The 144179-nt window shown below is 39.4% G+C and overlaps 8 protein-coding genes and 1 long non-coding RNA gene across 12 annotated transcripts; 2 read left to right on the top strand and 7 right to left on the bottom strand.

Annotated features, from left to right (window-relative positions):
* Positions 1-8033: 8033 nt before the first annotated feature.
* Positions 8034-9010, bottom strand: LOC112167663 (60S ribosomal protein L10a). The gene is made up of 3 exons (XM_024304712.2): positions 8991-9010; positions 8406-8625; positions 8034-8276 (listed from the first exon to the last, which is right to left on the bottom strand). The coding sequence occupies exons 1-3, from the start codon at positions 8993-8995 to the stop codon at positions 8049-8051; spliced, it is 453 nt and encodes a 150-aa protein (XP_024160480.1). The 5' UTR covers positions 8996-9010; the 3' UTR covers positions 8034-8048.
* Positions 9011-32932: 23922 nt separating this feature from the next.
* Positions 32933-33625, bottom strand: LOC112166417 (protein BIC2). The gene has a single exon (XM_024303256.2). It carries the CDS (start codon positions 33540-33542, stop codon positions 33138-33140), a length of 405 nt encoding a protein of 134 aa, XP_024159024.1. The 5' UTR covers positions 33543-33625; the 3' UTR covers positions 32933-33137.
* A 17797-nt stretch (positions 33626-51422) lies between these two features.
* On the bottom strand, positions 51423-57439 carry LOC112168093 (nucleolar complex protein 2 homolog). Its single transcript, XM_024305216.2, has 13 exons — positions 57237-57439; positions 56953-57016; positions 56464-56572; positions 56314-56365; positions 56114-56214; positions 55920-55985; positions 54693-55223; positions 53945-54247; positions 53463-53786; positions 53154-53360; positions 52658-52747; positions 52487-52579; positions 51423-51851 (listed from the first exon to the last, which is right to left on the bottom strand). Exons 1-13 carry the CDS (start codon positions 57343-57345, stop codon positions 51666-51668), a joined length of 2235 nt encoding a protein of 744 aa, XP_024160984.1. The 5' UTR covers positions 57346-57439; the 3' UTR covers positions 51423-51665.
* Positions 57440-57820: 381 nt separating this feature from the next.
* On the bottom strand, positions 57821-58549 carry LOC112203805. The gene has a single exon (XM_024344723.1). It carries the CDS (start codon positions 58547-58549, stop codon positions 57821-57823), a length of 729 nt encoding a protein of 242 aa, XP_024200491.1.
* Positions 58550-67814: 9265 nt separating this feature from the next.
* LOC112203803 lies at positions 67815-68777 on the bottom strand. The gene is made up of 2 exons (XM_024344722.1): positions 68082-68777; positions 67815-67895 (listed from the first exon to the last, which is right to left on the bottom strand). Exons 1-2 carry the CDS (start codon positions 68775-68777, stop codon positions 67815-67817), a joined length of 777 nt encoding a protein of 258 aa, XP_024200490.1.
* A 3829-nt stretch (positions 68778-72606) lies between these two features.
* On the bottom strand, positions 72607-123443 carry LOC112203801 (cell division protein FtsZ homolog 2-2, chloroplastic). Its single transcript, XM_040505855.1, is given in 11 exon segments — positions 72607-72663; positions 120067-120141; positions 120748-120765; positions 120850-120968; positions 121687-121714; positions 121716-121777; positions 121964-122089; positions 122092-122154; positions 122157-122262; positions 122721-122816; positions 123417-123443. Coding segments are annotated over 11 exon segments (777 nt in total).
* On the top strand, positions 103828-104419 carry LOC112202659. The gene is made up of 3 exons (XR_005799326.1): positions 103828-103969; positions 104056-104154; positions 104253-104419. It is a non-coding gene; the product is annotated as an uncharacterized LOC112202659 (long non-coding RNA).
* Positions 112751-119881, top strand: LOC112202661. Of its 4 annotated transcripts, none has more exons than XM_024343662.2 (10): positions 112755-113005; positions 113129-113198; positions 113583-113671; positions 113842-114033; positions 114628-114709; positions 114815-114930; positions 116029-116127; positions 117763-117886; positions 118772-119049; positions 119413-119879. In XM_024343662.2, exons 5-9 carry the CDS (start codon positions 114635-114637, stop codon positions 118976-118978), a joined length of 621 nt encoding a protein of 206 aa, XP_024199430.1. In that variant the 5' UTR covers positions 112755-113005; positions 113129-113198; positions 113583-113671; positions 113842-114033; positions 114628-114634; the 3' UTR covers positions 118979-119049; positions 119413-119879. The 4 variants fall into 4 exon arrangements, with proteins under 4 accessions (XP_024199428.1, XP_024199430.1, XP_024199429.1 ...); XM_024343661.2 differs by having other exon boundaries at positions 113828-114033; XM_024343663.2 differs by having other exon boundaries at positions 113107-113198; positions 113828-114033.
* A 471-nt stretch (positions 123444-123914) lies between the features above and the next one.
* LOC112202656 (transmembrane 9 superfamily member 5) lies at positions 123915-128391 on the bottom strand. Its single transcript, XM_024343656.2, has 7 exons — positions 128097-128391; positions 127356-127396; positions 126376-126964; positions 126141-126272; positions 125657-125813; positions 125076-125560; positions 123915-124461 (listed from the first exon to the last, which is right to left on the bottom strand). Exons 1-7 carry the CDS (start codon positions 128246-128248, stop codon positions 124245-124247), a joined length of 1773 nt encoding a protein of 590 aa, XP_024199424.1. The 5' UTR covers positions 128249-128391; the 3' UTR covers positions 123915-124244.
* Positions 128392-144179: the final 15788 nt, after the last annotated feature.

The following is a 144179-nucleotide window of genomic DNA, read 5'->3' as shown; positions in this document are numbered from 1 at the left end:
TAGCTCGAATAGTGACATAGAGTTTACTAGAGAGACACATAAACTTCTCTAAGATGCGCCTTTGTTCGCAATCATTAGAGGTATTGCAAAGGAACTCATTTTCGTTCTCTACATGAGTTTTTGCATGGAATCCGTTGGCTATTCATAGGTGCGATTGGCCCTATGAGTGTAAAGAGTTTCTGTGACAGTAATTAAGGTGTCATTTGGCAAGTGGAACTTGGGCTATTCCATGCCCTTGAATTAATACTGATGGCCCAGCCATCGTAGTCACAAAAGTCATATGCTCATAATCAAAATGGAGTCATAAAGAAAAGAACTCAAAATTTTATTCATAAGCCAACGGAGTTACATCATTGTCTCTTTAACCAAAGAAAATATAATCCAAAATGCTAGCTAATGCAAAATAATGATAGTCGTCTAACTTCTTTTGGTAATTCTAAAATAAATGTGACCAGATGAGTAGAGAGATGTCGGTGGAGCAAGGCTCGCTTAAGTACCACTAATCTCAGAACCTTCCTAGACATCACACTTACTTTGGGTGAGCCTACTTTGAAGAAAGACTAAGCCATTGGCATTTACTACAAAGTATATGGCAATTGCCTATTACATCTCTTGAAAAATAAATACTTAAACAGAATTGGCGATCTATTGATCCCAGCTAGATTTGTAGTCTTCAACCCTTCACTCTAGATCATCTTCTTGATCTTCTTGTTCCACATAGTGAGCTTCTCTTGCTTCACAATATGCTTTGTAGGCGGTGACAAGTTCTTCATGAGCTCTACAAATGTGTGCCCAATGATCAGACACTCCATATCGAGAACATACATCTCTTTGCTCAAACTCCATTGATTGAGGTGCTTTGAAAGCGTCATTTAGATGGCTCTTAGTGTTGGTGGTGCCACCAACATGGCCAGAGGCGTTGCCTCCCTCTCTCTTTCCACGTTGACTTCTTCGGTTCCGTATTCACCTATTTTGGCGATTACCTTCCCAAATAGAGCGATTATATGGACCAGAACGTCCAGAAGTATCTCTAAGATTAGGGTTTCGCTCTTGGCGCCCTCTCTTTGGGGCATGACTATAATTGGATTCCGGAATATGCTCTGTTCCCACGGATCTCGAATTATAGTTCTTCACAAGAATGTTGTCATGATTTTCAGCGACATTCATAGCTCCAATAATCTCATGAAACCTTGCGATTCGTCTTGCAGTAACATAGATTCGATAGTTCTTAGCAACCATCAATGCGGAGATGGGGAAGGTAGAGAGAGTCTTCTCAATCAACATCGCATTTGTGATCTCTTTACCACAGAATTCCATTAAGGATTTAATGCGAAGTGCTTCCGAGTTGTAGTCAAGAACTGACTTGAAATTACAGAAGCGAAGGCTATGCCATCTCACTTCTAGGTCAGGAAGCAGGGAGACCCAAATATTTCATCGCGTGAGACGCATAGCTTTCTGGAGTCTTCTTCATTTATACACTCGTACTGGAGCGGATCATCCATATGACGAGTCATTAGGATGATGGCTTTCGCCTTATTTCCCTCTAAGGCTGCTCTATTGGCTTCCAAAGCTTGAGCTTGCTCAACAGTTAGCACGTCCTAGCTAGGCTCGAGAATCGTATCTAGGATTCCATCGGCCTTGAGATGCTGGCGGACATCACAAACTCACCTGTGATATCCAGAGCCAGTTATTCCCAATGGAGCAAAGTCCAATTTGTTCAGGTTACTCATCCTGAAAGAGAATAAGAAATTAGGGTTAGTTTCGGAGCGTAAAAGGCTACCACGAAAACATATAAAATTTCTGAGCGTAGTTGCTCTCAAGAAATCAGGAATTTCTGAGCGTAATTGCTTCTAAGAAATTCAATTTCAAGAGGTATTGGATTAGATTGAAACAATGACGTAAGTGGTCGATCATAAATTCTCTACAAACTCTAAGTTTGGAGATCTCAACAAGCTCCAAGGTTGGAGTGAGCATGAACCCCCACAGTTCGGCTTAATTAAGTCTCCCCTATGATGAAGAAAGGGGGTAGAAGAATGGAGGTTGCAAGTCCCCGAAAAAGAAGAGAATTTGAATTTAAAAACTCTAAAAAAAGGGGAACGTTTAGTAAAAAATACCTCGAAATAGGTCACCGGAAAATTTGACAGGAAAAAGTCGCCTGAAAAATGGCGGAAAAAGTCGCCTGAAAAGTCGTTGACCGGGGGTTGACCGAGGGTTGACCGGTGGGCTGACGTGGCAGATCCGCTGATATGGCTACTGATTGTCTGATGACGCGGCGTAGCTGACGTGGATGATGACGTCAGCTACGTTAGTGGGCCGTTGCATGGGCTGCTGCTTGTGTTCGGCTAGGGCTGCCTCCTCCCCCTTTTTTTTTTCTTTTTCTCTTTTTTGCTGGTTTTCTGCAGAAGATTCAAACGGCCAGTTCACTCACTTTTAAGCTAGTTTCTGTGCTTTTTCTTCCTGTTCCTAAAACGTTAGATCAAGGGGCTTCTGCTACCAAAATTTGGTGGAAATTGGAGGTCCGGAAGATGGTGAACCGGTGGAATATTTGCTGCGAGTTGTATGGAGCTTCCGGTGGCCGGTTCAGTAGGTTTCCGGCCGGTTCTTGGGGTGAGGCCGCCGGTTCTGGACTCCTGGGATCGAGTTCTTAAAGGTGTGAGGTGGAGGAAGAAAAGGCTTCAAGGTTTTGTATTCGGATTCAAGATTTTTAGCTTCTTGAATCAGGGTTTGGCTATTTGTTTCAAGGTTAGGGCTTCGTGCTGATAACGTGTTTAAGGAAAACTGAATTGGGAGAGAATTGAGTCGTACTTTCATTGATAATAGGGGCCTCTTTATATAGAGGATTACAAGCCTAGAGATAGAGTTGTACATGGAAACATAATCGTACATTGATTGGATATCTCCTAAGATTCTCCGAGAATATCTCTAATATAAACCCTATTTCAACTAGAGCAAGTAATCTCGAGTTTGGGCCAGATACATATTCTGGATTTACTTGAACAAAATCAATTTTATCAATAAATAAAAATTTACCCAACAGACATCTATTTTATCATCTCAGCTTTCTGTAAAAAAAAAAACAAAAAAAAACAATATCATCTCATCTTCTTCATCGCTAGCCTACCAAACAATTAGTTAGACGAAATTTTCATGTTATAGCAACAAGTTAAAAGAATTATTGGTTAGTATTATTTTGTTCTACTTCCTGTGATTCTACGTCACAGTAGTTGATGAAGGAAGAAGAATAGAGAAGATGATAAAAACCGAAAGAGTAAAAAGAAACTAGAAGGCATGGGATTGTAGCCCGATGGTGTTTTTTTTTTTTTTTTTTTTTTTTTCCAGTTTCACATTTTAAATGGTGATATTTTTTTTTATCTGAATTATTTGAGGGTGGAATTGGAAGTTTCAAGATAAAAATATAATTGTAGGGTGAATAGCCCCACCCTTTTATTAATTAATTTTCAAAACCAGAAACACGCGCGTGGACACACATATATATAAGACGGAACAAATGTCACTACCTTATTCGTCAAACCTACTAAGTGTCAGCAAAATGATATAAGTTTCAAACTATAATATTGCACAAATAGAGACTAGAGAGATAAAATGGCTTAAAGAGGGTTTATTTGTCAATGAAATATATATGATTCATATAATGAATTACAAAACTTAGCTTTTCTATCAAATTACTAAAAAATTTAACTGCAACTGGGGAATTACTCTCAAATAGCTTTGGGGATTGGATATTAGGTTTCCCTGTGAAACTAGATACAAGAAAAGTTTTGGCAAGGTAGTTCTAGGAGTTATATTTTGATTTAAAGATGACCTCAGGGTTTAATTTTAATCATGTCATTGTGGAATATGATTCTTTTGTTGTGGTGAATTTGAAGAAAGGGTAAGAAGCTAGACGAGAGCCATTCTCTTCACATAGCTAATTATATATTACAATACCCTTAGTCAAAGAACTTGGAACTATCAAATAAAGTATGTCTACAATGAATGTAATAGACTACCGATATACTTGCTCAAATGGGACATAGTATGAATTCGGTTAATCATCTTTTTCAGAATCTTCGTGGTACACTTGTTCAAATGGGACATAGTTTGGATTTGGGCTGGTATTGAGACCCAACATGATCGTATTTCAAAGAAATTGAAAGAAGATGAGGATGGTCTATTGCAGCCTCATGTTATTGCTATTTAGTTTTGTTCTTATTTTTGGGGTTTTTAGCTCTTCTGCTCACATAAAAAAATAATCTTAAAAATCAACAAAAATTAAATACCTATAGGTAGTTAAGGTATTTTTGGTATACCCAAAACTTCAATTTTTTGGTAAAAATAGTATGAACGACTATAGTATTATTAATAATTTACATATAGAGATGAGCATAACATATTAAAGTTACATCTAGAAAAAGGATCCTAAATTCCTAGGGTTTGGAAAAAAAAAAAAAACTTGATTCCTAGTTTTGAGAGCAGAGTGGCGACAAACCCTTGGAATTCTCCTCAGACAAGTAGAAGCATAGTCTGGGGTTGTGCTTTGGAGAACGAAAACGAAGTTCTTACCAAAGGCTTCATTCTTATAGTTAGTTTTGGTGAAGGAGAGATATGATCTCGTCTTCTTCCTTGTATTAGGTGCGATGGCTGGCGTGAATTCCAAGCATCACAGAGGTGGGCGGAGCTACTGACTACCCTTCCGAAGTCTTGTGCAGGCTTTGACTTTTCTCAGATCTCACTTGACATATGCGGTGTAGAGTGCAGGCTAGGTTTGGTTTACAGTATGGTGGCGATCCTTGTGAAGTGATTTAGGTGCAGCTTGTTCCCAAGTTGTTTCTAAGGCAAGGTCTACTGCTCGTATCTCTTTATAATCGAGGGAATTGGTTGTCTGTCGAAGGTGGTCGGTCGGAGGCTTTTTGGAGGAAGGTTGCCGGATTGATTCGGTAATAACTCCTCTGGCGGGCCTGCTCTCACAAAGCCTTGATTGCAAGGATGGAGATTAGAGATTTCGGGCTAGTTTATCTATCTCTCTCTATGACTTGGGTGGTTTGAGCTGTGTCCTTTAGAGGGTGTAGCACATTCTGACCTTATCTGGGCTTGTGGTGGCATTCCTTTATTTATTTCAAGCTGCCGTACAATAATATGTTTTTAAGTGACTGCATTTAGCTTTAATTTGGGAGGCTGGGTCTAGTTTAGGTTAGGACTTATCTTTAATTTAAGGGATTGAAATTCACACTCCTTAATTTTTAATTCATACTCTATCTTTCCATCTTTGATCAAAATTCTTAAAAAAAAAAGATAAAATTTAAGTTACCAAAGAAGGAAAGATGGAGGAAAAAACTTTGCGACAAACTCTTTGCTGTTTCTCTCTAGAAAAAATCCTAGGCTTGGTCTTCTCAACTTTTCTTCATGCCTTGTTCGACGGCGCGTCCTTGGGACGTCATCGTCAAACGAGCCAAAGAGGACTTCTTGTCTAGTGGTGGCTCCTTATGGGACAGTGGTGGTCAAAATGGAGGCCATACATTGAAGGCATCAAAACTTCAGGCTCGGGCCTTGTCAATGTCGCTTGGAAGTGTTAGTGAGAGGAGTGAGCAGAGGCGAAGGGGTGGTGGAAGGCAGGTGGGGCTGCGGGATCTCCCCATATCTGGGCATCGATGACGACGAAAGGAGATCTCAGGTTGGGGCGATGCGATCTAATCTAACCTCATATCGATACCGCGTACATAGGTGGAAGGGCTCTGGCGACGATGGGTGGTTGTCATCCTTTTTGGGGCATCTCAGATCTTCATTTGGGTGGTCGGGTGTCCGGATTTGGCAGCTATGAGGTAGGAGTAGAAGGGGTTCTGATAGAGGTGTGATGGCAAGAACATTTCCGGCAATGACTGACTACCTGCGGGCCTTCAGTTGGGCCTCATGGTTCTTGGGCCAAGCGTTTCTTCCTAGGCCCATTTTTTATGTTTTTGCCTTTATGCTTATTATTTTCCTTTTAGCTTTAGGTGGCTTTGTACCCTTAATAATGTCCTACTCTAGGTTAGTAGGGCGAGGTGGACGCTATCTTGGTTCGTTCACCTTAAGTGCCATGTCTGGCCTAGGACGGCGACGAGTTTCTGACATCGTCAAATGGTTGCAGCCTCCTAGTAGCAGGATGAAACCAAGTGTCACCGGATTTCTTTTTTTGTGGCAATTAACATAGTGGGAAAGTTGATAATATTAGTGTATTATAGCTCCTTGCGAGCTTTATCTTTCCGATATGTCACCAAAATTGTAAAGCAAATGGGTAGTCAGTTGTGCATTTTTTGCTAAATGGTGTGTTTTAGAATACACACAATTAGTAGAGATTTCTGATAGTATTTTGAAGCGTTCTCTTCTGGTTTATTGTAATTTGGGGTTTAGGTATTAATGCCTCCCCCCCCGGCCGCAAATATATTCTATGGTTTCATTAATAGTTAAGGCTTAAGGGCAGCCGTTATGGCCCTAACTCAAAAAAAAAAAAATGGAATGTAGATTGTAAAATGGAGAGTGTGGATTTCAGTCCCTTAATTTATTTCCTTTTGGATTATTTAGTCATTCGAATAAGTGAGCATGTTATTTGTGTTTGGCACATGTGAACAACGAGCTCAGTGCGGAGGAAGCCCAACTGGACACTCCCTTGGCTTCCTCCGAAGAATTGACTAGCCGCTTGGCCCAAGCTGAAAAACGGGCCTTGTTGATTGAAAACGGGACCCTTGCTGCAGGCCTCCAGGTTGATGTGCTTTGTGTGAAGCTTGATTTTGCGGGCTGGCCGAGAGATCCTAGAATAGCATTGGAATCCCCCCCCCCCCCTTATCAGGCCAAAATGCTTATTTTGGGTTCAAACAATTTGTATTGAGTACCCTTGGCTTGGTGGATTCTGGTCTGGCCGGTTGTGGCTTCAACACCATGAAAATTCCAACTAGTTGTTAAGATGTTCTAGCCTGATGTAATACAATCATATGATTTTTCAATCAATGGAATATTTTCATTCCCCTAAAATAAAAGAAATAAAAATAAAAAAATCTCCCCCTTTGTCAGTAATTGTGTATGATTTTACCGTACTCTATCGATTTTCTTCTAAGCAAAGATGCCTCACGCTAGTTAACCTGACACTTATTTTTAATTGCTTAAGTCATTGCGTTCGTACGAACAGATTGTAACGATAACTAGGCTACTAGCTAGGCTTTTGAAAAAGCCTCTTGACATCCTCAAGTCACTACGGTAATGATCTAAAGAATCGATCAATTAATTAATACAAGATCTATAAACAATCCCTCCAGGAAGGTTTAAGTTAATTAATATCGATCCAAAGTGCAAATTCCAAATTGAAAGCACAAATACAATTATGCAAAGGGTTCAGATGCCATGACATTTTCACAACCATCGAGATGGGAGCCATGCTAATCACCGCCAAGGAAAAAACTAAGCTCAGCTTTACTCTTATTTATAACAAATACACCAAAATTTATTTTGACAAAAAAAAAAAACCCCAAATGTCAGAGGAACTGTTTTTTATAAAAATAATACTAGATGAACTATTTTGGTATTATCTACATCCCATTTTATATGGCAATTGATGTAACACAAAGTCTAACATATTATAGAATTTATTAAATGACGTGGTTGTGTCATATAAGGCGGAATACATGTGGTATATATACAAAAACAGTGATTCACTACCACTATTCTATTTGCAACGCTTTGTTGGGTAATATGTTATTCATCTAAAAGTACAGTCATTTAAAGAATTCCAGATTAAGCAACAATGTGGATACATTTCGCATAACGAACTTTAATTTATCACAAGGCAGGTTTACAAAGGAGTTCTTAAACTAGAACAGTTCAGATGCCTTAATTTGCCTTTGGGCTTGTGAACGCGGATATACAACTCTACAAACTCTAGTGAAACTACAGTCACAATGTAAATGGTTAATAGTGCATTTCAATATCATCACAACGAGTTTACGACTTAGGAGGTAGGCGTTATTCGTGAAGCAGCTTACGTAGGTCCTCCTATTGACGGACCGACACCAAATGGGCCATTATGTACGAACCAGCCTTTTACCAAAGCAATCAGCACTAAAAACATGGCTCTTGTACCAACATGCCTTGTTGAGACCAGGACCCAAAAGACGGGGAGTCTGCTTGATAACAACTTCTGATGCTAAAGAGGCATGGTACTTTTTAGCCAGTTCCTTATCCAATTTCTTGTTCTTGTTTAACTTCTTCAGCGCTTCTACATCCATGTACTCCAAATCGATCTTCTGAGCCTGTACTTAATTAACACAAAACACAGCCACAACTTTAGACAACCATCTGTAAATTCTGAAAAACACAACTACAGACATCGACTAGGAAACCAGCATTAGGTCCATGTTTTGACCAAGTAGAAGCATTACCTCTTCAACATGCTGAGCATCTCCAAGCATGCAGACCTTCATCTTTGGACGAGGAATGTGTGGCAACTTAACGGAACCACTGAAACGCTTGTCCTTTTGGGGATCATAATTTTTCAGCCCAATCTGAAGTTTTGTAGTTTCTGTCAACTTATGACTCTTTTCCTTGGAAGCGGCCTTGATGATAGAAATAGCCTCCCTAAGAGAATTACTCTGAATCTTACTATAGAGACACATACAGTTAGAAAGGCTAAAACAGAAGCATCCAAATACCAAATGGAAAGAAATTGTTAAATGCTACAAGGCTAATCAAACACGGACACACTTTGGCTTTTACGAATACAAATAAAAACTTACAAATTTTATGTTCCAACATCAACATTTCTAACGGTTTCGTAGAATAGACAAATCAATCAAACATCTTCTCAATGACTGTCCTGAAAGTTTTAACCTCCGACACACGAATAACACCTACCATTCTAAACTTCATCACAGTAAAACCAAAAACCCAAAATGAAAGCCACCCGAATCAGAGCAGTGAACTTTAAAGTGAAAACCCCAAAAAACAAAGAAGTGTAATTAGCATACCTCATGGCCGAAACTTAAGAAGTGCGACCCACCAACGATTTCTCACCTGCAAGATGAAAATAATAAGGAGAGCCAAAGCAACTTATATATAAGGAGAGGCAAAGATTGTGAGGTCATGACTGATATGAAACCTAATCAGAGGTACATGTTGGGCTGGGTTGTCTGTGGGCTTCTGCAAAATTTCATTCGCTGCATCTACAACTAGTTTTTTTTTTCCTTCCCATTCGACCTTCTTTTTCATATTTTTTAATTTTTGTTTCGATTTTTCAATTTTTGAAGAGAATAAGATGTTATTAATTAAATTTCAAAATTAGAACCGTGCATATTCTAGAAAAAAAAAAAAAAAAACTGTGCATACACACACACACACATAGAGATCCTATCCAGAGCGAGATTAGGGTTTAGGGTCACTTTTCGGTCGCATATCCACATCTTAACTGTTCAGTTTTTAGGTATTAATGTATAGACCATCTCTGTAAAATTTCAGCCAAATTGATGATCTTTAAGATGTTTAACTTGCTTAAACCAATGGACGAACTGAATCTGTCCAACCTAAACCGTTTAGTTTTTAGGTACTAATGTATAGACTATTTTTATAAAATTTCAGCCAAATTGATGATCTTTAAGATGTTTAACTCACTTAAACCAATTGACGAACTGAATCTGCCCAACCTAAACCGTACTAGCTTTAAGGCAATTACCAATGCCTTAACGACCATCAATTTGGCTGAAATTTTGCAAAGATGATCTATACATTAGTACCTAAAAACTAAACGGTTGAGATGAGATTTTAGAGCGATGTTAGGGTTTAGGGTCACTTTTCGATCGCACATCCACATCTCAACCGTTCAGTTTTAGGTATTAATGTATAGATCATCTTTGCAAAATTTCAGCCAAATTGATGATCTTTAAAGTATTTAACTCGCTTTGTACTTGCATGAGCATTTGCCAGCATAATTAGCTATAATGAGTCACGCACATACCACCGCCAGTGGTACCAACAACCACCAACAGTGTGACCTACATAAACACAGCCAAGCAGGCTATCACCTGAGCCTCTGCTCACCCCCAGATCACCGCTGATGCGCAGCCACGCTCGGTGCCAAGATCGCCTTGCTGAAGCATCAGAAGCTGGGAACTGAAGCATATCAGTCCCACATCGAAAACAAGGAAGAGGTCAGCCTCTTCCCCACCTATAAAAGATCCACTCCTCTCTCCTCATTAATTATACATTTACTACTTACCTACTGTTATTCTGTCAACATAAATACAATGACTAACTTAGGCATCGGAGAAGAGAAGATTGTCAACCACGGTCTCCCTCTGACGCCCTTTGTATTTCATTTGACAGGCAGTGGGAACATTAACAACAATATCACAAGTAGCGGTTCGCCTCTTGAACCAGCGTTAACCTAGATTTAGCTACTGCTAAATCTTAGACATTAACATTAGCGCCATCTGTGGAAACCCTTGAGCAAAAGGCCATCCCACCACAACAATCACCATGACTAACGGTAGCGGGGGAAACGCCGAAGAGCAGGCGGACCAATCCGCCAACCCCCATCCCACCAACCCCGCGACTAACATTAACCTAGCGGTTAACGTTAACCGTGCTCTATTTAACACTCCGGTAAACCCTAGCATGGAACCCCAGGATACTCCCCAAATCTCGCTAACTCAAACTACAGCGGAGGCTCTACCTGGCAGCAGTCGCCCACCAGGTCAGGACCTCGCCGCTATGTATGAGCTGGTATTGACGGACCTCCACAAGTCAAACAGGGAGCAAGCAGGAGCGCAGGGAAAAGGCCGAGGCCCAAAAGCAGGTAGCCACGCTGATGTCAAGATTTGACGAACTGAAGAAGGCGCTGGAAGTGAACGCTAACCCAGTGCAGAGCGAGCAATCGCAGAGTACCAGGCGTAGTCGACCCAATACCGGAAGAGTGGTACCCGCACCAATCATACAGATGCAGGTACCGCTGAACCTGTCAGGGCTATTGGGAATGGGTCCACCTCCACCACCCCGACTAATGATAAAACAAGAAGCGGAATCACAACCGCTCACTAACCGCTCCTCAACCAGAGCTAGAACTGAAGGCAATCTGCCTGCCCCAGGCGGGAGCTCGCACAACGGAACCTCTAAGAGGGGCCCGCTGGCGACGTAACAGCCCTAATCCGGGAAAGGATGCAACAATTAGAACAAAGGCTAATCTGGGTAGAGGCAGGCGCCCCAGCGCTAATCAAAATCCGCTCTTTGCGTCCAGGCCAGGACCATTCACCGCCAGGATCCTGCAAGCCGTCAAACCAGCACATGCAAAGACGCCACAATACAGCCGCATGACTGACCCCTTCGTCCATATGAACACCTTCAAGAAAGTTACTAACAACAAGGGATTCGATGACGCCAGCCTCTGCCACATGTTTAGCGAAACGTTAGATAGTGAGCAATGAGTTGGTTCTTTTAGTGCCCGCCGGGATCCATCAACTCATTCCATGTACTATCAAACGCGTTCCTATCGCGGTTCATCATGTTGGCCGCTGAACATCACAATACAAGCCAATTGTTCAGCGTCAAACAGGGCGCAGAGGAAACATTGAAGGCATTTGTCACCAGGTGGAAAGCAGCGGCATCTCGGTGCCCCGATCTTGATAAAACAATGGCACTGGTAGCCTTTAAGCAAGGACTCCTAAAGGGACCATTTCTCTATCATCTCAACTACAATCATCCAAAAGCCGCGTATGACCACATCATGAGCGAGGCCGTCATCCACGCGCAGGAAGAGTTCATCACATACGAAGAAACCCCACCACCACCGCCAACGCCAGCAAAGTCCACTCAGCTCTTCTCCAACCAGCAGGAGACCGCTAACAAAACCTCTGCTACACCACCAACTAATAAGAAGAGAGAGTGACAACAAGGAAACTACCAGAGCAAGCGGCAAAAGGACCAGCATTACCACAAGGGTAACCGCTCATCCCACGGGGATAACCGTAACAAGCAGACAGAGTCTTCCTAGCGGTACCCAGTGTTTACAGTCCTCATAGCCTCGTATGAAGAGATATACAATCAGTGCAAAGACTAGATCCCACCGCCACTACCAAGAAAATACCCAAGAGTGGGCAAACCAAGAAACATCGACAAGTGGTGCAAATACCACGAGGACAGCGGTCACAACACCAACAACTGCAATGCTCTCAAAATGGCAATTAAGACTTTGTATTGTGACAACAAGTTGGACCAGTTCAAAGTGCGTCAGCCGCTTCCAGTGGTCACCAACATCAAGCCCATACGCCACATCAACTCCATCGACGACAATGCTCCGATCACCAACATGTCTCATAGGGAAAGAAAGTGATATGCACGCGCTAACCACCCGAAAGAAATTTGCAACATCCGTTATGAGAGATCCGCTAAACTACCAAAGTCTGGGTAGGAGCCCATTACCTTCTTTGAGGAAGAAAAGTGTGGAATACATCTCCCCATGACAATCCATTCTTGATCAACGCCATGCTTGAAAAATGGTTCTTGGGAAGGGTCCTCTTTGACAGTGGATCCGCTGTCAATGTCATCTTCAATGGTTGCTACAACCAACTCCAGCGGAATAGAAAATTACTACAAGATCATGAGCCCTTGCTCAGCTTCTCCGGTGACATCACACAACCACTAGGTTCTGACTACATGTGCCTAGTCATCAGCGCTAGCCCATGCACAACGGAGATACATACAGAGTTCATCGTTGTTGACTGCTTTAGTTCATATAATGCCATCATCGGTCGACCGACGCTCAACAAACTAAAGTGCATCATAGCCGGATATATGCTTCTCATGAAGTTCCTTACACCCAAAGGGACGGGCTGTGTGAATGGAAGCCAATAGCTAGCACGAGAGGGCTACTCAACTACTGTGGCATGATCAACACGCTGCCATGAGATCCTAATAGTGGGAAGTCGTATACCGCTGACGGATGCAATTGAAGACCCTAGGGACAATGAGGAGAAGTATGTAAAAAAGGAACCTGTCAACCCGGAAACATCCCTACAGGTCATCAGTCTCTCGGATGAGCACCCTGAGCGGACTGTAAGGATTGACGCTTAGCTTGCCTCCGAGATAGCGGCAGAACTTACACAGTTTCTACGAGACAACGCCGCCGTCTTTGCATGGTCATACGTTGATATGCCGGGCATCTCCCCTGAAATCATCACGCACAAGTTGAGCATCCAACCGTCTTTCTAACCCGTCAAGTAGAGGCAAAGGGCCTTTGACGAAGAAAGATATCGTGCAATACGGGAAGAAGTCTCTAAGCTCCAGGGCATTGGGTTCATCCGCTAAGTCAATTATCCCCAGTGGATTTCCAATTTGGTCATGGTTAAGAAACCTAGCGGAAAATGGCTGATGTGTGTAGACTTCAAGGGTCTCAACAAGGCATGCCCCAAAGATAGTTTCCCGCTACCCCGTATTGACCAACTGGTTGACGCTACAACGGGACATGAGTTGCTCAACATGATGGACACCTTCTCAGGATACAATCAAATCAAGATGCACCCCAACGACCAAGAGTACACCACCTTCACAACCGACAAGGGCCTATACTGCTACAATGTCATGCCCTTCGGATTGAAAAATGCTGGGGTAACATACCAGCGGTTGATGAACGCCATGTTCGCTAAACACCTTGAAAAAATAATAGAGGTCTACATGGACGACATGCTAGTCAAGAGCATCAAGGCTAACAGACACATGGCAAACCTCCGAATCATATTCGCCATTCTCTTGGCCTATGGTATGCGCCTCAACATCAAGAAGTGTTTGTTCGCCGTTACCGCTCGCAATTTGTTGGGATACATAGTCAGTGAACGAGGCATAGAGGCTAACCCTGACAAGGTGCAAGCCATCCTCAACATGAAGTCTCCGGTGTGGAAAGTGCACGTTTAGAGCCTCCAGGGCAAGCTAACCACCCTTTCTCGGTTCATCTCCAGGCTCACCAACAGATGTCTCCCATTCTTTAAGGTTATGAAGAGGACCCACAAGAAAGTAATTGACTGGACCCCAGATTGTGAGGCGACATTCCAGAGCTTGAAGGAGTACTTAGCGGCTGTCCCACTTCTCTCCATTCTTGTACAGGGGGAGATACTCTACATCAATCTAGCGGTATCCCCATCAGCGGTAAGCTGCGCCATTGTACGGCGAGAAGGACAGGACGAGCTCCTAATATTCTACGCCGGCAGAGGCATGAACGGGGCGGAGACAAGATATACCCCCTGGAGCAGCTCGTTCTCGTAATAATTGTCGCCGGTAGACGCCTCCGCCAATACTTCCAGGCCCACACAATTCATGTCTTCACGAATCAACCGCTGAAGCAAGTAATGCAGAACCCTGAGCCTCCGGGCACCTCATCAAGTGGGCCATCGAGCTTAGCGAGTTCGACATTGACTACAAGCCAAGAACCGCTATGAAAGGCCAGGCGGTGGAGGACTTCATAGCTAAGCTCACTGAGCGTCAGGATGAACCCAACCTCAGGGCAGAAGAAGCCAACATAGCAATGATAACCGCTGAGGAACCAGCGCCCAAGCAATAGTCGGACTGGAACCTCCATGTGGACAGCTCCACCTGCGCCAAGTTATGCTGCGCTGGCCTTATCCTAACTGGGCCAGGAGGACTAAACGTGGGATATGCGTTGAAATTCAATTTCACAGCCTCAAACAACATGGCGGATTATGAAGCGCTCATTGCAGGCCTACTCCTCTCCATCGACTCAGGTGCCGACAACGTCAATATATTCAGCGACTCCCAGATAGTAGTCAACCAAGTCAACGACAGCTTCCAAACCAAAGACTAACAGTTAGCGGCATACTTGGGATACGTCAAAATGCTCCTCAGGAAATTCAAATTCCACACCATCACACAGATCCACAGAGAAAAGAACGCCAAGGCTGATTCACTAGCAAGACTAGCAACTGCTCAACCACACCAAAGTCCAGCGGACACAAGGGTGGAATGCCTTGACAAGCCAAGCATTACCAAAACCCTAGCGAAAATCTTCAACATTGAGGTGAACCCCAGTTGGATGGATGAAATAATCGAATACAAGTGCAATGGAACACTGCCAACCGACAAGGTAGAAGCAAGGCAACTTAAGCGGAGGGCAACCTGCTATAACATCCAGAATGGCAAGATTTACCGCCAAGGGTTCACCCACCCCAACCTCCGGTGCTTGACCCCAGAAGAGGAAAAAGTCATTATGGCAATGATACACACCGGAGAATGTGGAAACCACTCAGGCGCCAGGTCTCTGGCTAATCGTACCATGTGGCAAGGCTACTTTTGACCCACGCTCGTTGACAATGCCAGAAAGGTTTCCAGGTCTTGCCACAAGTGTCAACAGTACGCTGACCTCCCCCATGCCCCGGCAAAGCCCCTTTCGATAATTATCGGCCCATGGATTCACTCCACTTGGCGCCTGGACCTACTTGGCAAGTTCCCAACCGCTAGGGGTCAGTTCAAATACATCATTGTTGTCATAGACTACAATAACAAATGGATAGAGGCGGAGCCACTGACAGCAATAACTACCGCCAAGGTAACTCACTTCCTCTGGAAGAATATCTATAGCCCCTACGACATCCCCCATACAATCATCACAAACAACGGAACACAGTTCAACAACAAAGAGATCATATCTTTCACCGCCAACCTAGGCATCAAGATGAGCTTTGCATCTGTAGCTCACATCCAAACCAATGGACAGGTTGAAGAGGCAAACAAGATAATCAAGAAACTGCTAAAAAGAAACTCGATGGTGCCAAGGGTTTATGGGCGGAGAAGCTACCAGAGGTTTTGTGGGCCATCCAGACAACCCCAACATCCGCTAACGGTTAAACACCGTTTTGTATGATGTTCGGGACTGAGGCCGTCCTACCCATCAAAGTCACCCAACCTACCGCTAGGGTCGAGGGCTACTATTCTGAGACCAACGGCGAGGGCATCGGCCTCGACAAGGATCTCCTAGAGGAAAAGCGCCAGAAGGCCCATTTGCTCAATTTGCAAAATAAGCAACGAATATCACGTTTCTATAATGCCAGAGTCAAAGCCCGGAACCTCCAACTTGGGGACTGGGTTATGAAGGAAGTCATTCCACCGCCAACGGCACTCCGTCCCACTTAGGAAGGACCATACAAAATAGTGGAAGTCGTCAGCCCCGACACCTTCTACTTAATGGACAAGGATGGCATCACAACTACCCACCCTTGGAATACTGAACACCTCCGGTATTATTACAAATAGTCATGTTGCTACCCAAAAGCATCTTGACTTAGCTAAATTTTTGTTCAATATTTAGCTAAGGGAAGCTACCCAACGGGTACAACCCCTCTTTTGTAAACGCCGATCTCTCAGCTATCAATGAAACAATGAATTATTCAAACCATTGTTCCCCACGGCATAAAAGTTAACTGGCGACGCCAACAATGTTCAGCGGACCACGTCCGTTACATCATGCACTTGGAACAATTTTAATTCCTTTAAAGTTTCATTTATTAACAAAAGCTCTAGTCAAAACTCCAGCGGTACATTAACATTCATCAAGCAAAAGTATTCTGCCAGCGGCAACATCACTTGGAAAATTTATAAGGAAATGGCATTTCATTATAAATCCAGGTCGGGACCACCCGCCCAAAAATATTGTCAAGGTACATATGGAAAAATGCCTCAACGATAGCAAAAAAAGAGGGGGGGGGGGGGAGGCTCTGGCAATGTCTTCATGGGTTGTTTAGAGCGGTGCGGACATTCTGGCAGTCGGCCTGCGATTGGTGGATGACCAGGCGCCTTGTTTGATCGGACCCAGGAGTGGTAAGACTCTACGTCACCATGGTACCGTCCGCAGGAGTGTGTGCCGCCAGGAACTCGGCCCGAGACACTTCAGACTGGGTGGGTAATGGAGTCTACTGAGAACCATCTGCAAGCCCATGGCCGCTCTCGCCACTACCAGAGTGCACACCTTCAGTCTGATCAGCGACAGGCCCACCTGCCCGCACTGGTGGCTGGCTCAACGTCTTGGCAGGCCGAGGAGCCTTGTCCCAGTTGATGACACCCTTCTGGTTCAACATCTCGAAGTTGGCCGCAGCACCAGCCTTCGCCTCCTCTGTCAGAGTATGCTTCAACTCTAAAGACTGCTTGTAGGCCTCAATGGCAGCGGCATCGGCACGAGTCCTCTCCACTCCCAGTCGGGCAACCTCGCCCTCCATCTTTTTCAGCTCCGCGGCCTTAGCGGCAACCTCCAGGTGAAGATTCTTAACACACCGGCGCTTGGAATTCACTTGCTCCTACAACAGAGCCATATTGCGCTCCAGCTGCACCACCCTATTGTTCCGCTCCAAATCCCTGTTCATGGCGACATCTAGCTTCCCCCGCACACCCACCAAGTCACATTCAGCCTTGGACAGAAGTCGCTAGGTGTCCGCCAGCTTTTTAGACATCTCCTCTCACTCCTTCCGGAGACCTTCAACTTCCTCCCTCAGCTGCTGCTCAGCGGGAGACAACTTCGACGCCGCCAAAAACAGCTCGTGCAGCCCAACAGACAAGTGCCCAAAGGCCAAGCTGAACTGCGATTGCTGAACGGCCGTAGGACGGACAGTCCCATCCATGCCGCCAAGCCCAAGCCGCTCGCAAAGGTGGAAAAGGAACTCCCGCTCAGGATCAGTCAGGAATTCCGCGTATGCGGCGAAGGAATCCAACCCGCTCGTCGGTACCTCCCCGGAGGCATCGGCGGTCACCGTCTGTGGAGCCTTCCTCGCCTTCTTCTGCTGCTAGCGCACCCCAATTAACACTGCGTCGTCCGCTGGGTCATTTTCATTGACGTCGTTCTGACGCCTTTTCCGAAAGATGGGACCCTGAGCGGCACCCTCGGCGGCTCTTGAGGCTCCAAATCTGCAATGGTAACGGGCTCCTTCGTCGGCACTGCCCTCTCCCTCTAGGGCCCATGCCGCTGGGAGGGCACTCTCTCCTTAGTCTTCTCGGGAGCAGCATTGGCCTTACTCCAGCCAGCAGCCCCGCACTCGGCATGAGATTCGGGCTGCACGATAGTTTGGCCTGCAGCAGTGAGGTGGGAATGATGGGGCATCAGCATCACCACCTCAACCTCCGACTGGCTCAGCGCCTGAGTTTGAGGGTCGACGACGGTTTTCTTGGCACTCAACCCAGCGACATACATGCCCTCGAGAAAGTTTTGCAATTCCGCGTGGTCCATAACTTTGTCAAAAACGTCACAGCTGGCCTTGTTACCGGGAACAAGATCTGAAAAAGCAAACAGTATAAGTTAGTGTATGATAGGTTGACAAAAGCATAGGTTGGCGGGAGACACTTACCAGGGGCACGAGTCAATCTCAAGTCGACCAACAGCTCCCAGCCGGTGAGCAAGCGAAGGTCAAGAAGATTGTAGTTCTTCCAGCAACCTGTAATTCGAGCTATGCGACACCGCTCCTCACGTGTCAACGTGAACCGCAATCCCGCTGCCCAAAGAAGCAAACGGAAACGATGTTAAAAAAAAAAAACAAAAACAAAGCAAAGAAGAAGTCGCAGCGCTTTAGTTAGCGGGGCTAGCGACAACCTCGGATCGGTTGAAACTCCGACTTAATCCTAAATGTCGGCGCCTCCTCGTTCGCCCCCACTTAGTACTCCCATCCTTTGGTCGCCATGCAGAAGGTTGACCGCTAGGGGGACATCGAATCCTTCAAGTTTTCAATCAACTTAGACAGATTCACTTGTCCGCTACAACCCTGACGCTTCACATAGACAAGCTCGTAGAAGTGAAGCACCTCCTCCCCGGTCGGACCTTCGCATCCTGACAATCGCCAGAGCTAGTTCAGTGCCATAAGCAAGCTCCACATATTAGGGCAAATCTGCCCGAACGCGAGGTCAAACTCCCAAAGAAGGATCTGCAGATTTGGCAGCAGCGGAAACGTCACGCCTTGACGGAAAACGACCTCTTGAACGGCTTCATAGCCTGCCGGCAGAAACGACGATTTCTCATCCTTCGTCAGCAGACATAACTTCACAAAGCCAGGAAGGCGGAACACCCGCTTCAGCTTGTTGATCGTAGATATAGTCATTGGACCCCCCGCCTCATCCACAGGAGTACCGTCACAGAGGGCCCAGGCCAATTCCACTTCTTCCTCCATAACATCTCTCAACCGCTAGCAGCACTGTTGCTCGCTAGTCTCTCCTCACGTTGCTTGCGGCGGCGGTTTCCTCTTTCACTATCCCCCTTTAGGCCGTCCAGCGCGAGCCATGGCCACTTCCCACGGAATGGTTTGAAGCGGTTCCATGTCTAGTGGTTCTGGCAGTGAGGTTCTTGCAGGGGCAGACGGACGCAACGTGTCAATAAAAATCCTATCGGAACCGCTGAGCGACACGTCAGACCCTGAATCCTCACTGCTCAAAATCTCTATGACGCTAACCATCGAAAACACCCTAAAACCCAAGTCAGTCAGTTCCAAAAGGATCTAATCTATCCCTATATCAGATGTTAACCAAGAACAACTATACCCAGAAAACACCAAAACAAGAAAACAATATATACACTCAACACCCAGATTCGACCATCTAGCAAACCCATAACCATCAACCCTCTACCAAAAACGCGTAACCAAACCCACAAGCACTTCTAGACCCTTAGAACATGTTATCACAGTGGCAAGAACACACTAGAAACCCAGAAATATCAAATGACAGAAACAACAAAGCAATCAAGGAAACACGAGGCTCAGATAACCAACCTAGAAATAGGATCTCTGTACGCTTGAGTATGCGACAACAAATTTTTCTTTTCTTCCAAACTCAACGACCTCACTTAACTTGCAGACCATTCTCCTTAACTTTCAGAGAATACAGCTTGAAGACAAACGAGTTAGGTTTTGAAGTGCAGAAAATAACGAAACCCCCTTGGTTTCCCTCTCTTTTATGTCAACATCAAGTGAATCGGGGCCGTCTGCTAAAAAACGACATCACACAGTAGCCGTACACGTGACCCACTATCGCACCCACTTTCCGGATAAACTGAGGCATCGCCTCGGTTACAAAAACAATATTTACTCACATTAATGGCGAAGAGACGAGTGTGCTAAGAAGGCGTACGCTCGCACGCCAACCCAATGCATGACAACTACGTGTCGGGAGCTGTCAGACGAAGCGTCTATCCAAAGTAACAGTCAAAAAAGCAGGCATCCCAATCTGCAAGCGAGATAGTCTCCGCTAAGCGCAACACCGCTAGCAGTACCTCTCAACTTTCATCTTGCAAGTGAGACAGTCTCCGCTAAACGTAACACTGCTAGCGGACCTTCTCAACTTTCATCTTGCAAGCGAGACAGTATCCGCTAAGCGCAACACCTCTAGCGGAACTTCTCAACCTTCATCTTGCAAGTGAGACAGTCTTCGCTAAGCGCAACACCGCTAGCGGAACTTCTCAACTTTCATCTTACAAGTGACAGTCTCCGCTAAGCGCAACACTACTAGCGGACCTTCTCAACTTTCATCTTGCAAGCGAGACAGTATCCGCTAAGCTCAACACTGCTAGTGAAACTTCTCAACTTTCATCTTGCAAGCGGGACAGTCTCTGCTAAGCGCAACACCGCTAGCAGAACTTCTCCCTTTCATCTTGCAACTAAGACCGTCTACGCTGGGCGCAACTCCGCTAGCATAACTTCTCCCTTTCATCTTGCAAGCGAGAAACTCCACTCACCACTACCTTGCAGGTAAGATCCCTGCAACGCATCATACCGCTGACCTTCAGCGGAGGGACTTCTGCCAATAACAACTCCCGAGGCAACGCCTCATAATGACAACAACTGCTACGCGGAGTTACGGTCAAGCTCTGTCCCTCCGGGACAAGGCGACAAGTCAACACAGTCTTCGACGGCCCTGATCAGGCACTTTGACCCCCGCCACTCGGGAATCAAAGATTGGGCTCGCTACCCAACACTCGCTGCTCAGCGCAGTCCCCTCACCAAACAATATACCGGCCAAAAGGAGGCCTATCTTAGCTGGGGAGTGGGGGACTTCCTGGGGGGTCTAGCAAGGGCCCATCCGAAGGGGTATAAAGCGTTTGCTCAGAACAAAATCAATGGTTGACAACGCACTGACGCTAATTATGCTTTTGTAAGTCTAGCAGAAGTAACGTTTCAAACCGCTAGGCAACTCCCCAACCAAGATTGCCCTCCTTCACTGGGGACTTGGGGGACTTGTACTTACATGAGCATTTGCCAAGCATAATTAGTTATAATGAGCCACGCTCATACCACCACCAGCGGTGCCAACAACCACCAACGGTATGACCTATGGAAACACACCCAAGCAGGCTATCACCTGAACCCTGGCTCACCCACAAATCACCACTGACGCGCCGCCACGCGCCGTGCCAAGATCGCCTCACTGAAGCATCAGAAGCTGGGAACTGAAGCATATCAGTCCCACATCGAAAAAAAGGAAGAGGTCAGCCTCTTCCCCACCTATAAAAGGTCTATTCCTCTGTCCTCATTATTTACACATTTACTACTTACCTACTGTTATTCTGTCAACATAAATACATTGACTAACTTAGGTATCGGAGAAGAGAAGACCGCCAACCGAGGTCTCCCTCTGACGCCCTTTGTATTTCATTTGACAAGCAGTGGGAACATTAACAACAATATCACAAGTAGCGGTTCGCCCCTTGAACCAGCGTTAACTGAGATTTAGCTACCGTTAAATCTTAGACATTAATGCTACCGCTAAATCTTAGACATTAACACGCTTAAACTAATGGACGAATTGAATCTGTTCAATCTGAACCGTACTAGCTTTAAGGCAACTATCAATGCCTTAACTGTAACGCCCCAATTTGCACCTCTCCAAATTGATTACGTTACAATGCCGCGAACCTTTAGAAGCATAAGCTAAGCAAGCTTAACTCATGTCCTAAAGAGATACAAGGCAATTTAACTATAAAAAAAAGAAATGAAATGGTAAGTGTTCGAGGAAAACGTAGAGTTGAAAGCGAGGTGAAATTGAAAACTTTATTCTTACTTGTTAAAATGACACTATAACTAAACAATTGAGTGTTTTCCAAACATAACTACTTAAGTGAAACAAAGCTGTATCAACAACTTACAACATTGAAAATAAATTCTAGTTTGGTTCAAACCATTTGAATACAAAGTTAAGAAGCTCAACAAACATTGACAAAAACAAGATAACACTCAACTCCATCAAACAATAACTATTCAGTAGAGGTGAATAAAATGTGTTGGTAAATATACCAAATAGTTAAAGAAAAATGTAGCACCCAGCTCAGTTCCAAAATCCTCCTCAATCCTCATGCACAGTACCTGCAAGACCAACTATAGTAGGGGTGAGCTTTCATCCTCGCTGCTCAAACATCAGCCCTAGCTAGGTTTGAAAACCAAATAGTAATTGGCGCCAGTTGAGTAAAATATAATAAAATTAAATAAAGAACTCCCAATGTGAAACCATATGAAAACGAATGAGTACCCGGGTAAAATCAAAACTGACGACCGATCTAATACTAGCCAACTACATCCTCACCAAAGATTTAAATCTTCAACAACAGGTGAAGAGTAGCGAGAGTGTCCATTTACGCTGTACCACCTAGATGTAGTGTCACACCTCAAAGGATGTCAGACACTATCCCATCCATACAGCCCCTCTGGAGGTTTAGGGGATCGAAACCCAAGGAAGTCGTTATGCCCCGCTCACTCTCAAGTCATCTCATGAACTCAAGTGTTAAATCTTAAAAACAACTTCAAACCATAAAAACAATGTAGGAAACGTAAGAGCACTAACTAGGGTGAAGCCTCCCTACCTCGAATCAAAGTGCTTCGAATGTTATTCCAGGTCAAGCAATAACTCTGCCTTTGGCTTGTGCAACCAGATTCCATGCTTCGTCATCCTATTACCAAGTTGGATAAATCATCAATTCACTTGACCGGTCTTTATAATTCATCTCCAACTTAACAACCTTTTTCAAAGTAGTACTAACTTATCGAAACATGAGATAAGTTGATATAAGACTCCATATACGTCTGCACCTTTGAGTATCAATTAAAATAGCCCTTAAAATTTAAAAGGCGAATGCAGATACAAGTGAGTTTGAGGTAGGAACTGATGATGCTTGGAGATTTATTAGAAATTCATCTGAATAGTAGTGAACTTGAAACTTTCCAGAACTAAAGCTGACATATCAAGGTACAACAAACTAAAATTTCAAAAAAATTGGCATTCGAGAAGTAAGGGAAAAGATGGATGCAAACAGCCTAAACTGTTCAGTTTTTCTTAAAAATTCCAGCTGCATTCTATCAACTTAGAAAATTTATCAAAAATTCATTTTGACAAACCAGTTGGTGATGGATTCTTGACATGTCTAGGTTTATGAACTAAAATCTCAGCATAAACACAATCAAGAGCCATATGGATTTGATAAGTAAAAGTCTAGATGGTCAGGTTCTGATACGAATGAACAATTGTAAAATCAATTGTGTGAACTCAAGATGTAGATGTAAACTTCATGAAATTAACTCAAATATCGATGGAGAAACATGACCCAATCTGAGTAGAAACTGAATTTGAAAGAGGATTGGACATGCAAACACGAATTAGAATCAAATATTAGTGGTATCTTAGAATAGGATTTTCACTGAACTATAAGTGGTCTCACCTTGATTGAGAACGAATTAACCGTTGGATTATCATGATTTTCGAGAAAGATATAGAAGACGCAATTTCGAACAACTTTCATGAAGAAGTCGTACTGATACAAAGGCACAAACTTGCAGTTTTTGGCCATCGAAGTTGACTGACAGCAGCAATTCGGGAAGAGGTCAGAATCTCCCTTTTTGAAGATGAACCTGCATTGGACGAACTGCTACAGTAGCATTTTCATGAACCATCAACTAAAAGCATAATGCATTTGGTTACACACTTAGAGATCGAGGAAAGGAGGAAGATTGATACCTCAATCAACCCAAAAATTGGCTAGAAACGCCGGTAAGAATTCACCACAAATCTGAGTTTGCATGCATCCATTCTCCATAGCAGCTGGTAGACTCAAATGTAATCATTGTACAGAGACGTTGGCATCACTGAAACAAAAATCTGGAGACTAAGTTTACAGTGATCGGGCTCTGGACATCATAGATATGGAACGGTGAAGCTGATGGATCAAGTGGGTCGGCGAATGAACCGATGTTGATCTAACAAGTATGGTCTAACTGGTCTTGAATATAAGCAGGGCTGCCAATTTACAAAATCACCCTTGCACTTTGCTAACCCGTAACATTTTTTGTCTAACTCCAGCTCATGAGCTGTTTAGGTGTAAACGTGTAAAACTCGCATAGTTAGTTTAGAAGGACCTTAGCAAGTATATGGTTGTTGAAAACTAATTTCACAAAATAAATCTAAAAGAAATCATTACTAAGGTTCCACTAAGTAAATGGTGCTATCACTTCCTCATGTCCTCGGGGATTAGGAAATTTCCCAATTACGTCATTGAAAAATTCAGGGGTCTCACATTAACGACCATCAATTTGGCTGAAATTTTGCAGAGATGATCTATACATTAGTACCTAAAAACTGAATGGTTGAGATGTGGATATACGACCAAAAAGTGACCTTAAACCCTAACCTCACTATAAAATTTCAGAGCAAGGTTTTGTTTTGGATAGGATCTGTATATATACCGAAATTTTATTATCAAAATCATTGATCAAGTAATATAAGATGGAACAAATGTCACTACCTTATTCGTCAAACCTACTTAGTGTCAGTCAAATGAGATAGGTTTCAAAATGTAATATTGCACAAGTAGAGATATAAGATGTCTTAAAAGAGGGTTTATTTGTCAATGAAATATTTATGATTCATATGATGAATAAAAAAAAAAAAGCTTTTCTATCAAATTACTAAAAAATTGACTGCAGTCGGAGAATTACTCTCAAATAGCTTTGGGGATTGGATATTAGGTATCCCTACAAAGCTAGATACATGAAAAGTTTTGGCAGGGTAGTTCTAAGAGTTATGTTTTGGTTTAAAGTTGACCTCCAGATTTAATTTTAATCATGTCATGTTGGAATTTGATGAAAGGGTAAGAAGCTAGATGAGAGCGATCCTCTTCATATAGCTAATTACCCTTCATTGTAGAGATTGCTTAAAGAGGGTTTATTTGTCAATGAAATATATATGATTCATATAATGAATTACAAAACTGAGTTTTTCTATCAAATTACTAAAAATTTAACTGCAACTGGGAAGTTACTCTCAAACAGCTCTGGGGATTGGATATTAGGTTTCCCTGTGAAGCTAGATACAAGAAAAGTTTTGCCAAGGTAGTTATGGGAGTTATATTTTGGTTTTAAAATGACGTTAGGGTTTAATTTTAATCATGTCATCGTGGAATATGATTCTTTTGTTGTGGTGAATTTGAAGAAAGGGTACGTAAGACGCTAGACGAGAGCCATTCTCTTCATATAGCTATTTATATATTGCAACACCCTTACTCAAAGAACTTGTAACTATCAAATAAAGTATGTCTACAATGAATGTAATAGACTACCGATATACTTGCTCAAATAGGACATAGTATGAATTCGGTTAATCATCTTTTTCAGAATCTTCGTGGTAGACTTGTTCAAATGGGACAGAGTTTGGATTTGGGCCGGTAATCATCTTTTGGAGACCCAACCTGCCCGTATTTCAAAGAGATTGAAAGAAGATGAGGATGATCTGTTGTAGCCTCATCTTATTGTTGTTTAGTTTTGTGCTTATTTTTGGGGTTTTAGGCCCTTCTGCTCACACAAAAAAATAATCTTAAAAATCAACAAAAATAAGTTAAATACCTATAGGTAGTTAGGGTACTTTTGGTATACCCAAACTTCAATTTTTCTGTAAAAATAGTGTGTACGACTATAGTATTATTAATAATTACATATAGAGATGAGCATATATAATACAATAAAGTTACACCTAGAAAAATTAAAGGATCTTAAATTCCTAGGGTTTGGAAAAAAAAAAAACTTGATCCCTAGGTTTTGAGAGTAGAGGTGGTGACGAATCCTTGGAATTCTCCTCCAACCAGTAGAAGCGTCGTCAGGCGTTGTGCTTTGTAGAACAAAAACGAAGATTTTACAAGAGGCTTCATTCTTATAGTTAGTTTTAGTGGATGGGTAATATGATCTCTCTTCTTCCTTATATTAGGTGCGATGGTTGGCGTGAATGCCAGTCATGATAGAGGTGGGCGGAGCTACTAACTTCCTTCCTAAAGTCTTGTGCAAGCTTTGACTTCCTCAGATCTCACTTGATAGATGCGGCGTAGAGTGCATGCTAGGTTTGATTTACGGTACGACGATGATACCTGTGAAGTGATTTAGATGCGGCTTATTCCCAGGTTGTTTCTAAGGCGGGGGTCTACTGCTCATATCTCTCTATGGCCGAGGGAAGAGGCCGTCTATCGGAGGCGATCATTGGGAGGCTCTTTGGAGGAAGGCTGTCGGATTGGTTCGATAATAGCTCCTCTAGCGGATCTTCTCTCACCAAGCCTTGATTGCAGGGATGGAGATTGGAGCTTTTGAGCTGGCTTATCTATCTCTCTCTCTATGACTTGGGCTTGGTTTGGGCTGTGTCCTTCTGATGTAGGACGAGATTTTAGTCAATTCAACAAAAAATCTCGAAAAGAAAGAAGCGTCTTTACATTAAGAAGAATAATTTGAATATTGAAAATTGGTATTCAAATAGGCTTCTTAATGATGGAATTAATCATAAATTTCTATTTTGTATATATCAGGATTCTCGAGCAAACTCTTGATTGAGATTCCAAATGTAATATTCTTTAGTATCTAGGATTCTATTTCCGATTTTTATTTAATAAGGTTTAATTAGGTTTCCTAGTTTTAGTGTATAATAAATTGTTCTTTATGTTTTCTAGTTGTATTAGGTTTATGCTATATGTCATATATAAGGCACCTCTTAGATTGTAATTTTCATTCAAGTTATCAATAAAAAAAAAATATTAGAAAAGTTTCTCTATATTTCTTACGGCTGTGACCATAATTGCTAGTGGATTCTACCTCATCTCATATGACTTTCGACGCTTGACGGAGCCTCTTACTATCGTGTTCACACTTCCCGCATCACCTTCAGAGGGTGTAGCATTTTCTGACCTTAGCTGGGCTTGTGGTGGCATTCCATTATTTGTTTCATGCTGGCGTACAATAATATGGTTTTAAGTGATTGCATTTAGCTTAAATTTGGGGGATGAATCTAGTTTAGGTTAGGGCTTATCTTTAATTTATTTATTTCCTTTTGGAATATTTAGTCCTTCGAATAAGTGAGAATGTTATTTGTATTGAGTACCTTTGGCTTTGTGGGTTCTGGGCTAGCCGGTTGTGGCTTCGACACTATGAAAATTTCAACTAGATTGTTAAGATATTCTAGCGTAATGTAATAGACTGGTATGATTTTTCAATCAATGGAATCTTTTCATTCCCCTTAAAAAAAAGGGCCATGACCACTTACCCAATTTTAGTCTAAAAATTGCCCACTTGCTTCACTAAGAGTTTTTTAACCCCATTTACCCAATCTAACATCTATTGACAGTATTGCCCTCATACTCTCTCTCTCTCTCTCTCTCTCTCTCTCTCTCTCTCTCTCTCTCTCTCTCTCTCTCTCTCTCTCGACTCCTCTCAGCCTCTCTCTCATCCTAGACGCTCTCTCTCAATGGACCGAGTGAATCACACCTAAGCCCTAGCCGGAATCCGAATCAGACTCACCAGCCACTGCCGTCGGCGATTTGGTCCGCGCCGAGTTCTCGTTCCTCCGAGTCTGCGACCTCCGCTCGCTCCTAAAGTTCCTTCGATCCGTCGCGGAGTCCGACTCCATCATCAACCTCTCTGTTCCAAACCCAATCGATTCTGGAGCTTTAAGGTCCGGCGATTTCGCAACTGCAATTTCACAGTTCCGATCGATCCGAGAGCAATCGCCAGTGTCTTCGTCCCCAGTCTAGCCGATCGCAATTGCCATCGTCATCTGTCCCCCTAATAAAGAAAAAAGATTATTGCCCCCCAATAATATGTCTATTGGGGGGCAATAATCACTGCGTTGTTTATTAAAGCACACTAATCTGTCAATGATAGAAACTGATGATTTTTGGGGTGATCTATTGGGGGGCAATAGACAGATTATTGCCCCCCCCCCCCAAATAATTTCTAAATTGTGGTTCATTTATTACAGGTCCTTTCAACAAATTGCTGCTAGATTCATTAACCAAAATAATTAGGTTTATTGGGGGGTCATAAAAAGTTTATTGCCCCCCAATAATTATTTTATAGATGGTCAGAAGTAACTCAGTTTGGTTTTAAATTAGTTTATAAAAGTATAGGTATTCAAATTCAATACTTGGTGAATTTAAGTCCCCAAATAATCAGGTTATGAGAGCCTATTTTGCCACAACGACCACAACGAATTGGCTTTTTTTTCACACTCTCCACTTGACTTGAACCGCTTCACCCTAGGCCTCCCGGGTGGCCTCTTCGCAAGAATAAATGCACCTAACAACCAAAGGATCACCCATATTCCTGCAAAAAATAACAAAATAAATATATTATTGCCTCACAATAAACAGATTATTGCCCCCCAATAATATAGTCAGAACTACCAAAACACATTAGAAGCAGTCTTTAAACACAAAGGAAAATATCACTGAACACAATTATAGAGACTTCATAACAATTAAGACACATTATTGCCCCCCAATAATGTAGTCAGAACTACCAAAACATTTCAGAAAATGTAACAAATTGCTCTGAACAAAAAGTAAAAGATCAGTAAACAACAATTATAGAGACTTTATAACAATTAAGACATATTATTGCCCCCCAATAGGCAGATTATTGCCCCCTAATAATATGGCCAGAACTACAAAAAAAAAAAAAACAACTTCAGAAACAGTAACAAATTGCTCTGAACACAACTAACATTTCGTTAGGGTTAGAAAATATGAAATCTAACTATTTCAGAACAAACAGAATCAACAAATACGAAACGAAACGAAGATCAAAGTCAAAAAACCAGTTCAAACTTAACATGAAGCTCAAATTCACCAAAATCAGTTCGAAGTTAACAAAACAATTCAACACTAACACAATGTATACAAAAAGACCTAGAAATTCAAATCAAACAAATTAAACCGAGCTAAAATCAAAAATTTAGAGATCGATGAAGAAAAGAATCAAACCGCGATGAAGGAGGAGGAGGAACACAAACAAGAGCTCGATCTCGGTATATGGTGATAATCACAGCACAGCTCCTCTCTCTATCTAGAAATCGCATAGCTTCTCTCTCTAGAAATTGCAGAGCTCCTCTCTTCGGAAATCACACAGTTTTTCTCTCTTCTCGAAATCGCAGAGCTCCTCTCTCTCTCGAATTTGCAGAGCTCCTCTCACTTTAGAAATTGCATAGCTCCTCTCTCTCTCTCTAAAATGGCAGAGCTTCTCTCTCTATAATCGGGAAGTTTCTCTCTCTAAGTCTCTTTCTGTTTCAATTTTTAGCTTTTACAATTAAAAAAGGGCAAAACAGTCCAAAAATATGAAGAAAGCAGGTCCAACTCTTAGAGTTTTGGGTAAGTGGGGTTTAAAAATAAAAACTGTTGTGTAAGTGGGCAATCTCTTAGAATGTTTGGGTAAATGAGGTTAATTAACCCCAAAATTGGGTAAATGATCATATAAGTAATTATAATTCAAAAAAAAAAAAAAACACTTTATCAGTAATTGCATATGATTTTAGTACTGTACTCTTTCAATTTTCTTTTAAGCAAGATGTCTCACGCTTATTAACCTGATACTTCTTTTTAATTGCTTAAGTAATTGCATTGGTGCGTAACAGATTGTAATGACAGTAGGTGTCACGGACACGTTCTCGAATAGAGAATTTTTTTCGCTTCCTTCAAGTCCATGATGGCTCCTTGTTGCCCCCCCATATGACAACAAGACCAGTCTAGCACACTTCAGAGTAGAATGTGCTTATCACTCAAGTGTTTCGCTGACACCCCACACTCAAAGTGGACACCAATATAGAATGAAAGTTTCAACCAACAATGCACACGAAATACGGAAAAATCCCAACCCTTTATTAACTCACACTTAACAAAATGAACTCGTGTTGGAGCTCCACAGTACACTCCAAATTGGATGTGTTTAGAGTCTCAACACACTTGGCTATTTATAGAGGGCAGCCAACCCTCAGAAGTTGACAACCCCAACTTCCCTAGGCACGTGTGTCGAGCACCCCATGCTTTTCTCTTACGGTTGACACCCCCAACAGCCTAGGGATTAGATCGATTAACTACTCGATCTTGTGGTTGACAACCCCACCCACCTAGGTTTATCCAAAGGGGAGTTACTCAAGGTAACCTCCTCCAACTTCCTTTGGATAGGAGCTTATAACCTATGCTAACCACCACTTGCATTAGCTTGCTTGCTTGCACTTGCGTCAGGTACTTGCAGCTTGCTTGTCAGCATTGCCATCCTTGCCCCTTACTGTGTGCTACCCCTGACAGTCCCTCACACTGGCCATGCATTGCATACTCTCAATGCATGGGTTTGCCATCAGTGCTTAGCGAGGTTAACCAGCGAGGCTTCCTCCTTGCCTGCTGATGGGCCAATATTGTTGGCTTTGCCTGCTGCCTGCATGCTTGGCTTGTGAGGCTAGCTCTCTCGAACACTGGACTTCCTTGTCTTGTCTTCCTTGGACAACCCTTGCTGCCCTTCAACACTCAAGGCAGGCACAAGACATGCCTAACCTTGGTGCTTTCACCCCTTGCAACTTCAAGAGTGTGACATTAGGCTACTAGGTAGTTGCATGTAAAAGCCTCTTGACATCCTCAAGTCACTACGGTAATGATCAAATGAATTGATCAATTAATACAAGATCTATAGACAATCTCTCCAGCAAGAATTTAAGTTAATTAATATCCAAAGTGCAAATTCCAAATGGAAAGCACAAATGCAATTTTGCAAAGGGTTCAAATGCCATGACATTTGCACAACCATCGGGATGGGAGCCATGCCCTAATCACCAAGGAAAGAACTAAGCTCAGCTTTACTCTTATTTATAACAAATACATCAAAATTTATTATGATTGGAAAAAAGAAAAAAGAAAAAAAAAGATACTTTGTCCCCCAAATGTCAGATAGTACGTATTTGAGTAGAAAATTCAACGTTCTACAGAATGTTTCTTCAATAATCATAATAAATGAACTGTTATTTGCAAAAATAATACTAGATAGAACTATATTTTTTTGGTATCACTTACATCCAATTTTATGTGGTAATTGATATGACACAGAGTCTAACATATTATAGAATTCATTAAATATCGTGGTTGTGTCATATAAGGTAGAATGCATGTGACTTTTTTGGGTAGGATTCACTACCACTATTCTATTTGCAATGCTTCGTTGGGTAATATGTTATGCTTCTAAAAGTACAGTCATTTAAAAAATTCCAGATTAAGCAACATATGTGGATACATATCGCACAATGAACTTTATCACAAGGCAGGTTTACAAAGGAGTTCTTAAACTAGAACAATTAAGATGCCTTGATTTGCTTCTGGGTTGTGAAGGCGGAAATACAACTCTACAACTCTAGTGAAACTACAGTCAAAATGTAAATGGTTAATAGTGCGTTTCAATATCATCACAAGTAGTTTACGAGGTAGGCATTATTCGTGAAGCAGCGTACGTAGGTCCTCTTATTGTCGGACCATTTGGTGTCGGCCATTATGTACGATGTATTGTAGCTGTCAGTGTACATAGACAAGCCACATTATAGGAGGAGCATGGCTTGACCTAGGAGAGGATGTTCGATCAATGAATAAGAAGCCGTATAATTTGATCACTCCACTCCAAGCTCTGCTTAACCCAACAATCATTCACCAGGTCCGTTGCTCTCCTGAAAGATATGCTTGATCTCATAGCAAATGAATCCAGCTAAGAATTGGTTGTACCTGGTACCTACTACCCCTGCTACCAACGACAGGTCCAAACCAAGTGGTGACTGTACTTAATCCCATTATTCATTGTGATAATTTGTTGTACTTGCATCTCAGTAGCCATTCTGAGCCCTAGCATGAGACCCCAGGTCTCATCATCATCCAACACTTGGCCATGAAGCCTTTAAGTCAAACTCCACTACCATCACGCAAAACACCACCAACACCAATATTAATTACCGTCACTAAACTCTACCTCCATCAACATTGATTTTAATTGATCTAACGAGGTGGAGGTTTCACTAGAGAGAGAAAAAAGGATAAGACGTTTTTCGGATCCTCATCAAGCACCATCTGTGCCTTCTGATGATATTCATATATTGGAGTGGGAGGCATTTGGACCGCTTGATAAACTAGCAAATCAACTGACAAGCTAGTGATTCATATATGAAGTACTCAAGTAACCAACAAATACTCATAAGAAGTTTAGCTTAATTTGTAGTGAAAATTAGCAAAATCCACCTTATTCGATCTTGAAATGAACTAGTCCAAGTTCATAGCTCGTTATTCTTTTACTATGCTCACACAATTTTTTGTTTACTTTGTCCAACTTATCCTTTCAATAACTTAGATCCAAAGCTAGTGCAACAGCTGAAGTTATGTAGCTAGATCTATAAATAATTTTTCTACAAAATTAACTCAACATTAGTCAGACAAACAATTTCATTTCAAGATCTAAGGTGATCTGTTGTCAAATCTGTATGTGAAATGTTTGACATTGTACGAATATATACAAGCGAATCCATCTGATCACAACATATAAACATTTCCACCAAGTTAATAGAACATTATGTCATGTAATAGAGCATAATCAATATAATTCATGAGTTCGAACATAAAATAATACACACAATGATATTATCCATGAAATAATTTCATGGATCAGTGCAATCAATCTTTGTTTTTCATTATTATTAATTAAATATACATTTATATCTTGCACCGTACCATGTACTGGTAATGATATCTAGAGAGAATTACTATGACCGAGTTACCAGATAAATCAAACCTAAAACGAAGATTTTGATTTACTATCTGAATATCAATAGAAATGCAAAAATCTTCAACACCTACTCTCTATCCTGATGACTCCTTGAGCATTATTATTACTTGCTCGACGACGTCCTTCCCTAGCAAGTGCTTCACGAGCCGAGCTGAGCCCTGTCGGAACCAGCAACGCATCAAACGGAGAGTAATCGATCCACTCCTTGAGCAGCTCCTCCTGCCCCCACGAATCCGGTATCGTCACATGCCCGGCAACCTCCTCCCGGTGTTTCTTCAGCCTCTCGCTTCCCGAGCTCATGTCTGCCGCAGACATGTTATGTAACCCTACAAGCTCGTTGTGGCCTCCGCCGCCGCAGTGTTTGCTTCTTTTCCCAGAGAATGCAGGAACCTTGATCTGGTTGGTGGTGTTGTTAACATTGCTGTTGGGTTTTTCCTCCATCAACGAGTAGTGGGTTCTCTTCATATTGGCTTGCTCGAGTTAGTGGGGTTGTTAACAAGCTTGGTTGAGTTGTTGCTATGGCTGGTTGTGTAGGAAGAAGAATATATGGAGCAGAAGTAGCAAGGAGAGAAGGAATATTGGGTGGGGGTTTAGGTTACACGTCGTGTAATATAGGGTTTGTATGGTAACTGAGATATCTACGTCTCATGTTGGCTTTGAGGTTGGTATTTGTGTGGTGAAGTTGTGATGAGAGAGGAAAAGATTTGGAAAAATATTTAGGGTTTGTGAGGTGGACATGTGTTCGGTGTTTAACACTAAATAAAATCAGTTCCAAAGAGGTTGGTGGGCTAAAACGGAACGGGGAGAGTGTGAGGTGGAAACGGGACTACGTGGTAGTAGCTACCAAGATGTGCACGTGCTTGACACATATCTCAGTTAATTTTTTTATTTGAGCTTTAATCAAACTCGAATTTTTTCTTCCTCCAAATTAGTGTGGACGCTTCGGTCCAAGCTTTCTTTTACTTTTTGCTTGTCAAAAAAAAAATTTAATATTTTAAATTATACGTATTGTGGCTGCTTTGTAAAATTAAATTGAATATTGTTTTAGAGAATCAGAAATTGAGAGAAAATCGCTGTGTGTTCTCATTGATAATATGGGCCTCTTTATATAGAGGATTACAATGCATAGAATCTCAATCATACAAGGAAAGTAATCGTACATTGAATAGGAATCTTGATCCTTCTAATGTAACCCTATTACCACTAGGTTAAGTAACCTAGAGTTTGGGCTAAACACAAATTAGGGTTTTACTTGAACACTCCCCTTTGTGTTGCCCAAACGCAGTGCTTCTCTCGTTGCCTCACTAAAAACCTTGCCGAGTAACAAAAACCCAGTGAGATAAAAATAACCTCGGTTGAAGGGGAAAAAGAGCACAATACACCATTCACGCTTCGAGACGAACATGTAGACATCTCCCCCTAATGTCTGCGCCTCCCCCTAATGACTACGATCATGGGAGTTCAGATAATTTCCGCAAGCCAATTCTTGCCACATGTTTCTCGAACGTGGATTTAGGCAATGACTTAGTAAACAAGTCTGCCACATTGTCCTCAGATCGAACCTGGTTCACTTTGATCTTGAGGAGCTTCTGTTGTTGCTGATTGTAGAAGAATTTGGGCGATGCTTGATGTTGTCACCTTTGATGTAGCCCTGCTTCATTTGTTCAATGCAAGCAGCATTATCCTCATAAATGCTCGTTGGCTCATTTGTGGTAGACTTCAGACCACAATTGCTTCGAACATGCATAACTATGGATCGAAGCCATATACATTCATGAACTGCTTTGTGAAGAGCAATAATCTCTGCATGATTCGAAGAGGTAGCGACTAAGGTCTGCTTTGTAGACCTCCAAGATATCGCGGTCTTTCCCATGGTGAAAACATAACCAGTTTGGGAGCGAGCTTTGTGTGGGTCAGAGAGGTACCCAGCATCAGCAAAACCTTCCAAAACACTTATATCGTTTTGGGATGGGGAGAGGGAACGCAGTCCACCATGTGTGGCATCCCTGGCACTTGATGGGTCCAAATCCATCGTCTCCCTGTAGGGATAGAACAAGCCCTTATCAATCGTACCACTTAGGTATCGAAAGATATCTTTAACACCAGTCCAATGGCGTTGCATTGGCGCAGAGCTATATCTAGCTAGTAAGTTCATAGCGAATGAGATGTCCGGTCTAGTGCATTGTGCTAAGTACAATAATGCGCTTATTGCACTTAGGTAGGGCACTTCTGCCTCTAGCACTTCTTCATCGTCATCTTTTGGATGAAATAGATCATTCTTTGGATCAAGACTATGGACGATCATTGGGGTGCTTGAAGGCTTAATCTTGTCAGTGTTGAAACGCCTAAGCATCTTTTGGGTATAAGCTAATTGATGAATCAGGATACCATCTCTACGGTGCTCAAGTTCCAAATCGAGAAAAAATCGTGTTTTCCCAAGATCTTTCATCTCAAACTCAGATTTCAAGTGTTCAGCGGTTTCCCTTAACTCTTTAAGGGTACCAATTATGTTCATGTCATCGACATAAACCGCTACTATTGCAAATCCAAAACTTGTCCTTTTTATAAACACACATGGGCATAGTTCATTGTTGACATATCCCTTTCCAATCAAGTAGTCACTTAGACGGTTATACCACATCCGTCCGGATTGTTTTAATCCATATAGTGAGCGTTTCAATCTAATTGCAAATGCGCTCCGTGGTTTAGAGACACTTGATTTGGGTAGCTGAATTCCATCTGGAATCTTCATGTATATCTCTGTATCTAGATCCCTATATAGATACGCAGTAACCACATCCATAAGCTGCATATTCAGTTTTTCAGAAACTACCAAACTAGGCCTGGCAACATGCTGGTACGGTGCGGGTTTTTAACGGGCCGACTCGGTAAAAACCTGTTAAGTTAACAGGTTTCACGGGCTAAACCTGGCGGGTTTGCGGGTTATCCGTTGGAACCCGTTAAAACCCGTTAACAGATTATTTATTTATTTATTTATTATTATTATTTATTTTATTTTTTTTAAGCAACTAGAACCGGTTAAGACTTATGTATACAATTTTTTTTTTCCCAAATCCATTAAAATCCGTTAAGACTAATGTAATTTTCGATTCATTTTTGATCAACTGTTAGAGAAATATATTTAGATCAATTAATGGATACATATGTTGGTTGAGCTAATCTAGTAAATATAATTAAATATTTCAATTGCAGAAATTGATTTTCGAATAAGTGATGAAATAGCATCAATGATAATAGTAGCTGCAAAGATTGAAATAGGTTCGAAATACATATTTAATGTACTAAATAAAATACGTCTAAGTCATATTAATTGCGGCTTTCTCCTTCTCCAGATCTATCTTGCACTGTCAAATCAAATACGTCTTCAGTAAGATCCTCCAATTCAGCACGCTCTTTTTCTAAAATATAAACAAACAAAAAAGAAAAATATTAGAATAACATAAAGATTGATAAAGTGAGAATAGAACCAAGTTGACAAAAATCCAAAAATCCAATTTGAAGTTGTTTTGAGCTTACCTTTGTTACCAAAAAAACAATCTCGAGTACAAAGCAGAGTTTGAACTGTGTCAGGCAACAGTGAGCTGCGGTATTGATCTAAAACTCTCCCGCCAATGCTAAAGGCCGATTCAGATGCAATGGTAGAAATGGGAATTGTGAGCACATCACGAGCTAGATGAAAAAGAATAGGATATCGGATTTGCTCCATTTTCCACCAAGAAAGTACAACCAACTCTTGCTTTCTTTCTAGCCTTGCTTCATCCAAATACTTGCTCAATTCTGTCTTCATACTCGAACTTGAACCAATTTTGTAAGCATTATCAAAAGCCTGCCAATGACCAACTATCAACACATATATGGCAACAACATAGATATTACTAAAACTCAAATATCAACTTGAATCATTAAGATGGAAACTCAAATAAGTTTTTTTAATTTTTTTTTTTTTTTACCTCAAGTAAGTTGTGATCGCCTTGTGCTTGAGAAGAACCCTCATCCATCGAGTAATTTGAATCGTTAGGATCAAAGCTCTTCTCCACGTATGCATCAAATAAAGAGGACAATGTGTCATTAAAGACCTCTAATTGTGAAGAATCTGGACCATAAAGCTTGTCATAAGCCCACTCCACAAATTGCATCTTAAACCAATGATCCATAACAACTGCAATTCCAAGAATCAAGCTATAATCTGACCAGTACTTCTCAAACTTTAGATTCATCTCCATCCCCATCCGCCTCATGAAACTATCGTGATCCCTCATGGCTTCCTGTATACTATGCTGAACAATGAACACCTTCGGAAAGAACAAGTTTGAAGTAGGGTATTTTGTTCCAGAAAATAGGCACGTTACTTCATAAAAATTACCCCAAAAACTTGGTGATCTTCTCTATTTTAGCCCACTCATCAGCAACAGGACACAACTTGAAATCATTGTCACTTAAGCCCAAATTCATCAAAGCTCGGCGATAGTAGAGAGAACTATCAAGCATCAAATAAGTAGAATTCCACCTAGTAGGCACATCTTGCCTCAAACTTCTTCTACTACCTCTCAATCCAACTTGTGCAACACACTCCAAAAATCTTTCTTTTCTTGCCAAAGAACCCTTTATGTATTTGATGCAATCACGTACCTTTATCACAGAGGGATCAATTGCTTTCAATCCATCTTGAACTATCAAGTTCAAGATGTGAGCACAACACCGAACATGAAAGAATCTGCCATCCATTAAGAGCAATCCTCTAAAGTTCAACTTAGTCTTCAATTTTTCAACAAAGGAATCATTGGCAGTGGCATTATCTAAGGTAATTGAAAACAAATTCTTTTCAATTCCCCACTCTCCTATCAAGGTATTTACCTTATCAGCTAGTGCAACACCATTGTGCGGAGGAGGCATATGACAGAAATTTATAATCTTCTTTCTCAATCTCCATTCCGAATCAACAAAGTGAGCCGTAATTGTCAAATACCCATCAGTTACTAAAGAGGTCCACAAATCAGCAGTCAAACAAAGTCTCCCTTGAACAGAACTTAACAAAGTTTGAAGTTTCACTTTTTCACTCTTAAATAATTTCAACACATGAGCTTTAACAGTATTTCTGCAAGGGAGTTTAAGTGCAGGAGAGATATAGAAAAATACATCTCTAATACCCTCATACTCAACAAAGCTGAAAGGTAAATCATGTCTGATAATAGCTTCTATCAATAACTCACAGAATTTCTCATACTGAAACTTAGTAGAACGTATGGCAGATTGTGGTGAAACAACATTACTAGCAAAGGAAATAGAACACGAATTGTGATGACGTAACATGCTACCTGTCCTTGTTGCCGAATCATATTTGAGTATTGCTTCACATTTCTTGAATTTTGCACGCTCAATCATATCCTCACCCAAAGGAATTTCCTCAAAAGACAGCCAACATTGAGAACTCTTCTTCCTCTTCTTAACTGTAAAACCTCTCGTGCGATTTATTCTAGAAGGCAAATCATTTCCTTGTACATTTGTTGTAGCATCTTCTCCTCTTTCCTCCACAGATATAAATTGGGACTCATCATTTAAACTCATCTACAAAAAAAAAGAAACGAAAGTGACTTCTTAACAAGGTAGCAGGCAGAAACATAAGCACGGCATATAACTATATAAGTGGGGAAAAAGAGATTACACCATTTCAGAGAGCTAAAAGAGTATGTTTTAGACAATAGCACAGCTAAATGATTTTGATGTCAGAACCAAAAAAAGGTGATACAAACAACCCCATTCAGAATAGAGAATCATAAAATTTATGTTTCCAGATGCAAGTAAAAAAATTCAATAAAAAGTATAATTCAAATCTACCTTTTCAAATGAAACAAAAACTTCAACCAATCTCATAAACTCATCTGGATCCTTCAGTTTCTAGTTCTTCATATAAACAACAAAAACATGCTACAACCATATTCAAATTCCATCTCTTTGTCAACTGGCAATGGTGTTCAATTAACTAAACATGCAGCAACAAAATTCAAATTGCAGAAGCATGGTAAGATTATAAATTTCAAAATACAAAAGAGCGATTGTTAATATTACACAGGAAGACATTTATTACTGTTTATGAATCTATTGTGTTTGGACATGATGAGATCAGATCCGGACTATTCTATTTCGTATTCAATACACAGGAACTTTGAAATTGGCGCACAATCATCGTCTTTGAAGCATCTTTGCCTTTCATACACAAAATATGAACATATACATATATATATATATATATATATATATATATATGACGTTAAAGTTTATAGTTGATTGGATGATTCTTCTTTCACCTTTTACAGCACCACTTAAATGGGATGGTACAAAATCACAACAAAAACCCAGAAATCTATCACAACAAAAACTCTATCATTCAAACCCAGAACACACAGATTTCATATTATAAAAAATGCAATACCCAGATACAAAAACTGCACGGAATCGAAGAAAACCCAAAGCCAAAGACAGATCCAATATCTTGAGAAATTGGGCGGGCAGAGAGAGATGAGAGAGAGAGAGAGAGGGAGAGAGAGAGTTGGGATTTGGATGACGGGAATGAATGGGAGGCTGCTGTGCTCAGATTCAGGGTTGCGTTCCAGAGAGAGAGTTGCGTTTTTTGTGGTTGCTGAATGACGGAAAGGGTCGAAGTGGGTTTGTTTGGAAGTAAACATGTTCCAATGGGTTCCAGTGGGTTTAGCACGCAAGGCCCGTTAATTTGCAGGCTTTTTGCGTGCGGGCTTTCTTAACACAAATTTAATAAATGGGGTGCGGGCTTTAACCGTGCGGGTTTCGAGCGGGTTTACAGTCACGGGCTCAAATGCCAGGCCTATACCAAACTGACAAGGTAGCGGAACGTGATAACGTCCATTACGGGAGAATATGTCTCCTCGTAGTCGATTCCAGGGCGTTGTGAGAAGCCTTACCCCACAAGGCCAACTTTGTATCTTACAATCTTGTTTCTCTCATTACTCTTTCTAACGAATACCCATTTGTGACTAACTGGTTTGGTGTTGGGCGGTATTGGTACAACATTGCCAAATACCTTTCTTTTCGCTAGAGAATCAAGTTCTTCCTAGATCGCATCTTTCCATTTTGGCCAATCAGCTCTACGTTGGCATTCATCAACGGAGCGTGGTTCAATGTCATCGGTCTCAATAATCTCACGCGCCACTGAATAGGCGAATACATCATCAATGATGATGAAGTTTCTTTCCGACGTCTCATGTACAGTAGTGTAATTTACAGAGATCTCTATGTTCTCAGGGATTGGTTCTGACATTGAGGCGTCCCCCAATGATGTCTCTTGGATATAACCATAATTCGGAACATTCTCATGGGACGGATTTTGAGTATCGATGATCAAATGATTTGTTTGTGCCTCATTCGCTCTCTTTCTAGGGCGAGTATCCTTTGAACCAATTGGTCTAATGCGCTTCCATGCGGGACCTACGACCATAGACGCCACATCATTGCCATGCTGGGCAATGGCGCAATCTCCTGGTATCACAGGAGTGGCGTGATGTCTAGTATTCGGGACATCGATCCTTGCAAGTACGTTTGCAGCAGGTATGTGTGATCTTGTCACTTTGGCAACATCAGAAAATGCATCAGCCAAAGTGTCTGCTACGTTCTGGAGCTCGATTATTCTTCACACTTCAAGTTCGGACTGTACAGTACGGGGATCTAGATGAGACATAGTGGGGATAGACCACGACAATTCCTTCGTTCCTGTTGAACATCTGTATTCTTATCTCCCCCTAACAATGGGAAGACTATCTCATCAAAGTGACAATCCGTAAATCTAGCGGTAAAGAGATCGCCTGTCAAGGGTTCAAGATAGCGGACGATAGTTGGAGATTCATATCCAATATAAATGGCCATTCGTCATTGTGGACCCATCTTAGTACGCTGTGGCGGCGTAATAGGCACATAAATGGCAAACCCAAAAATGCGTAAGTGCGAGATATCAGGCTAGTACCCAGTCACTAGCTGTAACGCAGAGTAAGATTGGGTTGTAGTAGGTCGTAGATGAATTAGTATCGCTGCATGCAATATTACATATCCCCAAGCAGAAACATGAAGATTAATCGGTGCGCATAACCAATGTCCGTGCTATCATCTGTAGTCGTTTGATAGCGGCTTCTGCGTGACCATTTTGGGTCTGAACATGAGGAACTGGATGCTCTACATCAATCCCCAGTGACATGTAGGCCTGGCAACAGTGCGGTCACGGGCGGGTTACGGGCGGACTTAACGGGTTGGCGGTCTTAACGGGCTCAACCCGTTATAACCCGTTATCTTAACAGGTTATAACGGGTTGAGCCCGATGGGTTCGCGGGTTACCCGTTGGAACCCGTTAAGACCGCTAAGGTTTTTTTTTTTTTTAATTTTAAAATTCTTTTCTAATCAATTACCCACTAAAACCCGTTAATACCTGTTAACAATAAATTGGCCATTGAAACCCGTTAAGACCCGTTAACATAAAAATGAATTTATTTATTTATTTTTTTTGCATTTTTTAAACTCTTTTTCACACCCATTATCCATTAAAACCCTTCTCAAAAAAAAAAAAAAGTTTTTATTTTTATTTTTTTTAAACCCTCTTCCAACCCATTACCCATTATAACTCTTTTTCATTGTTGATTTTCATTAAATTAAAAGTTAATACATATTGGGCTCACAATTCTTTAAAAAAAAAAAAAAAAAAAATCTTTTTTTTTTTTTTTCCTCTTCTAATCGGGTTCGATGGGTTCCGTCGGGCAACCCGTTTCCGCCCGTTAACTAACGGGTTGTTAACGGGTTGGCAGCCCATTAACACGTTAAGTTATCGGGCGGAGATAAATGGGTTTTTAGCGGGCGGTTAATGGGCGGTTAACGGGTCATGGGCTGAATTGCCAGGCCTAGTGACATGTAATAGTCATCGAATGTTTTCTATGTAAACTCCCCAGCATTATCAAGTCGAATTAACTTAATAGGATGGTCAGGGTAGTGAGCCCGTAGACGGATAATCTGGGCGAGGAGTTTAGCATAAGCAGCATTTTGAATGGACAACAACGCGACATGTGACCAGCGTGTCGACGCATCAACCAATACCATAAAGTATTTAAAAGGTTCGCATGATGGTTGAATTGGTCCACAGATATCCCCTTGGATTCTCTGTAAGAACGTAATGAGTATTTTGGGATCCTTTGCGTAAGACGGTCTCGGTCCTAATATCCCGAAGGAACAGGCTTTGCAAAATGAGCGAGGGCCTTTAGAAGCAACCAATGAGGATTTTGGTTGGGCCTGAGCGTCTGTAGTGCTATTAGAAGCAAAATGTGTGACTACATCTCCCCCTATGGCGGTGTAGCCATGGGAATTGTTGTTTATGGCGTCATGGCCATTGGGAGGAACATCCACGGTGGCATGCTCATGGTTAGCGCCATTGATGGCATCATCACATGGGACTTGGGCGGCCCTATGGCGCCCCAAGATGGCTGCAGCGCCAGATGCTACAATTGTTGCGGTCTTACTAAGTCCAGGAATCAATTTTCGATTCTTGCTTCTTCTCACTCTGAAGAATGGATGTCCGTGTGAAGTCTTTAGTATACGGAGCATCATATCACGACTAGGGTGTCCTAGTCGGTCATGTCAAAGCCAATATGTGTCAAAATCCAAGAGATCTTCTCTTATCACATTGTTGGATTCAATTGGTCGAATTGTAGTGACATAAATTCCTCTAGATTGACACATAAGCTTCTCTAAGATGCGCTTCCATCCGCAATCATTAGAGGTAATGCAAAGGAACTCTTTTCCGTTCTCAGTATGCGTTTCCGCATGGAATCCGTTGGCTCTTATATCTTTGAAGCTCAATAAGGTTCGATTTGCCTTAGGAGCGTAGAGAGCTTCAGTGACTTTAATCAAGGTGCCATTTGGCAACAAGAATTGGGCCATTCCGTGTCCTTGAACTAAACCTGATGGCCCAGCCATCATAGTCATAGAGGAATATGTAGGCAACATCTCTAAGAATAATTGCCTATGTCGTAGAATGGTGTGCGTAGTCGCACTATCCGCAAGACATTGTAGTTCATCCATTCCTTGAAAAAGAAAATCTCAGAATTAAAAAGGAGTCATAAAGAAAAGAACTCAACTTTTATTAATAAGCCAAACAGAATTACATCATCGTTTCTTTGACCAAAGAAAATCTAATCTAATAAACTAGCTAATGCAAAACAATGGTAGTCGTCTAATTCCTTTCGGTAATTCTAATGCAAATGTGACCAGGTGAGTAGAGAGATGTCGGTGGGGCAAGGCTCACTTAAGTACCACTTATCTCAAAACCTTCCTAGACATCACACTTACATTGAGTACGCCTACTTTAAAGAAAGACTAATACCATTGGCATCTACTACAAAAATAATATGGCAATTGTCTACATCTCTTGGAAAATAAAAAGACTTAATCAAAATCGCCAGTTTCTGGGTCTTGATCCTTGTAGTCTTCCACCCTTAGATCGAGATCACCATCTTGATCTTCTTGTTCCATGTAATTTGCCTCCCTTGCTTCATGATACATCTTGTATGCATTTGCAACATTCTAGGATGCTTTACACGCCCTTGCCCAATGTCCAGGTAGTCCACATCTGAGACAAGCATCATTATGGTCAGGTTCCCTTGATCGAGGCGCTTTGAGGACGGTTATTGCCTTTGGTGGCATCACCACCATAACCGGAGGCTTGGCCTCTCTCTCTCTTCACACGTTTTCCTCCACAGTTCCATGTACGCCTATCTTGGTGGTTTCCTTCCTCTTTGGGGCGAGAATATGGACCAGAACGTCCATAATTATCCATATTCTAAGGGTTTCGCTCCTTGCGTCCTCCTTTGGAGGCGCGAATTAGACTCCGAAATTGACTTGGTTCCCACGGGTCTAGAGTTATAACTCTTCACAAGTATGTTGTCGTGCTTTTCAGCTACGTTCATGGGACCAATTAGCTCATGAAATCTTGTGATGCATCTAGCATTGACATCAATCCGATAGTTTTTGGCTACCATCAATGCAGAGATGGGGAAGGTGGAGAGAGTCTTCTCGATCAACATCGTATCAGTGATTTTCTGTCCACAGAATTCCATCAAAGACTTGATACGAAGTGCTTCTGAATTGTAGTCAAGTACAGACTTGAAATCACAGAAGCGGAGGCTATGCCATCTCACTTCTAAGTCTGGAAGCAGGGAATCACGGACGTTGCCAAAACACTGCTCGAGTTCTACCCATAGTTTTCTTGGGTCTTCCTCATTGAGGTACTCATTTTGGAGCTCGTCATTCATGTGCCTTGTCATGAGAATGATGGCTTTAGCTTCATTCGCCTCTCTCGTAGCTCTATTTGCTTCAAAAGCAGCAGCTTGTTGAGGAGTAAGCACGTCCTGACTTGGCTCTTGGATCGTACTCAGGATCCCATAAGCCTTAAGATGCAGGCGCACATCGCGAACCCACTTGTGGTATCCTGCGCCTGTTGTCTCTAGTGGAGCGAGCTTAACTTGTTCAGGTTACTCATCCTGAAAACAAGAAAGTAGGGTTAATTTCGGAGCGAAAAAGGCTACCACGAAAAACTATTAAATTTCTGAGCGTAGTCGCTTCCAAGAAATTAGGGATTTTCTGAGCGTAGTCGCTTCCAAGAAAATCCGATTCCAAGAGGGGTTTTGGATTAGATCGAAACAATGATGTATGTGGTCGATCGTTTTTCTTCTCAATAAACTCTAAGTTTGGAGGACTCTACAAGCTCCAAACTTGGAGTGAGCACGAATGCCCACAGTTCAGCTATTGGTCTCCCCTATTAAGAAGAAAGGGGGGTAGAACAAGGGATGTTGGAAGTCCTCGAGAAAAGAAGAAAAAGAATGAAAAACTTCAAAAACGGGAACTTTTAGAAAAATTTACCTTAAAAAGATGCCAGAATTCTTGACCGGAAAAAATGACGGAGGTGGCCGGAAAAAGGTTGCCGGAGGTCGCCGGAAAAGTGGCCTGAAACTGGTGGCCGGTGGTGGTGGCCAGAGCTAGGCAGGGGCTGTGCAGGGATGTGCGGAGGCCGTGTAGGGCTGGCAGGCAGATGCTCGGCAGGTGCTAGGCAGCTGTCGGCAGATGTAGGCACAGGGGTGCGCAAGTCTCGGCAGGTGCTCGGCAGGGGCTATGCGAAGCTTTCGGCAGATGTCGACAAGGGCAGGCATAGGGGTGCGCAGGGCTCGGCAGGTGTCTCGGCAGAAGGCTTGTAAGGGCTATCAGCAGGTCTCGGCAGATGCAGGCACAGAGCTTGGCAGCTACTCGGCAGGGCTTGTAGGGGCAGGCATAAGGTAAGGGCCGGTCCGATTTTTCCGACGGCAGGTTCAGGGGTTTTTCGGCCTGTTCCGGTGGTTTAACCGTCGGTTCTGGGCTCCTTGGGACTAGGGCTTCGATATGTGGGGCGGTGGTTGCAGGATTTTGAAGGTTACAAAATTAGGGTTTTCAGGGTTAGGGCTTCGTGTTGATAACGTGTTTTAGGGAATAAGAAATTGAGAGAAAATCGCTATGTGTTCTCATTAATAATAGGGTCCTCTTTATATAGAGGATTACAATGCATAGAATCTCAATCATACAAGAAAAGTAATCGTACATTGAATAGGAATTTAGATCCTTCTAATGTAACCCTATTACCACTAGGTTAAGTAACCTAGAGTTTGGGCTAAACACAAATTAGGGTTTTACTTGAACAAATATCATTTAGTCATTCAATTGTATCTAATAAATGTACGGTTTTATGAGTAGAATACCAATGTCTAACAAAATTACTCATTAGTTTGATAAAATTGTAATTTTGTTTGGTTGAGTTGTTGCAAAATGAATGGAATACAATGTGATGATCTTTGTATATAGTTTGGATGAGAATATTGTTGACACTTTTTTTTGTTTGGAGTAGAAAGTGCACCAAACTGCCAAAGGCCCAAAATTTGAAAGTATTTTTTATATTGGAGTTTGATGTGAATCAAGATATAAAATACTATTCCAGTGTTAGGAATTGAACCTGCTGCAAACTTAAGCCAAGAGAACTTTTGTAGGTATGTTGTTTCTAATCCTACATTATTATGGGGTTCAGTGGCCAAGTAAAACTCATGTTTCATCTAGTCTACTTTTTGTTTTTCTTAGATAGACGTATAGTCATTAAGAACTGTGGGAGTGATCCACTACTACTAGACCCACAATTAAGGCAATTGACTCTATAGTTAGTATGATGATAAACATCGGTTATGAAATCGGTGATTATTACAGCTTTAACTACGATAGTAACTACACACAATAATTACGATTGCTAATGCGTGATGAATGACCATCGTAAATGTGTCGTGACTAACCGTTGTTAATACATCAATAATCATCATCATAAGTATGTAAGTAATGCAGCCATTAAAGCGGGAATAATGGCGGCTTGTCCCCTAAATAAGTCGTCGCCTATATAAAGGAGGCCCGACGTCCAGGTAAACCATCTCATGCCGATTCTTCTTACTGGACGCGACTAAGAAACATACTGACTTAGGCATCAGAGGATTTTCTATATATATCCCCCCTCCTCTTCAAGCCAACAGTCAAACTTCCGAGTTAACGCTCTAAGGAATCAAAACTTCTCGAGTGTTCCTGGTCAACTCTTGCTCCAATCAGCATTCATTGGTGAGTCAAAATCCTCTTTAGAATTTTTCGTCACCAACAAGTGGAGCAGTCTAGGAAACACTTTTCCCTAAAAAAGTGATGGCGGGAGCTGCGCCTCAAGGAATCCTATTTCTGTCACTGAGGACTGGCAGTGATGAAATCAATCCCCAAACAGACTAGTCCTATACCTAATCTAAGATTCAAACTTGCCTCTAAATGACGACATGCAAAGACTGAGGCAGCAACGAGGCCAGCAGTGGCACCTTCCAAACCAACAAGGTAACAAAACGAGGACGGCGACAACACCACCGATGAAGGCTTCGGCAAACCTCTCGCCGATGGGCATGCGGCACACTAATTAGATGAACAATTGGAGGAACCAGTACAGGCCAATCCAAGAAAGCGCACACTGAAGAAAGTGATCGATGAATGTAACCGAGCTGGTCCTCGAGGGCTCGTAGCTAAAATCTAAAGGGATGTCGGTAAGCCACCATTCAAATTAGCAAATAGGCACTGACCCAGGTAACTCAGATAAGTATTTAGCAATTATTCATGAGATTTTTGTTTACAATTGATGTCAAAATACAATTGAGGCCTGTAGCCGGAGTGACTAAAATATTATTTGCTTAACATTTGTGACCTCCTGGACCTCACCCTCACAGGCAGCGGGGGTGGGATGAAGGACCACACCCTCTCCGGTGGTGGGGTGGGTTGGCATACCTCACCCTCGCCGGCGGCGAGATGGGTTGGTATACTTAACCTTTGTCGGCGAGGTGGGCTGAAGGACCGCACCCTCGCCGGCGGCAGGGTGGGCTGGTATACTTCACCCTCGCTGCAGGCAGGGGTGGGATGATGGACCACACCCTCGCTGGACGAGAAATAGGACAAGGAGATAAAGCAACGCAGGTTACGAGATCGATAATGGATCTGAACCACTCAAGCCATGGGGGCAATCCCATGGGAGTCTATCCTCAAAGGCCAATAAGATGTTGTCTGCGGAAGGAGGATCGTCCTGTACGGTTTGGTTTCAAATTCTCCAATACATTGTTTTTATGTTTTGTTTTTCTTCCTGAGCGACTGCGCGCACAGAGAAGAAAAACAAGGAGGAATGTAGGGAAGTAAATTATACGTCACGTAAAAGAATTCTAAAAGAGAAGAACTCTCGAGGAGGCAATTTTTCCTCAAAGAGAAAAATTCTCAAGGAAGTAAAGGCTCGTGGAGGTGAGTTTCTCTCGAAGAGACAAAAAGTGAACTTTTAAGGAGGCAGGCTCTTGAGGGAGCAATTGCACCAAGCACTCAAGGTTAGTACGTACAATGATTAATTCTCAAATGATTGATAATATAAAAATGTATGTTGGTAAACGCTTGAGGAGGCCGGCCCTCGAGGGAGCTATCGTGCCAATCTTTCGAGACGGTCATCGACGTCAGCGTCATAGATGTCGAGGCAGGCGTCACTGTCATAGAGAAGGGCGTCACCAACGTCGGGGCCATGGAAACACCGATGACGGTCATTGAGGCCGTGTCATTGATGTCAAGGTAGACGTCACCGTTATTGAGAAGAGCATCACCGACGTCAGGGCCTACAATGCAGTCATTGAGAAGGGTGTCACCGACGTCAGGGCAGTCATCGCATTCATTAAGAAAGGCATCACTAACATCGAGGTTGGCATCACCATCATAGTAAAAGGTGTCACTGATGTCAGAGTCAACGTCGTAGTCATTGAGGAAGGCATTGCGGTCATTAAGAAAGGCATCACCGACGTTAGGGCCTGCGTCACCGTCATAGAGAAAGGCGTCACCGACGTCGGGGCCGACATCGCGGTCATCGAGAAGGGTGTCAGCGGTGCCTAGAAAAGCTTCATGGAGACAAGCGTCGTCGTCGTCAAACCTAATGTCGCAGTCATCCAGACTAGTTTCGCTTTCATTGGGATTAGCGTCGCCGTCATCTGGATGAGCGTCATGGACATCAAGACTAGCAGTCATATCCAAAGAAACGAAATGTTGAGGAGATTAAGTGATTTACAAGACCTAACACAAAAAGCAAAGGAAGAATAAAATGTTTGAGGTTGATAAACTTCAAAGTTGTGGGTCGCTGTCGGGGCCCACGTAGTGCAGCAAGAGAGACTTTTCTATCTCCAAGGAAAGTCAGTATCATATGTTGACGATACTCGGTCACGGTGTCGCTATATCCATCCTCACAGCTTTGAACTCAAACCTCGTTCAAGAATCTTTCTCGCTTATAGCATTTGTGGAGATTTCGCGGTCCAAGCACGAACCTAGAAATGGTGGTAAAAGAAGAAAACGAGGAAATTAGGAGGAAAAAAAACAGAGAGAAGAGGGAGCGTTTTGCAGCAAGGTACCCCAGGCACTTCGTCTGGCTTGAGATGCACTGGGGGCACACTTGGGAACTAGGCAGCTCGCCAAAGGCACCTCGTGCAAGCGAGACCGAAAAATAGGCTCCAGCATGACTGGCGAGTCACTGGGGGCATGACGCACCGCTGGAGATGCCATGAACAGATGAGTCCGGGATGCAAAGACTCAGCACTAGACTAGTTGCAAGACAGAGGCAGATATGAGTTTTGATTTGGGTGCGTTAGTGTCATCGACGAGATGAGATGCAAACTCTGAATAAGGAACAAGGATCTTCTCATAAGAGCACATCTAAGCTTTCAAAGCGAGAAAGGGCTAAATGAAATTCAAAGAAGGGTATCCAAAGAGAAATTTAAAGATGTGGAGCCCAGAGAGAAAATTTGAGCTTTGGAAATGTTCTCTTGGGATGAATTCCCAAGGAGAAAATTTAAGGCATTGTGGGAGTGGTCAACTATTACTAGACCTGCAATTAAGACAATTAACTCCATAGTTAGTATAACGACAAATATCGATCATGAAATCGGCAATTATTATGGGTTTAACTATGATAGTAACTATGCACAATAATTATGACTGGGAATGCATGATGAATTACCGTTGTAAATGTGTCATGATTAACGTTGTTAATGCAACAATAATCATCATCATAAGCATGTAAGTAAATGCAGCCAATAAAGTGGGAATATTGGCGGTTTATCCTCCAAGTAAGTCGTCGCCTATATAAAGGAGGCCCGACCTCCAGGTAAACCATCTCATTCTGATTCTTCTTACTAGACGCGGCTAAGAAACATACTGACTTAAGCATCAGAGAGTTTTCTGCAAGTACCCCCCTCCTCTTCGAGCTGACTATCAAACTTCCGAGTCAACATCCAAGGAAGCTTCTTGAGTGTTCCAGGTCAGCTCTTGTTCCCGTCCGCATTCATTGGTGAGTCAAAATCATTTTTGGAATTTTTGCGTCACCAACAAGAACCATTTTTAATTGTTAATAGTGTCTTGACCATTTATAGAATAAAAAATTTGAGATGAAATATTTTATGCAACACCTACAAAGAGAGAATATGACGAGAGAAACTTAACATCTAATTTTGAATCTAGAACAATCATTGCATTATTTTTCCATTTTCAGATCATTAAAACAATCACTTTCTTAAAAAACCAAAAAAAAAAAAAACACTCGCATAAATGATCTTTATTCCAAAGAGAGATTTTTCAACTTGTGCTAACTTTTCTCAATTTGGTTTCACAATTTACATTTTCTTTTAAAACAGTAGTTAATATCATTAGATTACTGTTAAAAGGTCAAAGTCTACATACACTTCAATATTTCTATCTAAGCAATGCTACTAATTGTAAGTCTATATAAGCACGCTCGTGAAAGCGAACTTATACAGACAAAAAAAACTTCATGTCTTCTAGGGCAAAATCATTAATAGCATCCTATTAGCTAGACACGCAATTGTGATACCAACAGAAAGCCACTTCCTAGAAAACAAATATGAGCACCTCTTTATCCATAAGCCACTTGAAAAAATGCCAATCTTATTTCAGATAAATACCAACTCTCATAGCGGCATGATCCACAAAATTATTGGTCCTAGACCATATATCGACCCAACTGTCCAAGAATGTCCATCTCTTAGGCCAGGTCCACCCTCATCACTAAGTGATAAATGAGGGTGGCAAGGCACCCCTTTTACAGGCCCATAGAATAGAGCCAAACCGCTCAAATTTTAGCCCAAGCCCAAACTTGAGCAAGATGGGCAGAAGACCTAGCTTTCTACTGCCAAGCCATTGCCGCCGCCGTTAAGCTTCGGCCCTTCCAGCACAATATCCAGTTGTCCACTACTGTTCAAACCACAATCGGAGTTGCCCATTAACGATCAAAGAACCTGAGCAAAGTAAGCCCAACACAAACTACTACTCCAAAATTCCGAGCAACGTAATCGAACCCCATCGACACAAAGTGAAGATCTCAGGCAACACCAAGCAAAGTCAAACTCCCTGACAAGTCCAGCCGCCTCGGCGAAAACAAAAACAAAAAAAAATTCGCCGCCGCACTCAAAACTCGTCCGGCGAACAACCCTCTGCATATTGGAATGGCCAGACCCTGGTGCCGCCCTATGCCTCTCAAACCCACGACGAACAAATCTCACCACTAGAGTAGACAGAATGGCAATCCCGCTGCCATGCTGCCATTCTCTCTCTACCCAACCTCTAGGGTTGCTAAACTTGTTGGACTATGTTTTCTTTATTCACATTTACATTATCGTATACATATAAAAGAAAGTCATAAAATATCAACAAAAATGCGTTCTCATCATATTTCTGCATTTATAATGTATGCCAACAAATTTTCTTGAACATTACAAGCAAAACGAATTTGCCATGGTCAATGGACTAGATTTCTAAGTTGATATAGAGAACATCGGCATTACATGTCTGTTCTGGAGTATGATCTCTATAAGCTCAAATGAGTGCACCAAAACTGTAATTTAATACTAATAGGATCAAAATTTGCTCAGAGAAAGGCCAGAAACTTCAGACGACTTGGCCTTCAATAGTTTCTTTTTTCTTCGACTTTCTTTCTCTTCCACCTTTGATATGATCAACAATGCCTTTTCTTTTCTCTGGATGTTTGCTTTTAACTCCCTCGGTTAAACTGTTATCTTGAGGCACTTGTATTTTGCTTTGTGTTTTCTTCTTTATTTCCTTTGCTTTAGAGAACTGTAACACGCAAGGTTAAAAAGGTAAAAATGATGAATTTGCTAAATACGTCTAATGTGAACAGAGACTAATATGTATCAATACCATTCTCCTTGCAACAATCAATACAGTTTCAACTACAAAGCATGCAATGTATTGCAACGAGCAAGGTTAAAAGAGTTAAACATGATGAATTGCTAAATACGTCTAATGTGAACAGAGACTAGTATGTATCAATACCATCCTCCTTGCAACAATCAATACAGTTTCAACTACAAAGCATGCAATGTATCGCAACAAGCAAGGTTAAAAGAGTTAAAAATGATGAATTTGCTAAATATATGTCTCATGTGAACAGAAACTAATATGTATCAATACCATTCTCCTTGCAACAATCAATACAGTTTCGACTACAAAGCATGCAAAGTCAGCGATACTTTACATGCCCAATAAATTAGCGATACAAATCATGCAGTGTCTTTGTTATTGCTGGACTAAAGCCATAAATAGCATTCAAGGTATCATAGCATGGCTACACTTTTCATGCCATTATGCAATCACTAACTACAGCCACAGTTAACATTCAAGGTACCATAGAAGCTATAGCCAGTATAAAAATTGGGAAAAGAAAAGAAGAGAAGATCGGTATATCACACCTTTTCATTCAGAGTTAAGTTTCTAGAAGCAGCCTTGTCCATGATGCTTTTATAATATTGTGTAAATGGAGTGCTGGCATTTTGCTTTTCAAGCTGCATGGTAACCATTCAGAAAGTTTAAGACATGTAACGTTCATCCAATAGACCAAAATGTTGACTAAGAATGCAAACCTGAAGAAATAAATCTGCAGATTGCTGATCTGTTGGTGAAAAGGCTGCCTCATCTCTCTTCTTCCGAATAAATTCAATGTTTTGCTCCACCTGCAGTCCAAGAATCAGAGTTCTTTTTCTCACAACACAGATAATACCTGAGCCCATTAACTACCTTACCAGCCATGGAGGCAGTGCAAGCAGTTTATTAAAAATAAAGTGCAGACATTCTTTGACATGTAAATGTTGTTCAAGTTTCTGTCACACAATTTGGATATTATGATGTGTCTAGATGGTTGACTGTGCTGGGCAATATGGGCAGTGAGTCAACCTCTATTTCATTTTGAGGGCTTGAATATGGGATATTGGATTGCACAGGCTTCCCTAAAGTCCTAATGAACTATGGCCAACAAGCATATCTTCAACTCCAGGGGAAGCTAAAACATGAGGAAGCTATGTCTAAGCATCAAGGAAGGAAATTGCAAATAAACAATAAATTGTTCCATGACAAATGTACCTGGTCGATGAAACGCTTCACTACACGCTTGGAACTTTCTATAGTAGTTATCTCATGAAACTTCTTCAAGCTAATAAGTGGAATGGTTGCAAGATCTGGAAATGATATATGATGGCTCCACTGAGCAAAGTGCGCTGAAAGCAGTTCGATAGGAGATAAAACACGCTGTTCTTGGAAGTTCCTTGACTTTAACCAATGCTTTGGAAGCTGTGCCAAAAGTTTAATGAGAATAATATTCCAAACACAATTTGAAAGCATTGATTGCAAAACCAAATTAAAGATATACTTTTTTTTTCCTAAATTCCTAACCTTTACTGAAGATAAATGGTTGAAAGCTTTTCCAGGTTTCGCGCCATCCTTGCTAATTTTATATTCTAAGATATCCAACACGAAAGAGGTAACAGGAATGAAAATGCCACTGGAAGAGGAGAGAAGATTCAACCATTGAATGCATTTGATTCTCAGAGGCAAATATCTTGGTCCAGAAAACAACACAGCCACTCCATTTATAATCTGAATGATCATAAAAAAAGATGGCTGAAGATCATAATCCTGTATGTTAGCTGATATAAACATTACCCAGAGATCAATGCAACTCGTGTATTGCCAACTGCATATCTTCTTGACTGCTTCCTGCCCATAGAAAAACAAGCACAAGTTCAGGGAATGTCACCTCTACACAGAGAGAACCATGTTATAAGCTAGACATACGAACATCTAAATTGAAAGAGCAACAGCTTTATCTGTCTGGAATTAAGGATCAAGCAGCCAAGACATGTAATACATCATACCTTTTTCTTTGTCCGTAGACCCTGCTGCATTATCTTAGAAAGTTGCTGGATACAAACCAATGCTTTGCTAGATGCTTTCTGAACATCGACAGAGCATAGATCAATAATGGAACTTCTTAAAAATTGTATGTGCTGGAACAGACCAGGCTCCACAAATTGGCAATGACCAAGGAACGATTTATATGTCTTAACAAAGCAGGTGTCGAAGTAATCAGAGCGAAACACAGAAGCCACATCTCGTATGATGAGAAAGGATAGAGATGATACAGTTCCTCTCCCTGTTGCCCACAAGTGAACGGCAATCTGCATTTTCATTTTAAAGTGTTGGGCATCAGTTACAGCACAAGAAATGGCACGAGATTGACATAAAACAAAGATTTAGCCATACAGTACAAATATGATTGTAACTAGCACTTTAAGGTCACTCAAAATTTCTAGGATTCCATGAGTTCCCACTATAACTTGTCTCTTTTACTGTGCACATGCCTCTGTGTGTGGGAGAGAAGTAGAGAATTTTCTAAGTGTGTATATATCTAGATGCATGAAAATTGTATAAAACATTTATATACAGAATAATTGGATGTGAGTACTGATGTCAATGGAAAACTCTTAAACAAATGCATGAATACTAAGGTACTAACTCTGTAGGCATCTATGTACATAATAATTTGATGTCACTACTACTTTTAAAGAAAGATGGTTTATATATTAATTAGCAATGTAAGTTTCTACTATGTTATCAAAATACCTTGATAAGTCTGCGGAGCAAAGAAGGAAAAGCATTAAAAAAGGTTATAGAAGCTCTGATCCGTGCCAAGGAGAAGGCCAATATCTCAGAGTCATCAACCTGATTCAGGAGAAAAAGGGTACTCCTCAGATATGACTTTATCAGTGGCTTAAAAGTACTCCATTTGGTATTCTTCTTCAAATCCACACTCTTCTCTTTTTTGGAATCCGAGCTTGGTAGGCCCATTAGCCCCCTAAATATGTTATCAGCTTCATTAAGCATGAACATCAATATCTTGCTAAGGGTTTCACTATTCTGAATTCCATGGCCTGAATAGGCATCAAAGACTCTAGTTGATTCTGCTCCATAGTGGCATGCAGCCCGGTACCCATTCAATAGACTAGTAAGTGCAGACACATTTTGTTGCTCTGTGACTAGTTGACACAAGGAATCAACAGAAGAGCTCGTCAGCAGCTTGCCCCAATTAAAATTCACACCGTCTACATTCTCTGGCTGCATATTATCATCACTCATCTCATCCTCATCAGCATACTGTCACACAGAAGTGCATTAAGAAAAAGGAATCAGAACATTAGACAGCCATACCACATGTCATACATAATTAGGTTTATAAATAAACAGTAGAAACCTCTAGTTTATATTGCTACAAACTCAAAAGTCGAATATCATCAACCCATACACTCACCCTAGTCTCTTCACAAACAAATAAACACCATTAAATCCACAATATGGAAAACATAATATGTGAAGAAAGTTGCATCTAAAGTTAACTTCTACATCTGAAACAAGGGGAACTTTTATAGGGAGGGTGATGAAAGAGAGCATTTATTGTGGAGAGAACCTCATCTGCCATATCATGTATCTGTCATCGTTCTGAACAATTAAAGTACTAAATCATATAGACTCAACTATCAAATATCCAAAGATACAATAATTAGAAACCCACAAAAACCAATTGATACTTTCGCCACACTAGTCTTATACACCATTAGATTTCACATTTTGTAGGTGAAACTGCAAAACTAGGTCATCCAATTGAGTATTTTCATCATGATAGTTACACCATTAGATTATAAATGTTATAGGATTATTAGTGAGCATAGGTCCATAGGCGTAAGTTAAACTGGAGGTCAAATTAGGAGGGTGGAACATAAGGTAGACTTGCCCTTACTACTAACATTTCTAGTTATCAATATGATATTAATTGTCATGAGAGATAATACTTACATCTTTGTTTCTGAACTGTTTGCGCTCCTTATGATAGCTTTCCAAAAAGTTGGCAAATTCAGGATCCTGGAATGTTTCCAAGCAAACACGATAAAAAAGAATAAAATAAAGCTAGTAAAGGTTAGGTGGAAAATAAAAAAGATAAACTAGATGGAACATGTCCTAAAACTCTACTTCAAAATCATAACCATTACCTTCTCCTTCAATTTGTCTAGTTTTTTTGTTTTCTTCACAAGCTCTAATTGAATTTCCTCGTTCTGAATAGATAAAGCACCACTACTACCATCAAGGTTGCCTGCGCACAAATTTGATCAAAATGTAAAATATTGGGTTGATTCAAAGATAAATTGACATAGGAACAATCAAAAGAGAAAAACAGTATTAATGCTCTCACCTTCTTGAGAATTCTCAATTTCACGGTCAGCAAGATGCATTTCACTTGAGTCCTAATCATAAACAATAAAAATAACTCAACCAAACATACAAAGCATAACCAAGTGACTGAATTTAATACTCCTTTATAGATATATGTATTCTCCAATACCTCTGAAAGATACCCATCACTGTCCGATTCATCTCCAAACGCATCACTGTCATCTTCATGGAATATTGCGTCAAGAGGAGTGTCGTCTATGTATTCAACTTCAGTGTTTCTGTGAACAACTTATCAAATTAATGTGTCTGCAATTCTTAACATACTGTTCTAGAGTTTCAAACGGTATAACAATTAATGTGTCTGCAATCCGTCACATACAACAATGATTTATAGAGACACGGGCTCCATTAGTTTCAACCCAAAATTACATGATCAAGTTGATAACGAAGATATTTGTATCAATATGAATCAAGAGAATATTTTGTACTTTTGCTCAAATTCTGTCAATATGTAACTTACTGCTCGAAAACTCGGCCTCCCAAGTTCTATCTTCCATCAACATAAAAAGGAAGCTTACGAAATCATAAAGTCTATATACTGTGGCACTGAAAAAGTATATTTCAAAACCATCAAAAGGGACCACGCCCATGTTCTTACCTCCCATTAGACAACTCTACCGCGTCCTTCTTCTTCAATTCTTCACCACTACCTTGCTCATTTCCTACAATAATTGAATGAACATTTTCCCATGAGCCCAAATCATAAAACAAACAAACACTCTCCCAGTAAAAAGGAAACACCAGAACAACAGTTACTAGTTAAAGCCACAACTTTGAACAAAACCCACAACTCTGTGCATTAAAAAAACCAAGGCTTTTGAGTAACTATGCCCACTTAGAGATTGTATAGTATTATGAGAAGCAAAGAGAGAAGGAGCTTACTCTTGGGACCTCTCTTTTTGAAGGTGGACTTCAACTTGCGGTTTCTTCTCTCGACAGACTGAAGATTCTTCTTGGAAAACTTCCTGGCCTTCTTCCCCAGTTTCCCCATGTCTCTCTCGCCCACAAACTCTGAATCGAACACAATGAAAGAGAGCTCGAGTGAATAAGACTAGGACCTCAGGCGCCTTTGCTTTGGTTTGGTCTAAAACCCTTTCAACCTAAAAGGCTAAACGGAGTGGGTTGAAACCGACCCGGTTCAGGGTTTTAAGACTCCGCCTGGACTGGCCCGAATCTCGGCTCAAGCATGGGCTAAACTTTCAATAGCGATTACCTTGGGCTTTTGGTTTTGAATTTTTTCTTTTAAATATTTTTGCTAGTGCATTGCTTTTGAAAAATAACAATTTTAGGCCGAAAAGGAAACTAATTTATGGCTCCGTAAAGTTTTGAGTAACCCAATCTCAAAACCTCTAATTAACATTACAGTTACATAGTGGTGTTAATCTGATTAGTAAATTATTAATGAAATTATGCTAAATCATCTTCTTCTTATTTTTTTTGAAAGAAAGAAATTTATTGAAGAGAGCCTAACTCAGATGGTTACAGTCATAATGGAGTACATCAGTAATACAAATAGGAGCCTGCTGGAACCAAGACTCATTCTGACCTGATTCAAAACCAATATTTGCAAGTCTGTGTGCAACTCGATTGCACTCTCTGGGGGCAAAATGGATTTTTGTTTCCTGGAACTTCATCTGCAGGTCATGGATGTCAGCAATGATGCCTGCATACTCTGAAAACTCATATTGAGGATGCATGATTGCTTGTACTGCAGTAAGGCAATCAGTTTCAATTGTGACAAAGGGAAGCTGCAGCCCAACTGTCATCTCTAGACCGGTTTGAATAGCCAATAACTCCGCTTGCTTAGCCGAGTTCACATGAGGCAGATGGTTAGCAAAAGCAGCCATGAATTGGCCAGATGCATTCCTCGCAACACCACCAGCTCCACCATGCATCAGCGATGATAGGAATGCTCCATTCACATTCATTTTGATTCTGTTTCCATTAGTCGGCTGCCATCGATGCTTGACAACCTGCTTTTGTGCAGCAGAAGCAATTCGTGCCTTCTTGAACTCTTCCAACCATGTGAAGGAGCTGCACAATAGTGCTGACTGTGACTTATCTTCCCATAACATAGTATTTCGATTTTTCCAGAGAGATCCTATTACCATCAACAACTTTTCAAATATCTTTGGCTTGAGGAGAAGTGCAGTTTCTAACATCCATTCCTTGAAAACTAAGTGTGGCAACACCATAGATTGTAAATTATACGGAGGAGCAAAAAGAATTTCCTTAGCAATAGGACACTTACAAAAGACGTGAGTTGTGTCTTCAATGGTTGCATAGCATAGTAAACAATTCATGTCCCCCTCGTAGCCTTTGGTGAGCAAATGCTCTTTGGTAGGTAGGATATTTTGACAGGCCCTCCAAGCACATATCTGCACCTTTCCAGGTACCTGAGCTTTCCAAAGTCATCTCCAAAGCTCCCTAAAAGGATCTCCCTGTGAAGTAGAAGCAAGAACATGCCCAAGAACTTTCTCCCGAGCAATCCAGTAAGCGATCTTAAAGGTGAAGAAACCCCGTTTTTCTGGCTCCCAAAAAAGCTTATCGGGCAAAACTCTTCGACTCAAGGGAATGGAGAGAATCTGATTAGTAACTGCTGGTGGAAATAGAGTAGACACAGATGTAGCAATCCACGTTCTAGTGTGCGAATCAATAAGGTCAGCAACCCTATGGAATGAAGTTGAGTGAGCCAGCTGTGGAATCTGAAAACTTGAGCAATTTGGGATCCACCTGTCTTCCCAAATATGAATCTGATCCCCACTTCCCACTCTCCATTTAACGCCAGCCTTCAACACTGGTCTTCCTTCAAGGATACTCCTCCATGAGAAAGAAGGTGCATATCGCCAAGTTGTGCATCCCAAAAGGAACAATTGGGAAATTATCGAGCTTTAAACACTCTAGCAACCAAGGAGTGTGGGTTGGATACAAGTCTCCACCCCTGCTTAGCCAGCATGGCAAGATTATAAGCAAAAATATTTTTAAAACCCAAACGTCCCTCATGTTTGGTTAGACACAGTCTCTCCCAACTGCGCCAATGAATTTTCCTTTTTGCATCTGTGTCTCCCCAGAAAAAGGAAGCACATAACTGGTGAATATCATCACATAAACCTTTTGGCAACAAATAACAATTCATCGCATACAATGGCATAGTTTGAGCAACTGCCTTAATAAGGACTTCTTTACCTGCACAGCTTAGGATCTTGGACTTCCAATTCAGTAGCTTTTTGGTGAGCTTCTCTTTGATGTACTGAAAGTTTGCAGTTTTGGATTTACCCACATGTAATGGCAGCCCTAAGTATCTGTCATGTTCATCAACACAATTTACCTCAAGTATTGCAGCAAGTTCAACTTGTAGCTCTTGTGGTACATTCTTGCTAAATACCACACTGCTCTTCTGGTAATTTATTTTTTGCCCAGACGCTAGCTCATATGTGTTCAGGATAGCTCTTACCTGAAGACATTCATGTATTGAGGCTTCACCAAATAAGAAACTATCATCTGCAAAGAAAAGATGGTGAAGAGTAGGGGCTTGAGGACACATTTTCAGGCCCTTGAGAAAACCAGACTGAATTGCTTGAGATAACAAAGCGGACAGTCCTTATGGTCGAAGGAGCAACCAGGTTATACACCCATGACTTCATGAAATTGAAAAGGGATTCAAATACACCGAACTCAAACCCAAGTTATACACCCCAAGTCCAAATTCGAAAAATGAACCTGAGCCAAAATTTAAAAACCCACTTGGACAAACATGGCCAAATCTTGACTCGGATTCGAATCTAATTCCAAACTTAAAGTCACCATTCGTAGTTGCAAATGTCAGCATCCACTTCAGTGACTTCACATATGGTCGAAGGAGCAACCAGGGTTGGATCCCCATCACTCAAGGGTGGAGCCAGAAACTTAGGGTTACTGGGGCACAAAAACAAAATAATAATATCAAAATATAAAATATCTTGAAAAATAACAAAAAATTTGTGATTGAGTTGAGAGTCGATACATGTTGCAACTATATATGCTTTTATATTTTATAAAAGTTTTTTAAATCACTGAAAAGTAACACCAAGTGACGAAGTTAGAACTTAGGACATTCGATTAAAAAAAATTGATAGAAATATTATAATCTAGTAGTAAGATTAATTTAAGGTAAGAATATTGTTAAAAGGGGAAATTACTGGTCACTCCCTGTACTTTTAGGGCGTCGACAGTTTAGTCCCTGCTATCCTAATTTCGACAAGTTACTCCTCAGACTTTCAAATCTCACACAATTTGGTCCAAAATGACTATTTTGCCCCTCCCTTCCTCTTTTTGTTTTTTATTTTTCTCTCCTCTCCCCTCCTTTCTTCTAAAATTCATAATTAATTCATACGAACTCCGATATTTGCGTTCCATATATGTATGAGATCGTATCGATGAGCTCCACAACTTTTATGAAGAAAGTTTTTCCAAATTTTGTATGTATAAAAAGTCAATTTTCACAACCGCTCCAAATAACATTTGTTTCGAAAATCCACTTTCTTCTAAAATTCATAATTAATTCATACAAACTCTAATTTTTGCATTCCATATATGCACAAGATTGTATCAACGAGCTCTAAAACTTTCATGAAGAAAGTTGTTCCAAATTTTGTACGTATAAAAAGTCATTTTCACTACCCCCCTAAATAACTTTCGTTTCGAAAATCTCCTTTCTTCTAAAATTCATAATTAATTCATACAAACTCCGATTTTTATGTTCCACATATGTATGAGATCGTATCGATGAGCTCTACAAATTTTATGAAGGAAGTTTTTTCAAATTTTGTATGTATAAACAGTCAATTTTCACGACCCCCCCTAAATAACGTTCATTTCAAAAATCTCCTTTCTTCTAAAATTCATAATTAATTCATATGAAATCCGATATTTGCATTCCATATATGTACGAGATCGTATCGATGATCTCTACAATTTTTATGAAGAAAGTTTTTCCAAATTTTCACGACCCCCCCTAAATAACGTTCATTTCGAAACTAAAATTGATACGAAACCGAATTTCTCGTACAACTACTTATGAAATAGTCTCAATATTCATAATTCAAATATTTGATATTCCTTGGGTTGAAATGTGCATAATGAGAGAGAGTGTGTGTGTGTGTGTTATTTTGTGGTGGGGGGGTCGTGAAAATTGACTGTTTATACATACAAAATTTGAAAAAACTTCCTTCATAAAATTTGTAGAGCTCATCGATACGATCTCATACATATATGGAACGCAAAAATCAGAGTTTGTATGAATTAATTATGAATTTTAGAAGAAAGGAGATTTTCGAAACGAACGTTATTTAGGGGGTAGTGAAAATGACTTTTTATACGTACAAAATTTGGAACAACTTTCTTCATGAAAGTTGTAGAGCTCGTTGATACAATCTTGTGCATATATGGAACGCAAAAATTAGAGTTTGTATGAATTAATTATGAATTTTAGAAGAAAGTGGATTTTCGAAACAAATGTTATTTGGAGCGGTTGTGAAAATTGACTTTTTATACATACAAAATTTGGAAAAACTTTCTTCATAAAAGTTGTGGAGCTCATCGATACGATCTTGAACATATATGGAATGCAAATATCGGAGTTCGTATGAATTAATTATGAATTTTAGAAGAAAGGAGGGGAGAGGAGAGAAAAATAAAAAACAAAAAGAGGAAGGGAGGGGCAAAATAGTCATTTTGGACCAAATTGTGTGAGATTTGAAAGTCTGAGGAGTAACTTGTCGAAATTAGGATAGCAGGGACTGAACTGTCGACGCCCTAAAAGTACAGGGAGTGACCAGTAATTTCCCCTTGTTAAAATTATGTCAAGTTTATAATAGCAAGCCACATGAAAAAATTAGTAATAGAAAAAACCAGTAATAGTAACAATAATTAGTGCTGCAAAGTAGGATTAAACCTTGGAAAAAATCTAAACAAAAAATTTTGAAGTAGCTTGATTCGAACCTAGGACCTGTAAAGTAGCATAAGCATGCTAGTGTCAGAGTGCCAGACCACTGCACTATCCTAGCTATCTATGCTACTTGGTAACTTAATTATATATATCCAAAAGTTTACCGGGGCACGAGACCCAGTGTGCCCCAATGTGGCTCCGCCACTGCCATCATTGGTGGCGGCTTTTTTGAGTGGACTTTATGACGGTGGACTTTGTGGCTCCCTAGAAGTGTCTTATGTTGTGTTCAATTTACACATCTTTTCTTTGGCTTAAAGTTAGATGTCCTTAAGACGATACAGGTTATGGCTCATTTTTATTGCGCTAATAAAAATCGGGTCAATTCGTATATTTATTCATTTATTATCAATTAAATTATGTTTTAACATATTTTTACACATGTTCACACGGTCACCAGTGGCCAAGAATTTTGTGGTCACCCACTCTTGGATTTAATATCAAGATTGAAAATTTGAAATTAAACGAGTGAATTTTTAAGTATCTTAATCTCAACTCCTAAAATCAAATCTAGTGGTGGATAATTACAAAATTTATAGTCACTTGATGACCGTGTGATCATCACTGATGTCTGTGCGCGCATGCGCGCCCGTTTTAGGGAGAACCTCCTTGCTTAAGACAATATAGGTTATGGGATTCAAATATATATATTTTTTTAATAAACTACAAAGCCTCCTCTCTCTCTCTCTCTCTCTCTCTCTCTCTCTCTCTCTCTAAACCACCACCACACAACTCGAAGTCCCTAATTTTTGAATTTCGACTGATGGGTCTTTTTTTTTTTTTGAAGGAGGGCCTATGCGGCTACTCTCAAGCATTGATTAATGAAACCATAGAATACAAGAGGGGGACATAGAGCCTGAACCTCATATTACAATATGTAATGTATTCTCACATGCAACAGTTAGCAAAGAGTGAACTTCTGGCAACTCTATTTTTTTTTCTTGTTTCAAAAGAGGATCAAAGGATTTCACCTATGGCAACTCTATTTGCTTTGACAAAGCGGTGATATAACAGAAAGTTAACTCTACAAAGGAGATGCATCATAACAAATAACGCAGCTTTCCTACTATGTTGCCGTACAGGATCTAATTCGGCGACACTCTGTTTCATCCTGCCACTAGGAGGTTGCGATCATTTAACAAAGCAAAGAACTCGCCGTCTAACTAGGGCAATCAAGACACGCAAGGTGCCTATACCGGGACAATGCCCACATCTCCTTATTGAAAACAGTAAATAAGCAACAACTAACAAAACATAGTAATTAAAAGCGATAAGCATAGCTACCCAAATTGGGCCCAATTTCTGAACCTAGGCCCAAGAACCATCCCAGATTAGGAGAAGGCCATGCCAGGCCCATTAACGTTCATGTCTCACCCTTAACATATCACCACTATCCACACAAGACCACAGCCGCCGTCGAGTCTTCCCCATCGTCGCAGCAACACCGTCGAAGCCAAACCACATGCCTAAACTAGGCGGACGACCCCGATTGGCCATATGCTGAACCAGAACGAATGAACGATCTCCAATCCCGCCTACAAACACCCAAGCGCAGATCGATCTCCGATTGTCACACCGCAATGAGTCTGTCATCCCGACCTCAAACCCCAGCGCTGCTAAATGGTGTGATCCGACTTGTCGCACCCGTCTTCCACCAGCTATCTCGCCACCATCAATCCGGAGACGCTCTGTATTGCTGGACAGACTTTCTTCCTCATCCTTGACACAGCTTTCGGGCCCAAAGTCCTACTAGAGATCAACAGAGTAGCCAATGATGCTCTAACAATCATGTCCCGTCCGACGACGAAGTTGCTAGGACGTGCTGTTGGACGGAGGAGGGAACAAGGCTGGGCTACAAGGTGTCTTTAGGGTTTGAGAGAGATCGCCACAAGTTTTTTTTTTTTTTTTTTTTTCCTTTTCTTTTGTGGGCACTAATGGGTCTTTAATCACCCTTGGAATTAACAAGTTTTTCAACCTAAATCTTGGCTGCTTGGAGCCGTGAAACCCTATCGAAGCAATCGCAAAAATCATTGGCTGGATGAAAGTATAGCTAGATCTCATATTTGCAGTGAAAGGTTAAGACAATAAGGTGGAAATGTGAGCAAAGTAAGAAAAGGTCTTTCTTCTCCATGTGTGAGAGAAAATGGAATTAAATAAAACTCAATGCAAAAGCCTAATAGAGCTCATAATCATCTTCTCTAATGATAAAAACCTAGAAAAGAGACGGATCAACTAGCTAAACCGCCCAAGTCGAATCAAAGATTGATCCTCCAAATCTGTCTACGAGAAACTAAAGGCTAACCTTTTAGAAAACCTACGAAAGCTTTATACAAAGATTGAGCCACAGAGATCCTCAGAAACAAATTAAAGTCCAGAAGGTCAGGAATTGAAGACTCAATTTTGGGTCAAGCCGATTGCGAAGGAGTTAGATATGAATGCTAGCCAAGAAGAGGGTCTGTAAATTAGCGTTTGTGGTCTGAGTGTATGTGTGTGCCTTCTCTATGCTGGAGTCACGAGACCAGTGATGCCTAAAACCGATAAAAGATGATGATTAGGATAAATGACGAGAGAAATGGTGATAAATAGTAAATATTAAAATAATAATGTAGAAAGATTTTTAATATTGTTAAATATTACTTTCTCATTCCTGACTTGACATAGTTAACTATGGTTATATTTTGATACACATGTCAGCTTCATATTTAGTGGTGGTATCACTACTTAATTGTTGGTGGTGAGCAAATTTACTTCATAGGTTATGGCTCAATTTTTATTGCGCTAATAAAAATCGGGGTCAATTCGTATGTTTATGCATTTATTATCAATTAAGCTAGTGTCTTAACATATGTTTACACATGTTAACACGGTCACCAATGGCCAAGAATTTTGTGGTCACCTACTCTTGGATTTAATATTAAGATTGAAATTAAAAGACTGTTTTAATCTCAACACCTAAATTAAATAAAGTGACTTGGACGGGCGATGCCTTAGACGGTCAACACTGGCTTGGACTTGATGGTTTGTAGGCCTGGGATCGGGCTTGGGCTTGGGCTCAGGTCTCACACTAATTTTATTTTATAATTTATAGCTTTTTATTTTTACCTAAACGTGGCTTTATGCCGTCAATAAGTCCCTATTACAACATATTAGGGTAACGTGGGTTTGGTCCCGGTATGCACAATCAGTGTGCATTGTCTGGCCTAGCGAGGCGGCAAACCGTTTTCTTGATCAAATGGACGCAACCTCTTAGTGCCAGGATAAAATGGAGTGTCGCCGGATTTATTTCAGTGCGACAACATAGTGGGAAAGCTACGCTATTTGTAATGATGCTCATTCGTGATAGAGTAATCTTTCTGGTATGTCATCGCTTTTTAGAGTAGCCAGCTGTGCACTTTTTGCTATTTGGTGCTTGGCAAAATACATATATTTAGTGGATAGTCCTGACATTATTTCAGGATGTTCTCTTTATGCTTATTATAATATGGGGTTTAGGCTCTACGTTCCCTTCTTGTATTCTGCAGTTTCATTAATCAAGACTTGAGGGTAGCCGCATGTACTTACATAGACATTTGCAAGCATAATTAGCTATAATGAGCCACACTCATGCTACCACTAGCGGTACCAACTTCCGCCAAAGGAGTGACCTACGGGAACACAGCCAAGCAGGCTACCACCTGAGCCCCGGCTTGCCCCCAGATCACCGTTGACGCGCCGCCACTCGCCGCGCCAAGACAGCATCAGAACCTCTAGAAGCTGGGGACTGAATCATATCAGTCCCACATTGAAAACATGGAGAAGATCAGCTCTCTCCTCACCTATAAAAGGGTTCTCTCATCTCTCCTCATTAATGACGCATTTAATACTTACCTATTGTTACTTTGTCAACACAAATACATTGACTACCTTAGGCATTAGAGAAGAGAAGACCGCCCAACTCGGTCTCTCTCTGACGCCCTCTGTATTTCACTTGACAGGTAGCGGAAACTCTGAGTATCATAGGTAGCGGTCCGCCCATCCGACCAGCGTTAACAAAGGTTTAGCTACTGCTGAACTTTAAGCATTAACACCGCATCAACCTATATATATATATATATATATATATATATATATATATATATATATACTGGTGGATAATTTCAAAATTTATAGTCACTTGATGACCATGTGATCATCACTGGTGTGTGTGCACGAGTGCGCTCGTTATAGGGAGAACCTCCTTACTTTTTAAATTTGAGGATTTTTTCTTTTTTCTTTTTCACAGATGTACGTACGACATAATTCAGCGATTTCAAACGTTGATCCTTATGCAAAAGTTGTGTCTACAAAAAACCAACAAAATTCATAATCATTTAGTCATTAAAATGTGTAAACAAATATAGTCCGTTAGATATATAAAATTAGAATAAATATTGTGTTAATCAAATGATTACATTTTCTGATTTGGCTAATTTTTAATAGTATTCATGTGTATGTGTGTGTAACTAGAGAATAAGTGGTTTAGATTATTAACTACATAAAGACATTCCCAAATTTCAAGTTTATGGTGATTCTCTCTAGAACCTGCCTACATATATATCTTGATGGATGAATCGATCTTGGAACTAGCTATGGAGAAGACTTGAGTGACAGTTTAGGCTAACGAAAGCCACAAAAAAAGTGCTAATAGATAATCACAGCAGAAAGATGCAGTGCACCAAAAATACCTACACAACACTCATCATTTTTGCAATGTCTTCCAAGCTCATATATATTCATTACGCCCAAAAGGGATCAACAGCAGGATTGTGGAATAAGAGCATACTTGTCTTGCACATAATTCCACAAAAGCCAACTTTTAGCTGTACCCGGCCCAGCTGATGTTCTATCAACTTGTTTGGGAATATGACCTTCATAGACCAGAAGTACCCCTCAAGATGCTAGAAGGTGACAAGATCTCAGCACAGAAGTTAATGTTTGTGACCCTCTCCAAAGGCAAATCTGTGTTCGATCAGTATAAGCCGTGGAGTGGGTTGACATTAAGAACTCTCAAAAGAGTGCTTTATCTATATCATACGGATTCCACTGTCAAATAAGTTGATGCAATTTATGACATCATTCCGAGTCAATAAAGGTCAAGCAATATAGATACTTAAATTAATAGTACTAATGTAGTACTATAGTACTTAAGTTGCAACGAATGAGTAATTGAGTAATTCGATGAAAAGCTCGTAATCTGCTATGATACCTTGGATCAAAATATTCACGAATAAATTTAGGAAAGCCATACCTCACACTCTCACAGTGCTTTGGGTGTATGGGCGGAGTCTAAACATCTAACTCCCACAACAAGGGTAACATAGTTTTCATAAAGCAAAATCCTTAAAACGGCATTATTAGAAGATCTGAAATCCAAAAGAAGGTACATCATAGTAGCATCAATATATCAATTTAGTACTTGATGTAAGAGGCGCAACTTAAGTCCATGACGCGCGAGATGTTCATGCAGCAGCTTTCTTCACCAGGAACACATTTGTGAGAACTGCTTTGGATTGTAGGGATTCTTTCAGCAGTTTCACACCCTACCAATCAAGCAAAATAAATTTGTAGTATATCAATCATTAATAAATAAGATGGCACCAAGAGATAATTAGCTTTGATCAGTTCCATCCCGCGGTTAATCCATGCATGATGTTGAAATAAGTTTAAATTCCAATTTAAAGCAAATTCCTTCAAAAGCAAAGTGAGCATAACGATTGGATACTGACCTCATTCATGCCAAGATCTACAACCTTCTGTTCGAGGGTGCCAACATTCTTAACATTGAACCTGTTGAGCAGAGTTATGCTTGAAATAGTGGACATAGGCTTCACCTCCAGATCATCCATTACAATGTACGTAACTAGGCCTTTGACATATCCTGCTGCACCGAAGCGAGAAGCTGCTACCGTGGTCTTTGGTTGACCAACATAAGTCGCCTGAGAAGACATATGGTGATTGCACTTTGGACATTGTTCTTTAGGATCTTCAGTCACATAAAGGTGGGCGGTAGGCGCAGAGCCGGAACAGTTACACTGTCCACGCCTATTAATATTTTTATTGTTATTCCTTTTCGAACACATGTAGAACACCTTATTTCTAGCAGCTGGTACGTCAACGTTGGCCAAGTCCAACAAACCGAGGATATTAGGTCCAGCAACAGGTGCCTTGGGTTTGAGCAGGATATCCTTGTTTAGTTTGGGTTCCATATATGTTAAATCTAGATTTTCAACACTGTCATACAGTTTACCAAAGCTACCAACCATGCCATCCTTTGACAGAAGCCTAATAACAGTGCCAACTGGCAAAGAGAGAAGGGTGAAAAGAAAATCCACAAAGTCCTTACCCGCTTCAGCAAACAGAACCTTTTGACGCTTTGTATCGATGAGTAGCTTCAGGCTGACTGTAGATTTAGAGTCGGCCATTGCAGCATGCAGTATGAGACTGTGTGTATTGATTTTTAAATCTGTTAAGGCCATGCATATGGGGAATATGGACAGATCAAGGCTTGGAGACTGCGTCCACTATTTACTTAACTAGCACCTTTCCAATGAAAAACCCAAAGTAGGATCCCTTAGAACTTCTGATATTAGTTCACGCTTGATTCCATCGAGGCTGTATATGAACCTGGCGTAGTGGTATGGTCAATTGATTGGGAGAATGTGGCTTGGGAATTAACACATTAAATTAATTTGGCACAAGAGGCACCTTTGGAATTAGCAATTAAACTAATTAACCACCCGTACAGATATTAATTTGGAAAAAAAAAAACCATTTAATCCAATCAAATGGTCATACAAATCCCTATGATCCTATCCAAGACATTACGAGCACGTTTACTTACTTGGAATGGAATGGAATGTAATGGAATGATTACGGAGTAAAACCACCCCTGCGTTTACTAACACATAAAGGAATCGGAATGATTCCAGGTAAAAGAATTCATGTGTTTACTAACACATGAAGGAATCGGAATTGGTGTAGGTCCCACCTATTTATCAGGAATCGATTCCTGAATACTCAGGAATTCGATTACGAAGGGGGGAGATGGGTTTAGGAATCATTCCTCCGGAATCAATACCGATTCATTTCTTCTCCCATTCCATTTGTCTCCGATTCATGATTATTTTCCATTCCAAGTAAGTAAACGTGCCATAAATAATACCACCAAATATTTGACATTCATATATGAGAAAATACCACCAAATATTTGACATTCATGTATGAGAAAATATAAGTCATGCAAGTCACCGTTTGGTTGCCGTTTAACGTGCATAACAAGTAACAATTCGATGCTCTTGGATTCACAATTATCAGTTCAAAGCTAGGGTAGTGCAGAGAAGTGTTGATAAGGTTCACCTCATATAAAGTCAAGTCACTCCCATAGTTATATTCCAAACGATCCCAGTACGTAGCTCTTCCTATACCCATATCATAAAAGGTGATTCTCTGGCATTTCAATGCAGCAACTATATATTCCCTGCAATTTCCAAAAAACATAAACAACTCCAACTAACCATGCATGAGACTTTGAAGTTACTGGTTCCTATTCCCATTAGGGATGAACCAGCATCGTTTCTGATATCTGCTACGTAAGTGACAAGTTCCTGGGACCTGAAGTTGAGATATCGATGAGATGATCAGTTGATCACCAATGAATCATTGATATTATAGATAGTTTACACATACTGAAAGTGAGTAAAGAAGAACAAACGCCAAACTCAAACAACAAGGAAAATGGATTATGCTTAGTTAATTTCAAGGGGATATTTGACATGACAAGAAAAATGTAACATATCGATAGTACAGAAGTCGAAAAAATAAAAGATTGCTGCAAGAAATGTCCAGAATTAAATGACCAACAGCAGTACTATGATGAGGATGATCTAACAAATAAAATTCCATGTAGAGTGCATTTTGTAGCGCCACATGCTTGCATACAGGTGGGTGTAACATTTGACAAGGTGTTCGATCTTGTGGTAGGCACCAAGCTAATAATGGAATTTCTTTTGGATATTGCTTCCTAGCACAAGCTGCTTGAAATCCAGTTAGCCCACCCAAATTAACCAAGAAATGGGATGGCAATAAGTGCATATATGAGAAGAACCACTAGGATGGTTCCAAAAGGAAGTGCAGCTAGTTGTAATATTTCTTCTCTATTATCCTCATTTACAAGAGGAGACCATGCATGTAGGGACTTCTCTTGATGCGAATTCAAACAAGGTCGAAGATGCAGATGGCCATATTTCCTTCTCTATAATCATGTTTTTGGCACATTTTGGCTATCCAATGCAGAAATTTGGAGTCAAACTCATGAAGCTATATAAAAGGGTGTGCATTAATTTGCTCACATCTTCAGGCAGGAGAACATGCCTAAGAGGGAAAGGAGTGAACGAACCATTGGGCTGTTGTCTTAATGGGTTACTTAAACGGGTTGTCTATCTCAATCTAGGTTTCCGGGTCAACCCATCCTCTGAACGGGTCCTTACACCCAAAAAGAAAAAGACAGGCAAGTCCAGAATGTAGGTTCTATCCGGGAACAAACAGAGACATAAAACCAGTTCGGAGTCAAACTCAAAGTCAGTGTTTACGGCAAACACAAACTCCAAACGACACCGTTTTTCCGACAGCCACCACCGCCTTTCAATGACGGATAACCAACTACCGGAAGACATCATAGTCTCCGACATCCTGGTCAAACTCCCCATCAAATCCTTAATCCGCTGCACTTGCGTCTCGAAACGGTGGCGTTTCCTTATCTCCGACCCCGAATTCGCCAAATCCCACCTCCAACTAGCTCGCCGCCGCCACCACACCTTGACCCGCCGCCTCCTCCTCTACTGCTCCCCCTCCCAAGTTGAATCCCTTGACTTGGAAACGCCGCCGTCTCCGTCTTCTCCGATTCGCAACCTCACCTGTAAACTAAACAACCAACCCGAATCGATCAAGCTCCTCGGCTCCTGCAACGGCCTGGTATGCGTCTGTACGGATCCCACTTTGAGCAGTTGTGATCTCTTCATCTGGAACCCATCAACTGGGTTCTTGCGTAATCTACCGTACCCATGTTTTTCCTCGGCGACCCACACTGTTCTGTACGGCGGGTTCGGGTACTTGTCGGCCGCGGACGACTACAAGGTCGTGGTGGCGGCGGACAATGTGTTCGACTACGGCGATAATGTGGTGGAGGTGAAGGTGTTGTCATGGAGAACAGGGGTTTGGAGAAAGATTGAAGTGCACCCTTTGTTGTCTTACACGTTGTACCCTGCGGCGGTTGTGGTGGGGGAGACGCTTCATTGGTTTCGGAACGATCGTTGGTTAGGGTCGGCGATTATTGGTTTTGATTTGGACAAGGAGGAGTTTAGGGAGATGCCGCCGCCGCCGCCGAGTTTTTGGCAGAGATATGATAGAGATTATGTTGGGTGTGTGGGTTGTTGGGGAGGAAGGCTACATGTGTTTCGATATACGGCTCGTGTTTGCGATGTTATGGAGTTATGGGTTAGGGGTGAGAATGGTGATGGTGAGTCGTGGACCGAGGTGTTCAAGTTGAAAATAGCCGACGAGCCTCGGAAGGCTGTGTTCCTGCGGCCGTTTTTGGCTGGGGGAAGTAGTGCAGTTGTGGCGAAGGTGACTAGGAACGCGACGATGGAGATGGTGAGGATTGAACCTAGAGATGAGGAACCGGTTGTAGATATGTTTAAGAGGGGGGTTGAACCTGCAATGATTCTATATGAAGAGAGCCTGCACCGGCTTCCTGGTTGTGGTGCGGTGGAAGAAGAGAAGGTGGAAGAGATTCAAACCCCAGTATTTGGTGCTCTATTCTGGATTACTGATCACTGGTACTCTATTCTGGCTTTGGTTGGTTTTCTTATTTCTCTGTGCTATATACCTGTAAAATGATGTACAAATGTTTTTCGATTTCAATGATAAATGCTTTGAATTTACTCTGTCATGTTTGCATACAAGTATAATTGTTATGAAGTTTTAGATTATGTTTATGCTCTCAATTTCCATGGGATTGGAGAGTTGAGCATCTTGAATGTTGTCACTTGGAACTTAGGGTGTAGTTGGAAGACTCTTATTGGAACTCAAAATATTTGACTAGCATGAGCTACTTCACCAAATCACCATCGATATCTGTTGATTCCAAGTGAAACATTACTATGTGAAACCCCAATTAAGCATTTATCAATGTCAAAGGAAGATTGCAACTATTTCTAGAGCAACTCCAATGGAGAAAGGTGACATACCCTCCCATCACTGGTCAGTTTCATCATGGTGTCTAAATCCAGTGGCAATAAGAGTTATGCTGACCTAAAGGCAACCATATTTGAGCAATTAAACAGACAAAAAAGAGACGAAAAGCCTATGTTGAGCTTTGACGAAGTTATAGCTATAGCTTTCTATTTGGATGGTTGGATAATTTATTCACAGAACAAGCATACTTCATATTTTTAGAACAGAGAAGTTCATGACAAAAGCCTTATACCCACGCCATTCATTGAGTCGTGCTGCACTGATTACCAGTGGTAGTCCGATATTTTTCCTTGATGCATTCACCGCTCTTATTGTGTTCTATTCTTCAACGGCAGACCCTACTCTACCTTTTCCTCCACCCCATGATTGTAAGTTTTCTGCATTGCTTGGTGCTTTCTTAGCAAATACAGGGTTTATTTGCTTCACTTCTAATACAAGATGTTTTTAGGTTTGCTGCGGACTGAGATCAATAAATTAAAGCAAGAGAGATGCATTACCCCTAAACTCATATTTATCAGAGGAGGGCAGGACGATGCCACAGCTTTTGAAAACTATCTCATCGAGGAACAGGACGTTGACGGAAGTGGTATAACAAGCGTTATGGGTTTTGTTTCCTTTCTTGAAGATATTACACAAAGTGTGTTAGAATATGTCTTGATATCAAAATTCTGTAGAATTTAATTACAAAGTACAGGAAACAAGGTGTAACTTGCACATTTAAGAGGTGCTTATATCACAGAAAGAAGGTGCTAGGTTCTTGGTACCTTAGTCTACCAAAATTTGTTTAAACTCCGAGGTTCAGAATAGGGATGGCAATGGGGAGGGTAGGGTAAGAGGATTAAATTACCACCCACATACCCGACTTCATTCCTCATCCCCTTACCAATCCCTGTAATAAAATATTGGGGATTCCCCGTCCCCGTCTCCATTGGGGATTAGGTCCCTGTACCCGCCCAAATCCCCGTTAACAATATTACTAAGGGGCCGTGACCGCTTATCCAATTTCAGCTTAAAAATTGCCCACTTACTCCACTAAAAGTTTTTTTTAACCCATTTACCCAATATAATATCTAGTAACAGTTTTACCCCTATTAATTAAATTAAAACTCATCTCTCTCTCTCTCTCTCTCTTAGTTTGTTGCAGGAACATCGTCTCCGATTACGTCCTCTGCCACCTCCAAGTCTGAGTACTTCGTCTTCTTTATCTTTCTCCGTCGTCCCTCTGCCCTCAATCTCCAATCTCCGATCGGCGGTGCGCTGGATCGCATCCGAAGCTCGAAGTCGTCCCTCTGCCCTCAATCTCCAATCTCCAATCAGCGGTGCGCTGGATCGCATCTGAAGCTCGAAGTCGTCCCTCTGCCCTCAATCTCTAATATGCGGTTCGCTAGATCTCATCCGAAGCTCGAAGAGATTAGATCCGGTAGGTTTTCGTCATCGGAGAGAAGGCTCGAAGCTTTGGATAAAGCTGGAAGTGCTGGTCTCAGCTTCAGAACTCCTGGGGTTTTAGGCAGAGGAAGAAAGACACATTCGGAGTGGGACTCGGCGCAAAGCACTCCTGCGAGAAATCGAGCTTCGATTGGAGGTTATGCACTGATCAAAGCTCCGGTGTACAATGGCGGCAGAGCAGGGAGTCCTTCAAGAAAATCCCGGGAGATTCTGGTAGGGAATTCAGACGTTGATTTGGTGATTGGATATAGGGTTAAGTTTTTGGTGGATTTGAATTGTTTGATTTGTGTTTTGAGTTTCAGGTACTGATTCGATTCGGCCTCCGAGATCGATGATGGCTACGCCATTCCTTTTTTTTTTTTTTTTTTTTTTTTTTTTTTTTGGGGCAGACCAAATGCCACAAGTTGTCTAGTATGAGAAAATATGCAGAAAAAATGTTTTAATTTCAGTTATGTACTAGAATAGCATCTGTTTGGTAGATCTACAACTGCCTGTACTAATATTGAACTGTTGTAATTGTCTTGTTGCAAGTTTATTGGTGGGCAATAATAAGATTACTGGGGGGCAATAAAATGTTTATTGGGCAATAATAAGATTATTGAGGGGCAATAATATGATTATTTATGTGGATAAACCTCCTAAAACTTTCAAAATTAAAAACATCTTCATTTTTCACTAATTATTGATTCTCAATAAATTTGTTATTGGGGGGTAATAACTTTTTTATTGGGGGGTAAATAAGATAATTGGGGGACAATAATGTGATTACTGGGTATTATTGGGGGGCAATAAAATTAGACGCAGGAATCGGGTCACAGGTTCGATATTCAGATTTGGAATTCCGGTCATCGGTCGCCGGATTTCGGTCACCGGTCACCGGATTCCGGTCATTGGTTGCCGGAGTCCCGGCCGGCCACTGGTCACTGGAGTCCGGCAAGGTCTCCTATCGCTTCTCTCTCTAAGTGACAAAGAAGGAGAGGGCAAAATTGTCCCAAAAATAAATAAAAAAAGAATTAATTGGGTATTAGGGAAATAATCCCTTAAAGTGTTTTGGGTAAATGAGGTTAAAAAACTGTCAGTGGAGCAAGTGGGCAATTTTTAAGCTGAAATTGGATAATTGATCATTTCCCCTATTACTAATTTACTATATAAAAATTCATACAAATAATTTTAGATTGTAAAATATGAAGTTAAAATCAAATATCAAAATAAAATAAATTTTTTATTTCAATCAAGAAAAATTGACATGTTGATAAAGATATTTTATTAAAAGAATCTTTTTTTTTTTGAACATATTTATTAACAGAATTTAAATATTGACAAAAATATGAAGTTTACATCACTATTTATTTATAAATAATATCAAAACTATATATAATAAATAATATATATATATATATATATTTCAGATAATTCTTATTGGGTGGGTATGGGGATGGGATTAAAATATCATCCTCGCCCCGTACCCGATTTCAAAATTCAAATACTGGGGATGCCCATCCCCGTTACCTGATTTCCCCCGAATTTCTACCCGTTAGGGTCGAATACCCAATGGGTACCCTACCCGATGGGGATTTTTGCCATCCCTAGTTCAGAATTCCTATTGTGCTGACTGAGTGGGGAAGCCGCTAGTAATCATTTCCTTTTTAAGGTCGGCCTGTACGATTACATAAAAATCAAAGTTGAATAATTGTTGTAAAGCATAGTTGCAGATTTTCTGCCCTGCAAAGAGATCCACATTTCTGGCCAAGTCCTGAATATAGCTCTCATACTGTGCTAAAAGTGACTTTTACTGGTGCCTGTGCTTGGTATATACACTATAAAGGTGACATTTTGTTATAAATTTTCAGGTAATTTTTATTTTTTCCCCTTGATGAAGACTTCACCGAAGTACGTCACACTAAAGTGTCGGACAATCCACATCTCAGAGTAAGGCGCTGAGCCGCTGATGAGCATATTGCTGCATAGCTATGGTTTTGCTACCTCCGTTTTGGGATCTTCCTTGCAAATTCAACAAGCAGTACTCCATAAATCATCTGAACTTTGACCATATAAATAATGTTGTCACATTCGAAGCAAAAAATGAAGAACTGTAGTTAAGAGAAGAGGGCATACTAGGAGTATAGAGGACTCGAGTAAATATTCTAAATGTAACCTTACCCCTATGATGAAAGTCTTCCCAATAAGATTCCACTGCAAATAATAGCACCAAACCACTTGTTTGACACAAACCTATAACCAAGATGAGAGAATGCTAAGCCAAGCTTTTAGTGTTCAAAACTAAACAAGGCATCATTTTCCACCATAACAGTTTCTCTTTCAGAGACAGAAGAAACCATCAGAAGTAAACCACACCTCTCCACCTTTCAAATTAGCAAATGAAATAGATATCCAATTTCAGTGATGCATAATTTCTATTGCAATCAAGCCTGGATGAAAGGTCAACTGTCTCGTAAATTGAATGCACATTTAAAGGCACTGATGTCCGGCCTTACAGCGGAAGTATTGCGTGTAGCCGTGCATACAATGTGTCTGTCACATTGGATATATAAAATAGGACTAATTTCTGCTTACTACCCTATACTTTCAAGGGTTCATCAATTCAGTCCCTGCACTCCTAATTTAATCAAAAAAGTCCTTGCACTCTCCAATTTCATCAAATCGATCCAATCTGTCACCACTTCGTCAATTTTCGGGGAAAATTTCCAAACTACCCATCTGCATTCACAATACTAAAGGGTAGGCGGGCTCCCTAGCGATGGGTAGTTTGGAAATTTTCCCTGTAAGAAGGTCCCACGTCAGCTTATTAACAGTGAAAACTGACGAAATAGTGACGAATTGGATCGATTTGATGAAATTGGAGAGTGCAAGGACTTTTCTGATTAAATTAGAAGTGCAAGGATTGAACTGATAAACCTTTGAAAGTACAAGGTAGTAAGCAGAATTTAATCCTATAACGTAATAAGTTAGTGACTTAGTGCTGCCATCACTGATTTTGAACCTTGTATGTTTGGCTGTGCTTAATTAATATCAGCTGTTATATCTTTGTTCTTCCAATATATAGTCTTAAATAGTATGTCATCATCCCCCTGTTGTAGCGATTCTTACTTTCTTGTTTCCTTTGTACTTTTGACAGTTGAATAAGAAGCGCAATATCACAGGATCCTATAGTGCACAATTTGATAGCTTAATGGAGAAGATCGGTGAGCTTCAGGTATGACCTTAATTATCTGGGACTTATTGGCATCCTTAGGATCTCATGATTAAAAATGGTAATTAAGGTAATGGAAGAGGGAATAAAAACAGTAACATCTTTGAATATTTTAATATTGAGATTAATATGGGAGATCTTGGATAGTCCATGACATGTAACACCTTTACCAATCTGATTATCTGCTTTGTACCTCTCATTGTCTTATTAAAACCAATAGTATTACCAATAGATATACATGCTTCAATTGTTCGAATGAAACATGTGGTCTATACAAAAATTATTGATGGTGATTGTTATAAGACTTAGCAATCTATTGAATGAGCGCTGCTGGTGCGAGCAAGTTAACTTGACCGTTTGGTATTAAACTATTGTCACATGTATTTCCAAAGTCCTTCTTGAGAAAGTTTGCTTGGGCAATGAATGTCAGCCCTGACTTCAGATTCTGATCTTTGGAGATGCTCTGTGCTCTGAGCACCTCTGGTTAGTATCCTTTCATGGCTTCCAAAGAGACAAGTAATTAATGTCATTTTGAATGCATGGCCACAAGAAACTAATGTAAATATTTATTATAATCTGCATGGTTGCAAACTTGCAGATATATGGGTACAAAATGGCACTATGGGCAGAGCATTTAGGACTTGTTGAAGAATGTTTCAATCAACCAGAGTCTTGAATGTGTTCAAAGGGTAAGGTCATTGGGTGAGCAGAAATGGAGTCAATACTAGAGCTTCTGCAGGGTCCTTGTCCATCATGTGTAGGATCGATGACTTAAGAGATCGAAAGACTGCTTATTATCTTTGCCTACAAGAGAGCTTCTGCAAGAACAAATGAAGGTGCATTAAAGGAAAGCAACAGTAATCTATGTAGTTTAGGTCTTCCTAGCTAGAACATTTTACAAGTACAGACTCAATCTCTGTTGTCATAGCTTGAATTATAAGGATTATAGTATTGTTTCTATGGTCATATATTGAGCATTATTTCTGGAAAAACGTTTATATGGATATTCTTCTTGTTGTCCAAGTTTCATTCATACAACATAATATAAAACAATGTGTTGTATGACTATAAAAGAGTTTAAAATTAAGGCTTTTCCCACAACAGTCATTGGTCATCAGCCAATTTGATTACGATATTCACACCACAGCTAAACAAATATAATTGTTGTGTGAACTAACAACCAACAACAAAAGAAAACAAATTCTGTTGTGTGAGATTCATAACACACAACAGAAATAAATCATCTCTGTTGTCTGAGTGATCAACAGACGAGAGATAATTTAACTTTGGTTGTGTGTTACATATCTCAGACAACAAAGAATGAGTTATATATATCTGTTGTGTGTTATTAATCTCAGACAACAAAGAATGAGTTATATCTGTTGTGTGTTATATATCTCAGACAACAAAGAATGAGTAAAATCTGTTGTGTGTTATGAACCTCAGACAACAAAGAATGACTTATATCTGTTGTGTGTTATGAATCTCAGACAACAGCAAAAAAAATTTCTGTTGTCTGAATGTGTCAAGGCATCCCCGCGCATGCCATGCCAGGCACATGCCTGCGCAGAATTCACACAAAAGAAATATGTTTTCTGTTGAGCAAACAGTTATCACACAACGGTGGAATCACCGTTGTCTGATTTTTCAATCACACAACACTCACTTAGACCACGGTGAGCTTGGTCATCAGACAATAGAAATCCACTGTCGTCTGATGACCTTTTTGTAGTAGTGTTAGATATATAGGTTATCTGGTTTTTTTTCTTTCCGGATTTTCTTATGTAAGTTCTGTTAGACTCTGGCCTGTTTTATGGCTTGATTACTATTGAAATCAATCTCTATTCAAAAAAAAAAATATCATATGACAATATTCTAGCAAACCTTCATTTTTCTTCAATAATTTGGAAATTATGGGAAAATTGATTGAATTTTTGACTCTAGGGCAACATGACCAAAATATATATACCATAAATCATTGATGGTAGTTGAACTGGAAGCAAAGTAATAATTTTGGGAAGACCAAAAGCAATATACAGCTCCAGCAAATATCATTTAGATGCTCACCCTTATGTTTCTCCATCACCGCCTTGTGGATCTTCTTAGGAATTTTCCCCATAATCATTTTGCCAAGGCAAGCCCCTGCACATCAAATTCATGCATGGCAACACAACTCACACACCATATCTAATTGTGAAAGATTAGTGAATACGTCATATGCACATAAACATTTAAATGATTGTGATTAGAAAGACACCAACTCCTCACATAAACATTTAAATGATTGTGATTAGAAAGACACCAACTCCTAACATTTGAATGCGTTCCTGTGATCTTTGTTATCTCCCTTTAACGCAGCCTCTCTCGTAAACCATAAAATAGCACGAACAATTATCTCACCTCGATTGGTTGACATGCAAAAGAGTAATGCCAAGAACAAAAGCATCAAGCCAACATTAGACTGAATTACTAAGTTCTTAAATGTCCAGAAATAGTAAAGTTCAAAAAAGTTTGAAAGAACATATCCTGACCTCAATCATATTAAGTTCAGGAATTCATCCATGTTTAAAATGCAAGTTATATCTCACCCAATGAAATAATGTCTTTGCATCATGTATTTAAGTTCTAGATCCTGTTGAGAGAGAAAGGGGAACATATAAATAAGACAGTAAAAATATTAGTTAAAAAAAAAAAAATACCAGGGACTTAGAACTCAGACTTTAATTTGCAATAGAAAAACACTTTTTTTTTTTTTGCGAAGATTAATCTTACTCATAACATAAGCCAAAGATGAGTCCTCAACACCTCCTTACGCTCATTGTGCTCCTTCTTCCTCTCGTTGTATCTGCCTAATTCAAACCTTGGCAACCGATCGAGATAAATGCTAGCGACTCCTATGCAATAGAGGTTGCAAAGTTTGCGGTCTCTGAAAACAACAAGCAAGCCAAGATGAATTTAGCATTTCAAAAGATTGTTGGAGGAAAATTTTATGATATGTTCTCATCAAGCATCTACTATGATTTTATTATTGAAGCTAAGGATGAGTCATCGCCTGTTCCTATCGCAAATTACAGCGCTTTTGTTTGGGACAATAAGTGGGAATATTTTAGGAAATTGTATCATTTTAGTAAAGCTTGAGATCAATATTTTGTTAATTTCAAATCTTTAAAAATTATCTCTTTGATACAATAACATTGGAAAGATAATAAAATGCTATTTGAACCAATTATTCTTAATTTTGTGAAATTTCATATGAAAGTTCAATTTCTTATGTTATTCTTAAGAATAGTGAGTCTTCTGCCGGCTTAAGGCCATGATTTTCATTATCAGCCTATGTTGACGTTTCCGAGAGATCCTGGGATGACCCACTCAATAGTTTTCTATTGTGATCAGATCCTGTCCCAGTTATAGCTACCTATTTTTGTCAATTTAACTCTAGCTGCTCAAATTAGCATTCGCCATTGGATCTATTGACATGTCAGTCTCTCCTCTTTAGAGTAAGGATATGTAGTATGAGGCTAGAGTTATTTGTCTTTAGTTATAATCTTTTGTTGGATGCTATGATTGCGATGTAATTGCAGTTTATTTGAATTAAATTTCAATTGAAAAAAGAAAAGAAAAAAGAAAAAAGAATAGTGATAGAGATCTCAAAAATCTGTATCATATATGAGTCTTAAATGATATGGCAACTACCATGTCAATGATATATTTTCCAACGTGAAATAAACTTACAAGTAATTGACAAAAAAAATAACTAAATGTTTTAGAGAAACTGAAATTGAGAGGAAATCGCTGTGTATTCTCATTGATAATAGGGGCCTCTTTATATAGAGGATTACAAGGCATAGAGTTCGAATCATACAAGGAAAGATAATCTCTAGATTCTTCTAATTAAACCCTATTACCACTAGGTCAAGTAACCTAGAGTTTGGGCCAGACACACAATTAGGGTTTTACTTGAACACTCCCCCTTGGGTCGCCCAAACGTGGTGCTTCTCTCGTTGCCTCATTAAAAATCTTGTCGAGTCACAAAAACCTTGTGGGACAAAAATAACCTCGGTCGAAGGGGAAAAAGAGCACAACACACCCTTCACGTTTCGAGACCATACGTGTAGACATCTCCCCCTGATGTCTGCATCTCCCCCTGATGACTACGGTCATAGGAGATCAGATAACTTCCGTAAACAATGCAACCAACACGTTTCTCGAAAGTGGAATTTAGGCAATGACTTAGTGAGCAAGCCTGCCACACTATCCTCAGATTGAATCTAGTTCAAATTGATCTTGAGGAGAGTCTGTTGTTGCTGATTATGCTTGTTGTTGTCGCTTTTGATGCAGCCTTGCTTTATTTGTTCAAAACAAGCAGCATTATCCTAAATGCTTGTAGGCATGCTGTGGTGGACTTCAAACCACAATTGTTCGAACATGCGTAATTATGGATCCAATCCATATACATTCACGAACCTCTTTGTGAAGAGCAATGATCTCTGCATTGTTCGAAAATATAGCGACTAGGGTCTGTTCTGTAGACCTCCATGATACCATGGTCTTTACCCATGGTGAACACTTAACCATTTTAGGAATAACCTTTGTATGGGTCAGAGAGATACCCAATATCAGCAAAACCTTCCAAAACACGTCATTTTAGGATGGGGATAGAGGACGCAGGCCAGTGTTGGCGGCGTTCCTGGTGTGTGATGGGTTCGAATCCATCATCTCTCTGTAGGGATAGAACAAGCCCATATCAATCGTACATCTCAAGTACTGAAAGATATCTTTTACACCAATCCTAATGGCGTCGCGTTGGCGCAGAGCTATATCTTAGCTAACAAGCTTACTGCAAATGAGATGTCCGGTCTTGTGCATTGAGTTAAGTACAATAATGCGCCTATTGTACTCAAGTAAGGCACTCCTGCCTCTAGCACATCTTCGTCATCATCCTTTGGACGAAGAGGATCATTTTCAGGATCAAGACTACGAACGATCAGGGGAGTGCTTGAAGGTTTGACCTTGTCAAAATGCCTAAGCATCTAGCAACACGCTGCTCAAGTTTCAAACCGAGGCATAATCGTGCTCTCCCAAAATCCTTCATCTCAAACTCGGATTTCAAGTGTTCAGCGGTTTCCCTTAACTCTTTAAGGGCTTCCAATGAAGATCATGTCCAACATGAACCGCGATAGGATCCGAAACTTGTTATGGAAACGCGTGGGCATATCCCTTCCCAATCAAGTAGTCATTTTAGTGAGCGTTTCAACCTCTTTGTAAACGTGCTCCGTGGTCTAGAGCCACTTGACTTAGGTAAATCAAGTTCACCATGAACCTTCATTTATATATTCCCTATCTAGGTCCCCATAGAGATACGTAGTGACCACATTTGTAAGCTGCATGTTCAGTTATTCGGAAAACTACCAAACTGACAGGGTAGTGGAGTGCAATGACCTCCATTACGAGAGAATATGTCTCATCGTAGTCGATTCCAGGGCGTTTTGTGAGAAGCCTTGCACCATAAGGCGAGATTACCATCTCTTTTTCTCATCACGCTTTCTAATGAAGACCCATTAGTCAATAGGTTTTATGTTAGGAGGTGTTGGCATTACTGGCTCGGAAAACCTTCCTATTCGTTAGAGAATCCAACTTAACCTGGATCGTATCTTTCCATTTAGGCCAAATCTCTCTACGTTGGCATTCATTCATCAACAGAGCGTGGTTCGATATCATCGGACTCAACAAACTCATGCGCAATGAAGTGCGTGACTACATCATCAATTATGTGGAGTTTCTCTCCCACGTCTCATGTACACTAGTGTAAGTTTCATAGAGCTCTATATTCTCAAGAATAGGTTCTGACGTTAAAGCGTCCCCCAACGATAACCATAACCCGGAAGATTCTCATGAGATGGATTTTGAGTCTTGATGCTCAAAGGATTGGAATGTGCCAAAGTATCCTTCGAACCCACGGGCCTCCCATGCGTCCTAGCTGGGGTCATGACCTGTAACGCCAGAGTGCCACTCTTTTTGGCGTTGGCACCATGCCTACCTCCGTGTAGGGTGGTGCTACGTCCTCTCGTAAGGACGTCCTTCCTTGCAGGCTTGTTTGCAGCAAATTTGTGTGATCTCGTCACTTTAATAGGGATCAAGATGAGACATAGTGGGGACAGATTACGACAACTCTTATCGTTCATGCTGAACATCCATGTTCTTATCTCCCCCTAACGACGGGAAGACTGTCTCATCAAAGTGACAACCCGCAAATCTAGCGGTAATGAGATCGCCTTGCAAGGGCATTAAGTGGCGGACGATTGTTGAAATCTCAAATCCAACGTAGTTCCCCATTCGCGTGTAAGGACCTATCATAATGCACTGTGGCGGCGCAATTTGGCACATAAATGGCTCACTCAAATGTGCGTAAGTACGATATTTGTACCCAGTCACTAGCTGCAACGCAGAGGTAAATTGAGTGGCAGTGGGTCGTAGACGAATTAGCATAGCTGCATACCATATTGCATCACCCCAAGCGGATATAAGGAAATTGGTGCGCATTACCAATGTCCGGACTACCATTGTAGTCGTTTCCGCCAGACCATTTTGGGTGTGTACATGAGAATATGATGTCCAACATCAATCCCAATGCAATACCCATCGAAAGTCTTCGATGTAAACTCTCTAGCATTGTCAAGTCCAATTGACGGAATAGGATGATCCGGGGAGTGAGCCCATTGTCATATGAGATGAGCTAAGAGTGTATCATAAGCAGTATTACATGTGGACAATGGCACAACACGTGACCAGCGTGTATGCGTGTCAACCAACATCATGAGATATTTAAACGTCCGCAGGTTGGTTGAATCAGTCCACAAAATCCCCATGGACTCTATGTAGGAACAGAATGAGTATATCCTTTGCATAGGATGGTCTCAGTCCTAATTTCCCTAAGGAACAGGCTTTGTAAGATGAGTGAGGGCTTTGGAAGCAACCAATGAGAAATTTGGTTGGCCCTGAGCGTCTAAAACGCTACTTGAAGCAAAGTTGGTGATTGTATCATCACCTAGGGCGCTATCACCATGATGGACGACATCCATGGTGTTATGGATAGGGACTGTGCCAGCCCTAGGCTGGTGGTGGACGGGGGCGTTGCCCTAGGCAGTAACGTCGGTCACACTTAGTCCAAGAATCAACTTTTGATTCATGCTTCGCTTCGCTCGAAAGAAATGATGTCCATGTGAAGTCTTTTGTATACGGATCATCATATCATGACTAGACCTATCCTGTCGTGACAAAGCCAATATGTCTCTAAATCCAAGAGATCTTCTCTCATAACTTTATTGGATTTAATAGCTCGAATAGTGACATAAAGTCTACTAGAGCGACACATAAACTTCTCTAAGATGCGCCTTTGTTCGCAATCATTAGAGGTATTGCAAAGGAACTCATTTCCGTTCTCTACATGCGTTTTCGCATGGAATCCGATGGCTATTCATAGGTGCGATTTTCCCTAGGAGTGTAGAGAGTTTCTGTGACAGTAATTAAGGTGCCATTTGGCAAGTGGAACTTGGCCTATTCCACGTCCTTGAATTAATGCTAATGACCCAGCCATCGTAGTCACAATGTAATATGCTCAGAATAAAAATTGAGTCATAATGAAAAGAACTCAAAATTTTATTCATAAGCCAACAGAGTTACATCATTGTCTTTTTGACCAAAGAAAATCTAATCCAAAATGCTAGCTAATGCAAAACAATGGTAGTAGTCTAACTTCTTTTGGTAATTCCAAAATGAATGTGACCAGGTGAGTAAAGAGATGTCGGTGGAGTAAGGCTCTCTTAAGTACCACTAATCTCAAAACCTTCCTAGACATCACATTTACTTTGGGGTGAACCTCCTTTGAAGAAAAACTAAACCATTGACATTTATTACAAAGTATATGGCAATTGACTATTACATCTCTTGGAAAAATAAAGACTTAAACAAAATTGGCGATCTATTGATCCCAGCCAAATTTGTAGTCTTCAGCCCTTCACTCTAGATCATCTTTCAACCCTTCACTCTAGATCATCTTCTTGATCTTCTTGTTCCACATAGCTAGTGAGCTTCTCTTGCTTCACAATATGCTTTGTAGGCGATGACAAGTTTTTCACGAGCTCTACAAATGTGTGCCTAATGATCAGACACTCCACATCGAGAACATACATCTCTTTGCTCAAACTCCATTGATTGAGGCGCTTTGAAAGCATCACTTAGATGGCTCTTAGTGTTGGTGGCGCCACCAACATGGCCAGAGGTGTTGCCTCCCTCTCTCTTTCCACGTAGACCTCTTCAGCTCCATGTTCGCCTATTTTGGCGGTTACATTCCCAAGTAAAGCGATTATATGGACCATAATGTCCATAAGTATCCCTAAGTTTAGGGTTTCGCTCTTGGCGCCTTCTCTTAGGGGCGCAACTATAATTGGATTTCGGAATATGCTCTATTTCCACGGATCTCAAAGTATAGTTCTTCACAAGGATGTTGTCATGATTTTCAACGCTCTAATGAGTTTATAAAACCTTGTGATCCATCCTGCAACAACATCAATTCGATAGTTCTTGCAACCATCAATGCAGAGACGGGGAACGCAAAGAGAGTCTTCTCAATCAACATCGCATCTGTGATCTCTTTACCACAAAATTCCATTAAGGATTTAATGCGAAGTGCTTCCGAGTTGTAGTTAAGAATTGACTTGAAATCACAGAAGCGGAGGCTATGCCATCTCACTTCTAGGTCAGGAAGCAGGGAGTCACGGACGTTGCCAAATCTATCTTCGAGTGAGACCCACAGCCTTTTGAGGTCTTCTTCATTCATACACTCGTATTGGAGCGAATCATCCATATGACGAGTCATTAGGATGATGGGTTTCGCTTTATTTGCCTCTAAGGCTGCTCTATTTGCTTCCAAAGCTTGAGCGTTCTCAACAGTTAGCACGTCCTGGCTAAGTTCGAGAATCGTATCTAGGATTCCATCTACCTTGAAATGCTGGCGAACATCACGAACCGACCTGTGATATCCAGAGCCAGTTGTTCCCAATGGAGCAAAGTCCAATTTGTTCAGGTTACTCATCCTGAAAGAGAACAAGAAATTAGGATTAGTTTAGGAGCGAAATAGGCTACCACGAAAACATATAAATTTTTTTAGCATAATCGCTTTCAAGAAATTAGGAATTTCCGAGCGTAGTCGATTCTAAGAGATATTGGATTAGATCGAAACAATGATGTAAGTGGTCGATCATAAATTCTCTACAAACTCTAAGTTTAGAGATCTCAACAAGCTCCAAGCTTGGAGTGAGTACAAACCCCCACAGTTCGGCTTAATTAGGTCTTCCCTATGATGAAGAAAGGGGGGTAGAAGAAGGGAGGTTGCAAGTCCCCAAAAAAGAAGAGAAATTGAATTTAAAATCTCTAAAAAACTGGAGCGTTTAGTAAAAAATACCTTGAAATAGGTAGCCAGAAAATTTGGCTGGAAAAGTCGTAGGCCGTGGCCGGAATAGTGGCATGAAAGTTGACCGGAAACGGTCAACCGGTGTTGACTAGAGTTGGCCGTGCTGACGTGGCTGCTGACTGTGCTGTTGACGTGGCTTGCGTCAGTGGGCTGCGGCTTGGGCTGCCTCTTCCCTTTTTTTTTCCTTTTCTTTTCTTCTGCCGGTTTTTCTGCCGGACATTCAGTCCGCCGGTTCAGTAAGTTTTAGATCGTTTTCATGGAATTTCTTTCTGTTCTGGATTTTTGGGTTTGAGGTGCTACTGGTGGAAAAATTTGGTAGCAATTGGAAGTCCAGAAGGTGGTGAACAGGTGAAATATTTGCTGCGGGTTGTTTGGAGCTTCCGGTGGCCAGTTCGGTAGGTTTCCGGCCTGTTCTTGGGGTTCGGCCGCCGGTTTTGGACTCCTGGGATCGAGGTCTTCAAGGTGTGAGATGGAGGCAGAAAATGCTTCAAGGTTTTGTATTCGGATTCAAGGTTTTTAGCTTCTTGAATCAGGGTTTGGCTATTTGTTTCAGGGTTAGGGCTTAGTGCTGATAACGTGTTTTAGAGAAACTGAAATTGAGTGGAAATCGCTGTGTATTCTCATTGATAATAGGGGCCTCTTTATATAGAGGATTACAAGGCATAGAGTTCGAATCATACAAGGAAAGATAATCTCTAGATTCTTCTAATTAAATCCTATTACCACTATGTCAAGTAACCTAGAGTTTGGGCCAGACACACAATTAGGGTTTTACTTGAACACTAAAATAATTAGGTTGAATTTGATTAATACATCATACCACTAATACTACTGACCAGCAGCTTAAACCCTGAACCCCTCTCCTATTGGTTGTGACGCCTCTACGGCTTCCTAACTTCATCCTGGCCACTATGTTACATGGCAATATCCTAATATGGAACTGCAGAGGTATTGTCAACCTCAAAACACAGTGTGCATTGATTGATTTGGTTCATGCTAAATGGCGCTACTTGATCTTCTTGGCTGAAACACTAGTGACTCCAAAACTGATTGACTCTCTCACTTTCGGGCTTGGTTTTTCGAGCAACATTTGCTTTCCAAAGAAGCAGGAGTCACAGGGACTTGCTCTGCTGTGGAGTTCTGACCTTCATGTTGATCTACATACCCAGTCTCTACACCACATTGATGTAGAGGTAAGGGAGAAAGAGACTGATATGGTATGAAGATTTATTGGTACTTACGCCTTCGTTGCAAGAGAAGAGAGGCATAAGACTTGGGCTTTGATTGAAACCCTAGCAGTGGATCAACTTTGTTCTTTACTGTGGGTGATGGTCGGTGATTTCAAAGAACTGATGACACGGGCTGATAAATCTGGTGGCCCTCCTTGTGCATTTGCTCTAATGGCACAATTCCGTAACATTATCGTTGTTGCAAGTTTGGTAGATATGGGTTTCTATGGTTGTTGATATACTTGGTTCAACAAATTTACGAAAGAACGATTTGATCGCAACTTTTGTACAACGTCTTGGAGAAACCTCTTCCCATTGAGCAGAACGCTCAATTTGCCTCCTTCAGACTCTGATCACAATCCTCTGTTGATCGAGGTAAGAGCTTAACGTGACCCAATTCGATGAGGCAGTAGGCATTTTCAATTTGAAGAAATCTGGTATGCATGAGAAGTGTACAAATATTATCAAACGAAATTGGTCTACTCCATTAACTGGTAACATGCTATAACAACTGGGCTCCAAGATACATACTACAAGTCATTAACTCATGTAGTGGCAGGATACTGAATTTCAAAGGCACAAGCTTGAGCCTCGAGAAATCTAAGAGAAGTTGCATGACGTTATGAGGCAGCCTTATTCTCCATGGCAATATGAGGAACAAAGAAGGCTGCATGCCAAATAGAGTCAACTTCTATCCGTACAAGAAAAGTACTAGAGACAATGAACAAGACCTTATGGTTAAAAGATGGTGATCAAAACTCTGTGTACTTCCATCGAAAGGCCTCTAATAGGAAGAGCATGAATACTATTTAAGGCCTACAAAATGAGGTTGGAATATGGACTGTTGATCCTAAAGAAATCAAGACTCTTGTTCAAATTCTACAACATGACCATCACTTCTGAAGGTGTTGATGAATCTGCTATTTCGGACATCTTTCGTGCCACTCCATTGAAGGTAACTGACATTATGAACAATGACTTGAATTTACCATATTCAGATGAGGAAACAAAAATAGACTTGTTCCAAATGCACCCATCCAAAAGTCTAGGACTGGATGGTATGTCTCCTTTTTTCTTTCAAAAATATTGGCACGTTGTTGGCTTAGATGTCTGTATTGCTATTCAGAACTTCTTGGAAAATGGTGATATTTGGAAGGAGTCCAACTTCACCGACATCTGCCTTATTCCAAAAATAAAAATCCCTACTATTGCCTCACATTTTCGACCTATAGCTTTGTGTAATGTGATATACAGGATTAGTTCCAAAGTCATCGCTAATCGATTGAAAAAGTGGCTCCCTGAAATCATATCTCCTCTTCAAAGTGCATATGTACTTGGAAGGTTAACTTCCGATAACACTTTAGTTGCTACTGAAGCAGCTCACTTCATGCATAAATTCAAGTTGTAGGAAGAGGGTCTTTTCTCTTGTAAGCTAGACATAGGCAAGGCTCATGACCTACTAGAATGGTCTTTTCAATCAGTCATGTTGGTGAAGCTAGGTTTTTTGTCTACATGGGTTAACATGGTAATGAGTTGTGTCACTTCAGTTAGCCATGCTTTTCTTGTTCAAGGTGAACCTTCTAACACAATATACCCAACACATGGTATCTGGCAGGGAGACCCCCTATCACCATACCTATTTATTTTATGTGCAGAAGGATTATCTACTTTAATATCACAAGCTGTTGAATCTGAAGCAATTTAGGGTCTCAAGATGTGTCCACAAGCTCTAACACTTCATAACGTATTTTTTGTCGATGATAGCATCTTATTTGGAGTAGCTACTATTGAAGAATGCCTCACCTACATAAATATCTTGAATACATATGAAAAGGCCTTTAGTTAGAAACTTAATTTTGAGAAGAGTAGTGTGATATTTAGTTGAAATGGTCTTGTTGAAACTCATATTAAACTAGCCACCCTATTAGAAGTCAAGTGTGAGAAGGAACATGATGTATAGATACTTGGGTCTCCCATAGCATGTTGGCAAATCAAAGACTCAGATTTTTCAGTACATCAAGGAAAAATTATAAGCTAGAAGATTAGAATACCAAAATCCTAAGATGTGTAGGTAAAGAGAGTTTGATAGAAGTAGTTGCTCATACCATGCCACTTTATGCTATGAATTATTACTTGTTCGTTGTTACCAAAGATTCTATGTGATGATATACACAAACTATGTGCTTCTTTCCTTTGGGGTGATACCAATTAAAAAAAATCCATTGGAGAAATTGGAAACGGCAATGTCTTTCCAAGCATGAAGAATATATGGGATTTAAAAACATTTATGATTATAATCTTGCTATGTTAGCTAAACAAGGTTGGAGAATTGTCACAAAGGTGGTTCTAGTTGGACCTCTAAATTGTTAGCGTGAGTCAACGTATCCTATTTAGAATATTATTGTTCTATTAGAAATGTACTTATTGTATGCAATTAGGAATGTTATTATCTCTTTAATTGTAATTAGCACTTACCTAGTTAGTATATGTTACCTTGGTGTATAAATACCTCCTTGTGAGAAGAATAAAATTATCTCATTATTCTCTCAAATACGTTCTTATTCTCAAGTTGGTATCGGAGCAAAGATCCGTATTGGACTTTGTCTCTTTGTTCTCTCATTGCTCGCAATTCTCTTAAATTTTCTTCTACCCAGTAATTGGGATTTGTTTGTTTGTGTTCTTGTGATTGAGAGTATTCACGCCTTTAAACTTAGAATTTGGGTTTTAGGGTTTTTTTCTTCAAGCCTCTACTGTTCGTTTTTTCGGCCTACTCAATTTCATCTTTTTATTCCGCTGTGCTCTATTACTACAATGGGAGGACAAGGGTCAGGCAAGGATGATGATGTCACTATTCAAAAGGCGGAGGTATCTTTGAATCAAGACTCCTCTGGAGGTTTTGGTGGTGCTAAGTTGAATGGCACCAATTACCGTACTTGGAGGAAGATGATGACTGCCCATTTGTGTGGGCTTGACAAGATGGGATATGTGAATGGCACAATTGAAGCACCAGATGAGAAGGACCTAGGGTTCGGAAAGTGAGAGAACTCAAATGGGTCTGTGATGTCCATCCTCTACAAATCAATGACCGATGAGGTAGTTCAACTAATCATTGGATGCGAGACAGCTGCTGAGATATGGAAGACTTTGAAAGAGTTGTATCTCAATGATTTTGACTTTGCTCAGATTCATGAACTCCACACCAAGGCATTCAAGATGACTCAGAATGGACAACATGTGTCTCTTTATTTTGCTGCTTTAAAGAACATCTGGTTGGAGATTGATCAGAGGCACCCTAATAAGGTGAAGAATGCTGATGATATCAAGCTGCACAATGAGGAGAAAGATTTGTTGCGAGTGCACATATTTCTGAATGGACTTGATTCCAAACATGCTAGTGCAAAAGGTGAGTTGTTAAGGCTTGCTACTTCTCCTTCCCTTGATGGAGCCTTTGCCTATATACGCAAGGATGAGGCTCAACTAGAGAGTGCTAAGGCAATTTACTCTAAATTGTCTAGTCTTACAGTTCAGTCTAATCCTACACCACCTAAATATGTGCCACCACATACTCAACAGTTGCGTCCTCAGTCTAGCTTTACATCACCTACTGGCAATCGTCCTATCTGCAACTACTGCAAATAGCTAGGGCACAATATAGCTAAATGTCACAAGCTGAATGGACATCCTGCATCTTGGGGAAAACCAGCACCTAATCAACAAGGACGTGCTGCAGCTCATTTAGACCAAAATCCTGATTACTATGGTGTGGAGGGGCGAGATCACATAACTGCTGCTGGTAATCCTTCTGTATCCATGGTTGGACGTGGTAAGATTGGTGTTGCTTTACATATTTCTAATTTTGTTGGGGAAGATACCTAGATCATTGATTTTGGGGCATCGGACCATATGACTTATGATAAATCCTATTTTACCCACTTGTCACCACCACCTGTGTCTAAAGTTACCAATGCAAATGGTGAAGCCTTCCCTGTGTTAGGAACTGGTTCGGTTAGACTTACACCTACATTAGAATTCCATAATGTCTTATATGTTCCTGCCTTATCACACCACTTGATATCTGTACCACAATTAAATGCTCAAGCTAAGTGCTCTGTGACCTTTTTCCCAATGTATGTTGTGTTTCAGGATCTTCTTACCAGGGAGACTATTGGTCGGGGAGATTTGACGAGGAGGTTGTTCCATCTGGACCAGATGTATGCAGGGGAAAACCAGGGAAGATGGCCCCAGTCGCTTTGATTTCGAGTTCTGAGCAGTTGAGTGAGCTGTGGTTATGGCATCGTCGCTTAGGACATCCTTCATTTAGTAACATGAAAAAGTCTATGCCTTCTTTGTTTTTGAGCATTAATGATTCTTCTCTTAGATGTGAAACTTGTGTCTTGGCTAAGAGCTATCGTGTCAGTTATCCTTTAGTATTTCTAATAAAAGGACAACCCATTTTGAGTTGATTCATTCAAATGTTTGGGGACCTTCCCATGATCCTACTCCTATTGGCATGTGTTGGTTTGTTTTATTTATTGATGATTGTACTAGAGTTTCTTGGGTGGTTTTACTTAAGTCTAAATCTGCTGTCTTCTCAGCTTTCCAAGCCTTTCAAGCCATGATTCAAACTCAATACAATGGCCAAATTAAGGTCTTTCGTTCAGATAATGGGGCGGGAGTACATGAGGCATGAGTTTGAGGATTATCTCCAGGCACAAGGCATTGTCCACCAAACAACTTGCCCACAAACACCTGAGCAAAATGGTGTGTTTGAGAGTAAAAACCGTCATCTCCTGGATGTTGCCTGCTCCATCCTCTTTAGTGCACATGTGCCCAAGTACTTGTGGGGAGAAGCTGTTCTCACTGCTTCTCATCTTATCAATCGTATGCCTTCTAGTGTCCTTCAGGGCCAAATCCCATTTGAGGTACTCTCCACACATGTCTCCCTTCCTTCTTTTCATAACCTACCTGCTAGAGTCTTTGGGTGTGTAGCCTTTGTTCATGTACCCAAGAACCAGTGCTCTAAGTTGGAGGTTCGTGCCTTAAAATGTGTCTCCTGTGGTTTCTCTCTCTCTCTCTCTCTCTCTAAGTAACAAATGGGTGAGGGTAAAATAGTCTAAAAAATAAAAATAAAAAACAAAAAATTAATGGGGTATTAGTGAAGACTTCCTTAGAGTGGTTTTGGGTAAGGAGGAATTAAAAAAACTTAATGAGGTAATGAGGTAAGTGGGGAAAAAAAACCCCTAGAAATGGGTAAATGGACAAAATTAGATAAACAAGCACTGTTGAACATGCAAGGTAAGGCAAGCAAGAAAGTATACTTTAGAATCACAAGTTGAAGGTCTCATGGCTTTTTTTCTTTTTCTTTTTGTGTGTGTACAAGCTAGGTTACAGATCAAGGCCTTCTTTTATGCCAGTTGCAAGATTTTTCCTTGCACATTCCATTTACAAGAGTCGCTATTAGAGTTAAGACGCTTGCTTCTTTTCTACATGATTTATTGCCTGTTATTTTCAAGTACTCCAGACTGGACTTCTCGACCTGCAATTCTCTTTCCAAGTGTAAAGTAAGCGGAAGAAGACTTGAACACTTGACTTTATCCCATTTCTACTTGAACACTTGACACTATGACATTTCTACTCGAACAATGTATGGTTCATCTTTTTTGTTTAATTGAATTAATGCATTGTTTTTTTTTTTTGCCGGAAATAAATCAAAATACAGACCCACAGGGTGAACGTTACATCTTATGACATATATAGTCATCCTTGGCGTACCGGTGAGGTGGGGAGTAATTCTTTAGAAGGTAATAATCTCATATCAGTTAAGACTGAAAAGGCATCCCAGTAATTAAGTTACAAAGGTATGAATGTAATTATATCAAGTTGCAGATCGATACCTTTGTTGAAGATGATCAGGACAATTCCTACTATCAAATCGTCATCTAATTTTGAATTTCAGCTCCACAAAGTTCTTAATAATACAAATTTGGTGTTGTGGCGGTGTCGATAATGAATTACTCTTCTCAGTTCCATGACTTATCCAATTCCATAACTTCTATGAATTGTACGAATCAAGGGTGAATTTGTAATTTGTGTCCAAACACATGAATAAAGGTCTGAAACGAATGATGTGCACAGTGAGCCCATATGGTGAGTTAGTGACCAAAACCCGAAAACTTCAAATCTCAAAACTTTAACAAAAATAGAAATTCAAGTATACAAATTGTAGAGCTCTATCTCATTTTTCATCACTGGTGATCAGAATCACCTAAAATTGTAGAAAATCTATCGGAAACACCTAAATCTTTGTCTTCTTCATTTTGCTAGTGTGGAAGCTTGGTTGGACAACCAGGGCATAGTTAGATTCGAGCCATCAATGTGGTTCAAATGCTACTAGCTCAACGCTCGGAGGTGGTCGAACGTTAGAGAATCTGTCAGTTCATTATCACAAGCAAAGAGATGGGTCCAACAGCTGTACAGAAAGCACAAGTTTACGTCTCAAGTTTATTTTATTTTATTTTTTTGAGAATGACGTCTTATTGTAATAGTATTTTAGATTTTCAAAATTTTTAGGTAACCATTGTTTTAAGCTAGGTTATTTATAATGCCAGTTGCAATTTTTCTCGTTGCACATTCCCTTGTAAATAGTCACTATTTCAGACCTTGCTTTTTTTTTTTCTACATGACTAATAGCGTGTTATTCAATGCAATTTTTTTTCCAAGTCCAGACTGGACTTTTCAACCTGCAATTCTCTTTCCAAGTCTAGTACTTTGGAGCATGCGAAAGACTTAAAACACTTGACTCTGTTCCATTTCTACTTGAACAATGTATGGTTCATCTTTTTTGTTTAATTGAATGCATTTTTTTTTTTTGCCAGAAATAAATCGAAATACAGACCCACAAGGTGAACATTACATCTTATGACACATATATAGCCATCCTTGACATACTGGAGAGTAATTCTTTACATGGTTATATCAGATCGGTTGAGGCTAAAAAAGCATCCCATTAAGTTACAAAGGTAATAAGAATGTAATTATATCAAGTTTCACATCGATACCTTAGTTGAAGATGATGGACTGAATTGTTGTTTTATTCAGGTTGGATCGATTTATCATATTTTAATTGTTAGGTTAACGATTTATATGATTTTGTTATGATGTGACTTTCGTTGTTTTCTCTTGGGAAAAGAGCATTGTTTTGGGAAGCATGGTATGTTCTCTTTATTCTCGAGTTGAAAGGTTTTCCACATTTTGGCGTGAGTTGTGTGGTGTTTTTTTTGAGTTACTCATACGGGCTTGCAAAAGCTTACCTGGTTTGTTGTGTGACAACCCGGTGCACCATTCAAACGGTGTAAGGGTTAATCCTGCAAGTCAGGGAAATCGTGGCTGAATCTGAGGTAGCGTGCTAGCAGCTTTACGGTAAGAAGCCATTTTTGTGACTTTACCGTTATTAAGACTTCCGCTTGTAGTGAGCTCTGAGGAGCCTTTACGTTTTATTTTGTTGTTGACAATTTAATTCGTAAGCTCATATAATATATGACTCTGTGGGTGGGTCAATATTGACATAGTGGGTTTAGGACATCAATATGTATGTAGTCTGAAGGGAAAAAGTTTCTAGGTATTTTGTATTGATGACTGAACAATCACGCATGTATAATTATGAGATTATTTATTGATTTTTATTTATGTTTAAAAATCAGGGGCGTGACACTTAAGTCTAAATCTGTTCTCTTTTCAGCTTTCCAATCCTTTCAAGCCATGATTCAAACTCAATACAATGGTCAAATTAAGGTCTTTCATTCAGATAATGGGGGGGAGTACATGAGTCATGAGTTTCAGGATTATCCCCCTGCACAAGGCATTGTCCACCAAACAACTTGCTCACAAACACCTGAGCAAAATGGTGTGTCTGAGCATAAAAACCGTCATCTCCTGGATGTTACCCGCTCCATCCTCTTTAGTGCACATATGCCCAAGTACTTGTGGGGAGAAGCTGTACGTTCTCACTGCTTCTCATCTTATCAATTGTATCCTTCTAGTGTCCTTCAGGGCCAAATCCCATTTGAGGTACTCTCCACACATGTCTCCCCTCCTTATTTTCATAACCTACCTGCTAGAGTCTTTGGGTGTGTAGCCTTTGTTCATGTACCCAAGAACCAACGCTCTAAGTTGGAGGCTTGTGCCTTAAAATGTGTGTGTGTGTGTGTGTGTGTGTCTCTCTCTCTCTCTCTAAGTAACAAATGGGTGAGGATAAAATAGTTTAAAAAATAAAAAAAAATAAAAAAAATTAACGAGGTATTAGGGAAGATTTCCTTAGAGTGGTTTTGGGTAGGGAGGAATTAAAAAAACTTAATGAGGTAATGAGGTAAGTGGGGAAAAAACCCCTAGAAATGGGTAAATGGACAAAATTAGGTAAACAAGCACTGTTTATTTCTCCTCCCATGGTACCTGTATAACGGCTATAGTTTCAAATTTGAAATACACAGCCCACAACAAAATTAATTTTCCCCTTTTCCTTAAAAGCCCTGAGCAAAACAAACCGTCTGTGAAAAAGAGCGAAAAGTTTTCCCTCTCCCAAACATACTCGACCTTTCAATTCACTCTCAGACTTGCCCCAATCACTAACCCCCTTGGATCAAACCCTTAGGGTTTCAATTTTTCTCATTCCTTCTTTCAATTTCAACCTTTTCCACCGGTCTAGGGTTTCCGATATCAACAACCGACAAGAATGGATCCGCTTTCGCAAGAAGTCGACGATTACATCAAAGAGTTGATTGACCACACCCTCGGCCTCAGTTGAATCAGCAGAAGCAAAAGCAAGGTTTGGTAGTAACGAAATCAGCTGAACATGCAAGGTAAGGCAAGCAAGAAAGTATACTTTAGAATCACAAGGTGAAGGTCTTATGGCCTTTTTTTTTTTTTTTTTGGTGTGTGTACAAGCTAGGTTGCAGATCAGGGACTTCTTTATAATGCCAGTTGCAAGATTTTTTCTTGCACATTTCATTTACAAGAGTCGCTATTAGAGTTAAGACGCTTGCTTCTTTTCTACATGATTTATTGCCTGTTATTTTCAGGTACTCTAAACTGGACTTTTCGACCTGCAATTCTCTTTCCAAGTGTAAAGTAAGCGGAAGAAGACTCGAACACTTGACACTATCCCATTTCTACTCGAACACTTGACACTATCCCATTTCTACTCAAACAATGTATGGTTCATCTTTTTTGTTTAATTGAATTAATGCATTGTTTTATTTTTTTGCTCGGAAATAAATTGAAATACAGACCCACAGGGTGAACGTTACATCTTATGACATATATAGTCATCCTTGGCGTACCGGGAAGGCGGGGAGTAATTCTTTAGAAGGTAATAATCTTAGATCAGTTAAGACTGAAAAGGCATCCCAGTAATTTTTTTTTTTTTTTTGAAAGGAGGCATCCCAGTAATTAAGTTACAAAGATATGAATGTAATTATATCAAGTTGCAGATCGATACCTTTGTTGAAGATGATCAGGACAATTCTTACTATCAAATCGTCATCTAATTTTAATTTCAGCTCCACAAAGTTCTTAATAATACAAATTTGGTGTTGTGGTGGTGTCGATAATGAACTACTCTTCTCAGTTCCATGACTTATCTAATTCCATAACTTCTATGAATTGTACGAATCCAGGGTGAATTTGTAATTTTGTGTCCAAACACATGAATAAAGGTCTGAAACGAATGATGTGCACGGTGAGCCCATATGGTGAGTTGGTGACCAAAACCCGAAAACTTCAATTCTCAAAACTTTAACAAAAATTGAAATTCAAGTATACAAATTGTAGAGCTCTATCTCATTTTTCATCACTGGTGATCAGAATCACCCAAAAATGTAGAAAATCTATCGGAAACACCTAAATCTTTGTCTTCTTCATTTTGCTACTGTGGAAGCTTGGTTGGACAACCAGGGTCCATAGTTAGATTCGAGCTATCAATGTGGTTCAAAAGCTACTAGCTCAACTCTCGGAGGTGGCTGAACGTTAGAGAATTTGTTAGTTCACACTACACCAATTTCGGAATCAGACAACACATATCAGACGACAGCAAACATTTTAACTGTCGTCTGATTTAATCAGACGACAGCAAGAAATATTGTGTCGTCTGAGTTTTCGAATTAGACAACAGTTTTTTCTTGGCTCTTGTGCAATATCATTTCAGACAATGGTTTATTTTTTTGATGTTGTCTGAATGAATTAATTCAGACAACAGTTATTATGTGATGTTGTCCAAGGTTCATTTATACAATGGTTGATTTTTGCTGTTGTCTGATTATTTTCAGTCACACAACTGTTATTAGGTGTCTGTTGTCTGATATCTTGTAAGTCAATGGCTACTGAAAGATGTTGTTTGATTTAAGTTGTTCAGACAATGGTTTTTAATTTTTCTGTTGTTACATGAGTTTCAGACAATGCATTTTATTTGATGTCGTCTGAGTTTTAGATTTTTTTTTTGGATACAATGAATAGCTGACTTTAATTAGTTAGGGTTTGACTTATACTTTTAACACTTATACTCTTTCAACTCGTTCCCTCTCCATTCCATCGAGCAAAACACCCAGTCCGCCTCCAGCTGAAAATCACTCTCTCTCACTCTCATCCCTCAGTCCCGCTCTCAGCCCAGCCCTCAGCCCCGCCCTTAGCCCCGCCCTTAGCCCGGTCTCAGACTACGAACCCGTCTCTCTCTGCCCCTTGCTCAGCCCGCTCTCAGACCACGAACCCGTCTCTCTCGATCAGCCCCGCCCTCAGTCCCCCCCTCAGCCCTCGATTAGTGTGAATCCTGAAATCCTGTTCGATATCATGTCCCAATAGGTTGTTAAGAGATTTCAGGAAAATAGGCTTGAAGTGCGAAGTGTTAGATGTGTTTTTTTTTTGGGTTGCCCAAGCTCGATCTGCTCCGACTCATTCACCCTGCTCCCTCTGAACTTTAGGTACTCAACTTTGTTTGATTTTACTCTCTGGGTATTGCTGAATAGCCATTTGTGTGATTAAAGTCTGAAGCTTTTGATAAACTTTAGAAGAAAGATTGAAACTTTGGTTGCTGTCATTCAAATTTTGCATATTTTTTAGTTATATGCTTAGCTTTTGATAAACCCATTTGATATATTAAAGAAAGAATGAAATTTTGGCTGCTGTATCATTAACATTTACATATCTGTTTTATAACAGTAGGTGTAATTAGCCTTTTTAGCCTATTGATGAAGTTGATTCCATCTGAAGCAGAAGAGCTATCTTACCCCCACCCCACCCCCTTTTTTTTTTTTTTTTTTTCCAGATTTTGCATATTTATTACGGACCATTTAGTTCTAGCATTTGGTTGGGCTTAATTGTTTACAGTTGAGATTGGTTGGGAGTTTATGGATCCCTAAGTAGTAGTAACTGTTTTTGAAAAGGGTTTATTTGGCTTTATCAAATTGAAGGAACTTTTGTGGTTTCTCTTTATGTGCATAGTGGCCTATACTACTTGCTTGTCATGATCGTTGTGCTATCATTACCAGTTGTTCGAAATCTTTGTCTGATGATCATGAGTTTTCAGATTTTATTTTAAACTCCTCATGGAACAATTTAAGATTGTGAGGTGTTCTGTTTTCAAGAATGAGTTCTTAACATTGTATTTCTAAATCATTATATTACTGATTGTTCTATTCTGTTCCATTGATGATTATAGACTTTAGTTTCAAAGAGTTCAATCAGTTCTATTCTTCATGGATAACCAGCTGTTATTCCTTCTGTTTTTCCTATAGAATAGAAACTAAAGAGTTTATTTGTTTGGATAATAATAATAATAATTGTGCTAGCAGACTCTAAAGGAAAAACTAAATGATAAAAGAAATTAATTACTTTCTGAGTTAGTTTGTCGACTTGATTGTTACCCTATTCGAAATCAGACGTGCACAGCTTATGGCCATCTTTGTAGCATCATGGAAATGCTCTGTCTCCTATTTGGCTTTCAATTTTTCGCTATTCTGTTTTTAATGGGGGTTTTGGCATTATGCTTTACTACATCAGCCACAAATATAGAATAAAATTATATAGGGTTTAGAATCTTGGGTTTTTGAAGTGTTACTACAACCAAGATTACAATTTCAACATTTTTCACAATTAACTACTGTTCTTTTTTTTTTTTTTTGGATATAAATTTCAGTCATGAGGACATAAATGATATTCAAATTTGGTTCGACATAGATATGACTTGGACTTTGATTCAGTTGGCTTCCCTTATTTTGTTTTCCAATTTGGACTTTTTCAAAGCAATACTCAATTATCTGAAATGGTTGGGACAACAGGGTAGTTAATTAGTTAAAGATAGGTCATGAAATGGGGTTAAAGGGTGTATGTCGAAAGAACGTTAAACATATAGCTGTACTAAAGTATATTGTACTAAGAAAAGATTGATTAAAGACCGTGGACTTTACTTTCAATTTTCTTTTGTACTTCTGCTTTTTTATATTGCTACTAGCATAGTTGCTGCTATAACTGATGCATGTATAGAAACCACAATACATCAAAAAATATATAGCTCCTCCAAAGTTGATATTTCTTATGCTGGTGTTGCTGAGGTTCAACCAAGTAACTGCCTTTTGTTCTAAGCTAATTCTCATAGCTTTTCTGCTCATAGAGAGCGATCCAGAGAGATATCAAAGAACGATCCATAGAGAGATCGGGTGTGTGTTTTTTGCTTTGTAGGAAGTCTTAGTGAACTGTTACAAAGCATCATTAGTGTTTTTTTTTTGTCTATAATGTTATTTTCGTACAATTAGTAATAAAATTCTTCAATAAGTGTTTCATTTTATAAAGTGGAAATCCTTCATTTAATTTGTAAAACTTTCCTCCTACCTCTACTTGGTTTCTGATTCATGTTTTTTCTTGCATTGCTTTTGCAGCAAACGTCTGCAGATCTGAAAAGCAAAGGTTGTCAATTTCTGGGTATGGTTTTTATAGGTATGGATTGGTTGCCAAGACCATTTGCTATTTTCTGTATTGTTAATGGCTCCCAAAAACCAATGTTTCCTCAACATTCCTGGTTTGATTTTCATGATTCTTTCTGGCTTTTTCATCACAGAGTATAAATATTTTGTGTCTTTTGCTTCTCAGTTACATTTTTTTTTTCCAAGAAAATTCTGTGGGTAATAGCAGGGAAACATTGTAATGATTCTGTACTCTTTGACTGAATCTTCAAGTTCTCCCAAGGAGAATGGTCCTATCTTCAGCTTCACAGAAGTGGAGAGAATTTAAGAGCAAGCTGACTACACAGTACATCATCCCACATAAGGATGAACCTGAATTGTTAGAGTATCCCCCAGCTGATTACAACTTCATCGAGAAGTCTCATTGGGACATCTTTGTAGCTGATCGATTGTCTGAGGAATTTCAGGTACAGTTTGTTTGTATTTTCATGTTTTCAGAACTTGGATAAATTATAACTACTCATGTTATAACTATAGTGAATTGAGTTATGTTGGTCATTACTTTGATGGTTTATAGGAAATGCAGAAGGTGCAAAAGGGAAAGAGGTGTAAGAACAAGTACCCTCATCGCATGTCGCGTAAGGGATACGCAAATCTGGAGGCTGAATTGGTGAGCATATGTAGAGTGATTTACTTTTATATCTTGCATGCTGAGTTATTGTTAAGGTTAAATGGTTACTTATAGTTATATTATTTTGTAGTCTGAAATCAATCCTGATTCGGAAATCGACCGTGCAACAATGTGGATAAAGGCACGGTAGGATAAACACGGCAACTTCAAAGATGTTGAGATAGAGAAGTGTGCCGCATACATAGTAAGTAAAGTGTTATACTTGTTTTAGCTTATCTAAGCCATTTACTACAACTACATTACAAGATATACAACTTTAAATCAAAAACTGATTTAAATTAAATAAAATTTCTTCTTTTAGGAAAAGCTGAAGAGACAAGTGAGTGACGGTGAGGTGACATCTTATGGCACTGATGATGTATTGACAAAGGCTCTAGGTAACCGTGAACACCATGGAAGAGTGCGTGGTGTGGGGGGTCATGTCAAGCCTAGCGTATATTTTAACCTACCGAGGCAAAAAAGGAAAACTGTTGAAGAGAGAATTAAGGAAGGCTGCAAGAAATTAATAGAGGAGGAGACAGAGAAAATTGTGGCACGAGAGAGAGCATATTGGGCTGCAACAATAATGAGGTTGGAAGCAAAAGTTGATGGGAAAACCCTTCCCATTGAGTCCCCTACGGCAGGCCAGAAGGACCATGGTTCTGGACAAGGTAGTTGCTCCACTTTGCGGGAGAAGTGTGCATTACAAAAGATTGAGGACGCTGCTGGTATCTCTGCAAAGAAGCGGTTAGACTTAGTGGATGACATTGCGAAGGAAGTGGAAGAAGATAAGGTTGTACAGGTTCCGGTGGAAGAACCAGCTGCTGTAGTAGTTCATGAGAAGGCTATTGAGTTGGTTGAAGTTACACAACAGGTATATATGCTCTAATCTACGACATAGATAAATTAATTAAACTATTTTGATGCATGTGTTTGATTTGTATATTAATAATCAGTGTTGATATGTCGAGTTGTCCTAGATGGCTGAAATGGTTTCTCTTGAAATATGTGTGATTGCATAAAACAGGAACTTAAAGAGTTCGAGTGCAGATTGGCTTTAGGGTCGATCGACAATATTGTTGCTATTGCAACCATTGTTGAAGTGGACGGTAATTGCGAAAACCAGACACTTCATGGTGTTGCTTTGGAAGAAGGGAATGTGCGAGTGTCGATTCTGCGTCCACTTGATCCTCAAGCTAAGGTTCCATTCCCAGTCAACGATGAGATAGTTACTGTCAAAGATGCTGTTGGGACTTACATTGCTTGGCCGAGGGACCTCATACTTCAATCCCCTCCCGACACTATGAAGGTAAACTAACTGAAACTGCAACTGAAGCATGCATGTTCTTCCATTGTTCTTCCATTGTGTATTTAGTAATAACTCGATATGTTATCATGTAGAAACAACCAAATAAGTCCAGTAAGGGTTTGAAGAAGAGGAAAATGCAATTAGGCAGTCCTGAAGAGGAGAATATTGACATGAAGAAGCTACCAAAAGATTACCCTGCACCTTTGAAGTGCTTGTGGATTTGGACAAGGGACAATTTGGCAAATGGGAGGACAATCTCCTTCAATTTGGAACAGAAAGTGTTTGGCATCGACAGGAAGCATTATCTGTTTAAGTCAGACATTCATGCATTGTGTACAATGACTGAACTATCAGGTGGAGTAATCTCAATGTATATATGGTAAGTTGGAAAAATCAGTAGGCTCCGATGAATTATTATCTCATAAATGTATTCAATATGTATACTCTTATTTGTTTTCAAATGTATTAAGGTTATGTGCTTTTACAGCTACTTGCATGAAGTCTTGAAGAGAGCAAAGATGTCACACATGGTTAGCTTTGTGGACCCTTCACAGATTGGAGCAGTTGGAAGTGGAAATACAACGGAAAGATCACGTTTTCTAGCAAATAGGTTCACAACTGCAGAGAAGGGCCAGATTTTTTTGTTGCCGTATAATGCAGGGTGAATGACTTATCTTGAACTTGTCTAATTAATTACTTCAAACATGTCGTTTAGTAAGTAATATATATATATATATATATATATAATAAAAAAAATTGCAACTGACTTAATTTCTTGGTATAAAATTATAAGTAACCATTGGATGTTGACTGTTGTCAATCCGGAGGAAGAAACTGTCTATTTCATGGATCCATTGCGGCGTCGACTAGTTGGTGGAGAATGGCAAACTGTTGTAGAAAAGTAAGTCTGACCAAGTCTCTGATTTTGATAAAATACTGGAATGATGATTTTTATGTTGGTTTGTTTGTTGCCGATTGATTAAACTTACTGCTGTCTTCTATTTTATTGTTGAAGTGGGATCAAAATTTACAATGCTCAAAGAAATAGGTCTGGCCGGAAATCAATAGTGTGGCAAAACATGGGGGTATGCTAGTATTCATAATTGTAGGTTCAGATTTTGTACATGCTATGGTTAGTGCACTGCTGAGATTTTGTAATGACTGTTTTTAGGGTATTCCGGCACAACAAAATGTGAAGGACTGTGGCATATTCATCATGCGGTACATGAAGGAAATAATTGAGGATAAGAACCTAGGTTTTGCTTCAAAGGTAAAGCCTTAAATTTTAGTTCGACAGCTTTATAACTTAATGTTCTTGTTGCTGCATGATGTTGTGATGTTGAGATTGTACTATGCCTTTTGTTTCAGTGGCAGCGACGATCCGAATTGTTCTACACCCAAAAGGATGTTGATGTTGTGAGGTCAGAGTGGGCTAAGTTTGTGATGAAGTATCATATTGCATAGCTGTGATGGTTGTTCAAGGCAGGGCTCTTATTTTGGTATTTTGATCACCTGCCTCCTGCTAGCTGGTTTTAGTTTTTTCTTTAGTTATAGGTATGGTTAATGTGCAGTTGAAGGCATTTTTGTTTTGGTATTTTGATGAGCCTCATGCTAGCTAGTTTTAGTTTTAGGCATGGTTAATGCGCAGTTGAAGGCATTTTTGTTTTGGTATTTTGATGAGCCTCCTGCTAGCTAGTTTTAGTTTTTGCTTTAGTTATAGGCATGGTTAATGCAATGTGGACGCGTTTATGTTTTCCGGGCTTTATGCAGTTATAGCCACTTAGGCAATGTTAATTCTTATGTAAATGTTGGGATGAATATTGCTGATGAATGAAATGGCTTTTGGAATCAAGGATGTGTTCAATTGTACAGAATGTATGTCTTCTCTTATATCTCAGACAATTCAGAACCAACAGCAAACCATTGTCTAACAAATGAACATGATGAAAAAAGAAAGAAAAATCTGTTGTCTGAATCATCTATCTACAATAGTTATTAAACATATTCAGTTGTCTAACAAGATATGACACAAAAAAAAAATAATATGTTCTGTTGTCTGATGAAAACGAAGACCACAGAGAATTGAAAAGCTACAATTGTATGAATTGATAAACTACTACAGCATCTTGGGAGGCCATATGGTTGAAAAGAGACTTTAAGGATCCATGAAGCAAGAAAGCTGTAGTTCAAGAAAATCTCAGACAACAGTTTATTTTAGGATGCAATAGTATGAAGCAATAATACACAATGGCTTTAATAGTTTTGATCTTGTCTTGTTCAAAGTCAGTCAATAGTATTCAATTACTTTGCAGATGTACAAGCTTCCTTCAGACAACAGTTTTTTTACAAATCAATGTTCTCTAAATTTTTATTACACGTCCATATTCTTCTAGGGTCTGTCAACTGAAATTACTTTGCACAAGAGTTAAGTTGCCAATTGCTGTTGTTCTTCGTGGTATTCAGACAACAGACAATATAGTAGTAGATGTTGTAGTAAACTTTATCAGACGACAGTTTTTGGTATTATTTCTGTTGTTCTTCGTGGTATTCAGACAACAGACAATATAGTAGTAGATGTTGTAGTAAACTGTATCAGACGACAGTTTTTTGGTATTGTCTGATTATGTATCAGACGGCATTGAGATAGACAACAGCAAACTCTATAATCAGACGACAGTGAAAAACTGTCGTCTGATTGAAAAATTGGTGTAGTGTCATTATCACAAGCAAAGAGATGGGTCCAAGAGCTGTACAAAAAGCACAAGTTTACATCTTACGTTTTTTTTTTTTTTTTTTGAGAATGACATCTTATTGTAATAGTATTTTAGATTTTTAGAATTTTTAGGTAACCATTGTTTTAAGCTCGGTTATTTATAATGCCAGTTGCAAGTTTTCTCATTGCACATTCTATTTACAAGGGTCACTATTAGAGTTCAGACCTTTTTTTTTTTTTTTCTACATGACTAATAGCGTGTTATTCAATGCAATTTTTTTTCCTAGTCCAGACTAGACTTTTCAACCTACAATTCTCTTTCCAAGTCTAGTACTTTGAAGTATGCAAAAGACTTAAAACACTTGACTTTGTTCCATTTCTACTTGAACAATGTATGGTTCATCTTTTTTGTTTAATTGAATGCATTTTTTTTTTTTTTTGCTAGAAATAGATCGAAATACAGACCCACAAGGTGAACGTTACATCTTATGACACATATATAGCCATCCTTGACATACCGGAGAGTAATTCTTTACATGGTTATTTTAGATTAATTAAGGCTAAAAAAGCATCCCATTAAGTTACAAAGGTAATAACAATGTAATTATATCAAGTTTCACATTGATACCTTAGTTGAAGATGATGGACAATCCCTACTATCAAATTGTCATCTAATTTTGAATTTCATCTCCACAAATTTCTCAATACAAATTCGGCGTTGTGATGGTGTCGATAATAAACTACTCTTCTCTCAGTTCCATGACTTATCCAATTCCAAAACTTCTGTGAATTGTACCAACCGAGGGTCTATTAATTATTTTGTATCCAAGGTTCTAAACATATGAATTAATTAAGGTTTGAAATGATTAATGTGCACAGTGAGCCCGTATAGTGACCAAAAGCCCAAAACTTTAACTAAAATTGAAATTCAATGAGCTCATATCTCATTTTTCATCATCGATCATTAGAGTAGCTGAAATATGCAGAAAATCTGCCGGAAACACCAAAACTTAATTTTCTATATTCTTTGTAATTTTGCTGATGTGGAAGCTTGGTTAGGCAACCAGAGTCCATATATAGTAAGATTCGAGCTATCAAGGTGGTTTAGACTCTACTAGCTCGACGCCTAACCGAACATTGGAGATCACGGTCGGTTCATTATCGCGAGCAAAGAGATCACAGGTCGAGAGTTGTACATTATTCTGACCCGGACCAAGCTGTGTGGAGTTGACAAGAACCCAAGGCAGCCAAAATTAAAAGCACAATTATAAGTTATTTTCGATATTATTTCGCAATTTTAGGCAAAACAACCACTGTTTTTTTTTTGCCTCCTCCTCCCATGGGGTACCTGTATAACGGCTAGAGTTTCAAATTCGAAATACGCAGCCCGCGCACCAAAATCAATTTCCCCTTTTCCCTTAAAAGCCCTGAGAGCAAAACAGAGCGAAAAGTTTTGCCACTCCCAAATCCCCAAATCCCCAATCCTTCTAGTGTTTCAAATCACTCTCAGACTCTCCCCAATCACCAACCCCCTTGGATCGAACCCTTAGGCTTTCAATTTCTCTCATTCTTTCTTCTAATTTTCAAACTTTTCCACCGGTCTAGGGTTTCCGATATCAAGAACCGGATCCTCTTCCGCAAGAAGTCGACGATTACATCAGAGAGTCGATTGACAACACCCTCGGCCTCCCCGTGTCCGCACAGACTCTCGAATTGAAGAAGCTCCGGTGCTCGGAAGAGAAGGATCAAGCTCTGGACCGATTTGGTTGGGTTGCTTATGTGTTTTTAGTTTCAGGCCGAGGCTTGTATGAACGAACGCTCAGGCTTTGAGGAAGTTTGTGGAGGAGAATCAGAGACTAGCGGCAGAGTGTGCGCATCTGGTGAGTCAGTGTAACAAGTTGGAGAAGGAGTGCTCGCTCTATGATCATGACGGAGAGGCTTTGATGGATTTCGGAAACGAGGCAGACCAAGGAGGCTGAGTTGGAGGATGAACTGGGAGAATTGAGGGAAGAATTCAAGTAATGAATACGAGAGGCTTTCGGTAATTCTTTCTGACTATCTTTTATTTGTCTAGTTATTAGTTTTTCATGGATTGAATGAAATTGGACTTGTTTGATTTGATTCTTTGGTAATTAGCTGTGAATTGTGCAAGGTTATTCGAGAACTCAAGTTCTGTTGTTTTTCCTTTTGTGCTTGTTGAAATGATTCCTGTGGCATGCTGCCTGTTACGAAATTCATTTGTTGAATTAGAACAATCTAAATAGTTTGGATAGTTGTGCTTCATAATCTTTTATGTGCCGCAACTCATGTTCCATTGGATGGATGACAGGAGAAATTGTTTGATTGCTGCTTTTGCTCAACTTGTCTGATATCCAGATTGTAAGGTTAAAGTTATAACTCCACTCAAAACACACCCGGTGCTCTATTCTTGTTTTTCTTTCAAGCATTTAGATTACTTATTACAATACATTGTATGTAAACTTGGTTTGATCTTGATGGGAATAATAGGGTTTAAGGCAAAGTATGAGCCCAATCAACTGAAGCCATCAAGGCGTACCAAAATATTAGTTTTCTTCAATGTAGGACGTGTCTAGCCATGAATCAGAAGTTCTCATGTTCCTTTGTTCCTATTGCAAAAGTTCAATGTGCATATTTTTGCTCTAAGGGGTAGTAATCAGTTATTGCCTTATTGGTAATTGGTTTTGAAGAGATATGCCTAATGGTACCCTCTTTATCTCAATCCTTTGTAAAAACTTAACCTGTTGTCAATTTTTCGAGAGGGTAAATGTGAAGCCAGTTAGGGGTATCTGCTGAACACTGTGTATAGGATTCAGAGTTTGACAACTTGCGTTATCACTCAAACTTGAGCTTTACTCTCTTCCATCTCAGTAGAGTGCTGCTAGATGTGGAATTTGGGAAGCTTAATATAAACTATGTGTATAAGATTGGCACTTTAACCTAACTTTAGGCTTTAGTCCCTTCCATTTTAGATTCAGCGCTGCTACTGTACATATTTGGGACCAGGATTCTAATATAACTGTGTGTATAAGATTGGCAGTTTAACCTAACTTTAAGCTTTAGTCCCTTCCATTTCAGATTCAGTGCTGCAACTGTGTATATTTGGGACCAGGATTCTAGAAAGATGTATCATTCTATAATTCTATCTCACTCTTAACAAAATTATAGCATTTATGGAAAACTTGACCTCATTTCTCATGAATTTTATTTTCCGATTTTTTAAAACATGAAGTCAGAAGTTAATTTGATTGTCTTAATGCATGCTTTGTTGTTGTTTTTTGGAAAAATTTGAATCTAATTGCCGATTGGTTTAGAATGTAAGTCACTGAGTCCATCGTATGCCACTCATTGGTTGTATAATGATTAATGAGAGATCATGCGGAATGTATATGAAGAATATCAATTGTTATCCCACTGAACGTATTAGTGACAGTTAGCAATGTCTGCATATGGGCAGTTGATTATTAGCTACAATTTACGTGACATAATATACCTGCAAATCTGGTTAACCCATTTAGGTATTGTGTTACAAAGGTCATGTAGAACTTATTATCACTTTATCAATCAAATAAGATTGGATTTTGTAATTGCAAAACAGGCTTAAATATCAGTAAGAATCACTTCTTTGGCAGTTTTTGTATTTCCTGTTGATGATGATATAGAAAAATAGGTATTATGAGTCAGAGTCTCTTTTACTGTGATTTTGCGAAGGCTGATGAATATTTCTATGTTGAAGGTTGATTCATCTGCTGAAGGCTCACCTGTTGAAGAGAAACTAGTGGAGTCTGTTTTAGCAACATCGACCAAAGATGAGACTGGGGCGGCATGTGCATTTTTGGAGCCAATAGCTGAAATGGGTCATGTCAAAGGTTGCTAAATATGTGGAATGGGTGAGTTTGTTTACCACTGTGCATTGTTCCTTTTTGAGTCGTTTTTGTGGCAGACTATTGTTTTACTGCCAACATTTTGAATTGCCCAGTCTACTTTCATCTGCTGCTGACATATGGGTGTCAATTTCTATTTTCTGAAGTCAAAGAATGCTTAAAATTTCTTTTCGTTTAGATGGCAGCTTGAGGCCGTCATCTCAAAAAGTTTTGTCGCTAGTTGCTGAGTTGAAAACACTTCAGAAGAATAATGAAACACTTGAGAAGGATAAAGAACATCTAAGGATCAATCTTCTTTCTGCTGAAGAGGAGTTGAGAAGAGCAGAACGTTTTCTAATATTGATTCTTCCACTTCCATGTCAAACCTGACATAGTGTAATGAACTAATGATATCCCATATATATTATGATGAATGCAGGTCAAATTGCTTTTCGAAGAAAACAAAGTGTTAGATGAAGCTAACAAAAGATTACTAAAGCAGTACTGCAAGGAAAGAAACAATTCTGGTTCTGATGGAAAGCATACTGATGTATCAACAAAGGTGAGAGAAAGGGAGAAGAATAGCTTTGATTGCATGTTTTACTATGCTCTTATACTTTCCTTGGCATTTCATGTCCATGAAATTGTAGTAGGATCTAATTTTATGCATTCTCCCCTTTTGCAGTCAAACAAGTGAAAATCTAGCTCTAAGGTGATGAGCAGCGGCCCGATTCAGGGGAAGAACGATTTCAGTGACCAAGAATCAGCAAGACAACCTCTCTCACCCTTGCGTTGTAACTCATCTAACTCAAGACTGCATAAAAAGCAATAGGAAACTTCCGAAATAGTCTGATGTATATCTCACCTCTCATTTGTACCTTTTTATGTACCCATCATAAGGGTTGGTTGGCATAAAATTGCAGATTTTCAAATGACTAACAAAATTGTTTGTAACTTGTAAGAATCATTTGCCAAGTCTTTTTAGTGAATGACTGGAACACATAGATTTACAGTATTATGAACGAGTACATTTTCTGTTGTCACAGTAAGAAATGGGAATGTCGTGAATTTGCATTTGCATTACATGGTTACAACGGTATATGAAAACAGAGGCTTTAAAAGGTTTAGGTACATGAAAACAAAGGCTTTAAAAGGTTTTGTATTGACAAAAATTAAAAGGAAAACGATAGGTTTGATGGAGATGATTGAAATTGCTGGTTGATAACATGAAAACAATAGGTTTGATGATGCTGACGATACATTGGTCAAAATTTAATACAGAAATGGTTGCAGAGGTGTTCATATTTTTTTTTCAACCGATTGTTATTGTTCATTTCAAAACTCTACGAGAACAAGCCTCGGAGGTGGACGGTAATCTTACAAAGATGCTGCAGTACATGTACAGACTACATCTTTGTAGTAACAGCCAACTAAAGAGTGAAAAACAAATGCAAAGTATTTGACTTCCTTGAAGAGAAATTACATTACAGTGTAGTATAGTAAACTAGTAATTGATTACAGTGTAGTCAGAATAAAAAACAAATCTACAAAGATCTCCCTAGCTAAAACTAAAATATACAAGCAGTAGTCCAGCCAATTGAACTTGGCCACCAAAAGAAGTTGCCTCGAGGGGAGGAAGAAGTTGGAGTCGAGGAATCAATTATCCAAATACTGATGCTGACCATTGTAAGAAACTCTATATGTAGAAATAAGCAAGATTGTCACTACAAAACGTCAGAATACAGTGCTTTAGGCTGATCTTGATCAAATCCATTAAATTCGTCAGACTGTAAGTAGAGTATCGAGATCAATATCAAGGTCATGATAACCATAAACCGTCATATCAAAACCACCACAGAGCTGCTGCTCACCTTGTTGCTGTTGTTGTTCCTCACAACTGTTGTTAGGTTCTACTTGTTGTTGCGGCACTAGTAGTGAAGAATCTGAAAACTGTGGTTGTTGTTCCTCATACCATTGATCAAGAGAAGCCAGAAACTGATCATTATTCAAAATGTCATCATAATCATCAACCAAGCCGGTTGGAGAGAAAAGTAGGTTCTCATCCATACAGTAAGCATGATCATCACATTGTGGGGGCAGTTGCTGTGTGGTGCTAGTACTACTAAATGAGGCACTTCCCTTTTGTTGCTCACACATGTTGTTTTGAACTTGAACTCTTTTCGGTTCAAGTTTTCGGTTTTTGAAAGACATTGTCTTTCTGTGATTCTCATCCTCATTAGTCTCATCAGAACTCTTCTTCCTCTTTTTTCTTGCTCCTCCTTTGTCATTGAGTTTGAGCCGGCACAAAGCCAAATCGGGTGCTTGGTTGATGGTGAATTCATCCATCAACCAAGCAGCATGGTGTTGACAGCCTTTGTCTCTGTTGTTTTCGTATCTAAATTTCCTTAGCTTCCCATAAGGCTCTTCAATTCCACTGACATGGACAGGTTTAGCAGATTCAGTCTCGCTCCAGGTGCCCCCATCGCAGCCAATTCTGCGAAAACAGCGGGAACCTAACTTCTTGACCGGGGAGAAGAAATAGATATAATCTTGATGTGGAAATTTGGAAGCCTCATAAGTTCTCCATATATCCCACGGGGGTAAACCTGTGGTGCCATATATTTCAATCTCAGGGAATGTTTGTTTTCCTCCAATTGGGGTTGGGGATTTGATTCTGTTGTAGAGATAGCTTCCCACTAAATCAGAATCAGTGGGGTGGAATGTTTTCACAACCCCCACATCAAGCTCTTCTAGGCGCATGAAAGAAGAGGCCATTTGAAGACAGTTTGAGGGTTTGAATAGGAAACTCGGAGAGAGAGAGAGAGATTGAGGATGAGAAGACAGTTTGAGGGTTTGAGTAGGAAACTCGGAGAGAGAGATTGAGGATGAGAAGGAAACCGGAGATGGCAGTTTGAGGGTTTGAGTAGGAAACTCGGAGAGAGAGACTGAGGATGAGAAGGAAACCAGGGATCTATATATAGAGGATTTAGGAAACTCCCTAGCCGATTAGGATTTAGGAAATTGTATTTCCGAAAATGCCCTTGATTTTAAAAGTTAAATACCTAAAACACCCCCTTCTAAGAACCTGATTGGCCAACCCGTGCCACGTGTCCTCTACGTAGGCCCTACGCAAGACTTTCTCCTCCTCTCTCTTCCTTCTTTTTCAACGGATATTTATGAGTTCTTAGCTGTAAAGTCTTAACTTGATTATTTCTATTTTTTTTTTTTTTTTTGAAGGGATTTGTATATTTATTTTAAAAACCCTAAAATTGTTTCTGTCTCTCTCTCTCTCTCTCAGTTTGTTTTATTATTATTTTGATTCAGTCCCACCTTTCAATCAGGACCAAAAAGCTTGAATCTTTCGTGCTCCCCAGGAAGAAGCCATTGAAGAAAACCCAGTTCTTGTGGAGCCAGAAACTGAAGTGTTCTCTGACACAAGATTGCTTGCCCAGAATGTGCCTTGCACTTGTACCCCTGAAGACATTAGGACCATGTTCGAGAAGTACGGCACAGTCGTCGACGTTGAGGTTTTTACAGTCTCTAATAAGCTATTGAATATGAGTGTTTGGCGGTTTTTCTCTGATGGGTTTTGGTCAAGTTTTGCTTTACTGATTGGTGTTTTTGTAAGAAATTTGTTTGGTGAACTGCAGATGCAAAATTAAAAAATTGGTAAAGATACCAACACCGAAAATCACAACCTCAGCTTTGGGAGGGCACAAGGTACTCTCTCTCTCTCACACACAACAATTCTTTGTTTTTGTTTTTCTAGACTACAAATGAGAATATGGAAGTATTGGGAGAAAGATACAAAAATAGTTGCATACCAGTTTACTAATGGTAAATTGGTTCAATCTTTTCACTTAAAAGCTAAATGCATTCATTTCTTCAACATGATGATTCATTTAACTATGCGAATCAATTAGTTAGTCTGCAGGCTGACTTTCTTTACATATCAAGTGTTCCTACAAATTAAGCTTCTGTGGCCTATACTTTTTTTCCTTTCTGCAATCTATAATGTCATCTCAGATACCGGTTGACAAATTTTTAGCTTTCTTAGTTGCTAGAACTTCTTGGATTATACCTTATAAAGTGTTTGCATTGCAGATTCAGAAAGGTTTATGTACGCAAGGGATACATCATTTTGAAAGAGTCATTTGAACTTCTGGAGCCAGTCATTAGTTTTCCTTTGCTTTGTACGTAAAGCACTACTTTGAAGTTGAGCTTTTTGCATTGTTAATAGGAATTTGTACTTGCACTTGTTGGATTTTACAAATAATTAACTCAGTAATGCATGGAGTATGTAAAAGCTATGACAACAAGGTTTAAGGGTATTCTTCTTTTCTAATCAGGTGTGCTTCTTCAGACAGTTTTTCAGGCAGTTTTTCTGAAAGTGAGGAGAATATCAAGCTGGTCGAAAAGTCATTTCCATCCTTGCTCTACTCCGTGTTGGATAGGGATAATGATTGGGGTACCTGTATAACGGCTAGAGTTTCAAATTCAAATAAAAGAAAGCAGTTTTATTCCCACGTTAAGTTCCTTAGAAGATCAATTCAAGGTGCACCCTCCTTTCTTGTAGGTTCTTATTTCCTCATATTTCAGTGCAAGTCTTAAATCATTTATTTTGTCATGTGCTTGGATTATCAGTAAAAAAATTATAAGCAATTTATAGGATTCAAACTCAGGTGTAAAGATGAATGAATATAATGGAGGATTGCTTGGAATTTCAGAATGAAAATGTTCTCAAGATAATAAATTATCAAAGAGCATGGGAAAGTCTATACATGTGATATGGTTCAAAAGGCCAATTTTTGTTTTCTCATCCATGTGTATGCATGTATATATGTCTGTGTTATTAGTTATTAAATATGTTAGCAAGTGTTGCAGTTAAATTCCATCTAGTATGTATTATGTATACTTTAATGAATATCTTATCTTTGCTTCTAATTTTGATGGAGATAGATATAGTAAGCCATTGGATGGAGTGACAAATAAGTTTTTAGGTTTCGAGAATATTAAATTATCTTAGAGGGTGCCCTCATTGGAGCTGGGCCAATTCTAACTGGTTCTCACCCTTCTCGACAAAAGATGTAAAGGTTCTAAGCATACAGAACATATCTAGGTTCTAGTGACTGAGATGCATGATTTGCAGGTACCGGATGCTAAGTCGACCATATGCTTTTGGCTGTGTACTGCGATTGAGGACATCATCTGAATTCAAAACTGGTCATTCTGTAAGTGTCCTGTTGTTTGCTGTCAGAGTCACTGCTAGTAATGCACCATTTATTATAATAATAATAGTAATAATAACATAATTCATTATTATTATTATTTTGCAGTATGGTCACTTCTTTCCAGATCCACAGTATGAGAATGTTCAACACATTATCTGTTGTGATTCTTACGCCACATATGCTTATGACTTTGAGTTTGAAGCTACCAAGGAATTTTCAAAGTAAGTACGTAGCTCAGATTGCCATCATGGTATCTTCCTTTTGACTGAAACAAAATAATGCTTGATTACTATATATGATTTTGAGTTGGAAGATACTAAGGGATTCCAGTGCTGTTGGTTTAGGTTAATTTTCATAGTGAAAGCTATACTTGAGAATCATGCATGTTCCATGATTTCTACTTTCTTCATTTGTCACTTTAAAGAGCTCTGGAAGCACATTTAGATCCCAAACAACAGCCCACCTCCGTTTGCAGGAAGCATCCAGTAATGGATAATAGCTTACTGTGCAGCTTTATATTTTTCTAGTTCAAAAGACCATTGACTATGTTCAATTTCTAGTTATTTACTCTGTCAAGGCCAAATTATTTTGTTTATAATATTAAATATTTCTTGCCTCTAATTATATAAGTTGGTGTTGTCAAGTTTGTAAGAGGAAAATTTGTTGAGAAGTTGCACAATTTTGTTATTCAATAATAATTGGTAATCTGGTCTAGGTAGTACGTACTAGGGCTTTGTCTTCTTTTCTTTTGGGTTGGTGTAAACAGTGGTAGATATGATTGAATCACCTGTGTGAGGGAAAAAGAACTCTGCAGATATAACCCTTCTGTTATTTGAAAGGTCATTTCCTTTATATGGTCCACCATTGACTCTCTCTACCCAACAAAATTTGGTCTTGCTAATATACAAGCTGGTTCTCTAACGAACAATCAAATTTTGAAAGACAATGATGTTAAAGAAACCTATTTCAGCTTCCATTACATCCATTTAGAAATATGATTATTTAACAGTTCTGCAATAATTAAAGGAAAAATTTGTTATATTTGCATACAACTTAAAGAATCATTTATATGAAAGTGGATGATATTTCTTCTAGATAGTTACAATTGTATTTCAGTCACCCTGTTACTTTCCAGAAATAGATTCTTTGATTTTAGTGGGATTTCCATTAGGTTTGATATTTTTTCAGCTTCTATCGTCTCTGTCTCATGGTTGTATTTTTAATTACTAAGCCATATTATGCATAGTATCACTTACTGATATAAAGCTCTTGATTTTGCCTCTCTAATCCCTTTCTTGGTGACTGTTGTACTACTGCAGACATGGTTCAGAACCTCCTATTATACAGATTGCGTTTCAATACACAGTCGTTCTGCCTCCTGAGGAGCTCACGGATTCAGGATTGGTTTCCTCAGTTAGGTATGGTTGTTTTACTATATGAGTTGTTAATTGTTCGTTTTCTCCAATAAATGGACCAACCTATCTCTGACATTAAATTGTATTTTCTATTTTGATGATTCAAATGTTAACATTAGGTAGATTTTTCCTACATATTAAAGTGAATGTGGTCTCCATTATGTATTTTAACTGATTACCTGAGTAGAAGTTCACCTCTCTGATGCTTCTATTTGATTAATGCCAAGTTTCTGTTGTGGTTCTTTTTAAAGCTTCTGATTTGAAGAATTGCTCTGAAGTGGCATTTTGCCAACTATCAACATTCCCAAGTCATCGTGGACACCAGATCCAAGAATTCGAATGCCTTGAGCTATGCTTCTAATTGTAAAACAAAAGATTTCAATAGATGAGGACAGGTTCTAGGTATCTTTGGGTCTTAGACATTATGCTACTGTTTCTAACAGAACTAAAGTGTTTTAGCGTCGTCATAATTAGGATGAAAGACTTTAATATATCGTTTGCTCAGATTGTACTAAGCGCATTTTCTTATTATCAACTTCTACTACAGATAAAGGAATGTGCCGGGTATGGGAAATCTGCTGTCATTTAAAATGTAGCAGTTGAATGATTTTCTTATAAGAAAAAGTGCATGGGTTTGTGCCTCAGCTGCACTTGATTTAAGGTCTTACCTATGTTTTTGTTAGCTTTGGTAATTAAGCATGTTTAGCTGCACGTGGCTTGACATTTCCTGGAGTGATGAGAAGCAACGTGTCTTGGCGTGACTAAGGGTGAGCCTAATCAAATAGATCTATATGATAGGAACCTAACAAGGACCTTTTTGCACTGGGGTATGCCAGATCTGACTTCTGAGAAGGTGTGAATTACAGCAAAAAATGGGAATGGCGGACTGAGTTTTATGCACGTATTATATGGACTTGTTACTTAGAGAGTTAGAGGATGAGAGTTCAGATCTCTGGTTTAGCAAAGGTTTTCTCACGTAGGATAATGTTGATTTCAGTGGACATTTTTAGTATGCTGCATTCGCACTTGGTTTCTCTAAGATAAAACCATATAGGAAAACAAAGTTCAGTACACTTTCAAAAAAGAGTCTCATTTCTACGCTTCTTGACCATTGGTAACTGTGTTTCTTTCCGTGGGTGCCTTGTGGTGCTTGTTATAGTTAAATGTGTTTCCATTGACATCCAATATTGGATTGCATTATGCCAAAGAACTATGATGGTGCTTGAGAAATGGTGTGATTAAAATACAGATCTTAGGATATCTTATGTTCAGACCAAAATGTTTGGAACTCTGACTTGCATTCTGTGTGATATAAAACATAATATGAGAACAAACCTTCTATTAAATGAAGGCTTTTATCATCTTTGTTATGAAAGCTTTCTACGAAATTTTATTCCTTTCTTCTGAAGCATTCTATGTTATTGCTTCTCTACCTTTTTTGTTTGGGCAAATGCCACAAATGATTTTCCCTTTGTTATAGTTTGCTCTCCAGAACATTTAGTTTTGCATTTTCACTATTTTTCTTCCCATCCAGAATGACTGCCTTGCTGTGTTATGTTGCCAGTTACACTTTTGTTATGCTTCTCTAACTGTTTGGATTCTACCGTTTGGGCTGAGCTTGCTGAATGTTCAATGTAGAGGCAAGCATTCTCTTAAACGACGATTAAGGATTTGGACTTTGCAATGTGGAGTCGCCCAAAACATGAATGAACTCTATGACAGTGTTGATCCTGAAGTGGTTCTCTCATTACTTGTTCACAAGGTATTTCTCCCAGTTTTTCCATAGTTTTTGTTGTGTTCATGTTGCCTTTGTTATCATATTGCACCATGCAAGTATAAATGTAATTCCTGATATAACTATTACTTTTGTTTTCTTAAAGTTGACCAAAGGACTGTCAAGCTTGAATATAAGTGAGTTAGTCTGAGTTAGTAAGGTTTTTATATAGATAAATAATTCATACAGGATAATATCCTGTATCGTATTCCTGATTTACATTTCTAGTGTAGTTTAGCTTAGGCATAACTCAGGAATATTATACGGATATTTACATTTTTAAGGATAGTTTAATATTTCTCCAAATGGGTCCAAATAAAAATATCATTATGCTTTCGATTGGCATAGTGTGGAATATTATACATGATGTTTTGAATGGCATATGAATGTTTTAAAATGTCTTACGCTTGAAGGCTTAACATCTGAAAAATGATAAGCTATTGTCTTGAATTTCTTCTGTATGTGATGTGTTCATTCTTGCTCTCCTAACTGGAGATATAATCTCCTGCGATCCTGCAGAAGGTTTTTATTTGGAGGCTGGAAAGTAAAGTTGTGATATGTTTACACTAATAACTCACATTTGAGAGACTATTTACTGATGCAAAAGCTCTTTCTCTTTTGTGTTGATTGATGTAAAATACTTCTGTCCAATTCATTATTCCTTGACTGAGGAAATTTTTTGTATGGTACCAGTTTTGAGAGATAGTCTCTGTAATTTTTGTTATAAAGAAATATACTGTCATGAGAGAATTGACCAAATTTTGGGCATGATCATACTAGAACCTTTTATAGGTAGAGATATACCGATTTAACATAATGCGTAGGAGATAAGTTGGTAACAAATTGCTTATTACAAATTTGTGAATTCTATAGGTTATATTAGCCTCCTTGGAGCAAGGGGTTCGGGAAGGAGGACTGTTATTGCACGATTGGCTTGTGATTCTGACAGTTCAATACAATGAAGCTCATAAACTTGTTCACTACAAGAACGGAAGTTCAGTGACTGTCCAAATTGATGTTGCATTCTCACAATGCCCCGAACTGCAGCCTTTACCCCGATTAGTTTTTGCATTGCTTTGAAATCCTCTGCTCCTTTTTCATGAAGAAGGTGTTCACCCTAATTACCGAATCTACCTACAGTGTCTTTTCAGGTATTTGATGGTCAAACTGTCATTAACAAAAATCTTCCAGGATTCTGTTACAGGGTTTTAAGTTTCAGTTATGAACTATCAGATGAAATACTGAGCTTGTTCTGCTTTATTTTGCCATCTACTCATCATTGTATACTTGTTGCCACATTTTGCGACATGACTTCTTTGTCTAATTAAGTTGATAGTTGTCTTACAAAAGGTTAATTTAATATGTATTTTTGGTTCTTTAGTCTTGAAATATCTTCTGCCACATAATTTGATGTTTGGAGAATTGATTATGCTCTCTCTCTTTTCTGATGGAGCATGAACTCTGCAATTATTGTTCTCTGATTTTTTATTTATTTATTTATTTATTTTTTGCAGTGCACTTGAACCAAGTTCACTTCATCGTGCCGTCTATCCAGTCCTCACCTCATATTCTACTCCCGATAAACTAGCATACCCACAAGCTAGATAATGAAGTCACTTGATGATCAAGAAAGAGGAGCATTTGTAGTTTGGTACCAAAAAAGAAGAAAGGAGTAGAGCATATGAACATCTATTATTTCTTTAAGGCGAGTTTCGATTCTATATCCTACATGGCTACATGGGAAACTAACAGGATGATTTCAAGAAAAAATCAAATTGTTATATATACCCACCAAGACAAATCTCGATCAGGATAATGTCATATCAGATGCAATTTGATATTTCAAACCAACTTGTTAGTGATCAAATATCAAACTAAGCAACAAAAGAAAGTCGCTCATTTAAAATTACTGAAACTATCTGCGAGAAACTGGAACAGCAACCGTACGACCGTACCTCATTCTTTGTCTTTTGTTTTTATTTCATAATCTACAGTATCTGACTTTACTGTATAATTACATGTTTCTTGATTCAGGAAGATCAGTGTCCTATAGATTCAGAGCCTCATTTCATACAGATCTAGATGGCATTCATCTGTAAAAGTTTCAAATAATATCTGTTCTCCCCCCCTCCCCCAAAAAAAAAGGACAAAAAAACAAACAAACAAACTTGTCTAATTAGTGACTGATCTATCACTGTTCCAAATATTAAGTTTACAGTGGGATCTACAAGGTCACATATAGGGTTGTCAATGGGTCGTGTCGGGTTGGGTTCGTGTCGGGTCAAGGTATTTGTCGTGTCGCAAGATACAAACCCAAACCCAACCCATTTAATAATCGTGTCAAAAATTTAAACCCAAACCCAACCTATTTATTAAACGGGTTACCCGTTTCCAACCTGCTTAACCCATTTAATAAATAGGTTGTGTCGTTTTTGATAAAATGACTCATTTAAGGGTCAACAATGCGACCCATTTAACTAAAAAAATGCATAAATTGATTAAATTCACTAAAAACTCCATAAGACGAAGAATGTAAATAATTATATATTATTCATAAATAATTAAATCCAATAATTATAAAGCAAAATATTTCAAATTGTCTAATCCTATGATCAAATACTCCCAACGTCTAAAATTTCAGGATGAAGTATAGCATAATCGGGTTATACGGGTTCACTTCGTGTTGGCGGGTTGACCCGTGGCCGACCCATTTATTAAATGGGTCATGGCGGGTTGACCCATGGCTGACCCGCTTTTTAATCGTGCGGGTTCAACCCGCTTTATTTCGTGCGGGTTTCGAGTCGTGTTATCGGGTCGTGTCGGAATTGACAGCCCTAGTCACATATAATCTCAGCTGCCGAATTCACCTGCGAGAAATTCAGCGTGTCAATGAAAGACACGATTGGGTTCACAATTACGAGATCAGAAAGGTAGTGCAAGCGAAGGCTCACCTCAGATAAAGATAAGTCACTTCCACCAGTTATATTCCAAACAATCCCAGTAGCTCTTACCAATATCTAACAAAGGTAATCTATGGCCTTGAATGCAGCAACTGCGGCCCTCGCCTTCCCTGCGTTTCCAAAGGGAAAGTGAGAAAAAGAGAAGAAAAAAAGAAGACAACCAAGTCCAATTCAACAGTTGCATATACTTGCTACTTCTTTCCTTTGGTAAATAATGTGTAAACTAGGAAGCAATGACACAAGATATACCAAGGTTCTGGAAGCAACTGGAACATAAACAAAAATCCAAACTCTAAACCAAGACTTAGGTGGAGTAGGCGTTATTTGAATGTAATTGATGTGGTACATTCACACCATTTTTTTCTTGCTGCCCCAAACATGTATAATTAATCATCATTTTGGTGGACTAGAACTTCACTTCAGTGTGAAAGTACATACTACTTGCATATGGTTAATTATCACCAAATTCTACAACATATTAAATTGTGCTTGTCAAGTTATAAATTTCCGAGTTAGAATGCATGCATAGATTATAATTCCATTCTGCAGAAATATCATCAATCATAACCACCTGATACAGCCAGAAAGACATCAAAGTCACAAGTCATGGTAGAATTTCAAACAGCTACATGCAGCAGCTGCAAAAACCTTACATATGCACCACATGTTGAGAAGGGAAAAAGTTCCAGGTCTTAAACATGTGTGTAAACTATAGTAGAGGAATGACCTACAGTGGATATCCTTTTTGTAAGACCTGGAACCTGCAATTCTGTAATTTCTCTGTCATAACTTCAGCCTAACTGATATGAGTTGAGATTTCAAATTTACCAATTCCGGTACCTATTCCCATAAGCGAGGGAACCAGCATCTTTCATGATAGCTCTTACATCAGCAAAATCAACATTGACAAGACCTGGAAACTGGAATTGAGATAACGATCACCAATAACAAAATACAATGTAGAATTTTGATAGTACAGAAACAACATAAACGTCAAACTATATCACTTCAGAAATGCTGAACCAGATCTATTTTAGAGTTCAACCTGAGGGAATTCAAAGATAAAGTTGAGTTGACAGTTTCATTTGGTGTTTGTACCGTGAGTCTGTGACTACCTCAGAGATACAACGGACACCCTGCTGAAGAACATCATCAGCTAAATTAAACGCCTCATTTACTGGTGTCAACTGTGAAACTTCAGTCAATAATTTGTCATTAGGAATAACAATTAGGTGTCAACATTTTTCTTCAGAGCTGTAATTCCTTCAAGAGCTTGAATAGTACGCCTTCTTCCTCAAAGGTGAATGGTGTCGTGACAATGCTAATAGTCAAGATACCCAGAGACTTTGCCATTTTTGCAACTACAGGAGCCCCACCTGTGCCTGTTCCTCCAGCCATTCCAGCCTAAACAGTAAAGGGTGCAAGAAAATGTACCAAAATTAAATGAAAAACAAAAGTAGCAAGTAGCTATCCATTAGGAAAAAGAACTGGGTAGAGATAGTTGATATACGCTATGAAAAGTCTTCCAACCTTATGTGAATAAACTCACTGGTCACTACAATTGATTGCATCTTCTGCAGAATTAGCAGAAAAAAAAAAGGATAGATTAAGGAGGATAACTTCCCAAATTTATTGGAGAAACTTCTAGAGGTGCCAAAATGTTTATATCCATGGCTCTGAACTAGCATTCCATCCAGATTATTTCCCCTGGATGGTGAGCCAAATGTACCCATGAAGACGGTTAAGAATGAAGTTACAATATATGAAGTTAAGAACAGCAATAGGTCTTGCTCTTGGTATACTCAATCTACTCTCTTATTTTCCAACAATACGTAGTGAGTGAGTCAGGAACTTAAACATACTGCTATGAAGACCATGTATGCACCATGTATGGCATCCTCTATTGCCGCTTTGCTCTCACTGGCAGAATTCATGCCAACGTACAATTGGATTCCCACCTTTTATAAATCAATCATTTGGATGAAGAGAAGCCATCTGAATTACTGTGAAGTTCAGTTTTACAAACTATATTCATAGTTCAATACAACCATTACAAATATGAAGAAAACAAACATAATCAATTATAAACTAACAGTAACCGGCAAGAACTAGTCTCCACAAATGGCATGTGCCATTACAATTAGTAGTACTAACCATAAACACTTCCCTGGGTTAGCTAAAAATGCAGGGTACATAAAAGACATCAGACTACTGGATGAACAAAATGCACATATTGATCAAACAAGATCCAAAACGAAATAATAAACTTATGAATCCTAGAACAGCCAAAAAAGAATCCTCAGAGTGCTCTAGCCATTCTTTTCTTCAAGATAACTATGGCATCTGGGCAGAATAAAAATTGTTTCCAACATTAACGCATGAAATTGTTTCAAAACTTGTGAATTTATGTCATCAACTTTCTTATAATTTTAGTCTTGGCTTTCCAAATTATCGTTTATGATGAGTTGTTTTTTCCAAACTTCTAGGTAGTGGTTCTATGACTTCTAATCTTCTATCTTCGAAAAGTCTAACAAGCAGAACAGAGCAGAGAAAAGTACCTTGTGGGTGTGTCCCTGAGGCTGCATGGAAATCCAAGGAAACAATGCCAGAAACAACTCCAACACAGTTCAGACGTGAAGATCAACAAATAAGAATTGGAAATTCTCAAGATGTGAATAGCTGGTGGGCTCTAAAGCAATCTACTGAATGAGCATTGGTATCAAAGTATTAAACACCTGGTTTTGAAAACCAACTTAGCTAAAGTTGTGGCGATGCCTCTTTTATACCAGTTGAAACATTCCATCTTTCCCAGATGTATTGATGCAAATTATGTGTTCATTGCACTTGGATGCTTGTCCATTTGGCATGAATAATGCCTTTCTGTTTTGGCAATCATCGGTTACATAATGACATGACCACAAAATCTTTCCTACAACATTGCGAGGAAAAAAGCCCCAGTTTTCATGTCAACAGTCAAGACATAGTATGCAATCTTGATTTTCATTACCATAAATCCATAATGATATTCTGACAGCCAAATACGTCATTTACATGAGTTTGGAAGAATGGTAAGGGAAATGGGATGATCTTTGAAACATAACAATCCAACCATATCATTTACACGAGTTTGTAAGAATGTAAGGGGAAGTGGGATGATCGTTGAAACATAACATCCAACTCTGAAACTCAAGACTGTCTAAAACGTGTATTGCACAAGGGAAACACTGAGAGCGACAGCTCTGTGTTTCTTCTGTATCAAGGTTCCAATTTCTTCAATCATAGATGTTACAAACATATTACATGACTCCTGTGTTTTCTCTGTAGGAGTGTGGGCATGAGAAACAGATTTGCATACGCAGGAATTTCTCACTCACTTTTAACATTTCTCATTCACTTTTAACAGCACCATAAATATGGCGAACAAATACCGAGGAAACCCGGAAACTAATTGTACCAAGCATCAAGAAGAATGCATAGCATATGCTAGCATTATAGCCAATAAAGAAGGATAGTTGCAAGAAACCGGTCATGTTTGATCTGACGTAGAAATAAATGCTATAGGCAAACATGAAAATAGCCGTAGATCCCCCACACAACACGGACCTGCATCAGACAAACCAAAGCCATTATTATCATGGAAAAGCATTGGCCAAAAAAGGTCTTTCCCAACATAAAAGGACCAGTTATTTAACAATATAATCTCATCTCAGATGCTAGAATATGGTGTAATCGTTTTCTGTTCACAATTTCAGTGCAACGTAGGGATTAAAAGTGTAAAACAAAGGCCTAATTTTTGTTTTTTCTTTCTCAAATTGTTGGACCACTTCTGTGAGGAGAAAACAGAATGGCCACATTACTAAGTTCTGGCTTCTGAGTGACTTCTCTCCACGCTTGCCCCTCCAAAGAAAAAAGGACACACAAACAAACAGAAAACTGAAACTCTAAGGAATGTTAACAACTTAGTCAACTAATGAGAAAATACCAACTTCCACTGAAAAGAATATATGTAAAAGTTAATTACTATATTAGTCATCCTGTTCCTTAACCATAAACATAAAACCACAGACTTTTAGGCCCCAATCCTTGAAGTTGTTATGGATTTCAAGATCATATTGTAGACAGAAGGCAAATAATAGAAAGAGAAGAATATGTGAAATGGAAAAGGCATGGATACATGCAATATGTGTCTGTGTAATGGCATGTGGAAGAGAACATACCTCCACCACCACTCATGGTCTTCAACTGAAAGTTGAATATAGGTCAAACCAATAGTCAAGATTGCAGTCAGTACGATGAGGATGATAAATGTAACAAACAGAATTCCAGGAAGAGTGTAGATTTTGTAGCCCCACATGCTTGCATACAGGTGGTGTAACTGAAGGGCAATTGCACTAAAAGGCAAGAGACCTCCAATAAACATTTGACAAGGAGTTCTTCTATACCAAGCTAATGACGGAATCTCTCTTGGAATTTGCTTTGTAGCACAAGGCGCTTGAAATTCAGACCTTATACAGTATCCAATCAGCCCACCCAAACCAAGCAATGGGATGGCAAGAAATGCATATATGATAAGAATCACTAGGATGGTTCCAAAAGGAAGTGCAGCCGTGGCCCCATAGGATATAGCTACTGTATTAAGGAAAGACACCATCACGAAGAATGGGCCCAAGTAGAGAATCCCTGTTAGAAGAACACTCCTTTCCTGGCAATTAACATCATTTATGTCAAAAATAACAAGCTAAAAGAAATAGTGACCACAGAAAAAATATGATTTAAAAATTGATGTAGAAAGAATTACCCATCCGGTCACAGAAAATTGATTGTGAAAAGCAGCAGCACTGTAGCCGGCAACCATAGAAGTAAGAGCATAGATGAAGACAAGAGAAGTGAGTAGTGCTCCACGATTGTAGGGATAGAGGACTCCAAAACATGCTAACAGAAATAAGATGCACACCCTGAAGAGAAGATACAAATAACAAGAGTAAAGTTACAGCAAACACTTGTAAAGTCTGTGCATTAAATATACTCTGGACGACAGAATTTGATGGTATAATCATGTGCAGGAATATATGAGATACTAGATGAAGATACATGCGGAGGAAAGGCCAGACTAGAACTGTTCAACAAGGCTGTTAGACACCTAGAGAAAGTATGATGTCCCTCTATAGGTGCCCCTTTACAGTGAGCAAAAGTTACACACAAAAAAAGTCCATGCTCATGCTACTATAGAATGTATGGCTATGAAAAAAGAAACTGGATTGAAGAATGATAAATTAGTTTACATGGTAAGCAGCTGGGTACCCAAGCCCAAGACGGCACAAAACAGTGGTATGTTTGAAGGGTGTCTGAAAACATCACCATGAAGGTATTTCCAACCAACTTCTTTGTCTTCTTCTTCATCACCATTTGAGCACCTACGAGAAATATGACTTACGGTTAGGCTGACCCTGCTATTTAAAAAAAATAAAAATAAATTAATAAATAAATGAGGTTGGAAGATCATAAACAATGTATTACTTTCTCAGGTCATTCTTGAGGCGTCGCATAATAAGCAAGGTAAGCAATCCCATCAAAAGCACAATGATTACAACCGAGTTAATGAATGAGAACCAATGAATTTTCTGGCGGACTGGCAATAGTGAAGCCTTTGAGTATTTCTCCATCCTGTTCTGAAATTGAGTTGATGTTGCATTCCAGCTAACTGAATAAGTGAACTCAATGTCAATATCAACATCTTCTGTTATATCAACAACATGCTCTGGATCACTAAAAGCACGTATTTCTATTACTTGGTTTCCATTGTAAAGAGCATTGAACAGCAAGTGTGTGAATAGATAATACTTGGTTCCCTTCTCACTGACACTCATACTATCAGCTTCAACCTTCCCGACAAATCCCCACAGTGGAAGATCATCATAATACATCTGAAAGTAAAAATCACTAAGGATAGCATCCCTGAACTTCCGAACTTCAGAAACTCTAAGCTTCTTCTGGCACAGTCTCTCCTCATTTTTGTTCTGCCGGAAATTCAACTGATATAAGCTGTTGGTCAAACGATCACCACACAAAACTTCCCCAATGGATTCTTTCTTTGGAATTACTGGATCTGCAAGTCATGATGGTCAACATGACAACTCTTACAGATATTTGAAAATAAAATCATCCTAGAAGTAAATACTAATCAAACATTCGATTGGGAAGCCAATGTGCAATAGCTTCTGAACAAAACCAAAGTTAAAAACAACAAAACTTGATTATTTGTTGTTTAACTTTTCGGCACCAAGTTTTTGATAAGATCAGCATTCAATATTGAGATAATACAAGTTGATAGTTTTAATACAGTCGGTATTACTCAACTACCAAACTTACAACTGGCATCTTAAGTATGCATATGATAGCTTAGCAGCCAACTTCCATTGAATAACTATATCAGGTTTCAATTGCTTCTTCCATAATTATTGCGTAAAAAGAATGTCACTACGGTCCTAAAGGCTAACCTGGAAGGCAGAAAGGCAAATCATAGTACTGATAGGTCTCGCTGCAAGAGAATAACAAGTAGAAACAATATTAAAAAAAAGAAACAGGCCGGGGGCTTATGAAGGAAAAAGAAATTACTTTATTTAAGTTTATTCATCTTTAGCTCCTAGCATGCCGCATACACCATGTTATCTGGATTTAAAACCATACTCTTGCAATTCTGGAGTCATAAAAGCAGACCAGAACCAATGCAACTAAATTGCATTTGAAGCAAACCCTCCTTATACAAATTTTTTTAAGGACTCAAGAGTGAGAATTCAAATGCGGGTCATAGAACTACCAGTTTCATCAAATATTCACAAAGAGCCTTTCTCTAACAATGTATATCCCGTCTTTCCCAAGCCTCACATTAAGTTTACAAACCCTCCTTATATAGCTAACATTCACGGTAGCGTCAATCAAACCTCATTTTTCAAAGGCATCAAACAGAATCATCACATTCTAAATGACCCAGAAACAATTTCCTGGAAACATTATCAGAACAAGTTTAAAAAGCAGTTCTTTGGCACGATTCAAAATGGGTTTGCACTCCATCTATATAATTCCAGTTTGAAGGAAAGTAGGAAGAACAATCGATCTGTATACTTGAGAACCAATATCGAGAAGGACCCAGAAGAGGCATCCTTTTCTTATAGAATAAAAAAGTTACAGAGAAGATAGAAATAAACAAATTGGAATGTGGGAGGTAGATGATATCCTACCTGGGGTTGTTCAAAGGACCGATTTTGTTGACGAACAAGGGGACATTATCTCCTACATTGTAGATATGATCGGTGGCTGAAGATGTTGCTGAGAATGTAAGGATCGTCAAGAGCACCAATACAAGACTCATTTCAAAAGCTTCAGTGCCCATTTGACATTGAAGAAGCAGAAAGAGCAGCAGCAACAGCTTTAGACAGAATGCGGGGAATCTGGCCTGTGAGGGTTTAGTCAAACTGATGCTATGGCATACTGCTATTGGGGATTCAAAGTATTTGTTATCTGCACACACTGATAAACCTTAATTTTTTTTTTTTTTGGCTGAATTTTGAGATACGATACAAAAACGTGAGCCCCTAATAAAGACTATTAAAATGAGGATCTCATGAATACTTTTTTACGAAACTCTTTTTTTTTTTTATCACATTTCCATAAATTAACCGTTAGATGTTTAGATATTCATGTGTAGATTATTTATGCAAATTTTCAATTTGATTGAAAATCATTAAGACATTCATAATCGTGATTTATCATTTGTAAACATGAACGATTCAAGTTTGACAGATTTAGTTCATCCATTGATTTGATCTAGTTTAATACCTTAACAGTTAGCAATTTGGAATAAAATTTTTAGAAGTGATTCACTCATTCATACATAAACATTCAAAAATTGATTTGTAGTAATCGAAAAGTGGGTCTCCCAAACTATTAGTTAGAAAGTCCTCATGAATTGCTCATTTTAGTGATTTTCATTAGAAGCTCCCCCACAAATAATATCATTAAGTAGTTTTTTTTTTCTTATTACTGAAAGGGAGATTTCATTAATTCTATTGTCATAACACACATTTGTTTTAAATTAGCATACATAACTATTATGGCCTTTGTTTAGGGTGTCTTACCACCCTCATTTATCACTTAGTGATGAGGGTGGGCCTGGCCTAAGAGGTGGACCTTCTTGGGCAGTTGGATCATGTAATGGTCCAGAACCAATTGTTGCCGGATCAAGATTGCTACGGGAGTTCGTAATTATCTTGAATAAGATTGGCGCAAGCCTTTGTGAGTTTGGAAAAGCTACTATTAGTCTTCTATGACGTTTCTAGTTTCTTACTTGTACCACAATTGCGTGATTGGCAAGGGAGGGCTAGTTGAATGATTTCATTTCCGTAGAGGGCGAGGTTTATTCATTCTTAGATATGCTTGCTTAAAAGCGAGCGTCCCAGAGATTTAATAATCTGCTTTAGCTTAGATAGGTTTATTCGGATTTTCTTGCCGAGTTTTGCTTATGTAAGTTATGGTAGACTCTAGCCTTTGACTGTTGATCTAATGAATTTAACTTCTATTTCAAAAAAAAAAAAAAAAACTATTATGGCCTTTGTACACACCCTACATCAGTGGTCGAGTAGGTTAGGAAAGATGAGTATCATCCACTAATACAATGATGCTCATTTAATTTAAACGAGCATACACGACTGTGATAGCCTTTGTACACACAGTTAAAATTTAATGAGAATCTCTTCACTAATGCACTCAATTGTAGTGCTCCAGCAATCTCTTTGACCTAGTAATAAGACCTGCCCTAGATTTCAGCCTGAAATCTGAAGTGGCATGTGCGGCCCATCTTAAGAGAAATTTTATTAAAATTTGGCAGAATTACCCCCAAAAGATGGACTACCCAAATCTACAAATCAAATTCAACACATCTAATGTAACCAACCACCATTCCAACTCCCAAGAGTCTACATGCTCTCCTCAGAGATTCAGCTCCCACCAAGTAATATATAAGAAATCTCAATCTCCAACATCAACGTATCATTACACTCTTTTCAAAAAGTAAAAAAAAAACTATCATTACAACTGAATTCAGCCATCAATGCAATCTAGACTAGGAACTGAAATAAGATAAAAAGTAGGTTAAACATGTAACCTTCAACAAAGATGAAGATGGTGGACACTGTGCCTCAAGTCCTACGCATGCTTGACCTTAATTAATCTGCAGACTTGGCAATGTAAATCCAAAAGGCTCAGGGAAAATCATTGAAAATTGTAAGAGTGAGTTGACAAAAAAAATAAATAATTGCAAGTAAACTAAAACAAGAAATTTAATGCTTTCTCAATTTTATTTTCAGATAAAAGCAAAGCATGCAGTATGAATTCGATAAAGTACTTTTAAATCACAAAATTGTTATGCCCCATATCTAAAAACCTGTTTACTAGTCATTTGGACATTAAATGACAACTATCTATACTTTTTACCTTCGTTTCAAACATTTAGTGAACGCAAAAGTTGACTTTTTGTTTCATACACTTTTTGAAAAAACTTTCTTCACGAAAGTTTTAGAAGATGATAAACCGAATTCAGAGACATGAAATATGTAAAAATCAAAATTGTAACGAAGAAGTTATAAGGCTAGAGTTTAAAGTCAGTGATAATTTTGTAATAGTCAGGGCCATCAGAGCACCAAGGAGTATTCTATTAGGGATGGTAAGAGATATATGTCTCTCCCTGCTCTGGCATTCCAGCTGGAGGAGAATGTTGCTTTTGCTTTGAAGCACAAAACAAGGAAAGCTTCTAATTTCTGCAAAAAAGAAGAAACTAGGCAGACCAAAGGGTAGTGATACGCTCAAAGCAAGCATATAATTTAAACCCTATAAAATGTCATCGTTAGTATATAGTAAATAGGGATCATTCTATTCTGGGGATTGAGGGTACACCTGTCATTGTACAACAAGTAAAGAATTAAAATAAACACAAAGTACAATATTTATAAAATATTAACACTAATTACAAAATTAGGGGGATTTAGGGTTTTAGGTTTCCGAAAATTAAAAGAAAGAAATAAAATTAAGTAAATACAAAAACACAAATACAAGAATGAAACATAAGAAACAAAGATCAAAACCAATTCCATAATCAAATTCGAATCAACCCTACAATTGTTCTTCCAAGTCATGAGAAAGAAGTTGATCATGTAAAACATTTCAAGCAAATGATTTTCCATATTTTACTTTCCTTTACTAATTAATCTAAGTGAAAGCACATAGATCAATCCTATCAAATATGCAATCAAAGTCTAGAAAGCTAGCTAATCAAAACATGTTCAACGCAATAAGCAAGAGAAAGGGTATCAACTTAAGTGCACAACTTAGTATGAATAAGTTCATCTAATTGCAATCCTCTTCAATTAAATTCGACCTTTGTCCAAAGCCTTTACTACTTTTGATTTAGGTTCACAAAACTATTAGGTGAAGCATTTATCTAAATCTAGCACCAATTACATGCAAATACTATAGGTGTCGACCCAAATAAGATAAACATATAAAAGATATCAATCAAACAAATTTAATTGAACAATCTCACAAAAGCAACTTAGAATCATAATCATAGGAATCGAAAATATCATTCAATCATAAAATTTCAGAATTAAACTTTGTTCAAACATTGTTGTCAACTAGAAACAATTCAAATGAAATCAAACAAGGTTACACAGAAAGAGGACGAATTACACCGTGAGATGGAGATGGGGATGGATGCTTGGCGTTTGGATTCTTGAATCTTGGAAGCAAGTCTTCAAGATGGAAGATGGATGATGATGCTCACGGCTTGGTTCTTCTCTTCTTCTTCCTTGCTTGAAACGTTGAAAGTGAACTAGAGGATGGAGAGAGGAGGAGAGACTTCACATTATGGAGAGAGTATTTTCTGAATTGTAGGATGTCTCAAATGTCAAGAATGAGGGAGTATATATAGGGGAACGGCAAAGGCACTCCATGCTTCATGAATCTTCTTTTATTTTCCAAGGAATTATCAGAAATTGCCACATAATTCCAACCAATCGCAATTTGCCATGTAAGCCCTATTGTGTTGTCCAACCAATCAAAACTCTCCAAAATAAGTCTAAATCCCTTAAATATATATTATTGCCGAAATATATAGAGATTTATTCTGATTTTCTTCACCAATTTCGGCAACAAAATCTTTAGAGAAAATAGGGGACGAATCTAGACTTGTTTTGAATCTTGTCTTGTTGCACACACTTCTTCTTTCCTTAAAACTCTCCCTTGAATATCTCCATCGAAATCTCTTTATTCTCTTCTTGATTTTCACGCCAACTCTCTCTCTTTTTCACGGCAAAACATCTACTCTCCCCCAAAAATATCTCTTGACGTCACAAAACCCTAATTTCCATGGGCTTTTTATCCATTTTGCCGAAAATCCAATTTAATCCATAGAGTTTTTGGGCCTTGTTGCGTCATCTTTAAGCCTTGATGCCTCCAACATCATTTCCTTCATTATTTCAATCAAGTATCTTGGTTATCTCTGAAATCTTGCTTGGTACACTTTCCTCTTTTGAACCGGGTTTCCTGGTTGGAACATGAAAGCTTCATTTCTTCATTTCTGCTCATTTGTGTAGCCCTTTGTGTCTCATCTTTACACCTCTCAACATTGACTAGCTCCTCTTTCCTTTCGTGAGTTCATTTCCACTTGTTTGCTCCAAGAACCTAAAAATAGAAACTATTACTCAAAATAGAAACTTTCCTAAAACCAAAATAGAAACTTTCCAAGAATGAAAAATAGAAACTTCCTAAAAGTAAGAAATGGAAACTTCCCTAAACTAAAATGGAAACTTGCTAAAAATAGGAAAAAGAAACTTTCCTAAACTAAAGGGATTCATTTAAGAAAATAACTGAGTAAATATGAGGAAATAACCGTTAAAATGTCGCATTAAAATGCTCTTATCAGGTAGCAAGAATAAATCTAAGCTGGCTTATGAGCTAAACATGGATGACAAGGTCAAGAAGTCTAAGTTAAGAAGTGGAAGTGTCATGCCAAGGGCACCAATAAGGGTACTGAGGCTAAAGCAATAGAGATTGAAGCCGTGGTGCCTAAAAAGGCTCATGCTGTGAGAGACACTACAATTGAGGTAGAGTCGAATGCTAGGACTGAGGTGTTAGTGCCCGAAATGGGCGTGAAGGGTGAGGAATCACCCTCTACCCCCAATGTTATTTAATTTTTACTACAAGTCACAAAGACCATTGACTTTGTTGAACTTTTATTTCCCTCGAAGTTTCTAGGTTTTTGTTAGAATAAAAGTACGTAACTTTAAAACATGGGTGTATTTTGGGTATGCTAGGTTCTTATTCTGATTCTAGAATAGGTTTTTAGGGTACTTTGTAAACAGCTCTTTCTAATGACCCTTATTCCAATAAAGTTGAGCACCCCAACCGGAGGCTGCCTTGCAATACAACATTGGGATGACCTTTTTAGATTAAAAAAGAAAAAATCTATTGTGATCTCTTCTATTTTCTTAGTTTTTAGGTTCAATCAATTATCAATCATTCTTGTTTGGATAATAAAAGATGCTAATCCTATTAGTGACAATTGCATGTAAATTAATATGGAGTTCAGATGATTGATATATTTCATAACTCAAGTAAGAAATTATAACTATAATAAAACCCAAACCACAAAAGGACAAACGAAATGAACAGTAAAATGACTTTTTTGCCCTTGTTTCTCTGCTATGTTACATACTTTACCTCAGACATGTGTCCACCTAACCCCTGCTATGACTTTTTTGCCTTGGTTCTTTGCTATATGCTATATGCTGTCGCATTTAGAATGTTTTTCTTATCCTCTCTCTCGATCTACCATGGCCTCCAATGGTGCTTCTCTAGTGAGTGTAGTCAGTCCCTTCTTCTTCTTTCTTCTTTCTTCTTTCTTCTTTCTTCTTCTCAAAATGTCAGTAATAATGGACGTTGATTTTGATTGATTTCAATTATGAATTTTTGTGAATTCACAGAGATTGAGCGAAGAAAAGCAAGATGAATTTGGTGTGTTCTTCATCTCCTTTTGTGAAACTTTGTATGTATTTCACTGAAACATACATTTTCTTCCTGTAACCAAATTGTTGATGCGAGTCATATCAAACAAATTTGACGGGATGATTGGTCATTGGGAATTGAATGATGATTACATGCATTATGTGTAGTGGTTTCAAAAATTTTGGGTTAGTACATGAAATTAAGGTAGCACTCTCTTTAAATGGGATTGTTCTCTATTTTCTACATTTGATTTTGATTGGGATGATGTGTCCATTTATAAAGTTTGTAATTTTCTGCTGTTATAGGTGTGGACTGTGTTGATAGAAGTGGTGTCTCGCTTTCGCTATCTCTGCATCTGGTAACTTTACTTTGAGTATTTCGCTACCGTTCTTACAAAAAATTTATAATGCTTTTGTTCTTTATAAGATGGTTAGTCTACTTTTGAAAGTTCATTTTTGTCTCAATCTTTGCACTAATTTATTATTGATTTTTCATGTTGAAGATGATACTAATGTGCAAACATGGAAGAAGATGTTGATGGGAACTTGGCAGACTTAGAGACATTAATTTATGTAATCTGGATAGTGTTTCAAAATTGCAGAAAACACAAAGATTTGCCATTATTTTTTTTTTGAGAGGAAAATGTCAGCCCTTTATTGATAATGTAGGAATTACAAATAACAAACTTTAGCTACTACTGCAGCTGAGAGAAACAAAGGAGTAGAAAAATAAAAACAATCCTGAGAGAGAGAAAGCAAGCATAAGCCAACAACAGAGTTACCCATTCTCCCAATATAAGCCACCCGCAGAATCGAAGAGGCCTCCAGCTGTAAAACTAAATCATCGTACAATCTTCCTAACATCAAAGTGTTATGAGCAATAGCATCACTTAATTGACGCTCAACATTCAATGCATCCATCTCCAGAATAGCAGGTAGGAAAGAGTGTTCCACCGCAAAGTCCAAAGCCTTCTTACAAGCCACAAGTTCCCCATGTTCTGGAGAAAGTAGACAGAAATAGGACAAGCCCCTTTTGCTAACATTGCCCCAGTCTCATTGCGTATAACAATCCCTACTCCACCCTGGCGAGTCACATGATTAAACGATCCATCCACATTAATTTTCAGCAAGCCCAAAGATGGAGCAGACCAGCGTACAACTTGACTTCGTTTGATCACAGTATTTGTATCTTTCAGATTATGGAACCTGAACTCTTGCAATCTGGTCACAGAGCTAAGAATCACATCACCCATTGTCCCCTTCTGTTGACTCCAGATTCTATCATTCCGCTCCTTCCAAACACCATAGAGTAGAAATATAAAATTACCAAACTCAATCAAGGACAGTTCCCAAGCACATGAGGTCGACCATAAAAACATGCTACTATTCCGAAGCTGAGGACCATAGAATACTTGTTTCAAAATAGCATTGGACTCAATCACCGATTGAGTGAAGCTACACTCTCTACACAAGTGGAGAGTAGACTCAGGATACTCATCACACAGTACGCAAAAGGTCGACTCTAGTTGTACCCTTCTTGTTTCAAGTTTGACAAGTGAAGGCAATATATCCAAAAAACTCTCCACATATGGATTTTAGCCTTATTTGGAACATTAACCTTCCATAGTTTCTTCCAGAAAGCACTCCCCAAAGAAGAGACCATGGGGTTATGGTTAGCAGAGGAAGCGAAAGAAAACCTGTAAGCAGATTTCACAGAATACCAACCATCCTTTGTCAATTTCCAAACCAGCCTATCCGCAACCACTCTTCTACTCAAGGGTATAGAAGTGATCAACTCCACCTCTTGAGCTAGAAACAAACGCTGAATACGAGAAACATTCCAGACTCCTGTGTTCAAAATTAGGTCACTGACATGGCTAACCTCATTTTGAGCTAAAGTTGAAGCTGTAGGTCTCCCAGTAGGGGACCCCAGTAACCAATTATCGGTGAACACTCGAATGTCTCTTCCATCATCCACTTGCCAACAACAACTCCCTTTCAACAACTCTCGAGTAGAGAAAATACTCCCCCAGGAATACTAGGGAGAAGCATGAGGAGTAGCCTCCCAATACGATGTCTCAGGATAGTACTTCGCCTTATACAAGCAAGCAATTAAAGATGAGGGGTTGATAAGTATCCTCCAAGCCTGCTTTGCCAACATGGCCATATTTTAAGAAGATGTCCTCTTTGCACTAATTTATTATTGATTTTTCATGTTGAAGATGATACTAATGTGCAAACATGGAAGAAGATGTTGATGGGAACTTGGCAGACTTAGAGACATTAATCTATGTAATCTGGATAGTGTTTCAAAGATTTGCCGATATAATTCAAGTGAAAGGCTAGATTTTAAGCTCTTTTGTTCTCTATTGGATCATAATTCATTTATATATATATATATATATATATATTTGTATCCTAAAATATGGAAATTACTTGTTCTAAAAGTCCAATTTAGTGATGACTAATCTAATTCCACATTTTGTAGAAAATCTTGACAAGAGAAGAAAAAGTGAAATTCCAGCGAATTTTACTTGCACAACCAATTTTGGTGGCACAAGTATTTCGTGAAGCAATCCCAGAAAAATAGGAGCTTAAATGGAGCAATGAAGCCATGGGCCATGAAGTACTTATACAAAGGACCAAGTCTAATCACTTATTTGGCCTGAAATTACAAGGAAAGTCCACGGAAATCGTTGTGCAAAATAGTTGCTGCAACGCAGAAAACTGCAGTTCAAAATCAGCTTATCGGGAACAGTTTTGAAGAGCTTTTCTTGCAATCTTCCAAGTAGACTCTTGCAAAAAGGACTATCATTCCTTAAAGTCATGATGTTGTAGAAAAAATGAGCCCATGAGCTGGTCATAAATGCCATCAAGGTAGTGGGAATTAATGCTCAAAGTAGGCTTCCCGAGAAGGCAGTAACTGTCAACTTTTCACGAAGCTTTTTCAGAGATCTTTTCTAGCGACTTACTTGGAGTTTTTCTTGAAGGTTGTTGATCATCCTAGTATACATGATGTCATAGAGTATATAGGAGTCGAAAATCATCCAAACACATGGCAATAGCAAGTCAAACCCAGTCTAAAAACGAAGCTTCAGAAGTAGAAAACAAATCCTAGTCAAATAAAGGTTACTTGGTGTTCGCTCAAAAATCTTCTTGGCCGCGTGTCACTGGGCCGAGGGCTTCTTTGGCTTACACTTGTCCTTCTGGAGTGTTGACATGTGCGCGGGCGTGCCAACTCGCGGCCGGTAGGACAAGCGAGGTTTTGTTATAGATTGTAGATCTTGCGCCGATCTGACTTCTGATAAGTTGATTGTGGACCGAGGAAGGATCAATCTTGGTTGCGGGGTTCTCTCTGCCTTGAATGCAAGGACTTTAGCACAAATCGGCCTTATTAGGCCGCAATGCTGTGTACCTTGGTGATTGAGGTGAAAGTGAAGTGATGATGATTCTTTTTGTGATTTTGTATTTATGAGCGCAACAATGTAAATAATGCAAAGTAGAAGTGCAGCAAATAAAGATAAACAATAAGAATATAAAGTGCAGACAAAGTAAAGTAAATAGCGAAATGATAAATTACTAGAATGTAAAGAACGACAAAGTAAAGTGCAGGAAAGATAAGTACCGGTAAAATAAAAGCTATAAGATAAACACGTGAAGATTGATAAGTGTTGCAAAAATATTGAAATGTATTGAGATAAAATTTGAGTAATCACGTAGAACGTTTTGGTCGAGAACCTCTGACAATGAAACCTATGGTCCTTTTTATAGTGAAACTAAACTACTAAATGAAGGAAAAGAAACAATCTCAACCTTTGACAGCTAAGACCACATTGATTATAAATAGAACAGTATTCATGTTTGTGATATCGTTATCAATGATTGATTCTTTCATGAGCAATCAATCAGGTCTTGTAACTGATGATTGACAATAACACCTCCTGATGCTCATTCAAGTTAATTGCCCCAAACTTTGGTAACGTTTCTCCTGACAATCAGTCTCTTTGAATTAGCCGTGGTCATTCATTAAGACTCGTGGGTCCGCAGTCATTCATTACTCCTTGTGATTCATTTGGTCTCTCCTAATCTAATAATGGCTCTCTGCACACGTTATCTTTAGTCATAAATTTGAAAATAAACATTTAATGTGCCGTGGCTAATTGGCCGCGGTCCATCATTAACCGTGGTCTTTCATTAGGCCTTGCTGGCTAGGTCCACCTATCTGCTACGTGGGCCTTGCCAAATATAGGTTCAAACAGAGCCCCCCTAGTCCCTTGAGCTTCGACATAGATGCCGAGTGGTTAAGGGACTAAAAGATTGTTTCTAGAAAAATCTCTTGGCAAGGTTCACGCATTATAGCGTTGGTGACATTCGTCACGCAGCAGTCACTCACCGCGGCTCCTTGTTATGCCACGGCTATTCAACCCTTGGTTTCACAATCCATTAAATTATGGACATTTAGCTACGATCATTTGCTAGCCGCGATCATTTGATAGCCGTGGCTATTCAACCGTTGATTTCAAGCTTACTCCTACACGGCCATTTAACCACGATTCATTAAATTATGGACATTTAGCCGCGATCCTTTGCTAGCCGCGATCATTTGATAGCCGCGGCTATTCAACCGTTTGTTACTGCCAAAAACTAAAAAAACTCGTCGGTACCACCCAATAAGAGTTGAGGATTATAAATTATACGTTCTATATGCCCAGTAGACAATTAGTTAACCATGAACCTTTATTAACCGCGTCTGTTCAAGTGCGGCTCTTCAACAACTGGGTTATGGAGGCGGCCAACAATGCTTTATCACAAACTTGGAAAGTTCTTTGTTTTCGGCCTTTGGTTCAAGCCTTTGGAGGCTGTGAAGCGTTAAACTTAAACCCCATGTAGTAGGTTCTTGTTCTCTGGCTATTATGAAGGCCGAATTTTCAAGCTCTGCACATGTACTTGAATTACCAACTTCGGCTTCTACTTCAAATTTAGCCGATTGTGATTTTTCTAAGTCGGCTTTATTACTGACAACCATGTCAAAGTGTACAACCTCTTGATGGTACTTTAGCCCTCTGAGTAGATCAAAGCCATGAATTGGCTCGTCTTCTTCATATATATCATCAATAGGCTCAATGTCGAGATCAAATTTGGGCTTACCATCTAGGGAAAAATCATCCTCCTTGTCAAAACTGCAACCATATTGGGGTTGTGTTTTGGGTGTTTGTAAATTCCATGCTACGTGGCTATTGAAGTCAACAAAACTTTTGTATGTAGCATAGCTGTATCTCCGGTTAACACCATATATTGAACTTGAGCTGTTTAGATTAGGTTCACAGAAACTCATTTGTGAAAACACCTAATACATTAGTGTCCCAGTGGGCGTGCCAAAAGATGTTTGCTCAAAAATCGTCTCGGCCGAGGGCTTCTTTGGCTTACATGTGTCCTTCTGGAGTGGTGACGTGTGCGCGGGCGTGCCAACTCGCGGCCGGTAGGCCAAGCGAGGTTTTGTTCTAGATTGTAGATCTTGCGCCGATCTGACTTCTGATCAGTTGATTGTGGGCCAAGAAAGGATCGATCTCGGCCGCGGGGTTCTCTCTGCCTTGAATGCAAGGATTTTAGCACAAATCGGCCTTATCTGGCAGCAGTGCTGTGTACCTCGGTGATTGAGGTGAAAGTGAAGTGATGATGATTCTTTTTGTGATTTTGTATTTATGAGCGCAACAATGTAAATAATGCAAAGTAGAAGTGCAGCAAATAAAGATAAACAATAAGAATATAAACCGCGGGAAATAAAGTGCAGACAAAGTAAATAGCGAAATGATAAATTGCTGGAATGTAAAGAACGACAAAGTAAAGTGCAGGAAAGATAAGTACCTGTAAAATAAAAGCTATAAGATAAACACGTGAAGAAGATAAACATGTGAAGATTGATAAGTGTTGCAGAAATATTGAAATGTATTGAGATAAAATTTGAGTAATCACGTAGAGCGTTTTGGTCGAGGACCTCTAACAATGAAACCTGTGGTCCTTTTTATAGTGAAACTAACCTACTGAATGAAGGAAAAGAAACAATATCAACCTTTGACAGCTAAGACCGCATTGATTACAAATAGAACAGTATTCATGTTTGTGATATCGTTATCAATGATTGATTCTTTCATAAGCAATCAATCAGGTCTTGTAACTGATGCTTGGCAATAACACCTCCTGATACTCATTCAAGATAATTGCCCCAAACTTTGGTAACGTTTCTCCTGACAATCAGTCTCTTTGAATTAGCCGCGGTCATTCATTATGACTCGTGGGTCCGCGGTCATTCATTACTCCTTGTGATTCATTTGGACTCTCCTGATCTAATAATGGCTCTCTGCACATGTTATCTTCAGTCATAAATTTGAAAATAAACATTTAATGTGCTGCGGCTAATTGGTCGCTGTCCATCATTAGCCGCGGTCTTTCATTAGGCTTTGCGGGCCAGGTCCACCTATCTGCTACATGGGCCTTGCCAAATATAGGTTCAAACAGTACCACCGTGGGTACTACCATATCTTCTTGTTCTGTTCCTAGATGATAGCGAAAGGGTATGTAATGGCCACTCTAGCTTGAGGCAAGCACAATTTTCTTATCGCTTGATGGCACTCCAAAATTATTTTCTAGAGGTGTTACACTACGATTGTGATCAACTCTATTGAGTTCCTGTTATATGAAGATAATTCCTTTATTCAAAAAAAAAGAAAAGAAAAAAAGAGTTGGGTTCGTTGATTATTATGTGTTTTGGCAATGTACAAGTAAAAAGCTACTGTCTTTTTAGCTGCTAAATTTACAAGAGCTTTCTCTTTGTTTCTGCCACCAACTGATGACCAAAGCAATGTTGGTTTTTGTTTTGTTGTCTAGAGGAAGTGTGGAAGCCAAGATTGGGAAGCTATTGTTAGTTGTTGTCGGGGAGCTCTTATTGTTTGCACTTTGAGTTTTGGCACCTCTGCGTGTGGTAAGAACTACCTCTTTCTAATTTTAGGTTTTGGGTTTATGCCATGTTTAATTCTAACATTGGGAAGTTTTTATATAAAACTAAGAGTTAGAACCCTAATATTATTAACTGGAAACAATCAATGTAACTGGAACCGTAACTTTCTATTACCTGAGAAGTTTAATTATCTAATAAACATTGTTATAGTTGACAAATACTTAGACCACTGCTAGGGCCGGCCATGAGGGCTGGGAGTTTCTATATGTACGTTACAGATAGTCTTTATATATATATATATATATATATGTTTCCTTTACAAATAAGAGATGGCGCGTTGCTCCGTTGGAAATGTGGTTATCTTGTGTCTTCCCCACCATGGTTCAAATCACAAGAATTGTTCATTTGTTTTTTTTTTAATTTTTTGAGACTTCAGAGGGCCCAGATTTCGCACTTTCAGTTTTTTTTTTTTTTTTTTTCAACTACTTGTGTTAGTTTTTCTTGGACCCCGTGGCCCAGCCAACTTCTTTACACTTTCAGTTTTTTTTTTTTTCAACTACTTGTGTTAGTTTTTCTTGGACCCCGTGGCCCAGCCAACTTCTTTACACTTTCAGTTTTTTTTTTTTCAATTACTTATGTTAATTTTTTTTAGACTCCGTAGCCCATCCCACTTTTTTTTTTTTTTTTTTCTATTGAAAAAATATGGGTATGACAAGATTATATGTATTTTCGCAGCTAAAAATGTGAGACGAGCAAGGTTTCAGTGATGCTAAAAAAAAAATTTAACTAGTTTTGTAATTCAAAAATTTATGTAGGGAGTAGATATTCATATACTTTTGTTTTGTTATTAATTTCATATTTACTTTTATTTAAAATACATAATTTTGTACTGTTATTTGGCGAAATTTTTTTTATATGTATATATGGGAGGCCACGTTTTAATTCTTTACCTCAGGCCGTTAGAATCTCAGGACCGGCCCAAAGTTTTCTACTCCTTCCTCATTAATATTGTAGGCAGAAATCCAGATGCTCTAGAACACAGTTCATACAAAAGTAACACAACCTTCAACCATACTTGCATCATTACCATATAGTATATACTAGCGAGTGAGATCATATTAAGCTTCGTCTGCCTTTCCATTTTGCATTTATCAAGTTAGCATTTCATAATGATGATATACAAGACAAAAATAGAGTTTACACCTAAAACGACCTCGAATGGCAATCATCATACACCAAACTCCTGTTTCTTTTCCAAGCATGCAGTGCATCGAGCATTGCTATACAAATATGACAAATATAATAACTCTATCCTTAAGTTGAATTGTATCATTGCAAAATAGGATAATCTTTTTGTTTTAATCAAAGAATAGAGAATCAGGGAAGGAATCAAAGATATCTTTTATGAGAGTCATGAGCAAAAAATAATTAGTTATATTTAAACTTTTTTTTTTAGTAGAAGATGAAAAATAGTCCGTCAAGATTTCATTAATATGCATGCCAAGAAGACCATTACATACCCTCCCGCTGCCTTCTTTAGACAGAACAAGGATTCGTGATGAAACTCACAGTTGTACATAGGGATAGACCAACTATGTTTGAACTTACCGCTCACTTAAAACAAGTGAGCCTATAATTATGAACTTTATAGCAAATAGGCACACTACAGACACAAAAGTGCATAGTTCCCTAAACAATCAAGGGATTATTAGAAAGTAAAACTAACTATTAGAAAAGCCCAAACCATAGGAAAGTCACGATCTCCAGCCCAATGAGCATGGGCAGACCCAAGCCCAATACCAATCTCCTCTACACGAAAATTTCACGCACAGTTGCCTTATCACTTCCCATCGATCAAGGCCGCCATGACCGTGCCAGTCTGACCACGCCGCCACGCCTGCGCCGCAAGATCCACATAGCCCCTCTTGCGCCGCATGATTTGCACCATCATGCTCATCGTCATCACGACCTGCCAGACCCAATTCCTGTTGCAGACGAGTCTTGGATACCAGCGACGAAGCTCCACCACCATACATCACAGCCACCGCGCATCAGAGGTTCGGTGCCCAGAACTCTGCCTCAACCACCATATCAAAAGGTAGAGCAGTAACTGATTACTCGCATTTTCATGCGCGTAATTATATCTTAAATAAAATAATTAAGTTAATGCTCGAGTTGATTAATATGGAACTAATTCATTTTTATTTATTTTGTAAAAAATAAATAGAGTTGCGGAAATTGAGATAAATTGACACAAATTTAGAGCAAACAAGAGTTATCGACATGAGGACAAAGTAGCTGACACGAGTAAACTACGACCAGTGTCCTCAAGTGAGAGAAAATCGATCAGTTATATTTGACGTTGTGTGAGAAGTTGGAGAAAAATTAATGCAATTAAGGAACTGCAGCTTAATTAACCAATGATTAATTGAAGCATGCAGGCTCGTGGTCTGGATAAACTATCAAGCCCCTGACACGTGGCTTTTATATTAATCTTCTATTTCTCCTTTCTCTCCCAGCCACGCATGATCTTTTCCTTTAAAAATCACAGCCATCCACCAATTATAATCTCATCCTTCTCCCTTTGAGACCCTGACCGTGCCCCATTATATATACCATCGCAGCCAACCCCATGAAAAAAAAGAAAAGGAGATCACACAGCACCGCCGCACCACCAAAAGGGGGGGAGCCTTTGGACCGCTCTCCTCCCACTTTTCTCTTTCATTTTTCCATATTTTTGTTAGTTTTATTTTAGGATTTTGAAGGATTTACTCACCCCAACCTTTAAGGATTCATCAAAGGCTTCTTTTCTACAAGATTCAAGACTTGGGTAATTGTGAGAGTTATAATTCAATGATAGTCATGTTAGCTTTCTAGCTAATTGTGGTTATCCTTATTTTCTCCTACACTTCTATACTCTTTTATATTTGAATTTTGTAATCTTGATGTGTATGATTATGGGTTGTGAGTAATTTCTTGTTGGGAGTTAGGGTTGTGTGCCCTAACCCAAATTTTGTATAAAAGATGTTTAATTTAATGTAATGATGCAATTTTCATATGATGGTTGCTTATATCAATTTTGTTGGGTTAAAATGCATGTCTAGGAGCCTAGTCAACTCTAAGGTGTGTATTTTGAGCATGTCTAGGACGGAGTTAGAGGCTTGACCCCCTCTAATTCCTAAGTTAGAAACCTTCAATTTCGTATTCGAGGGGTTATAAGCATGGTGATTTACACTTGTTCCATGATTGCGTGGACGAGTCGCTTAGTAGTCTAATTCCTCGATCTCTAGGCCTCTTGATGTGAATTAGAG

This window comes from Rosa chinensis, chromosome 5 (genome assembly GCF_002994745.2).
Source record: "Rosa chinensis cultivar Old Blush chromosome 5, RchiOBHm-V2, whole genome shotgun sequence".
Taxonomy (NCBI): domain Eukaryota; kingdom Viridiplantae; phylum Streptophyta; class Magnoliopsida; order Rosales; family Rosaceae; genus Rosa; species Rosa chinensis.
Note: the sequence above shows the minus strand (reverse complement) of the source record. Positions and strands in the feature narration are given on the sequence as shown.

What these genes read in the sequence shown, in the direction of transcription:
- LOC112167663 (XM_024304712.2), bottom strand. An exon ending in ATGCTCAGCATGTTGAAGAG is followed by an intron (nt 8,277 to 8,405) that starts GTAATGCTTCTA and finishes AATTAAGTACAG; the next exon opens with GCTCAGAAGATCGATTTGGA.
- LOC112166417 (XM_024303256.2), bottom strand. Translation starts at nt 33,542, where the DNA reads ATGAAGAGAACCCACTACTCGTTGATGGAGGAAAAACCCAACAGCAAT.
- LOC112168093 (XM_024305216.2), bottom strand. Translation starts at nt 57,345, where the DNA reads ATGGGGAAACTGGGGAAGAAGGCCAGGAAGTTTTCCAAGAAGAATCTT. An exon ending in CAAAAAGAGAGGTCCCAAGA is followed by an intron (nt 57,017 to 57,236) that starts GTAAGCTCCTTC and finishes CAATTATTGTAG; the next exon opens with GAAATGAGCAAGGTAGTGGT. An exon ending in ACTTAACTCTGAATGAAAAG is followed by an intron (nt 51,852 to 52,486) that starts GTGTGATATACC and finishes TGCGTGTTACAG; the next exon opens with TTCTCTAAAGCAAAGGAAAT.
- LOC112203805 (XM_024344723.1), bottom strand. Translation starts at nt 58,549, where the DNA reads ATGGTGTTGCCACACTTAGTTTTCAAGGAATGGATGTTAGAAACTGCA.
- LOC112203803 (XM_024344722.1), bottom strand. Translation starts at nt 68,777, where the DNA reads ATGGCCGACTCTAAATCTACAGTCAGCCTGAAGCTACTCATCGATACA. An exon ending in TAGATCTTGGCATGAATGAG is followed by an intron (nt 67,896 to 68,081) that starts GTCAGTATCCAA and finishes CTTGATTGGTAG; the next exon opens with GGTGTGAAACTGCTGAAAGA.
- LOC112202661 (XM_024343660.2), top strand. Translation starts at nt 112,932, where the DNA reads ATGTGCCTTGCACTTGTACCCCTGAAGACATTAGGACCATGTTCGAGA. An exon ending in AATTCAAAACTGGTCATTCT is followed by an intron (nt 114,710 to 114,814) that starts GTAAGTGTCCTG and finishes ATTATTTTGCAG; the next exon opens with TATGGTCACTTCTTTCCAGA. An exon ending in GGATTGGTTTCCTCAGTTAG is followed by an intron (nt 116,128 to 117,762) that starts GTATGGTTGTTT and finishes TGTTCAATGTAG; the next exon opens with AGGCAAGCATTCTCTTAAAC.
- LOC112202656 (XM_024343656.2), bottom strand. Translation starts at nt 128,248, where the DNA reads ATGGGCACTGAAGCTTTTGAAATGAGTCTTGTATTGGTGCTCTTGACG. An exon ending in GGTCCTTTGAACAACCCCAG is followed by an intron (nt 127,397 to 128,096) that starts GTAGGATATCAT and finishes ATTCTCTTGCAG; the next exon opens with CGAGACCTATCAGTACTATG. An exon ending in AATTTTCTGTGACCGGATGG is followed by an intron (nt 125,561 to 125,656) that starts GTAATTCTTTCT and finishes GTTAATTGCCAG; the next exon opens with GAAAGGAGTGTTCTTCTAAC.